The sequence below is a fragment of the Pipistrellus kuhlii genome, unplaced genomic scaffold (assembly GCF_014108245.1).
Source record: "Pipistrellus kuhlii isolate mPipKuh1 unplaced genomic scaffold, mPipKuh1.p scaffold_m20_p_2, whole genome shotgun sequence".
Lineage (NCBI taxonomy): Eukaryota > Metazoa > Chordata > Mammalia > Chiroptera > Vespertilionidae > Pipistrellus > Pipistrellus kuhlii.
In genome coordinates, this window is record NW_023425515.1 from 179794234 (window position 1) to 179925292 (window position 131059).

At 57.3% G+C, this 131059-nt stretch overlaps 2 protein-coding genes across 18 annotated transcripts; both read left to right on the forward strand.

Annotated features, from left to right (window-relative positions):
- Positions 1-23785: 23785 nt before the first annotated feature.
- Positions 23786-43962, forward strand: FGR (FGR proto-oncogene, Src family tyrosine kinase). Of its 9 annotated transcripts, none has more exons than XM_036448355.2 (13): positions 23786-23841; positions 32689-32749; positions 33769-34001; positions 34440-34542; positions 35531-35629; positions 38983-39086; positions 39347-39496; positions 40124-40279; positions 40387-40566; positions 41403-41479; positions 41726-41879; positions 42904-43035; positions 43152-43962. In XM_036448355.2, exons 3-13 carry the CDS (start codon positions 33782-33784, stop codon positions 43358-43360), a joined length of 1584 nt encoding a protein of 527 aa, XP_036304248.1. In that variant the 5' UTR covers positions 23786-23841; positions 32689-32749; positions 33769-33781; the 3' UTR covers positions 43361-43962. The 9 variants fall into 9 exon arrangements, with proteins under 9 accessions (XP_036304248.1, XP_045440924.1, XP_036304247.1 ...); XM_045584968.1 differs by having other exon boundaries at positions 23827-23841; positions 33772-34001; XM_036448354.2 differs by lacking the exon at positions 23786-23841 and adding an exon at positions 23909-23967.
- An 8444-nt stretch (positions 43963-52406) lies between these two features.
- Positions 52407-119306, forward strand: AHDC1 (AT-hook DNA binding motif containing 1). 9 transcript variants are annotated; one of them, XM_036448339.2, is made up of 8 exons: positions 52418-52443; positions 53105-53204; positions 66846-66960; positions 96604-96781; positions 102416-102527; positions 102673-102710; positions 103072-107991; positions 118670-119306. In XM_036448339.2, exon 7 carries the CDS (start codon positions 103146-103148, stop codon positions 107946-107948), a length of 4803 nt encoding a protein of 1600 aa, XP_036304232.1. In that variant the 5' UTR covers positions 52418-52443; positions 53105-53204; positions 66846-66960; positions 96604-96781; positions 102416-102527; positions 102673-102710; positions 103072-103145; the 3' UTR covers positions 107949-107991; positions 118670-119306. The 9 variants fall into 9 exon arrangements, with proteins under 9 accessions (XP_036304230.1, XP_036304232.1, XP_045440929.1 ...); XM_045584970.1 differs by lacking the exon at positions 52418-52443 and adding an exon at positions 52463-52893 and having other exon boundaries at positions 102311-102527; XM_036448335.2 differs by lacking the exon at positions 52418-52443 and adding an exon at positions 52463-52893.
- Positions 119307-131059: the final 11753 nt, after the last annotated feature.

Genomic DNA, 131059 nt, shown 5'->3' on the forward strand with positions numbered 1-131059 from the left:
GGTCACTCTCCTGCTTAAAACCCTGCTGTGTCCCCATGGTCTTCAGGCCTCTCAGCAAGACTCACCTGACTAACTTATTTTATTTTTTGGTTAATCTTCACTGCGGCTATTTTTCTTTAAAAAAAAAATGTATTTTATTGATTTTTCACAGAGATGAAGAGAGAGGGATAGAGAGTTAGAAACATCGATGAGAGAGAATCATTGATCAGCTGCCTTTTGCACACCCCCTACTGGGAATGTGCCCGCAACCAAGGTACATGCCCTTGACCGGAATCAAACCCGGGACCTTTTAGTCCTCAGGCCGACGCTCTATCCACTGAGCCAAACCAGTCCCGGCAACTGAGGCTGTTTTTCCATTGATCTTTTAGAGAGTGAGAGAGGGAAAGATAGAAATATCGATGTGAGAGAAACACATCCGTTGGTTGTCTCCTGCACAGACCCCAACGAGGGCCCAGGTCGGGGAGGAGCTTGCAATCATGGTAGGTGCCCCTGAGCAGAATCGAACCCAGGACCCTTTGGTCCATAGGCCAGTGCTCTATCCACTGAGCCAAACTGGCCAGGGCAACTCCTCATCTCTGACCAAGATGGGACAGAGCTGATCCTGACCCTTAAGATGGGTCCCTGTTCAGGTGAGGACTTGTGACTCTCGCCTTCGCCTGCCCAGCTCAGCCACTGCCCTTCTTGCTTCCTCCCCTCCATCCACGCTGACCTTTCAACTACGTGAAAATGCAGGGCTCTGTCGTGCCCTGGGCTTTTGTGCCTGCTGTCCTCTCAGACCCACACACTCTTCTCTTCCCCACTGAACTCTTCTGGTCCTTCAAATCTCAGTTTGGAAATCACTTCCTCCCAGCCCCTCCTATATCAAGTGCACATGTTCTCACCACTATTTAATGCCTCTCGCCCCTATCAGAATGCATGTTTATGGGACAGTAAGGATGCCTTACCACTGTATCCCCCAGTGATAGGCACAGGGCCTGGCCCAAGATACGTTCTCAAGCCGAAACCAGTTTGGCTCAGTGGATAGAGTGTCGGTCTGCGAACTGAAGGGTCCCAGGTTCGATTCCGGTCAAGGGCATGTGCCTTGGCTGTGGGCACATCCCCGGTGGGGGGTGTGCAGGAGGCAGCTGGTCGATGTTTCTCTCTCATCTATGTTTCTAGCTCTTTATTCCTCTCCCTTCCTCTCTGTAAAAATGAATAAAATATATATATTTTTAAAAAAGATATGTTCTCAATAGGAGTTTATCGAAAAAGTGAGTGATTGAATCCTTGTTCACTAACCTACCTCAGCGGCAGGGAACTTACTGCTTTTGGAAGAGCCTATTCCAGCTGCCCTTAAGAAGGATCTCCCGAACCAACGCTCAGGAGACTCCCTGGAACCGAGGCCCGGAGTGAGAGCACTTGGAGGTCTTGGTGCAGAGCCAGGTCCATTCACCTGTCCTGAGGGCTCATGCAGACTCACCTGGCCCTGACCGAGCCCTGACCCAGCCCTCGCGGCAGCACTGGCCAGATCTCTCACGGCCTGGCGCCACCTGTAGGCTGGCACTTGAGACACCATCATAGTCATATACATCACCTCGGAGCAGCCAATCGCCTCTGGGGACCAAGACACCAGCAACTTAGTCTGGGCTGGGGGAGGCCAGGGAGGAAGCACTGGATTCTTACTGCCTCATTCAACCCCCAGGCCAGCCCTATAAGGTGGGAGACGCTATTCCCATTTTACAGATGCACAAACTGAGATTTCTGGATGGATGCTATTTGCCTGAGGTCACACAGTGGGTTAGTGGCAAAGCTAGGCTGAACTCCAAAACCCTACCGCTTGCCCCGGCCGGTTTGGCTCAGTAGATAGAGCGTCAGCCTGTGCACTGAAGGGTCCTGGGTTTGATTCAGATCAAGGGCATATGCCTGGGTTGCAGGCTCCAATAGGGAGCATGCAAGAGGCAGCCGATCAATGATTCTCTCTCATCATTTATGTTTCTATTTCTCTCTCCTTCTTCCCTCCTCTCAGAAATAAATAAAAATAGATTTTTTTTATTTAAAAAAAAAACCCCACACACAAAAAAGAACTCTCCTCTGCCCCTCTGCTTGGTGCCTCTTGTCCACCTGCCCTGCTCCAGGCCCATTCTGCCCGAAGGTCCTAAGGGTCCCGTGGCTCCTCACATCTGGTCCCACCCCACGGGGCCTCAGCAGCTGGACCTGGGCAGCAGCTAAGGGCTGGCTGAATGCCAGGAGCCATCCCTTCTTTTTGCTGTTGGTCATTCCCCAAACTGCAGAGGGACCCAGACCAAAATTAGGTCAAGGAGCTGACTTACAGACGCCAGGCTCCTGAGAGCTCGGCCGCTCATTTGCTGTACGACCTTGGCTCGGTTCCTTCCCTTCTGGGGACTTCCATTTATCACCTGTGACGGGGCCCAGACCCCTCCCCGGCCCATGTGCCAGCTTTCAGGCAAGCTGCTCCCTCCGGCCGCCTCACCCGGGAACCCCCTCTCTCACCTGAGGAATGAGGGCCCCTCGGGGCCCCTGGGGGGCGGAGCTCCAGCGTACACTGCACAGAGCCTCGTCCCTGATGGGGTCACCGATCCTGGGTAGGGTGGGCCCTGGGTTGGGGGACCCGGTTTCCCCAGCTTCAGCCCCTCTCCACCTCCATCTCTCTCATCACGTCTGTTCCTTCTGCTCTCTGTGGCCTCTGCAGAGCCATTCCTCGGGGCACTCTGCCTCTTCCTCTACGTCCTCCCCCTTTTCCTCCCACTGATGTTTACCCATGTCTCCTCTGTGCACAGGTCGCCGGACAAGCTCAGTCCTGTCCTTGCAAAGTCACGGTGAGCAGGGAGCTGGACCAGGAAACCAAGTTCCAATTCATTCACCATCCCACATCCTGAGTCCCCCTGCCACGGCCTCACCGGCGCAGCCTGCTCTCCACGCTCAGCCTGAGCCCTCGCGTTCAAACAGAGCCCGGAACATGCCTCCGTCTGCTCACCCCCTCCCACGGCTCCCCGTCTCCAAGGAAAAGCCCGCGTCCTTGCCGTGACCTGCGAGGCCCGCACGATCCACTCACCGCCTCCCGCTCTCCCCTCCAAACATGCCACTCCAGCTCCGCCGGCTGCCTCGCTGACTTTCAACATGCCAAGCATGCTCCTGCCTCAGGCCTCTGCGTGTGCCCTTGTGCTGCTAGGAGTGTCTTCCTCCCAGTATCCATGTGGCCTCCCTCCCTTCCTGATTCAGAGGCCTTCCCTGGCTGCCCAGCCTAATGCTCCATTCCTGCCTTCTGGCCTTTTCTCTGCCCTATTTTTATTTTTTTCTTGACACTACCAAGTGACGTAATTATTTGTTTGTCTGTCCCCCTACAGGAGTGTAAATCCCATGAGAGCTCTTGTGGTTCCCAGGAGAAAGAGAGAGAGAGAGAGAGAGAGAGAGAGAGAGAGAGAGAGAGAGAGAGAGACACAGAGAGAGACACAGAGAGAGAGACACAGAGAGAGACACAGAGAGAGACTACAAGGAAACTGAAAAAAAGAAAAGGCAATACTAATAACCTCACCACTATATATTTTATTGATTTTTAACACAGAGAAAGGGAGAGAGCTAGAGAGCTAGAAACGTCGATGAGAGAGAAACATCGACCAGCTGCCTCTTGCACAACCCCTACTGGGGATGTGCCCGCAACCAAGGTACATGCCCTTGACTGGAATCGAACCTGGGACCTTTCAGTCCGCAGACCGACGCTCTACCACTGAGCCAAACTGGCTTCGGCACCACTATAGATAATCATACGTAAAGCCTCAATAATTAGAACAACTTGATTTGGGTGCAGAAAGAGACAAAGAGACCAACCAACGGACTGGAATAGAATTCCGGAAATGGACCCAGTGTACAGAGATTTAGTATTTGATAGATTTGATAAAGTGGAGAATAGACTCTAATACAGTGTTAGGACAGCTAGGCAACCAGGGTGGGGGGATGAGACCTGTACTTCACATTGAGTCCCAAGACAAGCTCCAAAGGATCAAAGACACATGTTTAAAAAAATAAAAATTAAATCATAAAAGCAATAAGCAATAGGAAAAAAGGGAGGATCTATCATTCTTCGTGGGAGAAGTCTAACCATGTCACAAAAGCCTGAGGGCCGGTTTAAAAGATTGATAAAGTCGATTTATACAAATCAAAAACTTTTGCATGGGTAAACACTCTAAATCCAAGTCATAAGACAAGTGACAGACTAGAGGGAAATATTGGCAACTCAGATCACAGATAAAGGGTCACCTATAAAAGTTATTACAAAGACAAGGAACAACAATCTAATGGAAATAGGCGTAGGATCTGAACTGATCGTCTCCAGAATAAGAAGTACAAATGTCTGCTAAGCATGTTGAAAAGGAGCTCCAGGCCACTGGAAAGAAATGAAAATCAGGAAAGCCACTCTGGGATACTATTTCTTACCAGTCTGGCAAAAACCCCAAAAGTTTAATAATACACTCTGTGGGCATTTCTTTTTAATGTTTATTTATTTCAGAGAGGGAGAGGGAGAGAGAGATAGAAACATCCATGATGAGAGAGAATCATTGACCGGCTGCCTCCTCACACCCCACACTGGGGGTGGAGCCCACAACCCAGGCACGTGCCCCGACTGCGAATCGAACCATGACCTCTTGGTTCATAGGTTGATGCTCAACCACTGAGCCACACCAGCCAGGCTCTGTGGGCATTTCTGTAAGGATACAGTATTCTCTCAGAATACTCTCATGCTTGTGAGTATAAATTGATATGAAGTCCCCAAAAGAGCATTTGGCCGAAATCTATCAAAATTATAAAAGCATCCAGATATTCTTCTTCTGGGAGTTTATCCTTCATATATCCTTTTTTTTAAAAATTTAAATTCTTTATTGTTTAAAGTATTACATATGTCTCCTTTCCCCCCATGACCTCTCCCTGGCCACTCCCACCCTATCCTTCATATATTCTTGCACAAGTGAGGAATGAGGTTTATATAAAGCTGTTCTCTGCAGCAATGTTTGCAATAGCAGAAGACTGGAAACAACTCAACTGTCCATTAGTAAGAGGTTAGGTTAGCTAGAGCACAGTCTGGCCATTAAATGGAATATTATGCAACCGTGAAAAAGAACGGGGGAGGTCTGTGTGTCCTGATTGGGAAAGTTCTGTAAATATTAAGTTTAAAAGGCAAGGTGCCGCAGCGTGTGATGTTACATCTTTTGTCAAAAAGGGGGAATGGTTCACATATTCATAATATTCTCAAATATTCATAATCTTACTGATGGCAACATAACCAGTGATTAAGAGCACAAACTCATGTATGGGGGGGGGCAAAGGTAAGATATGTACCCAGACAATAATTTAATTTAAAAAAATAAGGGGAAAAAAAGAAAAGAATGGATTTTACTCCTGAATGCTTCGGAGGTCCATAGAATGAGTTCTCTTATGCCTTATAAAAAACTAGTTGGCCGAAACCGGTTTGGCTCAGTGGATAGAGCATCGGCCTGTGAATTGAAAGGTCCTGGGTTCGATTCCGGTCAAGGGCATGTGCCTTGGTTGCGGGCACATCCCCAGTAGGGGGTGTGCAAGAGGCAGCTGATCGATGTTTCTGTCTCATCGATGTTTCTAACTCTCTATTCCTCTCCCTTCCTCTCTAAAAAATCAATAAAATATATATATTTTTTAAAAAACACAATAAACTAGTTGGAATAGATTTTGCCAAAGATAAGAAAACTACAAAGCAGAATGGCCATTAATTTACATTGGCAAGTGTATGGATTTTGGTATAGATGTTTTTCTACATGTTAGTAAGCCATTCATTGTTGCAAATGAAACCAGTTTAATGAAAAAAATAAAATAAAATAAAATATCATTTACTGCTGAAAAAAAAAAAGAGCACAAACTCAGCCCTGGCTGGTGTGCTCAGTGGTTAGAGCATCAGCCTGCAAACCTAAGGGTCGCAGGTTCGATCTCAGGCCCCATCAGGGCGTGTGCGGGAGGCAAGCAGCTCTAGGAAGCAAATACAGCTCCGTGGAGCTGTGCGATCTTGGGCAAGTGACTCAGCTTCTCTGTGCCCCAGGTTCCTCACCCCTAAAACAGGGATCATAGGACTTACCTCGTGGAGCTGAGGGTATAAGGATGAAAGGAGTTAATCTTGTAAGTAACTCAGAAATTTAGAATAAGGCCTGAGACATAGTAAGTGCTATGTCAATATTAACTAAATATATGCCTGTGTTTGCAAAAAGGAGTCTTAGAAAGACAACCAAGAAACTGGTACGTGGGGTTGGTAGAAGAGACAGGACGAGGAGGTGAGGGACATATGGGAGCAAGACTGTAGGGCCATATATTTTTTCTTTCTGAACCATATAAATATAGTATCTATCTACAAATTATTTAACAACACACATCATATTGCTGTTCCTGCTCAAAACCCTCCAGTGGTTCCCCATCACATTTATAACAAAACAAAATGTCCTTCCTGTGCTGGCAAACACCCACCAGGAGGCGAGCACCTCTCCCCACAGCTCTCGGCTCCTTTCCCCTCATTCACCCTCCTGCAGCCTTGACGGTGGCCTTGGCACTGGCTCTTCCCTCACCTCATTCGGGTCCCTCAGACTATCCCTGCTGCAGAGGCACTGCTCACCTAAAACAAAGCAACTCCATCCCGATTGCCACAGGCTCTATCCCCCTCCCTGCTTTGCTTCTCTTCAAAGCAGGCATCCCCTGGCACATCTGTGTCTCCTCCCACTTCTGGTTCCACGGGGGAGGCACCGTGTCTGTCTTGTTCACATCTGTATCTGCAGTCCTAACACAGAGCTTGGCACATCCAATAAATGGCTGTTGAATGATTGGATGAAACGAGATAAAACATGCAAGGTGCTTAGCATGGTGCCTGGCCCTTCTCTTCCCCTCCCCTCCCCTCCTCTCCCCTCCCCTCCCCTCCCCTCCTCTCCTCTCCTCTTCCTTTCCTTCCTCTTCTCTTCCCTTCCCTCCCCTTCCCTTGGTCATCTTCACTCTCTTCGTACCCCACCCCCACCAGGAACACCTCCCATGTGACCATACGGTGCTTTCTCTCAGGACCTCGTTTCTCATCCAATTGTACTCTCTCATCTCCAAGTGACCTTCATACTCAGCTGTTGACCTGGGAAGGGACTTGCCTCTTCCGTCGGACAATGGCTCCCTGTGCAGGCGCTGTGGGAACCGCGGCTCAGCCTCGCTCTGGCTCACTCCTTTCCCAGGGCTCAGCCTACGGGCTACCCACAGGGACACTGTGTCATTTCCTGGCCCGGCGAGGAGCTCCGGGCTCGTTACCTCTTTCTGCCAGTAAGTCCCTTGCTCAGTCCAGCTGAAGCCATTCCTGCGACGACAGAGACTATTTCCTTTCAGTGCCTCAGGGCTGCGGACAGGGTGGGCGGCCACTTCTTCCCATGGCGTCTGCTGCTTGTCAGGGACTTGGGGTGGGCCCTCACCGTGGAGTCTCCGTCCAGGCTCAGGCAGAGCGGCGCTGGCCAGCTTTCTCCTCCGGTCAGCTCGGAGGGTCCCAGCGGGGTCAGCTCGGGGGGTCCCAGCAGAGTCAGCTCGGAGGGTCCCAGCGGGGTCAGCTCAGAGGGTCTCAGAGGGTCAGCTCAGCGGGTCCCAGCGGGGTCAGCTCGGAGGGTCCCAGCGGGTCAGCTCGGAGGGTCCCAGCGGGTCAGCTCGGAGGGTCCCAGCGGGTCAGCTCGGAGGGTCCCAGCAGGGTCAGCTCAGAGGGTCTCAGAGGGTCAGCTCAGCGGGTCCCAGCGGGGTCAGCTCGGAGGGTCCCAGCGGGGTCAGCTCGGAGGGTCCCAGCAGGGTCAGCTCAGAGGGTCTCAGAGGGTCAGCTCAGCGGGTCCCAGCGGGGTCAGCTCGGAGGGTCCCAGCGGGGTCAGCTCGGAGGGTCCCAGCAGGGTCAGCTCAGAGGGTCTCAGAGGGTCAGCTCTGAGGGTCCCAGCAGGGTCAGCTCAGAAGGTCCCAGTGGGGTCAGTTCGGAGGGTCTCAGCAGGCCGCCCAGGGCACCAGCACCTGGTGCATCAGGCTGTAGGGGTCAGGCCCAAGGTGCGGTGGGAGCTGTAGTGGGAGTAAATGAACTGGAATGAGGGAAAAGGAGAATGCCTGTGACCTTGACCACCTGGATCCCACCTCCCCCTTCTTTTCCTTTTTTAACCGTTTGTACGCCATAAACCTCTATAGACGCAAGCAGCGGAACTTTTTAAATTAAATTCAAAATATCATGGCAGTTAACTGGTTAAGTATATTTTTATTGATTTCAGAGAGGAAAGGAGAGGGAGAGAGAGATAGAATTTCAATGAGAGAAAATCAATGATGAGAGAGAATAATTGATCAGCTGCCTCCTGCACACTCCCCATTTCTTAGGAGATCAAGCCCACAACCCGGGCATGTGCCCTTGACCGGAATCGAACCCGGGACCCTTCAATCCACAGGCCAACACTCTATCCACTGAGCCAAACCAGCTAGGGCCCACCTCTCCCTTTTTAATTCATCCATCCATTCACTCAGCCTTTCAGGGTAAAAGTTAGGAGCCTACTGTGTGCCAGCGTTACTAAGTGCTCTTACGTTCTCTAATCTTGCTTTCCCTGTCTATAAAATGGGGCTGATAGTACCCTACTTATATGGTCATTGTGAAGATTAAGTGGGTTTATTCTATATATATATATAAAAAAAGGGGGGTAATATGCAAATTGTCCCCTCAACCAGGAGTTTGATCAGTAGTTCAACTGGGAGTTTGACCAGGGGGCAGGGCCAGCCAGACCCCACCCACGCATGAATTTGTGTACCGGGGCCTCTAGTTGTATATAAAGCCCTTAGCATAGGGGTGTCGAACTCAATCAGAGAAGGGGCCAAAATCTAAAATCCAGCCTAAATCGCGGGCTGAATGGTTTACTGAACAGTCATAAACTGTCATTGTGATGGAAACGCAGCGGAGTGCAGTGATGACAGCGCGGTGCGGGCCACATTGCAAGGCCTGGCGGGACGGATTTGGCCCGCGGGCCTTGTGTTTGACACATGTGCCTTAGCATAATACTTGGCTGATTGCAAATGCTCAATAAACATGTTCCAATTTAATCATCACTGGGGGGTGCCAGCTCTGGGCCAGGCTCTCAGGGGTGCAGTGGAAAAGGCAGATGTAAAGCAGATGTTTATAAAATAAAGTCCAAGCAACTGGGTATTTGGGGACAAAGTGGAGCTGGGATCCCACCTGCCTGCTGCTCTGCTGGGTGGCCTTGGGGAAGGCACTCCCTCTCTAGTCCTGCCGGGAGAAGACAAAGGTCAGGATGGGGACTGATGCCTAAAAGCAAGGCAGGATAGATAGGTGTAAGGACTTGGGGTTGAGGCAGCAGGCCCTGCTTTTCAATCTCACCTCTGCCAGGTCTTTCCAGCATGAACGAGGGCACGCCCTCCCCACTCCAAACCTCAGGTTCCTCCCCTGAACAGAGGGGATCATCACATGAGGGGCAGGGAGGTTGTGAGGATGCAGGAGGAGAACAGATGGCAAATCTGAGGTGCTGAGCCCGGTGGGGGAGCAGTGCCCAGCCCAGCCCACCGGAGGCTGTGGAGGAATCTCACCCACAGCCAGGGGGGCCTGGAGCTGGAGCTGCGAAGTTATCCTCGCCACTGTAGCTCCTCTCCCGCGAGTGACTCTGGTGCTAGAGGAGGCTGAAGACCCAGCGCCTGGCCTTTGTCGGGTCCCAAGAAGTCTGCTACGGGGGCCGCCAGATGTGCTGCCTCAGGCTGTCTGTGTGCAAGCACATCTGAGGGGGGGGGGTACAGGGACCCCTGGAATATCACATCCGCTCCAATCCTGGGCCGGAGGGGACTGGATAGACAGTCTATTGGATAGACTCACCATAATTGAGTCACTGCGTTCTTGGACAGGTAACTCAGGCTCCCAAGCCTCAGTTTCCCTCTCTGTAAAACAGGGACAATAAGATCGACCTGGAGAGTCTTTCAGAATTAACCTGTCGGGGGTATAGCTCAGTGGTAGAGATTTGACTGCAGAATTAACCTGTCCCATTTGCTAGCTTGTGGTCCATTCCCTAATGCTCTTGCCCTTCCCCTGGCGCTGGTGAAGTTATAAGTGAGGTGATTTCTGCCACTTTACAGAGTTTCTCCTTCAGACTCGGGGGATTCTGAGGGTAGACGCGGGGCAGGGCTGTGTCTCCTCCATACGTCCCAAAGGTTCGGATCACCTCACATTGACGACAGGCCCTTGACACACATCATCTGTTCATCATATAGCATCGATTTTATTAATATGCTCATTTTACAGATGAAGAGCCTGAGGCCTCGTACTTGTCCAAAGTCACCCAGACGGTAGAGGGAGGAGTGGGGAGTTGCCCGGAGAAGGTGGTGTTGTCAGTTCGGCCGAACCCCAGCTTTTTCACTCATTCACTAGCTGTGTGAACTTGGGCAAGTCTGGAGCTCTCTGGCCGGTTTCCCTACCCCTATCACAGGAAGAATGACTACTTCTCAGGGAGATAATACGTGTAGAATGTCTACCATAGGGCCTGGTACACAGTAAATGCTCAATAAAAGATGCTCCCTCCTCCCGCAGGGCCTCCAGGCCTGGGCGTATGCTGGGGCAGGCTGGCCTCGCTGTCTCAGAGACAACATTTGTGTCCCCTCCACTCACACCAGGAAGGCCTGGGGGACGGCTGCCCCACCCAGGGTCTCTCCGTTCCCAGGAAGCCTGGGTCTGGTGCGGGCGGACCGGGAGGGGACAGTCTCCAGCCCCACGGAGACACAGTCCAATCAGAGAGGGCAGGTCCAGCCCCGGGCCGGACACTGGGTGAGGAACCACAGCCCGGTGCCACCTCCTTGCACAGGCTGTGCTGGTGGGTGTGGGCACCAGAGGCAGCCGTGTTGGCACTCTGGCAGGGAGGGGGGCTGGGGCTCTGTCCCATGCAGAGCGAGGGGCTGGGGTCACTCGCCTTTTGGACGATGGAACGTGTCTTGCGGGCAGCAAAGGGGGAAGCTGGCGTGGTGCAGGCAGCTGGTACGTGTTGAAGTGACAGCCCCTTAGGCGGCTAAAGCTGTGCATGGCGGAACAAGCAGGAATTGTGCCCTGGGGCCTGAGGCCACCCAGAGTTGGCACATGCTCTTCCGCCCACCACCTACTGCCACCCTCCCCTCCTCTCCAGCACTGGGCTCCCCTGGCCCCCGAGGGCCTCAGATCACACAGGCTGCAGCGGTTCCCAGGAGCCACTGAGGCGGAGTAGGCTCCCCCTCCCCAACGGGGCTCCCACACTCAGCCAAGAGCAAGCCCCCACCAAGGCAGGAGGACGGCAGCGAGGCCGCAGAGACCCTGGGAGCACAGGGCTCTGTGCCAGCAGTGCTCCCTGCTGCAGCGGGACCTCCGTTCCGGGGAGAGGGCTGCTGGGAAAGGAAGGGCGTCCTGCAGGGGGACGGCCGAGGTGACCTGACCCTTATCTGGAAGCCCCGGATCGCAGGCAGGATGTGTCACCAGGGCCGGCTTCTCCTGGGTGGCAGCAGGAGTCACTGGACCCCAAGGCCACGGTCACCGCACCACCTCGGAGCCCGTGCACAAGGGCTGCTTACGGCTTTCCTGGAGGGGGATGGCCTGCCCCAGGGGCAGGAGAGAGCATGGGACTGGATTCCCCGACACCCCCCCACCCCCATCCCAGAATCCTTAGACTGAAGGCTCGGGGTGAAAGGGGGCTCTCTGGGCAGCCTCCAAGGCCACACACCAACCCAGCACCATTCTCACCCGCCTCTGGAATGTCGTAGCCCGCCCTGAAAAAGACTCCACCCCCCTCCGAAGTAACCCTGTTCCCTCTGAAATAGTCCAGGTTCCCCCAGAAGACTTTTTTATCATTATTATTATTGATTTTTTTACAGAGAGGAAGAGAGAGGGATAGAGAGGAACATCCACGAGAGAGAATCATCAATCAGCTGCCTCCTACACGCCCCCCACTGGGGTTGTGCCCGTATCCAAGGTACGTGCCCTTGACCAGAATCGAACCTGGGATCCTTCAGTCTGCAGGCCGACGCTCTATCTACTGAGCCAAACCGGTTTCGGCCCCCCAGAAGACTTTGCCTCCATAACATTCCAGCCTCCCTCTGAAGTTCTCTAGATCCTCCTCGATAATGTAGCGCCTTATGAAATAACCAGGCCCGCCGAAACCGGTTTGGCTCAGTGGATAGAGTGGTGGCCTGTGGACTGAAAGGTCCCAGGTTCGATTCTGATCAAGGGCATGTACCTTGGTTGTGGGCACATTCCCAGTAGGGGTTGTGCAAGAGGCAGCTGATTGATGATTCTCTCTCATCTCTCTCATCGATGTTTCTAACTCTGTATCCCTCTCCCTTCCTCTCTGTAAAAAAAAATCAATAAAAAATATTTAAAAAAAAAAGAAAGAAAAGAAATAACCAGGCCCTCAGCGCATTCCGTAGCCCCCGCTGCACCCTTCTCCAATCCTCTCGGAAGGACTCCAGCCCCCCGCTGTGAAACTCCACTCCACTATTCAACTCCAGCTCAACTTCAAAATGTGTGCTCCGACGTTGCCACTCCAGGCCTTGAGATGTGCCAACACCCACCATACTCTGTACCCCGCGTTAATACTCCAGCCCTCACTCCCACGGCAGTCCTCTACCTCCAGGGAAAACCCCCCAGCCCCACCTGGATGCCCCAGTGCCTCTGCAATGCCCTGTCCTGCTGGAGGGAAGATGGACTCCTAGACCTGTCCAGAGCGTACTGTGGTCGCACTCAGTTCTTCTCCCGCTGGTTCCCATGTCCCCCCGGGCTTCCAACGGCTCCTAGACATCATGTAGGGAAGCATCCACACCCCTGGCAAAGGGAGGCTGTGAGAGGGCCCCGCTGGCTTTCTCACGGTTCTCCCAGCCTGGCAGAGTGCCCCCCAGAAACCTCCTCCTTGACCTCAGGATAAGAGCCTCCGAAGCAGAAGCGAGGTAGGAGCACCCAGGGGTGGGAGCACCCAAGCCTTGAGGGACAGCATGCCCCTGACCTGCCAGGTTGATTGTCAGCCACCCAGAGGCAGTCCCAGGGCCCAGTCAGCCCCAGCACTCGGGCAGCTTCCCCACTGGCCTGCTCTGAGTCGCCTGTCCTTGGTGCCATGGTCTGCTGAGAAACGGTAGCCAGGCCAAGGCCAAGGCCAAGCTGCCCCTGTCCAAGGAACATGTTGACCCACCAGGGCCTCTGAGTCATCAGGGAACAGAGCTGGGCGCTGGGAATGGCTTGAGAGGGGCCGACCTGACCTACTTTGTGCTCATCCAAGGGCCACCCGCTGGATCCCCCTCACGCGAGGGTGAGGGCAGGCAGATCCCAGCAAGCACCTGCGTGCCCAGTGGCTTCCTTTTTTAAAAAAAATATATTTTATTGATTTTTTACAGAGAGGAAGAGAGAGGGACAGAGAGTCAGAAACATCGACCAGCTGCCTCCTGCACACCCCACACTGGGGATGTGCCAGCAACCAAGGTACATGCCCTTGACCGGAATCAAACCCGAGATCCTTCAGTCCGCAAGCCGACGCTCTATCCACTGAGCCGAACCGCGTTTGGCTGGGAGGGGATCTTAATGATGGGCTCTGCCAGCAGAAGGAACTAGGTCCCAAGCCCAGCTCTGCTGTGTTACTTTAGGCAAGTCGCTTTCCCTCTCTGGGCTGCATTGTCTTTGCCTTTGAAACAGAGGAATAGCCCTTACCTTGCCCCTTACCAGTTTTCTCCAAGGCTCAAAGAAGAGAGTGGTTGTAGAATGAATCTTTCACTTGACAAGTGCCAGGTTTGCTTTAGATGTAGACCTACTGTATTTTATTATTTCTCCATGCATCCATCAGCTCATGAGTATGAAGGAGCTAGGGTATGGAGCGACGATGGGAAAGAGTCTGAAACTCCTGATCAGCCCTGGCCAGTTTGGCTCAGTGGATAGAGCATCGGCCTAGAACCACAGGGTCCCAGGTCTGATCCTGGTCAGGGGCACCTGTCTTCGTTGCAGGCTTCTCCCGGGCCCGAGCCCTGACCAGGGCCCGTGCAGGAGGCAACCAATCGATGTATTTCTCTTGCATCAGTGTTTCTCTCTATTTTTCCCCTCTCTCTTCCACTCCCCCCCAAAGTCAATGGAAAAATATCCTCAGGTGAGGATCAAGAACAACAACAAATAATGATAAGAAAAAATTTTAAATAAAACTCCCGATCAGACCTCCCTCCCTGGCTCCTGACCATTTTTTGTGCACCTGCTATGTACGAGGTACGTTTCCTTTCCTCCTCATTCTGGGAGACAAAGATTACTGTTCTGGTTTTACTGATGTGGAAACTAAAGCCTAGAGTTGTTAAGTCGCTTGCCTAAGATAATGAAGTCAGCAACCTGTGGGGCCTAAATTTAGACCACACGGCCTTTGACAAGAAAGACGTCAGAGCATCACTACAATCCTCTTCCACCTTCACCTCTGGGCGGAGGGTAAATGAGCCAGGTCTGTCACTAGGGGCCCTGGGGGGGGGGAGCTCAGCCAGCACCAACCTGACCTCCAGGAGTCCCCGTTCTGATTGAGGGCAAGAGAACTGGACGCCTAGCAGAACTGGAGGTGGAACAGGCCTCCTAGGGCATCTTGTCCTACTCTGTCCTTACACAGACCAGGGATCAGAGGCCCAGAGATGGGCAGACACCTGCTCAAGGTCACGCCATCAGAGGCCCTGCCTCTCACGCAGGTGAAGTCTTGCCTGCCCATGATAGGAAGAGGTTGACAAAGACCCCCTGGTGGTGCAGACAAGAAATGCTCAAGGTTCAGAGGAAATACCACTGGCCTAAAAGACTGAGCCTAGGAGAAAAATAAAAGGGGGGGGGGGCGTGGAGTGGGGTGGGCCTAACCAGTTTGTCTCAGTGTATAGAGTGTCGGCCTGTAGACTGAAGGGTCCCAGGTTCGATTCCGGTCAAGGGCATGTACCTTGGTTGTGGGCACATCCCCCGTGGGGGGTGTGCAGGAGGCAGCTGATCGATGTTTCTCTTTCATCCATGTTTCTAGATCTCTATCCCTCTCCCTTCCTCTCTGTAAAAAAAAAAAAAAAAAAAAAAAATATATATATATATATATATATATATATAAAATATATTTAAAAAAGGGGGGTGGGCAGAAGGCGGGGGAGCCTCTGGGAAAGGGTTGGTGTGGGGCTTGTGATGTGCATCACCACGGAGGCCCATGCCCTGCCCACGCATGAGGTCAGTCCTTGTTGGCTCTCTGCTTGCTCACCTCCAGAGACCAGCCACTCTGCTGCTCATTGGCTCTGATGGCTGCAGTTCTTCCTGCTCCTGAGCTGGAATTCCGCTGGCCTGAGCCTCCTCCTGCTGGTCGCGCTGCTGTCTGGGATCCCAGAAGGCATGTCATCCCTGGCCCCAGAGCCACCGAGGCGGAGGGGGTGGGGGAGGGGATCTCTATCACAGATCTCACCTGTGGTCAATCTCCTATTTATCCTTCAGAGCCGCCTCCGTTAGTCAACCCTCTCCCCCAAGCAACGTTTATTCCTTCTCTCATTCCTGTTTCAGACAGCACCTATCAAGCTCCTACTAGGTGCCAGGTGCTTGCAAAGTGCTGGTAGGTTAAGCAACAAAATCCCTGCCTACAGGAGTTGAAAGTTTAGGAGGGAGAGGAAAAAACACACACTGACTAATGATGGCTGGGTTTTCCTCTCAAAAATGTCTAACCAAGGTTTATAGGTTGCATTTGGTGGTGATGTCCCTTGGTTGTCTTTCAACAGAGCAGAGTCACCAAAACCAGTTTGGCTCAGTGGATAGAGCATTGGCCTGTGGACTGAAAGGTCGCAGGTTCGATTCCGGTCAAGGGCATGTACCTTGGTTGTGGGCACATTCCCAGTAGGGAGTGTGCAGGAGGCAGCTGATCAATGATTCTCTCTCACCGATGTTTTTAACTCTCTATCCCTCTCTCTTCCTCTCTGTAAAAAATCAATAAAATATATATTTTTAAAATATAGAGCAGAGTCGTTTCCATTATGCCTTTTATTTATTTATTTATTTATTTATTTATTTTTTAAAGAGATTCTTTTTTTTAAAATATATTTTATTGATTTTGTACAGAGAGAAAGGCAGAGAGATAGAGAGCTAGAAACATCGATAAGAGAGAGTCATTGATCAGCTGCCTCTTGCACACCCCCTACTGGGGATATGCCCGCAACCAAGGTACATGCCCTTGACCGGAATCGAACCCGGGTCCCTTCAGTCCCCAAGCCGACGCTCTATCCATTGAGCCAAACCGGTCTCGGCATTTTATTTATTTTTTTAAATGACAACTTTGTAAAGAGACCTGGCCCACTGTGTTTTAGAATGCTCCACAGGAACAGGTGAGTCTGAAGGTTCCCTCACAGTGTCCCTCACCTCACTCCTCTAAGCCCGGGCTCTCTTGTCCCTGGAAATTAGGTCGAGAGCAGGGGTTGGCAAACTTCTGTAAACGGACAGAAGTAAGTATTTTTAGCTTTGCAGATCATACTGTCTGTGTTGCAACTACTTGGCTCTGTCATTGTAGCATGACAGCAGCAGCCATAGGCAATATGTAAATGAGCATGTTTCAATACTTTATTTATAGACATTGAAATTTGGATACACATAATTTTCATATGTCACTCAGTATATACATCTTACCTAATAATAGAGAAACAAGTAAATTGGCCGTACCTTCACTATACCCACAACCAATTAGAATGAGTATGCAAATTAACAGAACAAAGATGGCAGTTAATTTGCATACATACGTGGGTCCTGGAATCTCCTCGGCACCCAGGTCACTCCCAGCCTGCCATCAGGCAGAGGCTTTGGGCTTGGGAAGGGGCTGAGCCTGGGATTGGAGGGAAGGGGAAAATATCAATGGAAACATATCCTCAGGTGAGGATAAAAAGAAAGATAAAGAAATGTCATATTCTATGAAAGACACATCTTGAAAATGCTTAAAGAATGTTGTCAATTTTTCATGGTGAAGGGACTGGAGTCCATGTTGATGAAAATGCCTGGGGTGACTGGCAGTGGCTGCAGCAGCGGGGTGATGGGGCTGGCGCCTTCCCCTGATCAGCCTGGTCGCCTCAAGCAAAGGGAGGCCAGACTGGCTTAGAACCGCTCCCCATGGGGAGCAGGCCTATGCCATCAATAGGACATCTCTTGAGGGCTCCCAGTATGTGAGAGGGGGCTGAAGGACGGCTCCTCAGTGCACAAATTTCGTGCACCAGGCAACTAGTAATGTGTGTGTATGTGTGTGTGTGTATGTGTGTGTGTGTGTGTGTGTATATATATATATATATATAGTTAATCCTCATCCAACGGTCATTTTCCATTGATTTTTTTTGAGAGAGAGTGAAAGGGAGGGAGAGAGACAGAGAGAGAAACATTGATGTGAGAGAGACACATCAATTGGTCCCCTCTCCTGCCCACACGCACCCCGACTGGGCCAAAGCCTGCAACCGAGGTACGTGCCCTTGACTGGAATCGACCTTCAGTCCACCGGCTGACACTCTATTCACTGAGCCAAATCAGCCATGGCTGTCTCTCAATATTATTCTCCCGTTGATCCTTTGAACCATTTAAAAATGTAAAAACCACTTTGGCTCACGGGATGCACAGAAACCGGCAGAGGGCCATAGCTGACCCATAATTTGCTGAGAGCAGTTACAGCACATCTCCCGGTTGGAAAGGAGAGAGCCTCTTTGCGAATACCAGATCAGCGGGGCCGTGCTCCAGCCCCGGGTGCAGCTCTGGTCTTTAAAAGCTTTCACCTCGCCCTGGCTGGCGTGGCTCAGTGGGTAGAGCGTTGGCCTGTGGACTAAAGGATCCCGGGTTTGATTCTGGTCAAGGGCACATGCCTGGTTGCAGACTCCATCTCCATTGGGGGTGTGCAGGAGGCAGCTGATCTATAATTCTCTCTCATCATGGATGTTTCTATTTCTCTTTCCCTCTCCCTTCCTCTCTGAAATAAAAAAATATATATTTTAAAACAAACAAAAACCATTTCGCCCAGTGCCATGTTCAGCAAATTGCGAGCCACAGGCGGCTCTTTGGCCCTTTGAGTGTGGCTCTTCCACAAAATACCACGGCCTGGGCAAGTCTGTTTTGAAGAAGTGGCGTTAGAAGAAGTTTAAATTTTAAAAATGTGGCTCTCAAAAGAAATTTCAATCGTTGTCCTGTTGATATTTGGCTCTGTGGACGAATGAGTTTGCCGACCACTGTCAAGGGAGGGGAGAGGGAGAGAGAGACAGAAACATCTGCGATGCACTGAATCATGCTGCTCCCAAAATTTATGTTGAAGCCCTAACTCCCGCTATGACAGTGTGTGGAGATGGGGCCTTCTGGAAATCATGAAGGTTAAATAAGGTGTGCAGGCGGGGCCCTAACCCAATCAGACAGGTGTCCTCACGAGAAGGGACAGCAGAGCTGGCTCCTCTCTGCCGTCGAGAAGCTGTCTTCTACAAGCCAGGCCAGAAGCCAGCCCGGCCAGAACTGGACCCGGGCTTCTAGCTTCCAGAACTTACTCCTGTGAGGAATAAATGCTTGTTGTCTGCCTCGCCCCATCTATGGTACATGGATGAGTTTTGCCTAAGTCAGTGATCTAGCTGGGGCTGCAAAATGGAGATTTTCTAGTTCTCACATTCCTTCTGGTGGGTTAGCTGGCATTTTTCTACAAGAAACCCCAAAAAACAAAACCTTTCCCTCATCCTTTAGAGATGAACCTAACCACAGTTCCTCCCAAAAAGAGGAGAAATGCTTCATTCTCTAAGGGGAGGGTTTTGTTTTTTCTCTGTAAATGAGAATATCTAGAGCCTGTTCGTATGCTGAGGGAATGATTCCAGGGGAAGGATGGTGCAGGAGAGGAGAAAGTTACAGGTGTGAAGTCACAGAAGGTGAGAGGATTCGGAGTGCAGGTGGAGGAGGAGGAACGGTGGGAATTTAGGGGACGAAGGAAGGGTGTGAATTGGTTGTCTGGGCAGACAGAGGGCCAGCTTACTGAAAAACTGCCCTGAAAAACAGCAACCAAAAACCTGGCCAGTTGTGGGCTTGATTCCTGAGGGGGCAGGAGTATGCATGATTGATGATGTTCCTCTCTCATCGATGTTTCTGTCTATTCCTCTCTTCTCTCTCTAAAAATCAATAAAAACATTAGAAAGAAACTGCCCTGGAGAATTGTTGAGCTTGGCTAGTGTACTTTAAAAAAAACCTCACCAGACCGAAACCAGTTTGGCTCAGTGGATAGAGTGTCTGTCTGCAGACTGAGAGGTCCCAGGTTCGATTCTAGTCAAGGGCATGTACATTGGTTGCAGGCACATCCCCAGTAGGGGGTGTGCAGGAGGCAGCTGGTCTATGTTTCTCTCTTATCGATGTTTCTAGCTCTCTATCCCTCTCCCTTCCTCTCTGTGGAAAACCAATAAAATATATTAAAAAAAACAACCAAAAAAACCCCACACAACCATCACCAGAGGATATGTTTTATTGATTTTAGAGAGAGGGGAAGGGCATAGGGAAGAGCAAGAGAGAGAGAGAGAGAGAGAGAGAGAGAGAGAGAGAGAGAGAACTATTGATCTGTTGCCTCCCTTCTCACCCCACTGAGGATCATACCTGAGGCCTAGGTGTGTGCCTGACTGGGAATCGAACTGCAGCCTTTGGTGTACAGGATGACACTTCAACCAACTGCGCCACGCGGGCCAGGGGCTGGCTGGTGTCCTGAGGCGGGGGGTTATGGGCATGTCTGCTTGCAGGTAGTTTTCCTCCCTCCTCGCCCAGAGGAGGTGGCTGGGTGGATTGCTGCAGACCTGGGGCTCTCCAGGTGGGCAGGCCAGAGCAGAGGGAGGCAAGCAGTGCAGGGTCTTTTCGAAGGAGGACTGTGCAGAGGGACAACAGAAATTAGGCTGGTTAAAAACAGAAGTGAGCCCTAGCGGGTTTGGCTTAGTGGATAAAGTATCACCTGGCAGACTGAAGAGTCCGGGATTTGACCCTGGTCAAAGGCATGTACCTTGGTTAAAGGCTCAATTCCCAGCTCTCATTGGGGCACATGCAGGAGGCAACCAAATCAATGAGTCTCTCTCACATCAATGTTTCTCTCTCTCTGTCTCTCCTTCTCCCTTCCATTCCCTATTAAGAAACAGTTTTTAAAATCCTATGTAATAAAAGCCTAATATGCGAAGTGTCCTGTCGTCCAGTCATCGGTTCAACCAATCAAAGCGTAATATGCTAATGAATGCTAAGGCCACTCAACCACTCTCTATGATGTGCACTGACCATCAGGGGGCAGACAGTTGACCAGTCAACCAGTTGCTATGATGTTCACTGGCCGCCAGGGGGCAGATGCTCCGACCAGCAGGTTAGCTTGCTGCTGGGGTCCAGCCTATTGGGACTGAGTAAGATGGACTGCACATGCCCTGGCGCCCTCCCATGGTCCCGCCCCAGCTGGCCAACCTCCCACATCCCTTCCCCGCTCCAATTGTGCACTGGTGGGGTCCCTCAGCCTGGCCTGCACCGTCTCGTAATCTGGGACCCTTCTGGGGATGTCAGAAAGCCAGTTTCGGCCTGATTCCACAGGCCAGGCCAAGAGACCTTACTGGTGTACAAATTTGTGCACTGTGCCTCTAGTTTGTGTGTGTTTGTGTGTGTATATATATATATATTGTGTGTATATATATGTGTGTGTGTGTGTGTGTGTGTGTGTGTGTGTGTGTGTATATATATATATATATATAATATATAATATATAATATATATTGTTAATATGCTAAGTGTCTGGCAGTTCAACCATTCTACAGTAACTATGACATGCACTGACCACCAGGGGGCAAATGCTTAATACACAGGCATGGGAACATGGAACAGACTGATGAATCTCAGAGGAAAGAGGGGAGAGGGGAGACCAGAAAGAGATTAACCAAAGATCTTCCTTTTTATAAAATATTTCTTAATTGATTTCAGAGAGAGGAAGGGAGAGATTGAAACATTAATGATGAGAGAGAATCATTGATTGGTTGCCTCCTCCACACCCCCTACTGGGGATCGAGCCCGCAACCTGGGCATGTGCCCTTGACCAGAATTGCACCCGGGACCCTTCAGTCCGCAGGCTGATGCTCTATCCATTGAGCCAAACCGGATAGGGCAACCAAAGATCTTATATGCATCCTAGAGGCCCGGTGCATGGATTCGTGCACTGGTGGGGTCCCTCAGCCTGGCCTGCACCCTCTTGCAATTCCAGGACCCCTGAGGGGATGTTGGACTGCCAGTTTCAGCCCAATCCCTGAAGGCCAGGCCAAGGGACCCCACCAGTGCACAAATCTGTGCACCAGGCCTCTAGTGTTTATGTGAAAAACAAAAAACAGAAGTGAGAGCAGGAGAGTAATGGCTAGATGGGAAATGGATGGGAGGTTTCAGCCAGCTTGCTGGGCTTTGATTTTTGGTTTTGGTATCAGTTTTTAAAGTTGATTTAAACGAGCATGTAAGCATGGAGGCGGAAAGGGTAGTGGAGGCCTGTCCTGTGGCCTCTTTGCTCTGTGCCCACCATCACCTGTACTGGAAAGGGAGTGAGTGCCACAACGAGGACAAGGACTGGACCTGATTCCTATCTGAGTCCCCAGTACCCAACCTGGCACAGAGTCGTGACAGGGAAGGCTTGAGGTTTCGTTGAGTGACTGCAGAGTAGCAAACACTTATACGGCACTCACTAGGTGCCAAGCACTAGTCTAGCAGCTCATTGATTTCTCCCAAGACTCCTGTGAAGTGAGGTCAACTATTATCCCTACTTTAACAGATGAGGAAACTGAGGCAAAGAAAGATAAAATAAGTTGTCCAGGGTCGTGGAGCTAGAAAGAGGCCGAGTCCATCTTCCTAACCACCAGGTTATTCTAAATGGAGAGATCAGAGTCAGGATCTCTGTCCGGAGTGATGCCAGCTTTCTCGAGGTCAGAGCTCTGGTCGGGTGGAGGGATCCAGAGACTATAAACAATGAACTGAAAAATACACAATTCTAGATTATGACAACTGCCGTGACGGAGACAAACTGAGTGCCAAGAGCAAGAATGGGCAGACTTCCTTAGCTGGGATGGTCAGGGAAGGCTTCTCAGAGGAGGTGGCAAAGGATAGAAAGGAGCCAGGTCTGTGAAGAGCAAGGAACAGTATCTTAGGATGAGGGAACAGAAGGCCTTGAGGCCAGCATTCAATGTTTTCTTGGAACTGAAAAGGATTCCAGTGGCTGAACAGGAAGATGGCCCAGTGACACTGGAAAGGTGGGCAGGGACACAAGACATGGCAAGGTGTTTGGACTTTATTATTCTTTTTTATTATTTCATTTTATTTTTATTATGCAAACTGGGAGGTAAGTCATTAGAGAGTTTTAAGCAATTGGGTTCTAATTAATTAATTAGTTAATTAATTAATTTTAGAGAGAGAAAGAAAGAGGAAGAGAGAGAAACATTGATTTCTTGTTGTTCCACCTATTGACTCACTCATGACCCAGGATTGAACGAATACCCAACCTTGGTGCATTGGGACGATGTCCCAACTAACTGCACTACATTAAAAAAATGTAGGTTTTAATTGATTATTTATTTATTTATTTATTTATTTTAGAAAGAGAGGAAGGAAGAAGGAGAGAGAGATAGAAACGTCAATGATGAGAAGGAATCATTGGTTGGCTGCCTCCTGCACACCCCACATTGGGGATCGAGCCTGCAACCAGGGCACGTGCCCTGACTGGGAATCGAACCGTGATGTCCCGGTTCATAGGTTGATGTTCAACCACTGAGCCACACCAGCTGAGCCCAGTTTGTATTTTTAAAGCAGAAGCAGTGTTGTTCCTCTGTCCATTTGCTTATTTAGTAATTGATTCTCGAATTTCATTTATTCTTTGATTCTTTCTTATTTTTTATTGATTTTAGAATGAAAGGAGAGAGAAAAAATATCAATTTGCTGATCCACTTATGCTTTCATTGGCTGCTTCTGGTATGTGCCCTGACCACAGATCAACCCCCAAACCTCGGCGTATTGGGATGACGCGCTAACCAAGTTACCCTGCCCGGGCCAGTTCCTGTTTTCATTCTCACCTCTGCTTATTTATCTGTTCACCTGTGATTCCTCTGTTCCTGGATAACTCACGCATTTCCATGCTCAAGAGCCTGTGACCGTGCCGACCCTGCCCGGGCACCGGGGCATTGACGAGAGCCAGGCCCAGCCCTTGCCCTTGAGGAAACATGTTCCACCCCCCACATCCTAAGAACCAGTGGCACCCTAAGACGGTGCTGCGTGTTCTGAGGATGGGTGGCAGTCAGGGAGGGAGGATGGCAAGGCTTGGGGACCACGGTGCTTGTGACGGTAGCCAGAGGTCAGCTGGCGGTGAGAATGTAGGTAAGGCCTGTCCAGGTCTGGTCCTCAGCTCTCCCGGCTGCAAAAGGTATAGGCAGGGGCTGGGTGGGGGTGACCCAGGAAAGCCCCTCTTCCTCTCCTCCGATGCAGCGATCCTAACAGAGCAGGTGCTTCTGGAGGAGGAACCGGCCCCTCCGGAGGGGCCGTGGGGAAGGCTGTGGGGAAGGTGGGGTCTGCGGAGGGGAGCTGGGTTGCAGGGACAGGGGGAGGCGGGGAGCGGGGGCGGGCGGGCCTGGATCTGGGGGCCCCTCCCCGCCGGGCAGCGGGCTCGGTGCCGGTGCCGGGGCGGGACTGGAGCTCTCCCCGCCGTCTGGCCGCCGCGGCTGCGATAGGAGAAGTCCGAGCGGCTTCCTCCTGCCCGAGGGCGGCGGTCCGCGGCGCCGCTCCCCGCCCCCGCCCACCCCGACACCCCAGGCTGCGCGCCCCACGCACCGGCCGCTCCGCCGGAGGCCTCCCGGGACCAGGTAGGCGCGTCAGTGCGGCTAGGGGGCTGCGGCCCGCCCCCTGGGGCCCCGGAGGAAGGGGGTGCAGCTGAGAGCCAGGAGCTGAGGGCCAGGGGCCGCCCCCCAAAGGACCGAGGGAGGAAAAGAGTGAGCCTGACAGCAGGTGCGGGGCGGGAATCTGGGGGAGCGGGTCCCCGAAGCTCCAGCGGGAGGACGGAAGGAACCGTCGGGGCGGCTGATGGAACGTGGAAGGCGCCGCGCGGGGGAGGGACCGGCGGGCCCCCGAGCCGCGCCGGGAGGACCCGAGGGGCCGGAAAGTGAGAGCTTGGGGCGGGGACCGGGGTCCGGGGGCCCCGGGGAGGAGGTGGCGGGAGCGCATCGGGACCGTCTCTGAGGATGCAGGACGCGGTGCATCGGGGGTCCGCTCGGTCCCCTCGCCGGCCTCGCAGGAGTCGGGGCGAAGCCGGCGGCCGAGGGAGCGGAGGCGTCGGGAGCCGGGAGCCGGGAGCCGGGAGCCGGGAGCCGGGACCCCCCACCCCCCCCGGGGGCGGCCGCGGTGTCGGGCTCCCGGCGCGGAGGTGTGGCGCTTCCTGGGGAAGTCCCCGCCCTCGGGGCGGCCTCCCGGCCCCTCCCGCCCGGCGGCCCGGCCCGAGGTGGCGGTCCGTCCGCTCCTCCGGGATCCGGGAATTGCCGGCCTCGGGCCGCCCCGACGGAAATCCTGCCTTTGACCGCGGGCGCGGGCGGGGCCGTCTCCATGGCGACGCGGGCGGGGCCCCCGCAGCCCGCCCGAGGGTGCCCTCCAGCCGCGCTGCTCCCGCTTCGCTCCCGCTCCCGTGTTTTCCTTTCACTGAGTTGAAAGAGAGAAAAAGGAGCGGGAGGCGGAGACGGAGGAGGGTAGTGGGGAGATATAGAGGGAGGGAGGGAATCAGGCGTCTTCAAACTACGGCCCTCGGGCCACATGCGGCCCGCAGAGGAGTCTGATCCGGCCCGCCAGGTTTTTTGGGCAGTGAGCGCAGCCGAGGTGTTACAGTAGGAATTAGTAGTTCATATAGTCCGGCCCTCCAGCTCTCTGAGGGACCGTGATCTGGCCCCCACTTTAAAAAGTTTGAGGACCCCTGACTGTGTTGCCTCTGGTACCCGCCCAGGGATTGAAACCGCAACCCGGTATGTGCCCCGATCGGAATCGAACCCGCCACCTTGTGATACACGGGAAAGGGTCCAACCACCTGAGCCACAGCAACCAAAGCTCTGCCCCTGTTGGGGTCCGCAGTCTGGGGAGGACAGGGAGGCTGCGGACCGAGGAGGGAGATGATGGGGAACGGTGTTCAGGGACCCGGGTGGGTGATCCGCCGTTTCTGGGACGTGACCAGACTGGGCCTTGATTGCTGGGTGACTTTACGCTGGTTATGAGGCTTCTCTGGGCCTCATTTTCCTCATTTGAGTTAAAGGGGAAACTGTTGTGGGATCGAAATCTGGGTTCAAAATAAGACCACCGGAGGATGATGATTAATTAAAAAAAGCAGGCACGGATTTATTGAAATAACTGGCCAGGAAGGCCATGAGAGCACCACACGCAGGTGGTCTCACACGACTGCACCGTTTCAGGGGTAGGCAGTCCCTTTTAAAGGTTCAAACCACAGGAATTTTCCTTTGTTCTAAATTCTAAATCCTAAAGACTACATTCTAAAGACTGGGGACAGCCCGCAGGGTTGGTTCCCAGTCACATCCTGCTGGACACTGGAATGTGGCCCTATCTTGCGAAAGCAGATAGTACAGAAGCAGAGCTCAGCGGTTAGACTCTAAAGGTTATCTACAGTTTCTATCCCTGAAGCTACTGAGTCAGTGGGAATCATTCTCCTGTGGTCCTGGTCCCAGGCGAGGGAAAATTGCCTCAGCCTCCAGGTCTCCACCTGGAAGCTGAGGTAAGTACCCAGTGTTTTAATCAGATGCAAGAGCCAGACTTAGCAGGGTTAAAATTCAAACAGCAGTTTTTACCAAAGTATGGTTGCCACTATATTTCAGAAACCACCTCTGCCCGCACCAGCCCCCACCTCCCTCCCACCCCCTCCCAGTCGGGAGAATCAGGTGCAGAGCGCAGTTTTGCTAAGTGTCCGGGAGAGGTTAAGAGTCATTGATCACTGACCTGGGCAGCCCTCCCCTCCCCTTCTCAAAAGCATGCAGGGGCGCCCAAAGCCTGGCAGGGCCTCCAGGGACCAGCACGGAGTTGGCATCCAACCAGTAAGTGAATGTGTGGGATCTGTCCCCAACCCCCATCCTGGTCCTTGGCTCCTTCCATCTGTGGCTGTGCTGGGAGAGCAGGCTCTGTGCCGCCTCCCAGACACGGCATCAGTGACTGACAGGGCCAGCATGAGGGACCGAGCCCAGGGCGTCTTGTCCCTGATGGGGTGAAGGAAGTAGCCAGAGCTGAGGTCGGAGTCCCCCCTCATCCCTACCGAATGCCAATGTCTAGCCCTATTTTCTAGGCAGAGAAACCGCAGCTCAGGAAGGTGAACCAACTTGCCCCCCTGGAATGTGTGCAGGGGAGGGGGGAAGAAGGCTGGGGCCTCACGGGCTTCATGGCTGGCTCCCGATCCCCAAGGGGTGTGTGTGTGTGTGTGTGTGTGAGTGTGTGAGTGTGTGAGTGTGTGTGTGTATGTGAGCATGTGTGTGTGTGAGTGTGTGTGTGTGAGAGTGTATGTGTGTGTGTGTGTGTAAGAGTGGGAGTGCATGTGAGCGTGTGTGTATGTGAGCGCGTGTGTATGAGTGTGTGTGAGAGTGTGTGTTGTGTGAGTGTGTAAGAGTGTGTGTGAGCATGTGTGTGTGTGAGCATGTGTGTGTGTGAGTGTGTGTGTGAGTGTGTGTGAGAGTGTGTGTGTGTGTGTGTGTAAGAGTGGGTGTGCGTGTGAGCGTGTGTATGTGAGTGTGTGTGTGTGAGTGTGTGTGTGAGAGTGTGTGTTGTGTGTAAGAGTGTGTGTGTGAGCATGTGTGTGTGTGAGCATGTGTGTGTGTATGTGTATGTGTGTGTGTGTGTGTGTGTGTGTGTGTGTAGGGTTTGGGCTTTGAGTGAATGAGCATCAGCATGAAAGCATATGCGCGGGTATCCGGTGCTCTCTGCAGCCACCTGGGGCTGACGTGGAAAGGGAAGTGGCCAGACCTTGAGGGGCTGGGGAGGGGGGCTCAGAACCAGGGCCTTTCCAGCTGGCTGGAGAGGGGGCTTCCTGCCTGGCCACACTGTGGAGTGTAGACTCATTCCTCCGAGCCACCCAGGAACCTGGGGTCCCTGAAGACCCCGCGTCAGAGGCTGGCGGGTGTGTTTTCAGCAGCAGAGAGAAACCACTTTCACCCACAAGAAGTGGAAAAGGTCAGCTGAGGCCTCAGGCCCATGCGGAGGGTAAAGCCAGGGGAGCAGAGATAGGTTCCCCTCCCCCTCACCGCCCCATCCCCCCCCTGTTCTGCCCTCACCGGGCAGTGGCCTCAGATTGCGGTGTGTCTTCCCCTCCCCTGGCTGCTCATGGGTGGAGGATGGTTGAGGCTCAGAGAGAGCTGGGGTGATATGGCTGGAGGCTCAGTGAGAGGGGAGATGGGGCTCAGGAAGGGCACTGGAGCAGGCGGGGTGGAGGGTACCAGTGAGGGATGCCAGCCAGGGGGTGGGGTCTCGGTGACTGGAGACAAGTGGGGTGCCTTGGGGCTGAGAGCCCGGAGCCCTGAGGAGAAGCCGGAACTCTTGCAGGATGGTGGTTTCCGGCTGCTGCCCAAAGGCCCAGTTCCCTTTTGGTGAAATCCCCCGAGTAGCTGTGCCAGCTCAGTGCCCCCCTCCCCCTGGGAACCTCTCTCTCTCTCCTCAGCCCCGCTCCTCCTCCCTCAGCCCTGGAGGTGCTGCAGGGGCTTGACCTCACTTGATGTTCAGAAACAACCTCCAGAGTTAGCGATTTCTTTCTTTTATATATATATATATATATATATATATATATATATATATATATATATATATATATATATATATATATATAATTGATTTTTTACAGAGAGGAAGGGAGAGGGAGAGAGAGTTAGAAACATCGATGAAAGAGAGAGAAATATCAATCAGCTGTCTCCTGCGCACCTCCTACTGGGGATGTGCCCGCAACCAAGGTACATGCTCTTGACAGGAATCGAACCCGGGACCTTTCAGTCTGCAGGCCGATGCTCTATCCACTGAGCCAAACCAGTTAGGGCCTGAGGCATTGATTTCTATTCCTATTTTCTAGGCCAGTGGTCGGCAAGCTCATTAGTCAACAGAGCCAAATATCAACAGTACAACGATTGAACTTTCTTTTGAGAGCCAAATTTTTTAAACTTAAACTATACAGGTAGGTACATTGTTATTAAGTTAATTAGGGGAGCCCTAAGCTGGCCTTTGCTAAAAACTCAAGGGGCCAAAGAGCCACATGTGTTTGCCGACCATGGCTCTAGGCAAAGGAACTGCTGCTCAGGAAGGTGAACTGACTTGCCCAGTGTCTCAAGGTTGTTGTCATGCCAGGTAGAATTTGCCCCTAAACTTGTCTCCAGATCCTACAGACCCTGGCAGGGGCTAGTGAGGTGGCAGGGGGGCCAGGACATCCTGGCTCTGTATCAAAGCCCTGACGTGGCTTTGGGAAGCGTGGCCCTCAAGAAAGATTGTGCAGCTGAAACCAGTTTGGCTTAGTGGATACAGCGTTGGCCTGTGGACTGAAGGGTCCCGGGTTCAATTCCGGTCAAGGGCATGTACCTTGGTTGAGGGCACATCCCCGGTGTGGGGGGGGGGGGGGTGCGGGAGGCAGCTGATCGATGATTCTCTCTCATCGATGTTTCCAGCTCTTTATCCCTCTCTCTTCCTCTCTGTAAAAAATCAATAAAATATATTTTTAGAAAAAAGAAAGACTGTGTAGCTCAGGAGTAGGGGTGGGGGGTGGGGGGATGCAGGCTCCTGGCTGGGTGGCCAGCTGCCATGTGATATGGCAGGGGGTGGCATGCTCAGCTGGCCAGGGGCTGGGAAGGAATGATGACGTTGTCCTGCTCATTCTTTGGAGAACACGGCCACGGTTCCAGGAACAGAACTCTGGGCCTGAATTTATGGCCCTGGCTTCGAATCCCCTGTCTGGCTGCTTGACCTCGAGCAAGTCACTTCCCCGCTGCACAGGAGATGGGGTGGGGGAGGCGGCCTGATGAATGGTCCGGGGAGCACCATTCTTGGAAGCCTGTGGTTCTCAGCCTCACTGAGCCACTGCGCCAGGCCAGAGGCACGTTTCCTCAAGCTTCCCAGCGACTGCGCAGGAGGCACAGGTGCAGAGACTGAGGTTCGGAGGGCTTAGGGCCTTCATTCCAGGTTCCGGAGTTGGGTCAGGCCACACAGAGGAAATGCTGAAGGTCAGACCTCAGCTCTGACACCCACAACCTGATTCTGACCCAGATGGGCCTCTGGTTACTGACTCCTGTCAAGCAGATGTTCCAGAGGCATATTTGCGAACAGAATCGAGTCCCTCGCTGAAAAACGGGGCGGGGGGGGGGGGGGCGGATAATAAAACCCACTTCCTAGGGTCACTCAGTGAGGTCATGCATGGGGATTGCTCGGATCCACACCAGGCACTGAATAGGTGTTCAGAAAAGTCGCATTTTCAAACGGATCGTCACTGCCTTCCAGACTTCTGGGGAGTCAGCCAGGCTGCTGTCCAAAGGCCCCTTTCCCTTTTCTGTCGCTGTCTCGCTGCTTTTCATTCCTGTCTCTGTTTCTCTTTGTTTCTTCTGGCAGCGAAGTGCTGGAGCCCGCGAGTGCTGGCTCTGGGGAGCTGATTCTGCGAATCTCTTTCCAGCCCAGCGTTCAGGAAGTCACTTCAGTAACCTGCAATCAGCCATGGTGGGAATATTTACACCATGGAAATCAGCAAATGCTACAAATCAGGGCTTTTCTTCTTCTTTTTTTATTTTCCTCCCTTTAAGAGTCAGTGTACCAGCACTTCACACTGGGCTTCTCTTTGTCCCTGTCTGCATTCATGTCTTTCTGTGTCTCCCAATCTCTGTCTCTACCTTTTCTTTTCTTTTTTTCTCTCTCCCCATCTCCTCCTTCTGAGACAGCCATGTGAGTGTGGTCACATTCAGCGGGGGCCCTCTCACTGCCTTGGGCCATGCAGGCGCCACACCCGGTGCCCCACACCCTCACCCCACTTCCTCCAACCCCCTCCACATACTGGTGCTCAGAGGGTCAGGCTGAGCCCCGGGCCCTGGTCCCCTGTGGGTTAGAGGGCCAGGCCCTGAGCGCAGGCCCTGCTGCCTTTGCCCCTGGTGTCGGATCCGCCACGGCTCTTCCTCAGCCCCCGAGCCCCCTGCCTCCTCCTCCATGCTGACAGTCCCTGCCCCATTCCAGAATGCAGAATGTGGGCTCCCCTGAGGCCCATGTAGAATCATGGTGGTAACTATGTGGGGACCCAAGAGGTTGTATACGTTTGTGTCTTTGATATATTTTTGGAAGGAAGGGGGAAGGGTAGAAAAGAGAAAGGAGTGGGAAGGGTGGGAGAGGAAGAGGGAGATAAATATCAATGTGAGAGAGCCACATCAATGGGTTGCCTCCCACATGGTCGGGGTGGAGAACTTGCAACCCAGGTACATGCCCTTGACAGGGAATCAAACCCATGACCCATTGGCCAGAGCTGTGTTTGTCTCTTTCCACAAGGGAGTTCTGTGTGGGTCTGACATCTGGAAGGGCTGTGTGTCCCTCTGGTGGCTCCATGCATCTGCGCATGCCTGTAGGAATGGCTGGCATTGTCCAGGCCTGTAGGAATGGCTGGCATTGTCCAGGCCTGTAGGAATGGCTGGCATTGTCCAGGCCTGTAGGAATGGCTGGCATTGTCCAGGCCTGTAGGAATGGCTGGCATTGTCCAGGTCTGTGTGGCCAGGCAATAGGAAAACGTGGCTCTGATTCTGGAGCCCAATGCCAGGATAAGTCAACGGTGTGAACCTGGGCAAGTTTCTGAGCCTCTGGGCCTCAGTTGCCTTATCAGTTATAATACTCACCTCATAAGGTTGTTGAAAGAATAACATGAGGCAATATATGTAAACTGTTGAATGCAGTGGCTGGCACATAGTGCTGTGAATTCTACGCATGCAATGCTTGTGGAGAGGCTGTGTGTGTGTGTGTGTGTGTGTGTGTGTGTGTAGGGGGGTGTGTGTGTATAGATGGGTGAGGGTTGGAGGTATGTGTATATGGGGGTGTGGGTATGTATGTGTCCGTGAGTGTGTGTGTGTGAATCTGCACAGAGGAGCTGAGTCTCTGCAGGAGGTGCCATGTGCAGCGTGTGTGTGTGTGTGTGTGTGTGTGTGTGTGTGTGTGTGTGTGTGTGAAAATGTGTCGGGAGAGGTGTGTGATTCTGGGTATCGGCCCTGGGTGCTGTCTGAGATAACAAGTGTCTTCTGGTGAAAAGGTCATCCTGTGACCTCTGTTTTCATCTTCCCCCATCTGTCCCCTTGGCGCCTGCAATCCCTGGATGCCCTCCCGGCTCCATTCCCTCCCTGGCCCCACACAGCCCTGCAGAGTCCTGAGCCTTTCAGACACCACGATTTCTCCCCAGGGGGAGGGTCCTGGGGTGCAGACCTCTGCAATGGCCTGGTGAGCAGGGCCTATTTTAGGTTTCTCACCACAGCCCGCCTCACAGTTCCCCATGTGGGTGTCAGCCTCTCCACCTCCTCTTCCACAGGAGAACAGTTACAGTGAAGGGTGAGGGGGTGGTAGGACCGGGGTGGGGACCAGAGCACTGATGTGACAGAGTCATTGCCTGGGTAGCTGGACCTGGTGGATCCAGGAGGGCTTCCTGGAAGAGGTGAGTGTTGCGTGGTAGGAGGGGCAGGACCCATAAGGGGAACTGGGTTTGGGGGTTGAGAAAAGCCAAACAGGGCCCCTCGGGCCCCTCTGGGGAAATCAGTGTTTACTGTTGGCCCCACCCCAAAACTCTCCATTCCTCTCGCATCTTAGGAAACTGAGGGCTCCCCCCAGCAGTTCCTCTCTGGGTGTCGCAATGCCCGAGTTTCTGTGGGGCGTGGGGAGCCTTGCTCAATGGCCTGCTAGCCTCTTGCTGGGGGACAGTTACCAGGAAAGGCTGGGCACGCTGGTGGGCTTCCCAAGGGACCGTGGCCCTGGCTTCTGACGCGGTACTTCCTCGATGGGGGAGGGGGCTGGGAGCCGGCTCTGGAGGTAGGTGTCCACCTTTGCTCTGCCACCATTGTGGCCTGTAGCTGCTGCGGGGGCACCCGCCCGGGCTGTGAGCAGAGGCAGCTTCCAGGGAAGGAGACGGTTTTTAGGAGACAGTGACCGGCAGCCAGAGAAGGAGCTGAGCTGACTTGATATAAATCCAATTAGAGGAATGGATCTAACACTACAATATGAGTGTCCAAGTATCTGAGTCTGTTTACTTGCGAGGCAGCCTGTGTGTGTGTGTGTGTGTGTTTGTGTGTGTGTGTGTAAGAGTTAGCTTGAGTTGGTGTGTTGCAAGTGCATGCTCTGAGTGTGTGTGTGTGTGTGTGTGTGTGTGTAAGAGTTAGCTTGAGTTGGTGTGTTGCAAGTGCATGCTCTGAGTGTGTGTGTGTGTGTGTGAGTGTTGCTGGTGTGTGTGTGTGTGTGTGACTGTGTGAGGTGGTATGTTGGTGTATCAGTGGATCTGAGTGTGAGAGTCAGTGTGGGTGGTGTGTCTGTGTGAGGGTGAATGTGTGGGTGTGCCAGGGGCAGCGGGAAGGAAAATGAAGGCGGAGGTCATGCGGGGGCAGAGCCAGGCCTTCTGGCTTCCTGCAGAGGCAGGAGCGAGCAGCTGGCTGGCAGGAACATTGGCAGAACCTTCATCTTCCACGTCCTTCTGTCTCCCTCAGGTCTCTGGCCCCTCCCAAGGACCATGCTGCAGCCCCACTGACGAGGAGTAGGGGCCTAGGGGTGAGTGTGGAGGGAGGGGACTGACGGCTCCCCATACACAGGAGGCTTTCCCCAAGGCTCATCCGCTTCGAGGGCTGGGAACTCGGGCAGGTTGGCCTTCCTGGGCCCCACAACTCCTCACAGACCCCTCCTCCTACAAGGGCCCTGTTGCTAGGTAACAGATGGGGGAGCCAGAATGAGGCAGCTTGAGAAGCCAGAGGCTGGACCTGAGACAGGAAATGGCCTTGATCCCCTCTGCAGGGAATCTCCAGGTGCAGGCACACAGCCCTCACACACACACTCACTCACAAGCACATATCCATGCTTAACATGCACACACACAGAGACACACACACATGCACACACCTACTTCCACAGAGCCGCACACACAGACAGGCACATATACTCCCACACAGGACTATGCACACGGTAACGACACAGAGGCACCTACTCACACAGACCTGCATGCACAGGCACACACACACACAGGCACACACTCATGCAAGAAACACATACACATGTGCACACTCACAAGACACGAGCACACACAGCCATACATACACGGAGAGGTACATGCACTTATATCCACAGACGTTCACAAAAGGCTGCGTACACAGATGCAAACCTGCAAACACACTCACAAATACTTCGAGGCACAAAGGACACACGCAAGCACTCTGAGGGAGTCACAGAAACACAAAATACTGAAGCAATAGGAGGCGAAAATATATAAATAAGCACAGCAACATTTGGAAGCAGAAAAGCAGCCCCACTGAGAATATACATTCTCTCCGCAAACACACAAAGGCAGCTGGTCGTTAGATCCAGTGGCAGCCCTGCCCACCTCCGTCCCTCACGATGGGGGAGCCCCTATCCAGACCCGAGAGGGAAAGCTGCATGCTTGTGACAGAGTCATCGGCGAGGCGGCTGGACCTGGTGGTGTGCATGTGTGTGTGTACGTGAACACACGCATACGTGCATAGGTGCATTGGTGGCCTCACTGCAGGGGCCCCTGAGTGAGGCACGCCCCATTTTTTTAGCAGGGCACCTGGAATGGGCTGTGTGTTTTGCAAGGAGGTGGAGCCAGGGCCCAAGGAGGACGTTGGCCTGGAAGGGGACTTCAGGAGCTGCGGGGCTTCGGACCGCTATGGCCCGGACCCTACTCAGGCCCGGCCTATGTCTTCCTTGGGCCACATCCCCAACTACAACTACTTCTCCCAGCAGCCCACCAGCCCCGCCTTCCTCGATGGGGGCGCCATCAGGGCCATCACAGGTGAGCTCAGGAGCCGGAGGCGGGCAGGTGTGGACGGGCCTTGGGAGCCTCCAGTCTGGCACGGGAAACGCAGCCCGGCTTTCGACGTGCACGCTGAGGAAACACGTGCAGCTCCACCCTCAGGGACCTCCATCTGAGGGGGAAACACAGCTCTGTCCCAGTCTGAGAGAGGGACCCCTGCCACCCTGCAAGAGGGAAATCTTGGAGGGGAGGGGGAGGAATTGGTCGCCAGGTTGGGAAGGATGGGCTTGAAGGTGTGTGTGCTGAACCCAAGAGGGGAAGCCTGAACTGGGAATCCATGGGGCTCCAGAGGCCTCTGTGAAGCAGGCACAGCAGTGGGGAGGCACAGGCCTGGCTGGGGATCAGGACTCTAGGGGTGCAGCCCCTTGGTGCCCCCCATCCTGTGCCCTGCCCTTCTGAGTAGCCCTGCCTCTACAGGGCCCGGGGTGACCCTGTTCATTGCTCTGTACGACTACGAGGCCCGGACGGAAGATGACCTCACCTTCACCAAGGGCGAGAAGTTCCACATCCTGAACAACACGTAAGTGACCAGGCCACTCAGTGCAGGGCACGGCCTGGCTGGGAGCAGGACCCACAGAGGGACTCTGCCTGGCTCCTGTCCTCAGAAATCTCCAGCCTCGTTGGAGACACAGATGCATGGCAATAACAGCCCTGGGTTATTGCTGCTCTGCGAGGGGACCACGAGGAACTATGGGCACAGAAAGAATACCAAACACGGCCTCCAGGTGGTGGTGGTCAGGGCAGGCCTCCCGGGGGAGGTGATTTCTAAGCTGAGTCTAGAGAAATGAATAGACCTTGAAGGGAGAGGTGAGAAAAGAAGAGAGAGAATGAGAATAAACGACGATGACTTCTGGAAACTACCAAGTGGTTTGGCGTAGGTCTGTGGTCAGCAAACTGCGGCTCTTGAGCCACAGGAGGCTCTTGGGCCCCTTGAGTGTGGCTCTTCCACAAAATACCACAGCCTGGGCGAGTCTATTTTGAAGAAGTGGCGTTAGAAGAAGTTTAAGTTTTAAAAAATGTGGCTCTCAAAAGAAATTTCAATCGCTGTGCTGTTGATATTTGGCTCTGTGGACTAATGAGTTTGCCGACCACTGGTCCAGGTGGATCATAAAGTCTGAGGTGCTGAACAGAGAGAGCAGGGGTTGGAGGGGTGGGTGGGAGCATAGCTCCAAGGCTTCAAACGCCCCATGGAGGAGTCTGCATTTTATCCAGAAGGAAATGTGTGGCCACTGGGGGTGGACTCAGTGGGGAAGTGACCTAGTTAGCTGTCCCATTGCCTACCCAAGCCCCAGCCCGGCGCTGGAGCCAGAGGAGAGAGTCAGAAGGCCCAGATGTTCCCAAACACATTCCTCCCGCAGGGAACAGCCTCCTGGGACAGCTGTCATGGCTGGGGTCAGAACAGACAAAAGCCCGGGGTGGGGGGAGTCCAAGGTCAGGGGTTGGCAGGTCCAGTCTCCACCTGAGCCTTTGGGGCCAGGCCGCTGACACCCCCTTTTCTGTGCCTGCAGTGAAGGCGACTGGTGGGAGGCTCGGTCCCTCAGCTCTGGACAAACCGGCTACATCCCCAGCAACTATGTGGCCCCCGTGGACTCCATCCAGGCTGAAGAGTGAGTAGGGGTTGAGAGGAGACCAGAATAGTATTCTGGAGGTCAAAGTCTAGGTCATCTCTTGGGCAAGCCACAGCTACACACGATCTCCTTATCTATAATTCTGTAAGGTCACTGTGAGAATAAAACATAATAATTATGATAATAACAGATGATACTTATGTAGCATGTACTATGTTCTGGGCACTATTCAAAGTGTTTTCTGTGTATTAATGGAGTTAGGAATTAATATTATTCTGTTTAACCAATGAGGAAACTAAGGCACAGAGAAGTTAAATATCCTGCCCAAGCCCTAGCCTGTTTGGCTCAGTGGAAAGAGCATCGGTCTGGGGACCAAAGGGTCCCAAGTTTGGTTCCAGTCAGGGGCACGTATCTCAGTTGCAGGCTCCTCCTAGGCCCTGGTGAGGGCACGTGCAGGGGGCACCCAATCTATGAGTTTCTCTCACATCAATATTTCTCTCTCTTTCCCTCTCTCTTCCACTCTCCCTAAAAACCAATGGAAAAACATCCTCAGGTGAGGATTAACAACAACAACAACAACATATCCTGCCCTAAGCTCACATAGCTGGTATGTAGGTGGAGCTGGTGTTTGAACCCAGATCATCTGGCTGTGTTTGCTGAGCATTTCTACATTTTGGCTCTCAGTGATGACAATAGTACATGGGCTTTTAAAAAAAATTGCAAACTGCTAAACAAATGCTTAGAATTAATTCTATTAAGGAGGCAGGGAATCATTCACAGAATACCTTTATATACTTGAGATACTGTTATAGGTGCCTACCTTGATTGCTTCTCACACTGTTAACATTACAATCATCCCCATTTCACAAGTGAGCAAACTGAGGCTCATACTTAAATCTGCACGCACATATGAAAAGGACAGATTAGAGAGACGGCAGAGGGAGAGTCAGCAGGACTTGGGGGCTGATTTGCCACTGGGACGTGGAGAGTGAGAGGAGTCAAGGGTGGCCCAGGCTTCTTGAGACATTAGGTGGGTGATGGTGCCATTTGCTGAAGGGGGAACGTAGGAGCGGGCCAGTGACTAGGGTGGACTTGTTGGGTTAAATTTCAAGGCTGGGAACACCCAGTGGAGGAGACCGCCAGCTAGTGGATTCGGTTGAACTTTGCATGAGAGGTGTCCAGCCCATGCCAAGCCAAGCCCCAAATTGGCCCAGAGCGAGGGGCATCTTCTAGTTGGCACTAGGCTCTTCCTTTGTTTGCTGTGGCTCTTGGCACACCTGGGGCTGGGGTGGAACTTTGGGACTCTTCAGAGTGAAGATGATAATTAAAGCTGAAGGAAGAGGGACGAAGGTGAGGACCCAACTTCGAGAAAAGCAGCCCTTGACGGGGAAGGAGCCACTGGAAAACCAGGCCAGGCCACATCAGAGCAGCCAGAGCGTGGAGGAGAGGTTTCCGGGAAACAAGAGAAATGAGTACCAGAGGCTTCCACTGGGTTTGGCAATGAGGGCGACCTTTGTGAGACATCTCTGTGTGAAGTGGGGCAGAGGCCAGACTGCAGAGCTGGGGGTAGGAAGTGAGGAAGTGGAGCCCCAAGTGTGAAGTGCTTTTTCAAGAGAAGAGAAGGTGAGAAGTGTAGCAGAATGTTTATGGCAAGATAGGGCTTAGCCCGGCCCGCATGGCATCCTCTACGAACCAGGAGGTCATGGTTCGATTCCCCATCAGGGCATGTGCCCGGGTTGTGAGCTTGTTCCCCAGTGGAGACATGTGGGAGGTAGCCGATCGATGATTCTCTCTCATCACTGATGTTCCTCCCTCCCTCTCTCTCTCTTCTCTCCCTCACCCCCCTTTTCTGAGCTCAATAATAATAACAACAACAAAGATAGGGCTTAGAACAGTTTCCTCTGGGGAAGAAAGAAATGTAGGCATATGTAGAGGTTGGCAGGAAAGAGGGATTCTGAGCAGAGAGGCGTGGACAGGGTCCAGAGCTCAAGCGGAGTGAGGACTTCGTCTGTGAAGGTGGTAGGAGGCGTGGAGAAGAGGAGGGGTGATGATGCAGAGGAATAGCGGTTCATGGGGTTCATGCCTGCGTCCACACCTCGGGGCAGAGGCCCTCCGTGCAGGGTCGCTGCGAAGACAGCGTGGTGGTTAAGAGTGCAGGCCCCAGAGCGGACGGCTCGGGTTCCTATTCTGGAAACACAGCTTTTAGAGCCTGTGGCTTTGGTCAGGTTGCTTAGCCACAAGGTATCTCAATTTCCACATCTGTCTAATGGGAGTTAATAATAGCACTTCGTTCACGACCTTGTTATAAGAATTAAATGAATGCATGTATGTATGAAAGCAGAGCCTGACACAAAATAAGTGCTGTTGTCCTTACATTAATTATTAAGGAATAGCTAATGTCATGGGTATGGGTGGGGGCGGGGCTCTCAAAAAACTTGGAAATGTGTCTGGTCTACACAGTCCTTCTATAGTTCTTCCTTCTCCTTCCTGCCTACCCTCCTGGACATTTCCTTGGCCAATGGCTTCCCCCGCTCCCCAAAATGTGCCCAGAACCCAGGTGTGGGATGACAATTCCTAAAGTCTGCCGCCTACCTTGATTTGAAAACGATGCTCCTTTTAATTGAGCCCAAGATGGTCACGGGGCAATTCTGTGACCGAATAACATCTATTCTTCCATGGCACCTGTGGTCATTCCATCTCCCCAGTATACCTTCGTAGTTGGTTTGAAGCTACAATTCAATCCCCGAAGAATATCCAAGAGAGAGCAGCCATGCTCAAGGTCTGTCTGACGTTGAAGTTGAGACTTAGAACAATATTCAAATGTAAGCGAGTGGAGGGAAAGTGGCCGAAGACCCAGGCAGGAGCAGTCAGAAAGAGGGGGAGGGAAGCAGGAAAGAGTGTCGTTCTGGAAGCCCGAGGAGGAAGGGGATTTCCGGTGGGTGTGGGCTGGGTGGTGTGAAAAGAACGAGGGTGGGCTGCAAAAGGTTTCACATACAGATCATTGCAGGCCTCGCAGGAGGTTACGGCGCCTCCCCCAGCCTCAAGTTCCTCACCTGTAAAATGAACTTCTAGAGGAGCGGTAATGAGATGGACTAATGGGCTGGTGGCACCCTTGATGAGGCCGCTGGTGACTGGGGTTCTAGCAATTTTAATTCTCGAGAAGCCCAGAGAGTGGAGAGGAGAAGCCCAGCCATTAGTGGCACACAGTAGGTGCCCACTAACAGCTAGGCTTTTCTGTGACCCCCTTGCCCAGGCTGTGAAGCAGGTGGGTGAGCCCCTCTCAGGGATGGGATGAGGACATTGCAGCTTGGCTTGTGAGGTGGCTTTTCCCAGGAGGCTGACTGAGGGTTGAACTAGGTGTGTAGCTGACTCTTGCCGGCCCTTCCCTACAGGTGGTACTTTGGAAAGATGGGAAGGAAGGATTCTGAGAGGCAGCTGCTCTCCGCTGGCAACCCCCGGGGAGCCTTTCTCATTCGGGAGAGTGAGACAACCAAAGGTGGGGGCTGTGAAATGGCTGGCCCTGGACCAGGACAGCCTAGCCACCAGGGTGGGGCTAGGAGCGTTGGTGGGGCTAAAAGCAAGGGGGTGGGGTAGGAGGATGGGTGGGGCTAGGAGTGGGGGAGGGCCCTTGGGTCGGGGCCAAGACTGGGACTGGGTTTAAGGGATGTGTGGCCTCCCAACTCCAGGGTCCCCAGGCTTGTGGGCCTTTTCCTGCTTCCAGACTGGGGCAGGCCAGAAGGTGATCCTTCCCAACAGGTGCCTTCTCTCTGTCCATCCGGGACTGGGACCAGGCCAGAGGCGATCACGTGAAGCATTACAAGATCCGCAAGCTGGACACCGGTGGCTACTACATCACGGCAAGGGCCCAGTTTGAGTCGGTGCAGGAGCTGGTGCAGCACTACATGGGTGAGGCGGGCCCGTGGGGCTGCCCGGCTGCAGGCCCCTGCCCCAAGCCACGGGGCCGAGGCCCAGAGGAGGGTCTCCAGAGCGGGAGTGGCAGGCCAGGACTAGAACCCAATCCAGGCTCTCACCCAGCAGACTGCTCTGTGGGATTCCAGAGGAAACAGGCTGAGGCCGCTCATACCAGAGCAAGGGGGTGCCTAGGGTCTGAGAGGGGAGGAGGCAGAATAACACTGACTTGGAGGATGCCTGCAGGGCGAAGGGGAAGGGGGCATCATGCCCAGGTTTCTGCTTTGGTTGATTAGGGAGGGGACAAGGGCTAAGTCCACACCTTTGAATGGAATTGTCCACTCCATTTCCACCCAGCAGAATCCCACCTTCCTCTTGGAGCCCAGCTGGAGGCCACCTGCAAGGGGAAGCCCCCCGTCTTTACAGGGGTCACCTCACCCTCTTGGTGCTGCCTCCTTCTCTGGGCGCCAACATGTCCACCGGCTCAGTGGGCCACGTTGCCTTCTGCCCTAGCCTGGGACCTCACCTGTGGCCTAGCTCCTTCTAACTGGTCTGGGGGACTGAGCTGGGCTGAGGACTGTGGGCCGTTCTAGCCCTTCGGTGACCTCGACCCCCGCTCCCCAGAGGTGAACGACGGGCTGTGCCACCTGCTCACCGCGGCCTGCACGACCATGCGGCCGCAGACGCTGGGCCTGGCCAAGGACGCCTGGGAGATCAGCCGCAGCTCCATCTCGCTGGAGCGCCGGCTGGGCACCGGCTGCTTCGGGGACGTGTGGCTGGGTACGGGGTCCGGGGGTCCCGGGGTCCCGGGGGTCCCGGGGGCCGGGGCCGGGAGAGGGCGGGCGGGGAGCCGGCCTGACGGTCCTGACGAGCCCGGGCGCCCGCAGGCACGTGGAACGGCAGCACGAAGGTGGCGGTGAAGACGCTGAAGCCGGGCACCATGTCCCCCAAGGCCTTCCTGGAGGAGGCGCAGGTCATGAAGCTGCTGCGGCACGACAAGCTGGTGCAGCTGTACGCCGTGGTGTCCGAGGAGCCCATCTACATCGTGACCGAGTTCATGTGCAACGGTGAGCGCGGTCCGGGCGGGGCCCGGCAGGGTTTGGGGTGAAGTTAAGGTGAGTGTCTGGGAGGGGGACTTGGGTAGCGATCTGGGATGGGAGGATGGACCAGGTGGAGATCCCAGAGCAGGCACTGAGAAGTGAAGCCACGTGACTGCTGGGGTGGGGGTGGGGCCAGGTTAGACCAGGTGGGGTCTGGGACTGGGGGCGGGGCCAGATTAGACCAGGTGGGGGCGGGACTGGGGGCGGTGCCATGCCAGACCAGGTGGGGTCTGGGACTGGGGGCGGAGCCAGGTTAGACCAGGTGGGGTCTGGGAGTGGAGGCGGGGCCAGGTACACAGATGGGGGTCTGGGACTGGGGGCGGGGCCAGGCCAGACCAGGTGGGGTCTGGGACTGGGGGCGGGGCCAGGCCAGACCAGGTGGGGTCTGGGACTGGGGGCGGGGCCAGGTTAGACCAGGTGGGGTTGGGAGCAGCCAGGGCCTCTGGCGTGAGGGGTGGTCAGCTGGTGGGTGGGTTTGGGGCCAGGGAAGGCGGGATCGCGATGAGGTAGGGTCTGGGACGGAGTCTGAGAGTGGCATGTCTAGGGGTGACGTAGGAAGAGAAGAGAGATGTGGGCAGAGATGTGGGAAGAGATCTGTGGAGGGGATCCCGTGAGATGTGTGAAGGGTTGAGGGGCCTGGAAGGATCTTGAATGGGGGCCGGTCTACACGAGTGGGCTGGGAGAAGGGGATGGAGCTGTAGGCTAGGAGATGGGTTCTGGACAGGGGTGGGGCCGAGGGAGAAAGGCTGGCCTGGAGCGGGCGGTAGGGTCTTGCTGCTGATTTTCTGCGTTCCTCTCCCCAGGTAGCTTGCTGGAGTTCCTCAAGGACCGAGAGGGCCATGATTTGACGCTGCCCCAGTTGGTGGACATGGCAGCCCAGGTAAACTGGGACAGCAGCCTTCATTCCCAGAGCCCCCTCCTACTAACCTTCCACAGATCCTGTGCCCATAAGCCCTGTGCCCTTAAACTCAGCCTCCCCTGGACATGCAGCCCCACCCACCGCATCAGCTGTGCCAACTGAGGCAGAGTGCCGGCTGCCTCCGAGCCAGTGCCTTGCGAAGCTGGTTTTCCCGATGATCCGTCACACAGCCATGGTGTTCCCATCTCTCCACCCCTCGGGCCCCAGGTGGCGGAGGGCATGGCCTACATGGAGCGCATGAACTACATCCACCGGGACCTGCGGGCGGCTAACATCCTCGTGGGGGAGCGGCTGGTGTGCAAGATCGCTGACTTCGGGCTGGCCCGGCTCATCGAGGATGACGAGTACAACCCCCAGCAAGGTGCCTGCCTCACCCCACCTCGGGGCCTCACATACTCGGGAGCCCTTCCCCTGCCCACCCCAATGAAGTGTAAGAGGTAACTGGGTTCAAATCCAAGCTCTTCCACTTACCAGCCACGTGGCCTTGGGTGAGCCACCTAAGCTCTGGGAGCTGTATTTTCTCATCTGTAAAACGAAAATATTCAGATAATAGTAAGTCAACAATGATTCATCAAGGACCTACTATGTGTCAGGTACTGCTAGAATTCTCAAGTGAGAGACAATAAGCATCATAGGATGAGCTCTGTGGCCAGAACGCCTGGGTTTGAGTCCTAACCGCCTATGAACTGTGTGGTCTGTTCCCTTTGCCTTATCTGTGCAACATGGACAATAGCGTGTAGCTCCAGGGGTTTCTGTGGGGCTTAAATGGGTTCATGCATGTAAGTCACTTAAGACAGCACCTGGCATGCAGGGAAGGCTATACTGCAGGTCCTCAAATAATGTCCATTTGTTCACGCCGTTTCTTATAACACGGATGAGAAAACATGCATTCCCAGGCTTAGGCCACTGTCTGTGTGGTTTGCACCTTCTCCCCATGTCTTCGTGGGACTTCTCCTGGTCCTCTGGCTCCCTCTCTTCCCAAAGCTGTTCGTGTGAGGGGAATGGGCATGTCTGCATCGTCTCTGCCTGCGTGAGCGTGCGTGTGAGTGCAGCCTGCAATGGAAGGGCACCCTCTTCCAGGCGGGGTCCCCATTTGTACCCTGAGCTGCCTCCTGCACGCCCCTTACTGGGGATCGAACCCACAACCTGGGCATGTGCCCTTTACCAGAATCTACCCTGAGCTGCCTCCTGCATGCCCCTTACTGGGCATCGAGCCTGCAACCTGGGCATGTGCCCTTGACCAGAACCAAACCCGGGACCCTTCAGTCCACAGTCTGACACTCTATCTGCTGAGCCAAACCGGCTAGGGCGAGACACCATTCTTTCCATCCAGCTGTTCCCAGGGGTCTCCCTCACTATGTCCCCTTCTCCTCCAACCTCTCCAGGTGCCAAGTTTCCCATCAAGTGGACAGCCCCGGAGGCGGCCCTGTACGGCAGATTCACCATCAAGTCAGACGTGTGGTCCTTCGGAATCCTGCTCACTGAGCTCATCAGCAAGGGCCGCGTGCCTTACCCAGGTTCCTGGGGACGGGCGGCGGGGACGGGGGGCGGGGACGGGGTCGCGGGGAAGGATCTCCTCCGGCTGCTGCTCTGGGAGAGGCAGGGCCCCTGGCTGACGGAGCCCCTCCTCTAGGCATGAACAACCGGGAAGTGCTGGATCAGGTGGAGCATGGCTACCACATGACGTGCCCCCCGGGCTGCCCGGTGTCCCTGTACGAGATCATGCTGCAGACCTGGCGCCTGGACCCAGAGGAGAGGCCTACCTTCGAGTACCTGCAGTCCTTCCTGGAGGACTACTTCACCTCCACAGAGCCCCAGTACCAGCCCGGGGACCAGACATAGCCGGTGTGGGCGTCTGCCGCCTCTGGGGGTGCCCGCCAGCCCTTCTCAATCCCCAGGGCTCCGTCCCAAAGCCCCCAGGCTTAGAGTCCCAGCCTGTCAGAGCAACCAGGCTGCTCTGACACCATGGAGGGCAATCTACCCATTTTAAAGACAGACAAACCGAGGCTCAGAGATTATCCTTTACCCCGTGTGGCCCAGGCACTCTTTCTCCCTCCAATTTAGGACCCTCTATGTCTCTAGTCTCCTTACTCCCCACCCCCCAAAAAAGGAAATGCGCAGACCTTGTCCAGTTATTTATAAAACTATATCCTTCCCCTTGTCTCCCATCCCTGCATTCCTGCCCTGCCATCCCACCCTGGCCCAGGACTTCAGAATTCAACTCCGTTCTATCAGTGTCTCGTGTCTGTAAGCTACAAAGAGAGGGAAACCCTTTGCCGGATCCCTTTCCCGTTGGATGTACCCTGTAGTCCAGGACTGGGGTCCAAGGCCCAGATTGAGGGAGAGGATTGCTGAGGGCTTACACGCGCACCCGCCCCCACGTCATGTGTGTGTGTGTGTGTGTGTGTTGATTTTGTAAATAAGAAAAATGACAATGTGAATCCGTGCGCTATGAAGACCCCTTCCTTTGGGAGGGAGGATGGTCGGTGGGAGGTGAGTGGGGCTGCTTTGGCTGCTGGGAAGAGGGAGTACCCGTAGCCCTGATCAGCACAGGGTACAGCGAGGGGTGTTTTAGACCACCCAACAGTCCTGATGCTCGTCCCTGTTGAGTTTAGGACATGTTGAGAGAGGGATACAGAAGACAGGCAGCGGGAGATCAAAATGTCAACTTCATTACTGATGTGGTTTCACTGGGTCTCACCTGGGCAGCTCTGCACCCTAGGGGGTTGGGGAGAGGTTCGGGGGCAGTTTTGTTTGTGGTGATGACTAGGGCCTCCTGTCATGGAGTGGGCAGGGATTGAAGGTGCGAAGGGACCCGCCAGGCACATGTGCAGTGAGGAATTGCCCCATCCCCAGTTCCCCTTCGAGACACTCTGGCCGCTAACATGCACCCATGTGGAAATAAGGGAACCGGAAGTAAGGGCTCCCACCTCTCCCATCAGGAAAGTGTTGACCCCTGACTTACTAAGAGGGTGGATGGGGCAAGAAGCTGGGAGCCTGGAATCACTGCTGTGACTGGCAAACAGTTACAGCACATCCAACGTGTGACGGCCCTTTGCCAGGCAGGATTTCAGGAATACCAACACGAGCAAGACCAGTCCTTGTCCTGGAGAGAAATAATCACAATCACTCCCTCATTACGTGTCTGCTGAATGCCAGGTGTGTTTACATCCACTTTGTCTAGTCCCGGGTCTGGTTCTGTGATGAGGACACGGAGGTCATGGGTCGCACAGCTGTATGTGTCAGAGCTGGGATTTGAACCCTGCTCTTGCACTAAGGCCTGTGATCTTTCTACCAGACCTCACTGCCTCTGGACTTTGGGGAATAAATCGTATCGGCCCCAGGTGGATGTTGGGAAGGTCGTCTCCCTCTAGATGTTGGTAGAAAGGTTTCCTGGAAACCCAAGTTGAGTGGCCTAAAGAAAAGGGGACCAAGTGGCCAACGCAGATGGAGCGTTCCCTGTGTCCCGCCCTGTGCGAGGGGCAGCTGGATGGGCGCCATCACAGGGAGAGAGGCCACGTGACGGCTGAGCGAGAAGGACCGCAGAAGTGGGAGCCGTGGCTCTGCACACCCAGACTCTCAGGTGCCTGGGCTTCCTGAGGCCTTTTCTGCCAACCAAACTCACAAGAGCCTGATGTATAAGCCAGAGTCCCCATGTTTCCGTCTGCCTTGGAGTAAGCAGATAAGAGCACAGCTCAAGAGCTATACTGCCTGGGGTGAGTCTTGCCTCCACCACACACCAGCTGTGTGATTTTTGTAAGTTATTAACCTCTCCAAACCTCCGTTTCCTCATCTGCGAAATGGTTATAGAATGCTCAATACATGCTAGCTCTCTTTGTTATACTTAAAAAAAAAAAAATATATAAATATAAATAAATATATATAAATATATATATATATATTTTTTTTTACAGAGAGGAAGAGAGAGGGATAGAGAGCTAGAAAAACATCGATCAGCTGCCTCCTGCATACCCCCTTTTGGGGATGTGCCCCAACCAAGGTACATGCCCTTGACCGGAATCGAACCTGAGACCTTTCAGTCCAAAGGGCGACGCTCTATCCACTGAGCCAAACCGGTTTTGGCTCTTTGTTATACTTTTTGCTAATTGCTTACTATATGCTAGGTAGCCTGCTCAGTGCATGCCACCATGTAACCCTCACAGAGCCCTGTGAGTGGAAGGCTGTCGTACCTTCGTTTCCTTAATCGGGAAACGAAGGCACGGTGAGGACAGTAGGTTACAGGACATAAGTGGCAGAGCAGGGGCTTGAACCAGATCCTCCGACTTCAGAATCAGTGTTCTGAGTCTCTATAGTCTTTTCCTGGGACCAAAATATTTCTGTCTGACAGACGGGACTCTGCCTGGTCCCAGGAGGCCCACTGAGCTTAAATGAAGGCCCAGCAGGGCAGTGAGCCCCGGGGAGCTCCCCAGGCCCTTGCTGCTCAGCAGAGACCAGAGGCCCCCGAGCCTGGAATCCGTGTATCTCGTGGTTCCCTGCCCATCCCTCCGGTGCAGCTGAACAAACCCTCCCTTGCACCCCCTTTTCTGTGCAGCCTTCTGTTCCCTCCAGATAGAGCACAATGCAATTGATTAGGCCTCTGTTTTCTCCATTTCAATCACACCCTCGCCCTGCCTCCCCGAGATTACAGTCGGGCGGGTCACCTTGATTGCAGTTCCCACCGTTTGCAAAACCCTTCAGTCGTTTACGAAACCATCTCTCGCCTCATTCACTCCCCCACCTGGCTCTTCTCCTCCTGAAGCGTGGATTTTACTGGCTTAAGACTCAGAGGGCAGTTTTATTTCCAAGCTCATGGCGGGGGAGAAGGGCACAGAATTGACGAATGCTGGTGTTTCACATGCATCATCTAATGCGATCCTCCCGAGGCAGAGCACGATCATTCCCACTTTATAAAAGAGGAAACAAAGACGCTGAGAGGCTCTGACACCTGCCCAAGGTCACACAGCCTGATGGCAGGGTCAGGATTTGAACCCTGCATCCCACTGGGTCCCATTCCTTCATTTGATGGGGCAGCCTGGGCGAGTATACTAACCCAGCGTCAGGCCCTGGGAGGGCATGGTGCAGATAGAGGTCTGGGGTGGCTCATATATGCTGATGGTTGTTTTTGTAAAAGAACCAAGTTATGTATTGATTTTTGCACACACACACACACACACACACACACACACACACACACTGATCTCTCCTGTAGGCTGGTCCTGCCCAGGCGGCAGAACGGTAAACAGTTACCACACTCAGGGTCAAGGTCAGCCTGGAGGCCAAGGGAGACCGTTTGGAGGATGTAAAGGAAAGTGCCTGCTGAAGCAGCTAGAGGGTGAGATTGCCTCCCACCGAGGGGAGAGCACATGCAAAGACCCAGAGCTATGGTAGAACAAGGCAAGCCAGGCGAGCGCAACTAATTCCGTATGAGGGAGCGGAGGGAGCAGATGGAGCATGCGGGAAGGTCAGAAGGTCAGAGGCAAGAGGCAGTAGGGTGGAACCCTGGCCAGGGGTCATTGGTGGGAACATCCTCCCATACACCAAAAGGTTGAAGGTTCGAGATTCCTGGTCAGGGCACATACCTAGGTTGTGGGTTTCATCCCCAGTTGAGGTGCGTGCAGGAGACAACCGATGGATTTTTCTCTCTCTCACATCTGTTTTTCTTCCTCTCCCTTCCTCTCTGTAAAAGTCAACAAAAACATTCTCAAATGAGGTTTCAAAAAGAAAAAAAAGAAAAAGCAAAAAAAAAAGCAGGAGAGTTGGAAAGCCAAGGGGTATGGCCCCTGAGTTATGGAGAAGAGTAGAAGAGTCAGAGAGACCTATGGGGCCTGGGACCTGCTGGGGAGTAGGTCTAGCTTGGATCCCACTGTTCTAGTACTGAGCTGGGTGAACCCCCTATCTACTTCAGTGCTCTCCCAGGTACGGTGTCAAAGCCTCCCTTCCACCCATCTCTCTCTGTCTCTGTCTCTGTCTCTCTCTGTGTCTCTGTCTCTCTCTCTCTGTCTCTGTCTCTGTCTCTCTCTGTGTCTCTGTCTCTCTCTCTGTCTCTGTGTCTCTCTGTCTCTGTCTCTGTCTCTCTCTGTCTCTCTGTCTCTCTCTCTCTCTGTTTCTCTCTCTCTGGCGCTCTCTCTCTCTCTCTCTCTCTCTCTCTCTCTCACACACACACACACACACACACACACACACACACACACCATGGTCTTGCAGAGGTGTCCATAGGCCCTCTAGTGGTCCCTCTGAGTACTATATTTAACACTGCAGAAACTTCCCTCTGGGATGGGACTAGGTCCCTTCGGAACCTTCCAGGCCCATCTTATGGGAGATACTGCACAGCGCCTGCTCTCAGAGCTCACAGCATGGTGATGAGGGCGAAGGGGCAGACACAGGCAGAGAACAGGGAGAACAGGGAAGGGTATAACTCAGTTGGTGATGGGGAAGTTTGGAAGGCTTCTCGATGGAGATGTTGTTCACCAGAGACTTGCAACAGGAGTGAAGGTTTGCTTGGAAAAGAAACAAAAGCTCAGCTGGCATAGTTCAGGGGCTGGGCATCAACCAGTGAACCAGGAAGTCACGGTTCGGTTCGATTCCCAGTCAGGGGTCAGGGGTCAGGGCATACGCCCCAGTTGCAGGCTTGATCCCCAGTGTGGGGCGTGCAGGAGGCAGCCTATTCATGATTCTCTCTCATCCTTGATGTTTCTATCTCTCTCCCCCACTCCCTTTCTCTCTGTAACCAATAAAAAATATTTTTTAAAAAGAAACAAAAGAGGGGCATTTCAGACTTCACTGGGACCATACAGGATGTTACAATTAGGTAGGTGTGACTGGAGTGAAAATTTTGAGGGGGCCAGTGGCTAAAGATGGAGATGGTGAGGTAGGCATGGGTCTTGTCTGCTGTGCATGCAGGCTAGGCTTCTAGGTTTGGGGCCATGGGACGCTCTGAAGGGATTTGGGCAGGGGAATAACATATCACATTCACTTTCCAGAAGGAAACCTTTGGTGACCGACGTGACGAAAGAATGGGAGGGGAAGAAGTGGGAGAAGGACACCTCCCTTGGATACAAAGAACAGTACCAGGTCACACTCAGGACACATAACTTTGAGCTGGCCTGTGAACCAGGCACATCCTGACACCTACAGACATGTCACTGGGATCCCAGGCTGAGCAGCCACAGATAAACAAATCCGCTGACATGCACTCAGACACATAGCTCAGGTTCATAGTGGAAAGGAAACAAGGAGCTTGTGAGAACCACACACACCCTGATGGACACGGGATTCTCTCTCTCTCTACACACACACACACACACACACACACACACACACACACACACCCCTGTCCTACCCCCCTGTTTCCCCCAGGGTCCCTCACCACCTCCAGGCAGGAACAAAGCTGACCCTTGCCCTCTGGCCCCTGGCCTCTCCTCCCACACCCCCTGCCCAGAGGGAGGAGCTGTTTGAAGTCTGGGCTGCAGCTGGGGTTTCCTGTTGCCTGGAGGAATGTGGGAGGACTTGTAGGGAGGGGGGAGTGGAGCAGCCGGCACAGGAGGAGGGATAATGGGGGCCTGCGGGCCCAGCTCCCATTGTACCACATAAGGGAGAGCTTTCTGCTTCCATGGTCTCTTGGGCCCCAGCCCTGAGCTGTTCTCAGCCAGAGGAGGGGAAAACCAAGGCCATAATGGCTCCAGTCCAACAGGCCTCTTGTTCCTGGATCTGTATGTAGTTCAGTGTCTCAGGATAGGTCTTCAGCCTCTCTCGGCCTCAGTTTCCCCTTCTGTAGGCTAGAATGAATCCCTCTTAGCAATCCACACCTTTCCTGAGAGAGCTCCAAGGGGTGGGCCAACCCCAGAACTTCTGTTGTCACGGAGGGCAGTGCCCATCTCTACCCAAGCCTCACTCCAAATGCCCTTCCCATGAGCCCCGGGGACCTGGCCCCAGCCTGCTGCAACGTCTCTACCACTGTCATCGTTTTATATGACTCAGTAGCCCCACAACATGTCCTTGTCAGCTCGCAAAGGGCTTTTGTTTGTTTGTTTGTGTGTTTTTAAAAATATATATTTTATTGATTTTTTTTTTTACAGAGAGGGATAGAGAGCTAGAAACATCGATGAGAGAGAATCATTGATCAGCTGCCTCCTGCACATCCCCCACTGGGGATATGCCCGCAACCAATGCACATGCCCTTGACCAGAATCGAACCTGGGACCTTTAGGTCCACAGGCTGACGCTCTATCCACTGAGCCAAACCGGTTTCGGCCCAAAGGGCTTTTGCGCCCATATGCTCAGTAAGTCTTTTGCAGGCACTGCCTGGAACACAGGGGAGGGATTGCTCTCCTCTGTGTACACATGGAAACCGAAACTCTAAGAGGTTAAGGACTCACAAGTCAACGCAGAGTCAGAACCAGGTGTAACTGGCTCCTTGTCCACACAGGCTCCAAACCCTGAGACCCCACCCCTTTTTTTTTTTTTTTTTTTTATCACTAGAAGTCTCACGTCTGTTTCCTAGGATCTAGCTGCTGCTGATGGAAACAAAAGTGGCGAGAATGAGCTGAGCCCAGAAAGGGATGATGGAGGCTCTTCCAGAACCTGGGTCCCTCTCCTTCAAGTCTGCTTTCTTAGGGAGCTAACCGCTCCTTGGCCCAGCCTTTGGTGGCACCCATCCTGTCAGGAACTGGGTAGCTAGTCCTGACCTAACCCTTTCAGACGATGGCTGCCAAAGCAGATATGGAGATTAGACGCTAGGTGGCAGCAGCAGCCCACAGTAAGACTCAGCTTGCGTTTGTCTGGGGAGAGCCCCCCATCACAATTTGGAGCAGCTCCTAGAGAAAGGCCAGCCCCCAAGTAACTGTAAAACCCTGAAATGCTTTGTTTTCAACGATGCCCAACGCCTTGGCATTTAAACATACACTCTGTCTTCGGGGAGGGGACAACTGAGGCAGCCTGGGTCGGAAGGGGGGATACTTGCAAAATCCTACCTAACTTCTATTTCTTCCTTGGAGCCATGGAGCCTAAAATCTTGCCCTCTTAACCTCTCCTTTCCCATGCCCTTCCCAAGCGCTTCTTCATCCCAAGCCCCCGGGGCTCCCTATTTCCCAGAAGCCATCCTGGATTACCCTACCCAGTTCCTTCCCAAAACTTGGTTCAGACGGGGTGGGCCAGAGCCTAACAGGCAAGGATGTGAGAGAAGCTAAAAGGAAGGGGAATCTGGGCTTCTCCTTCCCTCCCCAGTGGTAAGTCTCTCCAGAGGGGGACCAGCTGGAGCAGATGCCTGCAAGGAGACACTACTTCAAATGGGGCCTCTCCAGCTGGCCGTACCAGATCAATAGGTGTACCTCTTCTCCCCCCACTGCATCTCCCCCCACCGCTGCTGCTCCTCTCACCAAAAGGGCCACTAAAGAGTGCCTCTCAGATCCCTTCTTTTGCCCTCTGGAGATCCCACACTGTCCTAGAGGAGGGGCTTGGAAGAGGTGGAGGTATAGGGAAGGTGGTGACAGGAAGCTGCATTTGGCAAAACGTCACCACCTGCCTTTGCCACGTAGCGGCCATCAGCCTGCATCCCCCCAGAGGGCCAAAGGTGGAGTCAGAAACAGGTGGGCTAAGAACAAAGGCGGTGCTGAAGGAACTCCAGGCCCGGAGCAAGACAGACAAAGCTAACCTACGTGGGCAAGCAATGCCAGACGAAGTAGGTCTAGCTCAGGGCCCGTCAGAGCCAGTGTGGGTAGACACCGAGGACAGGACGGTGGCCATCCATTATTCATCTCGTGTCCTCTGTGAGCCACACACAGACACTGGGAGAGAAGATCAGACGGAGGCCTGGGGAGTCACCACTCCCTGCATGGCTCAGAGGTTAATGGGAAGGCCTGGGCCTGGTGGTGTGCCCTCATCTGTGGAAATGCTAACGACCGTTTCGCCAGGTCTCCGCCAGATTCGAGAGCCCCGTGGTGTCCAGTAAATGGCGGCAGCAGCAGTTCTCCTGCTTGGGCTGTCCAGCCACCTCCCCCTGGTAACCAGGCCCTGGCAGTGCACATTCCTCCCATCTGTGGGGCTGGGCCAGGCAGGGGGCCCGGCGCGAGGAGCCGGGAGCTGGATAACAGATGTGACCTGAAGAGGAGGTAGGTGAAAGTGCTGAGCCCAGCCCCCTGGCCGCAGCAGGGGCTTTGAACTGTTGAATTTGAATCTTACTTCCCGACACAATGAAAAGGCTCAGTCGAATTTAGGAAGGGTGTGCGTGTGCACGTGTGTGTGTGTGTGTGTGTGTGTGTGTGAGTGTGTGTGCGCGAACGTGTATTATCCAGGACTTTTGTGTCCTTGCCGCCCTTGGACTTCTAGGAAAACAGGGGTTGTGGGAGGGGGTACGCTAGACCCAGAGCTCAGCTTGAGCCAGGGCGCAGAGTGAGGAGGAGACGCCCGTGGGGCTGAGGTTTTTTTTTCCTGGAGCAGCCCTCCCACGTGAGCTCCGGCGCTTTACTCAGTAATACACCGTTTCAGACCAGGAGAACGTCGCCACATTCAGGGAGCCTGTCCTCCTCCCTCTCCCCTTCCTTCCCCATTGAACCGGGACACCCCAGAAAGTCTCAGGTCTTTTGGCTAATCCCCTGGATTCCCTATTCGGCTCTCATTCCATTCTCAGACCCCGCCCCTTCCCTCCCACCCGCCACCTCCCCCAAAGCCGGAGCACCCCGCCGGGGGGACAAGGAGCTCGGTCAATGTTCCCAGTCCTTGGGGGGGAAAACCCGCGCCCCTCGGAAACGCGATCACGCCCCCGCCGGAGGGACCCGGGTGCAGGCGTCCCGCGGGCTCCCAGCCGCGCCGTCGGAGCGGCCCGCGCGGCCCCGCCCGCTGGGCGCACGGAGCGGCCGGGGCGGGGACTACAAGTCCCAGCGTGCCGCGCGCGCGTCCCCCCCTGGGGTTCCGGATGGTGAGCGGCGAAGGTAAGGCGAGCTCGCAGAGGCAGCGGCGGCGGCGGCGGAGACGGAGAGAGGCAGGCAGGCAGGCAGGGCGAGAGACGGAGGGAGGGAGCGAGGGAGGCAGACCAGACAGACAGACAGGCGGGCGGGCGGGCGGGCGGGCAGAGCGAGCCACCCGCCAGGCTGCGCTCAGCCCCGCTCGCCGCGGAGCGAGCAGAAGGCAGGAGGAGGGAGGGGAGGCGAGGGAGGGAGGGAGAGGGAATCCAGCTACCACCACCCAAAGCCAGCGTCTGCTTTCTGTCCTCATTTCCTTTTCCCACCCAGCCCCGAGAGGAGCAGAGAAAGGCAGAGGGCGAGAGAGGGAGAGGCAGCCGGAGGGACAGACAGACAGCCAGCCAGCCGGAGGGAGCGGGAGGGAGGCGGGCGGAGGAGGAGCAGGAGCAGGAGGACTACGCGGGGCGCGTTCTCTCCCAGGTTTGCCATTGGGGGTGTGGGGGCGGGGGCGCCCAGGACGGGGAGAGGGTGCGCGCGGCGGGGGGCGCGGAGGGGTGAGCGCGGTGGGGGGGCGCCGCGGCGCGGGGGCCGTGTCCAGCGGAGTTGGCGGCGGAGAATGTGAGCCGAGGCGCGAGCCATGCTGTCAGCAGCCGCGGGCGGCTCAGGGCTCCCCCACGACTCCTCTCCCCAGCTGCCGGGCGCCGCGCCGCTGCTGCCGCCGCCGGAAGACGGACGCCCCCGAAAGCCCCAGCCCTGGCTCGGACCCGCGCAGCCGGCAGCCCAGCACTCCGGTGAGTGGCGCCTCCTCCCCGGCCCCGGACCCCCGCCGGGGACCGGCTGGCCGGGCTCTTTTGTGCCGCGCGCCGGGGGGGGCCCTGCGCCCCTTCCGCGCGCCCCGGTCCGGCCCGTCGGACCCCGTGGCTGCGGTGCCGGCGGTGCGATCTGTCTTTGTTTCCACCGGGGCCCGCGGCTCGGCTGGGCTCGGCTGGAAGCCTGGCAGGCAGTGCCGGGAAGGGGGAGGGGGAGGTGGACGAGGAGGGGGGGCGGGGAGGGGGGGTTCTCGGGTTTCCTGGCCGCCCCGCGGCTCCCCGGCTCCCCCGGCTCGGGGGCGAGGTGCGCGCTCAGCGCTGCCGCGCGCCCTCTCCGCCTTCCCCCTCCCTCCGTCTTCGGGTTTAAAACTGCAATTCGCTCTCCAGCTTGCTGAGAAGGTGGTGGTTGGAGTGGTGGTGGTGGTGGGGGGGCAGTGTGGGGGGACCGTGGGAGCGGAGAACAAGGCTGGGTTTTAGGAACGGCGCTGGAAGAGGGGGAGACTGCGGAGGGAGGAGCCCCTCCCCTCCAACCCCAAATCCCCAGGTTCCCCCGTGCTCTGGGAGTTGAGGGGCGGGGACCTAGTGACCCGGAGGGGGTGTGGGGCGGAGGAGGGATGTGGGGTGGCCGGGGCCAGAGGGGCTGGGCCGCGTGCCCGGTTACCTGGCGAACAAAGTCGGCTCACTTTTGCATAAATAAATAAATAATCGCCTACCAACGCGTTTCCTCCGGGGCTCTGATTGAACCGGCCCCCTCTCCCCCTGGGGCTGGGGTGCTGAGTGACAGCTGTCAGCCCCCCGGGCCGGTAGCGGGAGGTGAATTGCTGAGTCCCTGTGCTCTGGCCGAGGGCACCTTCCCCTGATGGGTCCTGGTCCCCAGGCAGAGCCAGAGGGGCAGGGGGCTGGCTCTGAGTCTAGGAAATAACCTTGTTTCCTGTTCGACAGGAAAAGGGACAGCAACCCAGAGTTTGGGGGCTGGGGAGGAGGGCTGATGGGAGCTGGAGGGGTTCCCCAGCAGCCTGACCCCCCAGCCTCCTGCCAGGCGAAGGGGCCAGCTAGGGAGGAAGGATGTGGGCCTTGCTGGCCGGAGGCGGGAGCTGGGGCTGTCCCTGAGGCAGCAGCGGGCACGGAGAGGGGGGAGGGAGGGAGGGAGAGAGAGAAGCGGGGGCGGGAATTCTCTACCGCAGACCCTGGGGGCCAGGGCCAGATGTGGAGGGGTGGGGAGTCCCCCCTCCCTTCTGGCTTGGGGGCCCTGAGGCTGGGCGGGGAGGGCTGAGCCTGGTGCCCTCAGTTCTGCACCAGTGCCTGACTGGCAGGGCCAGCTGAATTTGGGCCCAGGCGTCACCCTGGGAGGCAGGGCTGGGCTGCACCAGCCTGGTCCCCGAACACAAGGAGGGACCCTTGGGGGGCCTGTGCCTGTCTGGCCGGGCAGGCGTTTCCCGCCGGACCAGTTGGTGTCAGGCGGGACTTGGCCCCGGCTCCCTGGGCAGAGCTCAGGGCGTGAGGACAAGCTCTGCCTCCTGGTCACGGTGGCCACGTTTTGTCCACTGCTGCCACTGTCGGCGCGGGGGCATGTGCCCGGCCTGGGCAGAGTCCTGCCGGGAGCATTTGGGGTGTTTCTATTGTTGGCTTGTCCCTGCCCCATGTGACCCCCTGTGTGTAGCTTTGTGAGCTGGGCTGTAAGGGAAAGATTGCCAGTCTGTCACCCGCCCCCCCAACCCCGCTTTGGTGGGGGGCTGGGTTGTGTTTGTGAGTTGTGGGGGGACCTGCCCCCAGGTGACATGTGCATGCGGCTTGCCATCTCCCTCCTTTGAGCAGATGTATATTTATTTTCATAGTAATGGAAAATCAAACCGGATAGTAAGTTGCATTCATTTTTTCTCTCTTGCTGTGTCAGTAGTTGGAATAACCCCCAGAGACGGGTGAACTCCTTGCCCCAGAGCTCCCACCCTTCAGAGTTGGCAAAGACCAGGGAGGGCATGAGCTTTGGGCGGCCAGTGAGCACCAGTCCAAACCAGTACTCTCTGGTCTCTCTCGGTCTGGCACTGGAGCAGGTGCCCAGGTGGGCGGGCATTGCCCCCTCCCCAGGCAAACCCCCACACCCTGGGGTGTGACCCGGCATCTCAGCCACCTCCGGCCGGCGCCTGCGCTGTGCCCAAGCCCTCGGGGAGAGGCTCCAGGTGGGCTCTGCCCCCCTGCCTGGGCTCCCCGGCCACGTGCTGATATTTATTTTCTGTAGTAAAATCCATTTTTAATGCCGTTACTTTTGAAATAATATAGAAAGAAACAAATGTGATGTGTTTAAGTTGCCCTCTGTGAGTTTTTAATGTGATCTATGGCTGAGGTAGTGATGGAAGGAACTGTTGGGCTTGGAGAAATTTGGTGTCATAAAGAGAAGGCGCTTGCTGTTTATTGTGGTCGCTGGGCTGGGGGTCTGGAATAGGGTCACGGGGGCAGGAGCCCAGCCCCCCCGCTTCCCCCCGATGCTGTGCATGGACAGCGTAGCTTCTTAGTTTTGGGTAGGAGGGTTCCGGGATTATTTTGCATTGCTCCACAGCTTTTCAGGGGCCTTCGGTGAGGGGGCTTGGGAGTTGGGGGCCTTTGTCCTCCCCCTTCCACCTGCTTAGATCTTGGCTGGGAGGCCCCGGAACCCCCTGCAGAATTAAGGGGAGGTGCACTGTGGGAGTTTGGGCTTGGATCCTACAGGAGATTAGGGATGGGATCTCCACCTGATGGTTGTGGCTGCACTAGAAGCTGGAGGGGAAAACTGTCCCTGGCAGACACCAGAGGACTGTTTTTTTTGGGGGGGCACTCTGGACTGGCAGAGCCCCAGGGGGACAGTGCTTGTCCTCAGATCCGCCTGGAACACTGACCAGAGCTTCTCCTTCCTCTTGACTCTGTTTGCCATTGGGCAGGGGTTACCTTCAGGCAAACCTGACCTCCCTCATTTCCTGTCCCCCCGCCCCCACCCCAGGCAAACCCCCACCCCCTGGGTGTCATTTGGGCGGGGTTTTTTTTTTTTTTTTTTTTGAAAACAACTCTGTGTCTCATGCCAGCCAGCCACCCAAGACCGAGGGGTACCGTGCCCTCCCACCAGATGCCCAGCACTCTGATCCGGTGGAGTAAGGTCAGGCAGGCTGGCTATTATGGGATGGAGCCTGGCTCTGCGCTGGGTCTCCTGAGTCTCTGGGGACAGCGCCTGAAAGGGGAAGCCAGGATGGGGTGCAGCTGGGGACTGCCAGAGAGAGCATGGGCAACATTGTTGCTAATGTCAGCAGACGGCCCCCCCAGGGAGAATGGGGGAGGCAGGCGGGGAGGAGAGAGACCCAGACAGCCGCTGGCCCTGTGGGGAGAGGGAGAGATGGTGACAGAAGCCAGCGGTGAGAGGGGGAGAGAGAAGAGCAGGCAGGGAGAGGAGCCAGGGCCGCAGCCCCAGGAGGTGGGGTCCAGGGGGTCGGGAAGGCCTGGGCATGAGCCACAGCCCAGAGTGAGCCGCGCGGAGGCCCTCTCCCCCAGACCAAGTGCTGGGCTTGCTTTTGGAGGAGAGACCGGCGCATGTCTCTGGGGAGAGGAGGGACAGGTGGGAGAGAGAAAGATTCCCACAGGAGGAGAGAGGATGGGGCGGCAGGGGGATTCCAGGGGTCACCCGGTTCCTGCTTCTGCCCAGGGCAGAGTCTTCCCGCTGCCTCCTCCAAACGGCTGGGGACAGCTGAGCTCCTCTTTGGACCTGAAGGTGGGGCCTCAGGCAAGTTCGGAGCCCCATGGGGTGTGGGTGCTCTGTGTCAGGAGGCACTGGGGCTGAAAAAGCGGGGCACCTTAGGGTCCCAGAGATGCCGGGGCGTCGTCCAGCTGTGACCCCTCCCTTGTTTGGCAGGAGGAAACCTTGTGTAGAGAGAGGAGCCGCTTGCCCAGGATCACAGACCTTGGCAGGGGCGGGCCTGGGACCCACGCTCTTCTCTTCGCGCTCCCCCTCTGAAGCTGGAGAATTGGAACAGCTGCAGGGGGCCTCCTGGGCTCAGAGGGGGCCAAGCCAGGGAGAGGAGCAGGCAGGCACCCTGTGGCCAGAGCCCCCCAGGGGAGGGGGAGGCGCTGCTGTGGAGAGCGAGGGAGGGAGGGGAGAGAGAGGAGGGGAAACAGTGAGTCAGGCTTCCAAGAGCTGAAGATGAGAGCGCCAGCCCTGGGAGGGAGAGGGCTGGGAGGGCTGCTCAGAGCGAGGCGAGGGAGGGGCCGGCCAGGGGCAAGGAGAGCTCCGGAGGGAGGGAGCCGGCCCGGCCCCGGCCCAGCGCAGGCCTGGCTGTGTGGAGGGTGCCGCCAGGGTGGACTGTGCCCATGGTGGGTCCGAAAGGAGCCAGGTCCTGCCTCTGCAGTGCCCCTCTCCCCTTGTGGTCCCACCCCAGGGTCTCGGGGTGACTGCGTGTCCTCCCATCCCTTCGTCAGTCTCCCTGTCCATTGTGGGACTTGGACCTTGAGCTGTTCTGGGGGAGGGAGCGGGGCCCAGCATCCTGGGCGGCTGAGGGGTGCTGGGGACACTGTGGGTGCTGCCACCGGGGCAGGGCAGGGTGCAGGGTCTGGAGTAGGCTCCCCCCTGGACCCTGTGAGCCGCTGGGCCAGGAAGTGGAGGTGGCTGGCCATGAGTGCGGGGTGCAGACTGCGTGTGAGTGTGTGTGTGTGTGTGTGTGTGTGTGTGTGAGAGAGAGAGAGAGAGAGAGAGAGAGAGAGAGAGAGAGAGTGTGTGTGTGTGTGTGTGAGAGAGAGAGAGAGAGAGAGAGAGTGTGTGTGTGTGTGAGAGAGAGAGAGAGAGAGTGTGTGTGTGTGTGAGGCGCTGACCTGGCGATGGAGATGGGCTACCTGGGGCCTCTCAGGTTGCCTGTGCCTGGACAGGGCCAGGGTTCCCCCATGTCCAGAGCCACCTTCCGCTGGAGGATGGGGGTGACACTCATGTGATCCCCCTGTATTCCCATGGATCAGAGGCTCTGGGGAAACGGGGAGGCGGGAATAACCTGCCTGTGCAGCCTCTCAGGCTCAGAGCTGGGACCAGAGCTGGGAGAGTCCCCAGGGACCGCCTGGGAGGAAGTAGGGAGGAACTCCCCCCACAGCTGACAGGTAGCTGAGGCTCGCAGCTCCTCCCGCTCTCCCCCAGGCCCGGATCGCTGCCCCTCCCTCCGGATCCCAGCATCTCCCACTGCCCAGGGGACCCCTCTCCTGCGGGCCTGGCTTTGGGGGGACTGGCCCAGGGAGGGCAGAGTGAGGCCCCCTGCCTCCTCCCTCATACACATATGCAAACTCAGCTGCAGCGAGGCCCTGCTTTCTCTCCTCGTTCTGCTCAGGGGTCCTTGGCCTGAGAGCCCAGGGGAGGGGCCCCTTTTGCAGCTGGCTGCCCCAACTCCCAGCCCAGCCCAGCTGCTACTGAAGCTTCCAGAAGCTGCAGCCCTGCACCCTTCCCCACCCCCTGAGCCAGGAGGGCCTTCGCTGACCTGGGGGAAGGTACCTTGGGGAGTGAGTGGGCACCCACCCTCACTCACAACAGACAGCCAGACAGATGGGTGGTGGAACAGATGGACAAGGACACCCACGCACAGGCAGACGGAGAGAGACGGACAGATGGACCAGGACAGGGAGGAGAGACGGACAGACAGAAGTGCTGGCAGGGAGAGGAAGGGTTGAAAATGGAGGCGCCTGGGGAGAGAGAAACAGAGACAGAAACTTGGAGACAGGGTGACCAGGGGACTGAGAAGGGGAGGGGGGGGGGGAGTGAAAGGCAGGAAGAGATAAAGAAAGTGGGAAACCCAGAGAGAGAGGAGAAGAGAGGAGAGAGGAGGAGAGACTGGAGGCTACAAACCACAAACAGGGATTTGATGAGAATCTGGAAGGTGTTTTCTCCTGCTTCCCTCCCCAAACCCCCAGGCTAGCCAAGTCTCCATTCCTTCCACCCCCAGCTCAGTTTCCAGCTGCTAAAGAGGTCAGGGAGAGGGGGAGGTGGGGAGAGAGAGAGAAAGAGAGAGAGCCTGGGGACCCCTCCTCCCTGCTCTTTCTGTAGGGGCTTGAGTTGCTGAGAGCAGCTCTCAGCCCTGACCCCGCTCACAGATGTATACACATACCTCTGGGCTCTTGGAAAATAGCATGTCTCACTCAGTGTACGTCTCCTTGTATAAATGCACTCCTCCCGTAACCACACCTGTCCACACAGGCCTCACCACACACACACACACACACACACTTTGTGACATACAAGTCTCCACGTTTACGCTCATTTCGAATCTCACAAACCTAACTAGTGAACCCGTGTCTATGCTTCTTTACCTGTACAGGTGGTGACACAGGCCTTGCTATAGGATATCAGGATCTCTCTCTCTCTCTCTCTCTCTCTCTCTCTCTCTCTCTCTCTCACACACACACACACACACACACACACACACACACACGCAGTCACAGTCTCACACGTACTCTGGCAGTCACCAGAGCAGAGAGAAGGCTCTTTCTTTCTAGACATGAAGATCAGGGTTCCCAGGGAGCGGTTGGGGGGGGTGGCATACCCTCACGCTCACCCAGCTGCCAGGGTGGGTGGCAGGAGGCCCTCAGTGGGTGGGCGCTCTCCTGGGAAGTTGCAGGGCTGGGCCCGGACCCCGGTAAATTGGCTAGTGGGTTTGCGTGGTGTGAAAGAGCCGAGACTTGGTGAGGGGGTATGTGTGCACATATAAAATATATACAGCTTTTGCTGGTTTGGCTCAGTGGGTAGAGCATCGGTCTGCAGAGGGAAGGGTCCGGGTGCCAGGCCAAGGGCACACGCTCGAGATGCGTGCTCGATCCCCAGTGGGGGACGTGCAGGAGGCAGCCGACCCGTGATTCTCTCTCCTCCTGGGTGTTTCTGTCTCTCTTCCTTCTTTCCTCTCTGAAATCAATAAAAATATATATTTTTTAAAAAGCGTATATATACAGCTCTAGCCAGTTTGGCTCAGTGGGTAGAGCGTCAGCCTACAGACTGTAGGGTCTCAGGTTCTATTACTGTCAAGGGCACAAGCCTGGGTTGCGGGCTCGATCCCCAGTAGGGGGCGTGCAGGAGGCAGCTGGTCAGCGATTCTCTCTCATTGATGTTTCTATCCCTCCTTCCCCTTCCTCTCTGAAATCAATATATATATATAAAATGTATACATATGTACAGCTATAAGGGTTGGCAAGTGTCTATTATGGTGTTTAAGAGAAAGAGACTAAACTCACGTGAGATGGGACATGGGAGTGACAGGAAGATCCAAGGTGTGTGGAGTGTGTGGGTGTATGTGTGGTAGCTAATTGTCACGTATGTATATGTGAGTGCATGCATGTGGCAGGTGTGTGGCTGTACCTGCTTTTGCATCATGTGGGTGTGTGTGATGGGTGTGCACATGTGAAGGTGCAGGGCCCCGGGGGTGAGCTGTGTGCGTGTGGGGGTGCAGGGTTATGTGGATGAGAAGGTGTGGGGGCATTTTCATGTGAGCGTAGGCAGCGTGCACATACAGGGGGTGGCTGCCTGTGTGAGGCTGCCTGTGGGCTGGGCTGCAGGCTGTTCTCCAAGGCCAGACGCTGCTGGAACAGAGGCCATCCGTGCACACATGGCGAAGGGCTCCCAGCTCACAGCCGGGCACTGACCCACACAGCCTCACAAGGACAAACAGACGGCTCCGGCCTCCCTCTGCCTCTCTCCTGGCGTTATTGGTTTTCAAAGGAGCATCCGTGAGGCCCCCTCGCCCAGCCCATGCCTCCTCACACATGGCGATGCCCTCCGGGCAGCTTTGTGAGGCTCCTGCCTGGACCGTCTGAAGGCAGATGGGTGGGCCAGGATCCGCCGCCATCCCCCGGGGAGCGAGGAGGCGGCTGCTCCGGGCCTGGGCACAGGCGGAGACAGATGGACACCCTCCCACGGGGCCTGGGAGTGGGCAGGCGCCCCGGTGGGGTGGAGGGCTTCTAGCTGGCAGCCCTCTCGTGGGTGCCTGAGCAGAGACCAGGATTCAGCTCTTCATTTCCCCAGAGGGCACCCATCCTCACCAACGACAGCCCCATCACCTCCTAAATGCAGAAAACTGCTCCCCACACGCAGCCCAGCACCCCGAGACACACAGCCGCTCCCCTGCAAACACACGCAGCCCAGCACCTGAGACACACAGCCGCTCCCCCTGCAAACACACGCAGCCCAGCACCCCGAGACACACAGCTGCTCCCCTGCAAACACACGCAGCCCAGCACCTGAGACACACAGCCGCTCCCCCTGCAAACACACGCAGCCCAGCACCCCGAGACACACAGCCGCTCCCCTGCAAACACACGCAGCCCAGCACCTGAGACACACAGCCGCTCCCCCTGCAAACACACGCAGCCCAGCACCTGAGACACACAGCCGCTCCCCCTGCAAACACACGCAGCCCAGCACCTGAGACACACAGCCGCTCCCCTGCAAACACACGCAGCCCAGCACCTGAGACACACAGCCGCTCCCCCTGCGAACACACGCAGCCCAGCACCCCGAGACACACAGCCGCTCCCCTGCAAACACACGCAGCGCAGCACCCTGAGACACACAGCCGCTCCCCCTGCAAACACACGCAGCCCAGCACCTGAGACACACAGCCGCTCCCCTGCAAACACACGCAGCCCAGCACCCCGAGACACACAGCCACTCCCCTGCAAACACGCAGCCCAGCACCTCCACAAACATAGAACACCTCCTGACACCCAGCTGCCCCGCGTCGCACACAGCCCGAACACGCCCCTGAACACACCGCCGCCACATACATGCCTACCCACACAGGTATGTGCGGCCCTAATGTTTAACCAAAACAAACATTTTGTGACCTCCCAGTGTACACCCGCACACACGAAGCACAGCCACAGGGACGCCCCCTCCCACCCCAGCACCTCCCCGGATGTACCCCGGACTCGGCTGCAGCGTCTGCAGCTCTGAGTCCCGCCACCTCCCAGCACCCGGATCGCCCGAGAGCCCGGCACTCCCCCAGCTGCAGCCAGCACCCCCCAAACGCGTCTGCCCAGCCTTCCACACCTTTCCAAGCACACGGCCCACCCCCGTACACGGGGCACACTCAGTGCCTCCACACTCCTTCAGATGAGAGCACCCCCTGTAGCCACACCAGTTACCTCACACACTCGGATAGCTTCGGTCCTAGTGTATCTCTAAACAGGTAACTCCCCCCGACCCCCATCTCATGTACTCTCTCAGACACACACACACACACACACACCTGCTTTCCCCAACCAGACCCCAAGCCTCCTCCAAAGGGCAGTCCTCTGTGCATCCCCAACAAGCTCCAGCTCCAGAACTTTCCTCAGCCACTGAGAGCCCAGGGACAGCCCACACGCGCCTCCCAACACCGATCCCACACACGCACCCAGACAGCCTCGGCCCAGTTCCAGCCCCGCACACCTTCACCCCTGAACCCCCACCTCACACCCCACCTCAGTCTGCCTGCAGCCGCACTCCCACCATCACGCATTCCAGCACACCCTCCTCCCAGCACTCCCCACCGGGCTCTCCCCAGACGCCGCCCCCCTCCCCAGACAGCCCTCGCCTGCACACACAATCCCTCACTCCTGTGTGTTCTCTCTCTGTCTCTGCCTCCCAGGCCTCCTCTGCCTGGGGAGGCGTCCCCGCCCCTCTCGCTGCCCCAGGCCTTTCATTCCTGGACAGTGAGGCTGTGCATCTGGTTCAAAGCTGCCCCGCCCCAGACCCTGTGTGCGGGCACCCGGCCTGGGCTTGGGGGGCTCGGGGCCTCTCTGGGGGCTCTTGGCACCTGGTCACTCCGGCCTTTCAGCCAAGAACTCGGAGTACCTGGCTCTGCCCTGGCTGTGGCATGTGGGGGGCGGGCAAGGGGATTTACCCCCAGCCTGTGCCCTCTCGGGTGCTTGCCAAGTCCCCCCCCCGCCCCCCCCGAGCTCACCTGAGAGGGCCGTGGGCGCCAGGAAGAAAGACCATGGAGGTGCTGGCTTGACGGCTCCCCCCACCCCCATCGGGCTTGGGGCTCGGTCTCCCTGGGAGTCAGTTCCGACAGTGAAGGTTACTTGACTAGATGCATGATTTTAAACGGAATCTCCGCCATCTGTTCCACCCCCTAATTACAGATGCACAGAATCCGCCTCAGAGGGCAGCGTGAGGGGAGTGATTTAGAGGCTGGGCTGCTTCTGCCCGCATTAGGGCTGGGGAAACTGGGGGGCCGCTGGGTATTGCTCGCTGCCTCCCCCCCTCCCCCCAGTTACATCTCTTTCCCAGGGGCTTCTCAGGCCTCATCTGTTGCTGGAGGAAGGCTCCGAGAAAGGTTCCCCTGACCCCCAATACCTCACAGATGAAGCAACTGCAGTGCTGGGGGGGGGGGTGTCCCCAAGACATCCCCCGTGTCCAGGCCCCACGTCCTAGGACACAGGCTCCATTAGAGCCTTGAAAAATTCAGTGGATCGATCTCCTGCCTGCCTCCTGTGCCCTGGGGAGCCACAGGCGCTGGCCCAGCTGTCTGCCCACCCCAGGGGTAGCAGGGATTGGTGAGATGGGGAGGGGAGGGTCAGAGCTGAGTGGGGGCAGCCAAGTTCTGGCGGCAGAGGATCCACCAAGTGTGTTTGCATGTATCTGCTCACCCACCTTGGCACAGCTGGCATGCCTGACCCTGGCTTCAGCCATACTCTGTGGGGTGGAGGGGGGGTGGGCTGGGGCCTGGGCCTCGGAGTGCTCTGAGGGACGGGGGGCTACACCCTGAGGGTGGCTTCTCTGCCCACGGGCACCAGCCCGCTCGGTGGTGGCGGCGGCGGCGGGCACACTGCGGTAGTGGCTGGAGCATTCACTTCTGGGAGAGAGGGAGCGAGGCTGGCTGGAGGAATTTTAAAGATTGCTGCAGGCAGGAGGGTCTCGGGAACCCCGTGGAGCAGGCAGTCATGCAGAAGTAATCCTATCGCGGCCTGGCTGGAGGGCGGGAGAGGACCGGGCGGGAGAGGAAGGGTGGGCTGCTGCCCCTCTCCCGCCTCAGCCCCTGCCCCACCCGGCCATAGAGGGAGCCAGGGACCCCGGGACCTTCCCTGAAGAGGCACCTTGACTTCTCCGTTCCGCCGTGGCATGTGCCCCCTGGAGGGGCAGCACTGCAGCTGTTGCTCCGCTCCAAGCTGTGGGTTTTATAAATAATGCAGCTCCGAGGTGGGGGCCAGCTCAGCCCCGGTCACCTTGGGTCACCCCGTGTGCTGTCTCCAGCTGGCAGTCCGGTGGCAGAGCCCCCTCCCGTCCGTCCAGCCTGCTCTTTCGCTGTGTGAGCTGGCCTCTCTGGGCTGGGCAGGGGCAAAGGGGTGGAAGGACCCAGGAACTCCTGTCCTCTTGTTCCCCTCCCAGCCCTCGCAGGTCAGCGGGCACCGGGCTCCTGCGGACGCAGCCCGGGGAGGGACGGCCTGCTTTGTCCAGGCCGCACCCATCCCAGCCCCTCCATTTTGCAGATGGAGTAACCGAGTCCAAAGAGGGAAGGATGGCCAAGGCCAAGCCGCTGATGAGCACCTCCTTCCCGCCCCATTCTGCTGTCACTCAGGCTCCTCTCAGCTCAGCTAAGAGCAGGGCTGGGGGGGGGCGGGGGATGTTTGGAAAAGTGGTTGCAGGCTGAGAGGTTGCTATGGTGATGCTGCAGGATGCTGAGCTGAAGTGGGGGTCCCACAGGGTCTCTGGGGCCCCCAGCTCCACACCCCTGTGGTCTTCTCCTCCCCATCTTCTGCTCCCCACCCAGACGCCTGTCAGGCAGCTCAGAGACAGGCTGGGGTGGGTGACAGGTGGTGCAGGTGATGGGCTGGGTGGGTGACGAGCTGGGTGGGTGACAGGTGGTGCGGGTGCGAGGCAGGCAGGTGACAAGCTGGGTGACGGGCCCCGCCGATGACAGGCGGGGGGTGTGATTGCCGGGGATGCTGTCTCCCGGCTGGTGGCCTGTTGCCACGCCCCACCCTCGTGCGTGCGCACAGACACAGACTCTGGGCACAGAGCTTGGGGCGAAGATACTAATGAGGCTTGTTATGTGCGGAGGGGCAGGTGCCCAGGCTCACTAATGAGGGTCCTCTAACGAAGAGGGGAGGCAGCTGGGGACTCCGAGGAGTTTGGTTGGCCCTTCTGGGCTGAGACCCTGGGGTCCCCGTCTGGCTGGAGGAGCCGTTTCCCCCCTCAGCCTGGCCACTCGGGTTTATGCTAGCACTGCCACACTGTGGCCTGCCCTTCTGGGCTTTTTCTCATGCCAGCTTACCAGCCTTAGGCGGGAGGCACTGTTACCCATTTTGCAGATGAGGAACCTGAGGCTGAGAGAAGGCCAGGGACCTCACATAATAAGCTTCTGGAACTTTAGTCCCAGTCCTTCTGTTCTTTCTACTCTTTTTTTTTTTTTTTTTTTAATTTAATTGATTTTTTTACAGAGAGGAAGAGAGGGGGATAGAGTTAGAAACATCGATGAGAGAGAAACATCGATCAGCTGCCTCTTGTACACCCCCTGCTGAGGATGTGCCAGCAACCAAGGTACATGCCCTTGACCGGAATCGAACCCTGGACCTTTCAGTCCATGGGATGACGCTCTATCCACTGAGCCAAACTGGTTTCTGCTGTTCTTTCTACTCTTAACCTCCAACAAGACTGAGGCCTCAGTCCAGACCCAGGCTCCATCTCAGAGCTCCAGCCTCTCTCTCCCGGAAAATGGCTGGAGGGGTAGCCACCGCAGGTCCTTCAGTTCTGACTTGGGTGGGTGGCTTCTGGGGCTTTTCCAGGTTAGCTGCTGCGGCCCCGCCCCGTCTGGCCCAGATTCTGGGCGACACCCCTGGACTGGAGAGAGGGCAGGGCTTGGTGCTGAGGGAGCTGAGCTGAAGGGGGGACACCGGGGTTTCTGAGCCACTTCCTGTTTCACGCGTGGGGAGGCCTGGAGAGGAGCTCACACACCCGTGAGCTGCGGGCCCCTTGGGATCCGGGTCTCCTGCCTGTTGGAAGGGCGGGGCTGGGTGTGGTACCAGGGCTGGGAGGCACCTTCTCCAGGGCCCCACCCACCAGCCTCCTTCTTCCCTGGAGGCTGTGCGCCCTCAACTCCGGGGAGGGTGCAGGGTGCTGACACTGCCTCTAGGGCCACGCTCCCCCCCCCCCCCCCCCCCCCGGATCTGGGCTCCTGGAACTCATTGGGGTGGAGACACCCTAGCAACAGCTGATGAGTGGGTTGGGGCCTTGATACTGGCCTGGGGCCACAGCATGACCCTGGCAGGACCAGGCTGGTGCTGGGGGGCTCGGAGGGGGATTTAAGGGAAAAGAATTAAGCTCATGAATCTTGGACCCGCTCAGTTTTCCTCCTCCACCACCTTAATCTCTCACCAAACCTGCTCCCCAGTTGCTCATCCAGGGCGGGGGGGGGGGGGGGTGTAAGAGAGTCCACCTGCCCACTCCCCTCTCCCTCCAACTGGTGCTCACCCACTTCTGAAATGGCACCCGTGCACCCGTGGGGGGGGAGTCACAGTCCTGCGGTTGGGTAGGATAAAGACCTTGTGTGTCACTCGGGGATGTGCCTCTGGTTCACAGTGGCAGGCAGGGCAGAGGGCTTCCACGTCCCCGTTTCCTCAACGTGGGGTTTGAAATTCTCTCCCGGTGCCTGTCTGCTCACCCAGGAAGGAGCCCTGAGACCCAGAGGGACTGCGCAGCCGCGGGACGCATGGCCCTGTCTTCGGAAGCCCCGGTCTGAGAGGAGCACAGCCTTGGCCTTGGGAGCCCTCGACCCCAGAGGTGAGGTCCAGAATCCAGGCCGGTGTGTGCCGAGGTTCCGGGGGGGGGTGGGCGGCCTTTGCTGGGTTTCTGAAGCAAAGGCCGGGGCTGGGGGAGGCCGGAGGAAGGGTAGTGGTTGGCTCGGGGGCTGGGAGCCATCTTTGTTTGGGGGCAGGCGCCTCGAAGGGTCTGGCGTTCCCACAGGCCTGGGCAGCAGGAGGCTGGAGTTCTGGGGCCCTCCTGCCTCCCCAGGGAGCTGGCTGCTGCCTGGCCCTGGGGACCCAGGCATCCTGGCGAGTGAGGGCGGGTCTCCAGCAGGCGGCCTGCCAAACCCTGCAGCCTGCTCACCAGGAATCTTGTTGCTGAGAGATGGAAAATCCCGGCTGGGCCTGCAGCTCTTCCCTCCCCTCCGGGAGGAGGAGGGGCCCCGAGAGTCCTTCCTGCACCCCCTCCCATCTGGGGCCGGGCCCTCCGCAGTGGGTGGGGCTGGGGGCCCGGGACAGGCCTCTGAGGCTTGGTCACATGTCCTGGAGCCCAGCCCAGCCCGCAGTGGGCACGAGGGCACTCCGGGCCTGGTGCGGCAGAGGAGGAGGAGGGGCGGAGCGCTGAGACCAGAGTGGGCCTGGGTGGGGGCCGTGCCTGGCCCTGGCCCCGGCCCCACGGGTTCCCCCAGGGCGGAGGGTGAAGAGTCGGTTCTCTCCTTGGACAGGAAGACGAATGATCCCATTATGGGAGCGTGATTTTATTCCACGTGTCATGGAGTCTGAGATTAACTTGCTCACCAGTCTGTGACAAACCCCTCACACCCAACACACACACACACACACACGCACACGCACACGCACACGCACAGGCACAGGCACAGGCACAGAAACAACACATATCCTTCCTTGGTCTCACAAACGAATATCCCACAGACATAGATAACAATTTTCCTACCACAGTCTATGGCAGAGTCTCCCACACAGAGACAGACACAAGCGCGTGCTCACACTTAGTTATCCCGAAATCTAGACCTACAGCCTCCAAGCACAACATGCCCCACTCACAATAAGGCCACATGGACACACAAATACACAGGCATCCGGGGGGATGCTCACAGACCTGCTTAGACAGGCACAGATCAAGGACACACGGTCCCCCTCAGACACAGATACACTCAGCCCCACACACACCAGACACAGCCATGCAGGCGGGCATAGACCGACAGCCACACACACTGAGACAAAGGCCTGGTACACACGGAGACAAAGGCAGGCACAGACACACAGCGGCAGCCGCACACAAGCACAGGCGTGCACACCCGGACACAGACAAAGACAAATAAATGCCCAGAGGTTTTTCCGTGGACAGATGTAAGGCGCGCACACATCTGGGCTCCCTCCTCGACCTCCCCGCCTGGGGATATGGTAATCTGGTGCCTGTGGTTCCAGGAGGAGCTTTGAGGAGCCCTCTGCGCAGTCGGAGCCCCCCGCCCCGGGCCCGGGGCCAGCCCCCACCTCGGGCGCTGGGCCCGTGACCGAGGCCGTGGCAGCCACGCCCTCAGCAGAGCCGACCTTTCGTACCTTGTCCTCCCCACTGGGCGCCCTCACAGGCCACCATCTCCTCTGCACATGCTCTTAGCACTCCCACACTTACATTTCTCACCCACACCCCCCTCAGGTGTTCACCCCCTCCCCCAAGGAGACATATACAGTCTCCAACACATACATACACTCCGCCTTCACGGCATACACCCTTCTCTTTCACGGACCCAGCACCCCGATAATACACAGAGGCTCTCCACACCCTCACCTCTCACTCACCCTCCTTCATGCACCTCACCTTCTCTTTCACAGGCTGATTCCAAATGCAGAACATACACACACATGCATCCTCACGCACCACTTTCTCACACGTGCGCGCACGCACACACGCTGCAAGCCTCCCCCACACCAGCACTGCCTCTCACAGACACTCCCTCTGCCAGACGTCTGTCCCTGCGCCCACTGCGTCCATGGCCTTCCTTGCTGGCCCAGCCTCTTCCCCTTCACCTCCAACCCTGCATTCTGTGGGCTTGTCAGCTCTCCATTTAGTCAACAGTTATGTAGGGAACATTCACTTACTCATTCAACGAACGTTGATCGAGCACTGATTTTGTGTTAGGCATTGGGGATACTGCGGTGACTCAGGCCTTTCCTTCGTGCAGCTCTCAATGTTGTGGCCAGTTTTGTCTGTTGCTTGACTCGCATGACTAGATTCTAAGATACCCTTTGATACCTTAGAGCAGTGTTTCCCAAAGTGTGGTACGCGCACCCCCAGGGGTACGGGAGGAGTCTGGTGGGGATATGCACTGCACCGTGCTTAGCTGTGCCTAATTCTACGTTCTCATGAGTACGAGGGGTACTCAGCGTTATGGAAATTATAGAAGGGGTACACATATGTCAAAAGCTTGGGAAACACTGCCTTAGAGCACATGTGTCAAACACAAGGCCCTCGGGCCAAATCCGTCCCGCCAGGCCTTGCAATGTGGCCCGCACCGTGCTGTCATCACTGCACTCCGCTGCGTTTCCATCACAATGACAGTTTATGACTGTTCAGTAAACCATTCGGCCCGCGATTTAGCCTGGATTTTAGATTTTGGCCCCTTCTCTGATTGAATTCGACACCCCTACCTTAGAGGATGTGAAGAATGTGTAGGAAAAAATATGGGAAGGGTCTTCCAGGCAGAGGAAATAGCATGTGCAAAGCCTGGAAACGAATCAAACCATTATACAGGGGTAGGCAAAGGTAGGTCTACACTTGTGAGTACGTGAGACAGTTAATATCAAGCTACTGTAATAATCATGACCTGCATATCTTTTTCCATACGAACAACTGTAAGCCTACTTTTGCCCACCCTGGTGTGCTGGGACGAGGGGGTGATGTGCAGAGACTCGAAGAGAAGCTGCGAGGAGAACAGGCCGGATGTCCCGGAGTTGAGATGCCACGCTCGGAGGTTTGGATCTTGTCCAGTGGGCCACACGAGCCACGGGAAGTCTTCAGGGACAGGATAGGGTGGGGAGGGAGTGGAGGCAGGGGGCTAGTGGAGAGGTCTTCGTAGTCCATATGGGAGAGGAGGGTGGTCTGGCCTAGAAGAGGCAAGCAGGATGGGGGAGATTCATTTGGAAGCAAGAACCGGTGGAGTTCCAGTTCCTGAGCTGGAACCCCGGAAAGCGTCCCACAGACTCTCACCTGGGTCCGTCGTGCGAGGAAGGGGCAGTGCGGGAGCCAGGCTTACAGGAAAGGAAATGCTTAATAAGTAATAGCCAGTTGTCAGTTACCTGTAGGACATGGGAGACCTCCGATGAGGGAGAGATTGACGAAGCACCTCTGGGTGCTGGGGACAGTGCCGGGTCCTGGCCCAGAGGCGAGAGGGGCTGCCGGTTCAGGAAGCTCACGGACTGACAGCCCCAGCTCAGGCGGGGGCAGGGAGGCCGGGCATCGGGGTGGGAGGGGGAAAGCGTCCTGGAGGATAAGGAGGGTGAGGCGGCCCCTGTCAGGGCTCTCGGGTGCCTCGTGGAGGAGCGGGCATGGAGTCGGACCCTGAGGAGGCTGGTGGGCTCAGCAGGTAGAGGTGGGGCGAGGGGCTTCGGGGGGAGGGAAGCATGTGAACAAGAGCTCAAGGGCGGGTTGGCGAGGCTAGCGCGGCTCTTGTGTTGTCGGCCACACGGAGGGGAGTCGGGAGTTGTGGGGTGGGATTATGGAGGTGAGGCAGTGTGGGTGGCTCAGAGGGATGGCAGCATGAGGTAGAGCTGCACCCTAGAAAATACCATGGCGTTTTTTTTTAAATACCACGTGTTGGCGGTGACATGGAACATGCCCATTAGGCATTCTGCTCCAGGCTTTGCTGCTAAGCCATTGATGGTGGCCCTCTTTGGTCTCGGTGTCCCCCTCTGTAAAATGAGGCCGTTAGTCTTGCAAGGAGGGAATCGTGTGTCATGTCCTGAGGGTTGACCTGCCTGGCCCTGGGCATCTTCCGGCCTGGGAGTCGGGGCCTCCGCCTTGCTTTCTTCCTGCGCATTCTGAGGGAAAGGGAAGAGGGAGGTGAGGGGTTTCCCAGAGACAAGTTTTGGGTGCTTCATGTGAGGGGCCAGGCACTCCTCATGCAGGGAGGGGTCTTTGCCGGCTCCGACTCCAAGCCCAGCAGGGACCTCGAAGAGAAGGCAGAGCCCCTTCCCTCTGTCCTGACCCGCGTGACTGTCGATGAGGGCCATGCGCCTCCTGGCCCAGGGGGTGAGGACCCTCCCTCCCCGCTGACCAAGGAGCAGGGCGTGGGTTCCGGAATGGGGGTGAGGAGCCAGGAAGCCAATCTGGGGTTGACAGAGCCAGGTGAAGGCCTGTGGGTAGCTGGGAGTCGTGGTGTAAGGCAGGTTCCAGTGACAACCCCCTCCCATTCTGGCTGCAAGGGCCCCTTTAGGCATCATACCTGTGAGGTGGGGCTGGGAGAGAATTAATTTCCTGTGCTATTTTAATTTTGCTGTATTTAATTTGCTGTTTATTTTAATTAATTAACGGCAGGTAATCGTTTCTCGTAACGTGCTGCCGCCGGCTCCTCTTCCCTTTCAGAGGGCGGAGGGCCAGGCCCGCCGATGGCTGAGTGAGCCGTGGCGGGGAGGAAGGGCCGTGGGGACATGTCCCTCCTCCCCTTTGCCTCTCTTCACCCAGGAGTCCTCTTCACTCCCCCTGCTTCTCTTCCACAGGGGCCCTCTCCTCCCCTGCCCTCACGTACGGTCCCTCCTGCTGCTCCCCCTCCACTCCATGTCTGCTTCGGAGTCTCCGATGCAGTAACTTGGTGAAGGGAGGCCTGACATGAGACCCCGGCCTGCTCCCCGGTGATCAGTATTTTAATCCTAGGGCGGTGCTTTAAAAGGGGCAGGGAGCTTGGCTTGCACCCTAAGCACTGTGCAGGGAAAACTTTAAAAGTGAAGGTTTTTTTTTTTTGTTTTGTTTTGTTTTTAATATATTTTATTGATTTTTTACAGAGAGGAAGAGAGACTGATAGAGAGCTAGAAACGTTGATGAGAGAGAAACATCAACCAGCTGCCTCTTGCACACCCCCCCACTGGGGATATGCCTGCAACCAAGGTACATGCCCTTGACCGGAATCGAACCCGGGACCTTTCAGTTCCCAAGCCGACGCTCTATCCATTGAGCCAAACCGGTTTCGGCTGAAGGTTGGTTTTTAATGGCAGCCCCTTCCCACCCTATTGCCCAAACAGCAAACCCACCCATGTGGTCAGGCCTGTGGGACACTACTACGTCCAAGCACCTGTGGACACACCTATGGGCGTGATCTCAGTTATTAAATAGCCAATCTTTAGGACAGACCTCCAGGGTCGATTATCCTCTTCCAGAGATGAGGAAGTGAGGCTCAGAGAGGCTAAGGGACTTGCCCGAGGTCACACAGCAATAAGACAGGCAGGGCCTGGACGCTGGCAGCCGCCTGTCTGTGCAGAATGGGTTAATAGCTGGAAGGAGAGGAGGGGAAGTGGCTTGGGGATTGGGGCAGGAGTATTAGGTCAGAAAACTGCTGTGGCCAGGAAATGGGGTCCCTGCCTCGGGAGGATGTAGGGGAAGGAGGGGTGGGTCCCTGCCACAAGGGCTTCCTGGGGTGTGAGGCAGAGGCCACCTGTTTCCAGCCCCTGCGTGTCTTCAGTGTCTGTGCGGAGCTGGGCCCTCTTTGTCCCTTCCCTGTGCCCTTCCGGGGGACGCTTCCATGGAACCCTACTTTTTTTTATTTTTATAGTTTTTGTGGTTTTTTTTTTTTTTTTTTTTAATATATTTTATTGAATTTTTTTTCAGGGATGAAGAGAGAGGGCTAGAAAGCTGGAAACATTGATGAGAGAGAAACATCAGTCAGCTGCCTCCTGCACCACCACCCCCCCCCCACTGGGGATGTGCCCGCAACCAATGTATATACATGCCCTTGACCGGAATTGAACCTGGGACCTTTCAGTCCGCAGGCCGACGCTCTATCCACTGAGCCAAACCGGTTTCGGCTGGAACCCTACTTTTACTTATTTAACAAACACACAGCATTTACCATGTCCCATACAGTCACCTAACTTTATAGATATTTATTTAATCATCATAGCAGCCCTATTATTATCATCTTTGTCTTACACATCAGAATATTCTTTAAAATATATTTTTATTGAATTTTTACAGAGAGGAAGGGAGAGGATATAGTGTTAGAAACATCAATGAGAGAAAAACATTGATCAGCTGCCTCCTGCACCCCCCCCACTGGGGATGTGCCCACAACCAAGGTACACGCCCTTGACTGGAATTGAATCTGGGACCCTTCAGTCCGCAGGGCGATGCTCTATCCACTGAGCCACACTGTTCAAGGCTACACATCAGAATACTGAGGCTTGGGCTAAGCCTCCTGACTTGCCCAAGGTCACACAGCCAGTGCCTGGGAGAGCCAGCCTTTAAACTTGGAGCCCTGGTTCCTTGCTCTGAAGCACCAGGCTTCCCTGCCTCCTCAGTCCTCGACGTGGGCGATGGGAGCCTGGAGTTCCGGGGAGACACGGTGTCTTTGGGGAGCCTCTGGTCTCGAGGGAAGAGCAGATCCAGCCTTGCCCTCTCCAATCCCAAGCCTGACCGGGCAGACACAGCTCCCAAACCAAGACCGGCTTTGTGTGAGGAGCGGGCGGGTGTCAAGGTGTGGCTGGGGGGAGCAGCAGACCAGCAGCCAGGAAGCCTCTGTGGACGACCAGGGCTCACGGTGGCGGTCACAGGGAAGGGTCGGCCCCAGACTGTGCCTGCAGAGAGCTTGCTCTCTGACTGACTGGAAAGAGGGCAGATGTGTGTCAACAGGGACCAGCAGCTGCATAGGACAGTGGGAGAAACACATCACAAACATGATGCAGCCGAAAGCGGGGCTTTGAATCCTCTGTGACCTTAGTTACCTTTCTGCTCTCAGCGCCTCGGCTTCCTCATCCGTCAGTGAGAGATAACGCGGCACTGATTCCACAGGGTGTGTGAGGGGTTTGAGCTCTGGAGCCGGGGCTCGGTGACCTAGAGTCTAAGGTCCAGCCTCTGGAGAAGGACAGTGTCCTGGCCTGGGGGTTGGCACTGCAGCAGAGCAGGGCGGGATTGGTGAAGGCATGGAGGGCGGTGGGAGTCTCAGCTTTAGAGTCGGACTGCTTGGGTTCACATCCCAATGATGGCGAGTTGCATACCCTTTCTGTCTGTGCCTCGATTTCCTTGTCTGTAAAATGGGTATAACAGTAGTGCGCCTCCTCCTAGGGTGTTGTAAGGATTAAACTAGTTTCGTTTATTCAGTGCGCAATATTGAGCACCTTGCTGGATGCCAGACATATTTTTACTCGCTGCAGATAACAAGTGGTCAGTACATGTTAGCAACCTTATTATTGCCAGTTTGGGGAGGAGGAAGAGAGGAGGCTGAGGCCTTAGGACAGGGATGAGCAACGTGATAAAATGGTAAAGGAGAAATTATAGCTGGTATGTATTGAGTGTGTGCTGTGTGCTGGGCATATTGGTCCACGAGGCAGGCACTCCTGTTATCCCCATTGTGCACATAGGAAACGGGTTCAGAGAGGCGTAGTGACGTGTCCGACAAAACGTCAGCTGGTAGGGGGTGGAGATGGGGTTTGAGAGACTCCAAAGGCAGGCTCTTAATCTCAGAGCTTTAAACCTGGTTAAGAGGACACGGGGTGGGGGCAGTGATTCAGCGGAGGAAGGCAGGAGGAGAGACCTGGCCAGGAGACCACAGACATGTACAAGCCGCCAAATCCAGGAAGCGGGGACCAGCCCGAGCCAGCACAGGCTGCACGGGTGGGTGGGTGTTCCCAGCAGCAAACCACCAGGCTCGAGGTCAGCGAAGGGAGCAAGCAAGGACTAGAGGCCAGGCTTCCTGGAAGAGGTGGGTCTTGAGAAAGGGGTAGAGCTAAAAGATTCAGGGGTCAGGCATTCCAGGCCGAGCACAGCATTAGCAAAGGCCCCGAGGTGAGGATGAAAAGTGGGAGGAAATGGCTGAGAGAGGTCAGAGTGTGGATTGGGAGGGCTGGTAGCCTCGGGCACAGGGAGAGTTACAGCCCCAGGGAGATAGGGAGGGTGACAGGTTCAAGAGGCTTAGCTAATGAAGAAATAGAAAGACACACCACTCTAGCCCCCCATCTATATAGGAAATAGAGCATAGAGTTCAAGAGGGCAGGTGCTAGAGTCAAATCCTAGCCAGGCTGCTTCCTACTGGGTGATCAGGGCAAGCCACTGAAGGTATCTCTTTAAAAAAAAAAAAAAAAAAAAAAAAAAAAATATATATATATATATATATATATATATATAATTGATTTCAGAGGGGAAGAGAGAGGGAGGAAGAGAGAGAAACATCAATGATGAGAGAAAATCATGGATCAGCTGCCTCCTGCACACCCCCCACTGGGGATCAAGCCCACAACCCGGGCATGTGCCCTTGACCAGAATTGAACCTGACGCTTCAGCCCGCAAGCCAACGCTCTAGCCACTGAGCCAAACCGGCTAGGCCTGAAGGTGCCATTTTTAAAATGAGGTGATGAAAGCACTTGTCTCCTAACGTGAGATGATCTGTGAGAAGAACAGCGCAGTGCTTGGCACATAATAAGCACTTGCTTCATTCATTCATTCACTCATTCATTCATTCTTCAACTAACAAGTACACAGGGAACTTCCCTAGGGCACACAACAGAGACCAAAGTAAGTAGAAATCTCTTCCCTCAGGAGCTTACCTTTAGAGGATGAAACACACTAAAGACAAAAATAAGTAAAACAGTTGGTTTATTAGGTGATGGTAAGTGTCAAGGAGAAAAATGAAACAGAGAAAGGAGCTAGGGAGTGCCAAGGTTGCAGTGTTGTTGCAATTTTATTTTATTAAAAAAAATTTTTTTTTAATATATATTTTTTATTGATTTCGTACAGAGAGGAAGGGAGAGATACAGAGAGTTAGAAACATCGATGAGAGAGAGTCATTGATCAGCTGCCTCTTGCACACTCCCTACTGGTGATATGCTCGCAACCAAGGTATATGCCCTTGACCGGAATCGAACCCGGGACCCTTCAGTCCCCAAGCCGAAGCTCTATCCATTGAGCTAAACCGGTTTTGGCTGTTGTTGCAATTCTAAATAAACTTCTAAACAGAGGCTTTGATAGTATTTTATTGTATAGCAAGTTTTAATAGAAACAGCACCTTCCAGTTTATAAGGAATGAATCCTCCGTGAGAATCACGTGAGGTGTAGGTTTTGCTGTCCCCATTTTATAGATGGGGACATCGAAACTGAAAAGAATCTGACCCAGGAGTCATGGTCGAGGACAGTACTATCCCAGCCGTCTCACTGTGATGAGAGGAGTCTAGGGGGCAGAAGGAGAGAGGTTCACTGAAGAGCATGTGGGCAGCGGCTAAGGTGGGTCATTGTCGAGGGACAGATCTGGGCAGAGGGCTGCTTCCTGGAGCCAGAGCTGCCATCGGCATACCCAGGCGTGGCCTGATCAGGGTGAGTTCAGAGAGCGGCTGGACCCAGGGGCAACCCTAAGGGCAGAACGGGGGAAGCAGGCTAGGCGGAGACACCGTGTGACTGAGCAAAGGGGCCCTCTGTCCAGAACCGAGTGAGTGTGTAGGTGGTGTGAGACTCTGGGGCGGGGGAGAGCGGAGAGGAAGAAGTCAGCTCCACTGACCAGACAAGAGGGAACAGTGAGGGCTGCCTTGAAGGCTCCTGAATGTCAAGCTCAAGACCTCCACCTTGACCTTGTTGTCAGCAGTAGGGAGCTAGTAAAGGTTTTGGAGCAGGGACACAGAGTCACGAGAGTGGCATTTGAGGAAGATGAATCTGGCACTGGGTGGAAGAGATTCAGTGGAGGCATTTGGAGGTGGGGAGCCCCTGCTCATTGCTGAGCAGGTGAGAAGTGATGAAGTCAGACCAGAGAGACAGCTTGGCCTAGGAGAAACAGTAGGGCCTTGGTACTCTGGGGTGGGGGTAGGGGACTTTCTAAGGACCCTGGGCTAGTCCTTTCCCCTCTGTGTGCCTCTGTTTCCTCATTGGGATGGAACGAAAGGCCCCCCACAGCCCCCTCTTTCTTAGCCATGTGGCTAAGGATTCATTTTGAGAAGACGATGAGAGCCATGGGCCTTCTCTTTACAAAAGTGCAAAACCAGCTTTTGGTTAAAATATTGTACAGACCTGCCAAAGTCCATCTGTGGAACCATGCTAGATCATTAATATTCATAGAAATAGCAGCTAGCATCTCATGCTTACTGAGCCAGGTGGACAAAGTGACGTACGTCATACTCTTAAGTTTATACAACAACCCTGTGAGATAGGTGCCATTGTTTTTATTCTGTTTCACAGATGGGGAAACTGAGGAAACCTAGAGAGGTGGGGTGTGACTTGCTAGAGTCAGAGCTGGAATGGAAGCCTGGGTTTGTCAGCTCTAGAGCCCACGATCTTAATGGCTACGGTGAAGGCTAGAATTTCTAGGCTGGAGGGAGAAATGGCAGGGTGGGAGGATTTTCAAAAGAAGCCATGAAGAAGCAAAGCTAGAGGCAAACGAGGGGGGCAGAGGCACGACTCATTCCCGCGGTGATAGGCGTCCGGTGGCTGGAGGTGAAGGCTCTATTAGGAGCCCTTTGTCTAGCTTCTGGATAGGCTGGTTATCTGTCCCACATGACCCCAGCTAACTGACCTGCTCTGCAGCCTGCTGGGAAGGGCTGGAGGGTGGGGCTCCCCTGCCTTCTTGGCCTGGTTATGTTCTGCATCCTTGACAGGGAAGGACTTACCCCGAACTCTTTGGCTTAGCCTCCAGGGCCGTCTCTGGAGTCCACCCTCCCTCTCTCTTCTCAAGGCCACTGAGCAGGGTCAATGGGCCTTGATCTCTCTGGGGGAATTTGGAAGTGGAAACACCCTTTCCATCCCAGAGAAGAGTAGTGGGTCCCATTTCCTGACATCAGAGCAGAATCTGGAACTCAGGCAGCATGGGGCACATGTTCAGCTCTGGGTTGGATCCTGGTCAGTGGTACCCTCTTACTGGAGGTGATCTAGATGAGATCAGATGAGGCCATAATCTCGTCTAGATACATGATGGGTTAGACTAGTTGGGCCTCTAGAATGGGTTGGCAAACTTTCTCTAAAAAGTCAGTTAAAATTTTAGGCTTTGCAAACCATAGGATCTCTGTCATGAGTTCTCAACTCTGCCATTGTGCCTGGAAAGCAGTCATAGATGATGCAGAAAGGAATGGCCATGACTGTGTTCTCATGAAACTTGAATTATCAAAGTAGACACAGGCTGGATTTGGCCCTTGGGCCATAGTTTGCCAACCCTTGATCTAGAAGCTTACTCTTCCTGGTGGTGTCTAGATCTTAAATCTGACTAAGTGATCTCTAAGCAGACAAGGATGGGGTATCAGGCTGGATAATATGGAAGGTGATCTAGAGATGCTGGGATCTAGATATTGGGAATTGTTGAACAAGAAATGTAGTGGACAGTGGTTTAAAGCAGACAAAGCCATAATCTCTGGCTGAGCCGAAATTCACAGGAAGCTGGAGTGTGGTGAGACAGGATGGTGTGTTGAGATTTAGACCGATACACAGGCTGTGGTCTGGATATAGGGAAGTTGATGAGCTGAAGCCACAGAGATCATAATCTAGAGCAGGCAAAATCTTGGTTCTAAGCTAGAGCACCATATGATCTAGAACAACGTTTTCCAATCAAAACGTAATAGCAGCCATATGTGTAATCTAAATTTTCTAGTAGCTACATTAAACAAAGTAAAAAGAAATAAGTGAATGTTAATATATTTTACCTCACTCATCATATCCAAATTATTATCATTTCAACATATAATCACTATAAAATTATTAATGAGATTTTATTTTTTCATATTTAGACTTCAAAATCTAGTATGGATTTTATACTTAGGGCACAGTCCAGTTCCAGTTAGCCACACTTCCAGTGCTCAATATTTCTGTTGGGACCAGGGTCCAGAGGCATCATGAGCCAGAACGACACAGAATAAATAGGGTTGGCACACCAGAGGTTCCATTAGTACTCTCAGACTTGAACTGGGTATAGACTGACTCACCCTGGGAGAGCATCTGGGTTCTGGGTTGGGAGCTGGGGTGCCTCCCTTAGCGTCCTGACCTCCAGGCCTGCTCCTCCCTCCCTCATCCCCAGTCACCCCTGACTCTGAAGTCGAGCCTGGCCTGGCAGGTGGGGCAGGGGCAGGGCAGCAAGAGCTCCACCCCTCCAAGCCAGCTGCTGCCAGCCTTCCTGGACTGGCTCTGTGGAAACAGGGGGCCCAGAGACAGAAATAAACTGCCAGGTTTCCGGGGAGGAGTGGGGGGCCTGCCAACCTCGGTGCTGCTTTGCCTGGGGTTGGGGGGCGGGGCAGGGAGCAGCTCCAGGCCCGGCCTGAGGCTGTGACGTCTGCCTAGGAGGCTGTGGCACCTGTGTGCATCTCCCTCACCCCCTCGACAGGCCGGGCTAAGTCTAGAATTTGATGGGCTTGTGAATCCTGGGGTCCAGGAGTCTGGGCCTGACCCTTGGGAGCAGAGGGTGATCTCTAGGGCCCTGGGACACAACCCGGTGCCCATGTGGGTGGTGGCCACTTGCCAGTTTCTAGGACCGGTTCTCACTGCAGGGGGCATTAGGCTGAGTCGGAAGATCTCTGTTGGATGCTCTGCCACTAACTGGCCGAAGGCAACTCTGGGCAAATCACTCTTTGAACCGGTTTCCTCTGTAAAAAGGGGGCAGTGCTTGTCCCGCTGGTCTCAGGCCACTTACCCACTATGGCTCAGTGGTTAACTCCGTCTCTGGGGTCAGAGTTCATGTGGCCTGTGCCAGATCCCTTAACCTTTCTGAGCCTCAGTTTCCTCCTCAGCAAAAGAGGGATAGTACTATTACCTACCTTATGGGAACCTTGTAATCAAGGATTCCGTGATGGTTGTGACCACGGGGCAGTCCCTAAGCTCCAAAGGGTTGCAAGTGAAAACGCGCTCTTCCAGAGGGAGGAAAGAGCCCTCTCAGACCCCCAGTTTATAAATGAAAAAACCTAGGACCCCAAAAGGGAAGGCATTTTGCCCAAGGAGAGACAAGCCAAGCCTCTATGTGACTGGTACCCACCCTGTAAGCCAGGGCTCTCATTCCCAATTTACAGGTAAGGAAACGGGGGCCGGTGATTGGCCGCCGGCGCCCCAGGGAGGCCGGACCCGTCACCGGGGAGGGAGTGCCCGGGCCGCGGTGCCCCCCGCGGAGGGCGCAGGTAGCGGCGCCCGGAGAGGGGCCCGGCCGCCGGGCGCCTCGCGGGCCTGGGCCGCAGCCGGAGCCCCGTCCCCCCACCGCCGCCCTTCGCCCGCCACGTGACCCCGCCCGCCCGCGGGCAGCGAGGGCCGGGGCGGGCCGGGGGCCAGGAAAAAGCCGAAAACACCGGCCGGCCGCTCCCCTCCCGCTCAAAATAGCCCCCGCCGGGCTGCGCGCATTCCGCCTCCGGGGCGCGGGAAGGGCCGCCGGCCCGCCCGCCCGACGTGGCTGCCCGGCGCTGGGGGAGGGCGGGCCGCGGCGGCATGTGGCTCTCCTCCGGGGAGCTGGCAGCCGGGCCGCGGGGATGATGGAGAGCTTCTGGAATTTCCTGCAGCTGGAGCGGCCGGGAGCCGGAGCGCGGCCGCGGGCAGGGGCGCCTCTCCGCCCGGCCTAGGGGGCGCCCCCGCGGCGGGGCCGGGGGGGGGGGCTCCTTATCTGCCCGGGGCCCCTCTCACCCCCGCTCCTCCGGGGCCGGCCGGGGGCCAGTCCCGCCCGCGGCCCGGCGGCCGCGAGGGGCCAGGTGCAGGCGCCCCTCCCCCGCGCCTGGCTTCCCTCTCGCCATCACCTCCCGGAGTCCGGGCTCGGCGCCCCCCCCCCCCCGGGAGGGCGGGGTGCGGGGACCGGGAGGGCGGGGACCGGGGGCAGCCAGGCCCGCCGGGTAGCGGGAGGCGCGGCGGGAAGGCCCGCGGACCGGAGAGAGCCTCCCGCCGGAGCGATAGGCGGCTGGGGCCTCCAGGTGGGAGGCGCGGCTATCTGCCCCGCAACACGCCCTCGCCCGCTCCCCTGCACCCGCCACTGCCCAGCGGGTGTGTGGGGGAGGTGGGGGGCGGGCGAGCTGGAAAAGCCCCGGACAATTTTTCCACGGTGGCTGCAGATGTCCCTGGGGTGGCTGGGCACCTTGCAGGCCCCGAAGTCCAGAGAGAAAGGGCCCCCGGGAGGGAGGGGCCTCCTTTCACAGGGGCAGATCCAGGGGAGCAGGTAAGTGACTGCTCAGGGCTCACGCTGGGCACCGTGGGCTGGGGGAGGGAAAGCGTCTGCCCTGCCCTCTGTGGGGAGGAGGGAGGGGATAATTGCCCACAACCTGACTAGTTCCAGGACCATTTGGTGCTCTACCAACTGAGGGGCCTTTTGGGAGCTCCACAGGCACCTCCCCCGCCTTGGGTGAACCCAGTCAATGGTTCCAGTTCAACCTCATTTTCACACACACACACACACACACACACACACACACACCCTCACCTTGTTAAACAAAAGCAGCGGACAGACTCAGTTGGAATCCCTTTTCTGCCACTCCCTGGCTGTGTGACCTTGAGCAAGCCCCTTCACGCCTTAGACCCCAGCCTCGTCTGAAAAGCCGGGTACTAGTAGGTGGGCTATGGTCTTGTTGTGGGGCTGAGTTGCCCAGCGTTTAAAGCCGGTAGCAGGTAACACACAGCCCCGTCCAGAGCCATCGAGTATCCAAACCCCCTTCCCCTCCAACAACACTCCAATGGCTTCCAGTGGGAAGTAGTGCCTCCCTCAGGCTGGGAGGACTGAAAGATGTTGGTTTCATTGAGTGTTCATTTATTCATTAAACACATTCTTAATGTTGCTGCTTCAGACCAGGGGAGACACTTCTGAATTTGTGCCGTGGACTGAGACCTAGGGACTGGTCACCAAGCTATGTTAAAGCTGGAAGGGCCCGGCCCTAGCTGGTTTGGCTCAGTGGATAGAGCATAGGCCTGTGAACTGAAGGGTCCCGGTTTCGATACCCGTCAAGGCACATGCCCGGGTTGTGGGCTCCATCTCCAGTGAGGGCATGCAAGAGGCAGCCATTCAATGGTTCTCTCTCATCATTCATGTTTCTGTCTCCTCCTCTCCCTTTCTCTCTGAAATCAATAAAAATATATTTTAAAAGAAAACGCTGAAAGGGCCCTTACAAGGCCTTCCTGCTAGGCTAGCTCTTAGTACAGATGTGGAATAGGTCCATGGAGGGGACCAGGTCTCCTTATAATGCTCCTTCTGCTGTCCCAGTGTGGTGGGGGCGGGGCTGGCAGAGAGCTCCGGGCTGGGGGGAAGTTGGGGCAGCCCTGGCCCAGCTCCCTGGGGTACGGCCCAGGCTGGCTGAGAGGCTGATGGAATTCTGCTTCCTCTCCCTCCCCTCTCCCTGCTGACCTTTCACTCCACCACTGTTAGAGCGGGTGGGTGGAACCCAGACACCCAGATTCAAAGTCAGATGCCTGTTGGCTCCCCCTCAGCCCAGGGTTTTGGGCCTGGGCCTGTGTCAACTCCCCCCTTCCCTCCCTCCCACCCCTGCCCCCCCAGTTCTCCCTGTTTCCTGTTGGATTGGCCTTCCTTGTGTATTGGAAGGAACTCAAGGCTCCATTTGTTGTCTGTGCAAACTTAGGCAAACTACCCCACCTTTGGGAGCCTCAATTTGTTTTTCTGCAAAATGGAGTTGAAATAAAAACTTTCTATCATAAAACCTTTCACACGGACCCCAGAGTCTTCCTGGTAGATGTATTTAAGTAATAAAAGGCCAGGGTTCAAGGCCTGGATTCTGAGTAGTCTTCCTGTATCTTGGGTCTGGGGGACAGCCCTCAGGGTCCCTGGGTTAGGAAGTGGAGTGGCGATAAGTATCCACCAGATCATTTTGGCAAAGTCCAGATTTGAACACATTTACAGGCCTAGATGTCACTGAACGCTCAGTTCTTATAAACTTCTCTTCAGGGTTACAGATTCTCTCCCACTAACCCAATCCCCTCTTCCCCCTGCCTCAGGGAAGCCTTCCTGGCTGACTCTGCCTCCCTCCTCCGGGGGCTCCTGAGCCCACAGAGGGCTCCGGAAGCGGTAGCTGGGCTGTGTGACCCTGGGCAGGCCGCGTCCCCTCTCTGGGCCTCAGTGCTCCGCTGCAGAGCAGAGCAGCTGGATTAGTGACTCCCTAAGGCACCTTCCAGCTCTGACAGGCTCTAAGCCTGTGTTGACGGATGTATCCTAGGAGATAGGAGCACACAGAACCCAGTAAGATGGGAGATTCCTGTTGAGGTACATCCCCCCACCTTCCCTCCAAGGCTGCAGTGCCTGCCTACCCAAGACACCCCCTTCAGGGACACTTGCAGAGACTGCGGTGGGTGGAGGGCGCATAGCATCTGAGTGAGCGGTACCGCCGAATCCCAGGGTCCCTGCCGACAGCAGAGAGGCCTGTGCCCAAGAGCCAGAGCTTGTGGCAGGCGGGGCAGAGGGACTGCTGGCTTCCAGGGGAAGGGAATGTGTGTGTCAGTGACCAGTCAGCCTCCGGGGAATGGGGGTGTGGTGCACGAGGCAGCTCGTTAGTGGGATGGTGTGTCCAGAGGGCAATTGCAGGAGCAGTATATCGGGGTGTGTGCAAGACGTGGAGGCTGGCAATGAGAGGGAGGGGGGAAAAAGAGCCAGAGAACCAGGCTCCCGGTTAGGACTGCAGGCTGTGGGGCTGCTCCCGCTGACGAGGAAGTGGTGGGAGGTTCAGCACAGTCGGACACAGTGCGGTCTCGCTTGTGCCTCAGTCTGTCCGCCTGTAGCCTCTGTTCTGAATGGCAGTTGTCACGTTCTTTTGTGGGGTATGTGTGCCTGTGTGTAAAGGTTTTCTGAGCCGTGGGTGTCTATTTGGGGTGCGTGTGTCTGCACAGAACAGTATTGTAAGGCAGTGGGCAGCTCCTGTCCGCTTGGGGTGCTTATCAGATTGTACCGGGGGCATCCGCTCTGGCTGTTAGGAAGCCTTGGGCGGTGCTGGGATTGCTGGGTTTCAGCGGAGGACGATTTCAGGCCGCGAGCGAATCCTGGCCACCATTCGGGCGCCTCTTCCCCCTCCATCACTCCCACCCGGGAAGGGAGGTCTCCTGGCCCTAATCAGCCCTGGGGCAGGTAGGCATGCTGACAGGCAAGCCTGTGCACACGCGCAGTAATTTTGCCACGGTGCCTAAGTCAGGAACAGGCGTGAATTGACCTTTTAACCCCCTCCCTGCCGTGGGATTAGACTCTGTTTTCCTGTTCAGCCTCCTCCAGAACCAGTTCCATCCTGCCTGCTTCCCCCCCACCCCACCCCCCGCCAAAAAAAAGAGCGGCTAAGCACCCCCCCTCCCATAACTTCTCTCCCTCCCCTCCCTGTTGAGCCTTGGGGGGCCTGAGGGCCAGGCCAGTGAGGAAGCTGAGGGCCCGGGCGGGAGTGATAAATATTGAAGAGGAGGGATTTCGGTGTGGGCTGGAGCAGCTGCAGTGGTTCGAGTGTCACACTATCTCTCCCCAGGTTTACTGACCCATTTCCATTCACGCGGCTGCCGGTTTCCTAGCAACGGCAACAGTCCCCCCAGAACAGGCGGAGTATGTGTCTGCCATTAGCGACTGCCGCAACTGTGTCAAGGTTACCCCGCTCCCTGCAAACCCACCCCGGCGGGTTTGTTTTCTGCCAGCGCCTGGCACACGCGGTGCCAGCCGGGGCGGGGGAGGGGCGGGGGCCCGGGGCCAGCCCGGCGGCTGGGTGGGGGCGGGGGGCCGGGGGAGAGCTTCAGTTCCTGGTCCAGTGGGAGCCAACTTGGACTGGGGCCGAAGCAGCCCCCCCTTCCTTGGCTGGTGGAATTCCTGAGCCCGAGGGGAGCAGGGGGCGGGGCTGTCCCTCAGCCCTGACCCCCGAGATTCCACAGCCTTGGGGGAGGGGTGCGGGCCGAGGGGCCTCTGGGAAGCCTGCCCGATCTGACCCCACCTGGCTTGTTCTGCTCCTGCCTTGGCTTCCTCCCACTCCTGCAGCTCCCTGCCCGCCCTGCCCTCGGCTCTTTGTCCCTTCCGTGCTGGTCTCAGGCTGCCCCGGGCAGGGTTGTGTTTCTCCCCTCAGACTAGGCGCTCCTGAGGTTGGGGTTCCTGCTGCCTTCTTCCCTTCTCCCCTCAGCACCGCCTCAGGACTGTTTTCTCCAAACGTCACGGGAGATGGGATTAGACTGTTGGGGTGGCAAAGTCTAGTTTTTCTTAACAGAGACTGGGTGGGGGGGGGCAGATGTCTCCATCCCACCCCTGGTGACGTCGATTCCTCCTCCTCTCCCCCACCTGGCAGCACTCACACGTGGGAGTGGCCATGGGAAGTAGAGTACCCCTCTTTTCACCCCGAAAGCCTGGCTGCAAAGGGTTAAAGCACTCCTCCCCCCTCCCGCCTTGTCTTGGTATGTGAGCTCCCCCAGGCTGGGGGGGATGGGAGGCTGGGGGGTCTGTTGCCTTATAGGCACTCATGTGGTCAGCTCAGACCTGACCAGTCACATTCCTGCCCAGGAGGGCTGGAGCTGGAGGTGGAGGGGCCGGGGCCAGGAAGAGGCTGGTTTGTAGAAACGGGAGGAGGGGGGTCCTGAGAAGCTGGGGTGAGGGGCTGCTGGGAACTTGGGAGTGTTGTGCAATCTAAACCTTAAGGAAGCCTGAGTCCACCTCCCGTTCCTCAGGCCTCAGTCTCCCTGTCTCTCCTCCCAGTTCGCACCTCCCATACTGATCCTTAGTCCTCATAGTTGTGATACGGGGACAGGCCTGGGCCCCGTTTTAAACAGAGGGCGGTGAGAGCGACTTTTGATGTGCACGGTGGCACGGAGATTTGAGGGTGGCCTCCAGCGTGACTTTCTGGTGCTCGGAGGGCAGCTGGGGTTTTGGCTGGGTCAGAGGCTCCGAGATCTAGGGTACAGAGCAGGCTGTGCTAGACAGTAGACAGAGACCTGGGCGGGAACCCAGGGAGCCTGGTTTTCTGCCCAGCCCTGCGCCTGACTCATGGCCTCAGTCTCCCCTCCCGAGGGGCTTGGGTGAGTGGTCTCTGAAAGCCCTCCTGCCCTGTTAACGGATTCTGGGCGAGGGATGAGGCGTGGGGGGCCATCGTCTGGAGGGCTGTGAGAAGCTGCCAGTGTAAGGGGGAGTTTGCAACTCGATCCCAGAGCGAAAATAGCCCAGGTCATTTTCAGCTGCTTGGGCAGAGGTATCTGATCCTGGGAGGGCAGGGCGGCCTGGGCAGGGGGCAGGGAGGAGCACTCTGTAAAGCCCTCTGGGAAACCGGACCCGGGATGGGAGGGTGGGGAGAGGCTGGCATGCCCCGCTGGGCTCCGGGCTTCCTGAGACCCGCTGGGGCCCTGGCAGGGGCCCTGCAATGGAGAGAGGAGGAGTTCAGAGGGTTAACAGGGTGAGTGCTGGACTCCTGCCCCCTTTGGGTCCTGGCCTGGATGAGGTGAAAGGTCAGCCCCAAGGAGTCCAGGCACAGCTGGGGAAAGAGTAACCCGATCCTCCTCCCGCCAGGCTCAGGGGATCACAGCGCCGCCTCCCCCAGGAAAGGTGCTTTGAGTCCCCGGGAAGGAGTTTGTGTCTGCTTGTTCTCAGCAGGGGTTGGGGTCTCGGGGAGGGTCCTGGCCCAGGGGTCAGGCAGAGCCGCAGGCCCGGCACCCCAGCCAGTATGTCAGTGCTTTGTCATCCGGGGTCAGGGGAGGTGGAGGTGAGCCTGCTGGAGAGGTTAGAGGTGGCCTGTTCCGGCCCTGCTCTCACTCTGCGCCGTTTATAACGACCAAACCGTGAGGGAAGGAGGAGGTAGGGGACCCCCCCCTCTCCCAGCGCACACTGATGAGTGAGAGAAACTGCCCGGTAGTAGACGGTGATGTTTGGGGTGGAGAATTACACCTTCGTGTCTGTGGCTGTGTGCGCGGTGGGGTGTGAAGGTGGGATGATGGGAGGCAGCGATAACCCACAGGCGAGCATGGGCTCTGCAGTCAAGCTTGACCTGGGTTCACATCCTTGCCTCTGCCGTAGGCAAGCTATTCCACCTAAGCCTCAGTTTCCCAACCGCAAAAAGGGACGGGGAGCATTCACCATAAAGGGTCAGGGTGAGGATGAGCACAGAGTAAGTGCTCAGTAAAAAGTCACCTTCAGGAGCTTCACCGAGGGCCAAGGTCACATGCAGCGTGGCTCCAGAACAGGAAGTCGGCGAGCTGCCGGTGAGGGAGGAGGGCGGCTGAGAGAGTGTGAGTGGGTCAGTGTCCCCAGGGCTGTGCGTGGGGCTGTGGGAGTATCCAGGTCACCCGGTGTGGGGTGGCGTCAGGTGAACGGTGCGGAATCTGTGACAAGGGGCGGTTGGGGCACCCTGCTGCTTCGCCGTGACCTCTGGAGCTGGCAGCAGCCCCGTCTCCCCAGGCCAGCGGGCTCTGCGCAGCCATATGTGGGTGTAGCTGTCCCTGGAGTGTGACTGTAGGTATGTTTGAGAAGGCGCAGGCATCCCAAGAAAGAACAAGCCGTCTTTTGTGAGAGTCCAGCCTCGGGCTGGGCCGGGCCCTCTCTGGGGGATCCCCTGTTTCCGCGCCCAGCTCTCCGCCCACGGACAGCGCCCGGCCCGCCCGCTACCTGGGCGCCCCGCCCCGCCCCGCCCCTCCCGGGCACCCTGGGCTCTGGTCTGGGGACGGGGGTCTGGGGCGGGAGGCCTACTGAAGCCGTGACCACGCCCCTCTTGACGTCAGCCCAGGTGCCACCAATCCCCGGGAGGCCTGCCCCAGGGCGGCCCGCCCCCACCGGGCACCGCTCGCTGCCAGCCTGAAGCGCAGTGGGTGGAGGAGGAGGCGGCGCGGCGGGCCAGTGGGGCGGGGAGACCTTTGCGGGCCTCGCCCTTCCTGCTCTGGGCGGGGCTGAGCTAGCGGCCCTGAGACCACACAGCTCAGCTCCCCTTGAAGAGCTTCCCCAGACGGCTCTCTGGGAACACTTCCCCGCGGGTGCCAGGTTCCGCTTTCTGCAGGAAGCCTCCCAGACCTGACCTGCACCCTCGTCTTTTTTCGGATTACCTACACCCTTAGTGACCCCCTGTAATGGCAGTTACCAGTGCTACCACCACCACCAGTGGTTGTCCACGGAACAGTTTGCTGTGTACCGACCGATCCGTGTTTTTCATGGATTGTCTTACCTGAGGATGATCTCTGATTGCTTTCTGCCTTGTACTATGCGCCTTTCTCACCCACTGGATTGGGAGTTCCTCTGGATAGGGGTTCCAGACGTGGCCTCACTCAAAGTAGGATAGATGATAGGTGAGGACAGGCTGTGGGGGGAAAGTACCCTGTCAGAAGCCTCACAGCAAGTAGGGAGAACAGTCAAAGCTAGGAACCAGGTTTCCTGGTTCCATTCAGTTCTTCGTTTCTTCCGTGTGACTAAGAATAGGGAAGACGTTAGTTAACACAGAAAGATGCTATAAGCCTTTCCTCCCCCCGTAAACACCCCCTCCCCCAAATAAAAGACCAGAAGAATCCGAGATCTATCTTCCTCTGCAATCCATACACCTGGACCAGAAACCCTGACTCCTGCGGGGAAAAGGCAGTGGGAGGAGCTATCGGGGGAGCTGGGAGGCTTTTGTAGGCCAGAGGGCCAGTTCCGGGCTGCAAGCATTGTGGGCTCAGTGATTAGGGGGGACTAGTTATGGGGATAGGACTTAGCTTGCAAGTGGGAGGTTCCAGGATGGGCAAGGAGGAATGTTGGGAGCTAAAGTATATGGGGGTTCAGTGCAAGGGGGGCAGGAATTCTGCCGGGCCAGCACTCCCCCTACCTACAAGCTGCCCCGGAGGAATGCCCAGGGATGGGGGCCAGGCAGCCAAGGTGTCTCCGGTGGCACAGAAGCAGTTAAGAGCTGCCTCAGCCTGTTCCTTCAGACAATTAGTGACATCTCGCTTGACAACACCACACTGAGCCGATGCAGACCTCAGCCCCCCTCCCGGCCCCCCCACGGCCGCTTCAGCTGTTTATTCTTGGGCTTTAACAATTGGGATTCTGACTTGGAGGAGCGGGCGCCCCGAGCTGCCCTCTGACCCTCCGTCGCCTTGGCAACTGGAGCCCGGTAGGCTTGGGCTCTACGTTAGGATTACAGATCCTGAATTCACAATCTCGCTGCTCCCTGCGAGCAGAAGCAGCAGCCCCTGCCGCAGCATGCTGGATCGGCAGAGGCGCGAGATCCCCAGGGGCCGGCCTCTGAAGCATGGTGGGAGCCTGGGTGCCCACAGGCGGCCCGGGAAGTGGTGCCCCACTGGCAGCCACCACGGGGTGAAGCAGGCCCGGAGCCCACCTCCGCTCCCAGCACCTCCCATCCGTTCTCTGGAAACTTTCTTCCTGGCAGAGCCCCTGGGGCATGGGCGAGGCTACATCATCGCCCCCCCTTCCCTCAGCCAGCCCCCCACCATGCCCAGAACTCCAAGTGCCAGCAGACTGCCCCTGCCGTGCCCGCAGCCATGGCAACAAGCCCCCTCCCTCGACAGCTTTGCTTCTTCCTCCCCCCCCCCCCCCAGCAGCCAACTGCCCCAGCTGAAACCGGAGCTGATGCATCTGCGAGCCTCATGCCCAGACCCACATTCCATTTCTGTCCTCCCCCCACCCCCCAGCTCTGGCGTCGACATTTATCCCCTTCATACCCCCTCCCTCCTTGCCTCTGTCTATGCTACTCCCCCCCCCAACACACACACACCCACACACACACACACAATCATTTAGGGGCTCCCCCTTCCTCCCACCCCATTTTCTGAATAATGTCTCCTCCTCGAACTGGCTCCTGGTCTCTGGGTGTGTCAGTCCGTGGCGTCTCCTGCTCCCCCGGTGCCCTCAGTTCTCTCTGCCTTGCCCTGTCAGCCAGGCTCCTTCTCCATCCCCCCCCCCCCCCCCCCCGTGTGAATCCTGCTCACTCTCTGTCTTTGTCTCTGCCTCATCCTGCCTGTCTCTCTGTCTCTTTGTCTTGTTCTTCCTCCTCTGTCCCTCTCTTCCTCCCTTTTTCCCCTTCAGCATTCATATATTCTGCCCCTCTCTCTGTCTGCCTCTCTCATCCTTTCCTTCCTTCAGCCTCATCCTGTCCTGTTTCTTTCTGTTCTTCCTGAATCGGATTCTCTGCCTTGGTTTCTTCCTCCCTCTTTCTCTTCTCTCTGCCCTGTCCCTCTAAAGGCGTAGATTCTCTTCACGTCTTCTTTCTCATTTTCCCACCTGATCCTTTCCCTCATGGGTCCCCGGGATGGCGCTGGGAGGAGGGGCCTTCCAGGTCACCCCAAAAGGAGTCCCCTCTCAAGAAGGGGCCAGGTGTCCTGGCGCCCCCCGGGCAGGTGCAGTTGGGTCTCAGGTGGGGAGGAGAGGGTCTGAGGTTAAAGAGCCTAAGGGGTGGGGCACTAGGAACCTAGAGTGCCCGCCTCCCTTTCCGGGTTCCAGAGGCGGGGCTCCGTCTCTGGTCTACCTCCCGCCAGCCTAGGCGGGGCCGGGTAGGGGCAGCGCGGAGCCTCAGGGCCTGAGCTGGCCCGAGAAGGCCCCTAGCGATAAGGACTCAAAGAAGAGCATGCCTAGACCTCGCTGGTTCTGGGGATGTGTCTCCTCCCCCGCCACAGTGGCGACTATCTCAGACCGTGCCTCAGTTTCCCCCAGTGGCACAGGGCTATCACTGCCCTTGCTCTATGTTTGGCTTCTTTAAAGTGCTTTGAGTTCCTGGAACAAAGTCACAGTTATGAAGAGAGAAAAGGTAGAGTGACTCCCACCCGCTTGCTCACCCCCAGCCCCCACCCCCACCCCCCGCGGACTGCAGCACGGAGGAGCTTGTCTCAGGGCAGGGGCAGAATAAGGGTCCTGTCCCCTTAAGTGCCTGGTGGAGGACAGTGCCCCGCCTCCTCCCCAAGACTGGCAGCCCCTGCTGTCAGGCCCTCCCTCCCACTCTGGGCAGTGGCCTCTGGCCCTCCTCCTGGCAGCCCCTCTTCAAGGAATGAGGTTAGAGTCATGGGAAACAGCCCTGGGGTGGGGGGGCCAGCCCTCCAGGGCCCAGCTCTTGCCTCTGGGTGTGACGAGGCCTGGCCAGGCAGGAGTTCTGGGACCTGGGGTCTTGGCACTCCTTACCAAGGGGCCAGGAGGGGGAGTCAAGGTGCCTGGGGGAGGCGGCTTGCACGCAAGGCATGCTGGGCCCCCTCGGCCTGGTGGGTGGGGGGAACAAAGCTGGCACCAAGGCCTCAGCTAAAATTAGCCGTTTCCCTGCGCGGGAACGAGCATGCCTGCCAGCCGCCCAGATCGCCGCTGCCTCGGCAGGCCATCTGTCGCCACGTTTCGCTCAGTCCCCCAGGATCCCCCAGCTCCAGCCACCTCCAGGGGTAGAGGGACTCTGCTCCGAGGCTGCCCCCGGCCAGAGCTCTGTCTCCACTGCGCTCATGCTGTGTGACCTCAGGCTAGCAGAGTCCCTCTCTGGGCTCCTCTCTGGGCCCTGGGTTCTGACATCCTGGATCCCCCAGTCCTTGCAAGCACCAGGTGCTGATGCCGGTCATGGGGGGCTGGGGTGTGAGCTGCTTTTCTCCCTTAGAGCGGGCCCCCTCTCTTTCCATCCTGTGAAGGTGGTCAATGCGGGTGTTAGGGTAAAGGTCGAGGTGTATGAGAGACTGCTGTCCGTTTCCTGGGCCTTAGCTGGACAGTAGGGCAGTTCTGTGTCCAACAACACCCCAGCATTCCCCCCCTTGTGTCCCCTACGTGCACACATCATGGAACTCCAAGCGGTCTTACCAAACCAGCTCCAGTGGGAAGCCGGGAGGAGGTGGAGGCTGAGTTCAGCTGATGTTCACTTCCTCTGTGGCTTGGCCAAGTCTCCTGCCCTCTCTTTATCTAGTCCCCCCGCTTCCATAACAAGCTCCCGTTTCTTGAGCACCCGCCCAGTTTTTGTCCCGTTGTCTCTTGAGGCTGACATGATTATCCCCATTTCACAGATGGGCAGACTGAGGTGCGGAAAGGTGAGGAAGCGGTGGAGCCAAGGATGGAGGGCTGTGTCCTCCTTCCCATGGCCCCCCAGTGCTCTACACGCTGGTCTCCAGCCTCTGCCACTTTCAGACCCTTTCCCCTCCCCTCCCCGGCCGCTGCCCCTCCCCCTCTCCAAAGCCTGAGGCTGAGCTCCGCTCCAGGGCTCCAGGGTCACTCAGCCTGGCCTGGGAGGAGCCCAGACTTGAACCCAGGCCCCTTGGCCCCAGGCCTCGCTTGCTCTGGCCAGCAGGCTGGGCCTGTTCCCTGGGTGAGTCATGCCCCTGGACTTTGGCCTCCTTGTCGGGCTCTGTGGTCTGAATTTGGAGACGAGGGCGGCCTCTGTGAGAGGGGGCTCCCCTGGCAGCAGTGCTGTGCCCAGAGGGCATGGCGAGAGCCGCCCAGAACCTGCCTCCCCACCACCGGTCTCCGAGCGGCCTCATAGGAAATGGCGCTCAGGCTTCAGTGAGCACTCACGCCCCCTCCCTCGCTAACAGCCACATTCAGTTGGAAACGAGGTGAGGCTGGAGCTTGGGGTTGGTGCGTTTCCAGGTTATCTGTGTGCCCAGGTGGCTTCCTCCCCAGCGCCAGGCCACCGGGTTGCCCAGGAGGGCGGCCGGTGTCACCTCCCCTCCCGGTGTCCAGGGACCAAGGTCACACCCAGAGCCGGGTGCGCTTCCACCTCCTCCTGGGGCCGGCGGTGTTTGTCACTGGGGCAACGTGCGTGCGGCTGTGCCTGGCTCTGGCAGAGCTGGGTGACATTCATGCCCTGTGAGCTGTGACGCCTCTGCAGGCAGAGGACGGCACCACCCAGGCTGGCGGGGGGGGGGGGGGAGCGTGCTGTCACCTGTCCTAAGCGGTCAGGGGGTAACGTGCCGTGTGCCCGTCCCAGTCTGGAGGGAGGACTCATGGGGAAGGCGTGAGGTTGTGTCCCTGGCACAGACCATGGGTTGGGGTTGGGGGGGGGGGGGTAAGTCTGGAAGGTGAGGCTTGTGTCTGTGTCGGGGTTGGGTCGGGGGGAGGTTCTCCAATCATTTCACACCCGGTACCTGGGTGTATGTCAGCTGCACCATTGTGAGGGTGACAGCTTGCGTTCCCACTGTCTGGGGTATCAGCTGTGCCCACCTCACGCTTTGTGGGAAGTGACCGGTCAGGAGAGTGGTCAGTGCTGTCCTGTGCCTGTCTCTCCAGCTCCTGGGGGTGTGTGAGATGTCACCATGTGCCCCTCTCATGCTGCCGGGGGGGAGTGACGTGGGTGATGACCTCATGCTGTTGGGAGGTTGTAACTTAGGAGTTTGCCTTCCACCCTAAAGAGACAACGTGTTGCCTGGTGGCCTGGAACTGACAGCTAGCAGAGCCTGCCCGTGGGGACCCCAGGACCCCAAAGGGGTGGCCAGCAGAGGCCCTGACGCCAGGACACGTGGGGGAGGGGGCGGTGTCTCACTGGCCCCGGGGCCAGCCCCGAGCCTGTTTCCCAGGAGGGAGGACCGGTGTTTTCAGCCCGAGTGCAGCAGGGCCGCGGGGACCGGGCAGGGGTGCCTGGGGAGGTGGGGCGCCAGGCAGGGTCCGAGCGAGGGGCTGTCCCCCCAGGCCTGGGGACCCTGTTCCCTGCCTCCTCTGCCCCCGAAACTGTTAAACTAATTAAGGCTGCGGAGCCGCAGGATTAATCGGGGCAGCTCTCGGGCCCGGAGCTCAGGTAGTCGATTAGTGTGCCGAGGAGGATATTGGATTTCTGAACCGCAAGTCAGCACTATTCGGGCCTGTTATCTCTCCGAGGCTCGAGGGTCAGGAGGCGGAGGCTCCCGGCCTGCTGGCCACCCCCGCCTGGCCCGCCTGGAGGTCCTCTTCCCCTGCCCACACTGCCATCCCCGCCTGCCAGCCTGTCCCCACTCACTTCCCCTGCCCTGCTGCTGCCCACTGGGCTCCGCACCCAGCTCTCCTCCCTGGCTCCTCCCGCGTGGCCTCCTCCCTGTCTGCCTCCATCGCCCTCCTGTCTCCCTCTGTGAGGCCGGCCTCCCTGCGCTGCCATCCCCTCTGCCCCCTCCTCCTCCCCCTCCCCCTCCCCGTCCCACCTGGCCTGACTCACTCCGTGTGCCTCCCGACCCGCTCTGCAGCTCTGACCAGCCTCTCCACCTCTGTCTGTCCCCTCGCTGTCCCTCCCTCCAGTCGCTCTCTCTGCTTTTGTTTGTTTCTGTATCTCACAGTTCCTGATTGTCACTGTCTCTCATGTCTCTCCCACTGGGTGTCTCTGTATCTTTCTCTCCCTCTCTGTGTTTTTCTCTCTCCCTCTGGCACTCAATCTCTCTCTCTCCCTCTCTCTCTCTCTCCCTCTCTCTCTCTCTCCGTCTTTCTTGTGTGGTCTCGGCTGGTGTCTGCAACCAGAACAAATCTCCCCCAGCCAACACCCCCTGAACAAGGAGGCCAGAGCAGCTAATGGAAAACATGTGATTCCGCCTTGCGCCTGGAGCACCGTGAAGGGAGCCTTAGTCCCAGCTCAGCCCCGGCTCCCCCCTCGCTGCCTTCCCCCCACCACACTGTCCCCCGCCTGCCATTGGCTCCCCAGCCTGTGTGGGCACAGTCGTGAGCTCCCTAGTCATTTACATTTCAGGGATTGGGGGAGCTGTCATTTATCAGTTGGGGAGTATCAGGTTCTGGAGGGGCTGGGAGCAGCTTTGCTCCGCTGGCCCCCGCCCCCATCCGCCCTGGCACCCAGGGCCAGGCAGACCCCATGCAGACTCCCACCACCACCCCCATATGTAAGAGAGCAGGGCCAAGATGAGCTGAGCTGTGGGGGCCTGGATGGGGGGCAGCCAGTCAGCCCCCCTTGGAGGGCTCTGGAGCCACCCAGATTTCCATCTTTTCCACCCTCTTGTGCCCCTGGGGAGCTGCAGGGGGGGGGGGCCTCCCTGAGGGCTTGGAGCTGCTGGGCTGCGTTTCTGTGCCCACCCAACCACGGGGAAAGGGGGATGGATCAGAGGAGGGAGGCTCTGGCAGGTTGGAATTCTCCTCTCTGCCTGTGGATAAATTGTCCCTAATCCAGGCTTGGGAAGCTGTCTGGCTGAGAGAGAGAGAGAGAGAGAGAGAGAGAGAGAGAGAGAGAGAGAAGGCAGGAGATAGGGAGGAGGGAAGCAGGCACACAAACACAGTGACACAGACACACTGTCTCACAAAGGGCCTCTCACATGTGCTCACACACGCACTGACAAGCCGCACAAAGGTACCACACAGATCCTGAGGCGCCTTGTCTGACAGGCACATGGCACACAGACCCTCTCACCCGTGTGGACACTGACAGAGCTATGCTTGCGCTGACAGAAGGACACGGCACCAAGGACCCATCGACACACACGGGCACAGCAATAAGGCCACACAGTGCACACACACACCGACCCACGGTGAAGCAGACCCACAGGGACACCGTGACCCTGAGAACCCAGAGGAAGGCAGCGGCGGCGGCGGGAGGGAGGCAGAGCTGATCCACGGCGACACCAGTGCCCACGGTCACTGGAGACCTGCAGGGACAGCCGAGGACCACCTCACCACGCACACCCAGAGAGCTCTGAGACAGGCGAACGCCGTGCGGCTCCCGGCACAGGATGCAGAGAGCCGGGCAGAGTGTGTGTAGAGAGGCACACTCCTGGCCTGACCACCACTGGGCACACCTCTTCACACCTACGCACACGTACTTTCACCTCTGTCCTCACAGGTGTGCAGACACAGGCTCAGTGGACAGAAACAGAGCTGAACAGACCCAGATGCACACACCCACAAGTAAGACACCAGATCCAGATATATGTCAGGCGCGCACGCACACACACACAATCCCATACATGTATACTCTTAGACATACATATACCTGCACAGACATACAAAAATACACAGAGAAGCATAAGTAGATCCAGGACCCTGTGTGCAGGGATATTTACCCAGACAACTGAACATGCATAGCCAGGCATCATACAGGCAGGATCTCTAACATACAAATCCCAAGGCAACCAGAACCTGTGAGGCGGCCATGGGGCCGAGTTTCAGATCCTTTCTGGCTCCTGTACACACACCTCAACAGGGCAGACTAACGGGCAGGAAGCAGCGGGATAGGGCGAAGGGCCCTGGCTGTTAAGGAAAACGGGAGATGTAGCCAGCTGATGGAGAAGGGGAGGTGCCAGCTGCATGGACACCCCTCGTGGAAATCTGCATATACCATCACCCTGAACAGCAGCTCTACAAACAAGCTCTTAGCATTTTACAGCCTCCCCAGAGTCCTCCTCCCAAGTCACAGCATCTCCCCACTTACGAGATGAGAAAACTGAGAGCCACAGAGGTTAACTCACTTGCCTAAGATCACACAGTAAGTGAGGTTTGAGCCAAGGACTACCTAGCTCCCAGGGCCACGTTCGTCCCACCACAGCCCATGTGTTCATGTTCATGCGCGTGTGTGCCTACACATGCAAAGATACTGCTCCCCCATAGGAGCCTGAGGTTCACAACTCCTCAGTGAAATGAGGTTTGAGCTGATTGAATTGTGTGCAAAAGTGAACCCCCACCTCGGACCGCCTCCTGGTCCCTCTGTCGGGCGCATCCTGTGGCTGTGCTTAAGCCTGTGGTGCTGTTTGCTTCCACAGATGGGAGTTTGCCTGCTTGTCTACCCATCAGCCTGGACCCCAGAGCCTGCCCAGCTGAGTGGGTGCAGAGGGCCCCGGGTTTGGGGCGACGCTCAGGCTGCCACAGAGACCACCCTGGCATCACTGGTGAAGACTGGCCTTGCCTGCTGAGCCGGGCCTGTCTGCTCAGCCTGCTCAGGTAAGGAGCAGTGTCCAGGGAGACCAGGTCTGAGCTTCGGCCACCCCCACCAAGTAGGCACCAGGGGGTCTTACTTCCCGTCCTAGCAGGGACTTTCCCCTCCCAGCTTAGGCCAAAAGAGGCCCTTGATAGAACCCAAATATATTAACGCAACTTACTCAAACACCCCATTACCCAGAAAGGGGAACCGAGGCCCAGGGGTAACAGCAAGTTTCCCAAGTCCTGCCCCCTAGTCTGGGGACTCTTCCCTGCTCCTTGACGACCTGAGATAATGGGGAAGAGAGGGTTTGGAACAGAACTCAGGGTAGAGGTGGCAACCAGAGTGCCTGGTGTGTGCAGCCCACTCCCCACCCCCCTCTGTGGGAGCAAGGGCTGGGCCGCCAGGGCGAGGTGCTGAGAGGACCCAGTCTCAGGTACGCCAGCTGCCCAGCCGGGACGAGGTGGAGCAGGGGCCAGCACCCGCCTCCCTGCTCCTGGCCCATACAAGCCCACCGGGCTCCAGAGCCACAGAGGCCAGGTGGGGCGGCCCTGCCCTGCCCTGCAGAGGCAACTCCCAGACTGACAACTCCCTGACTGTCCCCGGAGCCCAGCCTGCCTGGGGACTCCACCCAACTTCCCAAAGAGCATTCCTGGGGCCTGAGGTCTGGGGGTGGGGCCTCCTGGGATTGTGAGGGCGGGGAGGTTCGGGTGTGGGAGGATGTGGGGCTGTGTACCCACAGTGAAAGTGTAGGGCATCTTGTGTACACACACACAGGTGTGCATGTAAGCCGGTGTGTGTGTGAGTGGGGGTGGGGGCTCTAGCCTGTGTGTGCAAGGATCTGTCTATGAGAGTTATTGTGTAAGTGGACTGAGTTAGGGGTGATTAAGGGCTGTGTATATAGCACATTGGAGTGAGGAGTGTGCAGGATTCGAGTGTGTCCCGGGCAGGTGTGAGAATACCGGAGTGCTGTGTGTACCACATTGGATGGTGAGTGTGTACAGGGTGTCAGTCTACACTGGGGAGGCGTGTGGACAAGAATCAGAGTACACTGGGTGATAGGCGGGTACGCGGGATGGGGTGGGGTGTGTATACCTTGGGATCCCTCCGTGTGCCACTGGGAGAGCGTGTGTGCAGGGCTGTGTGCTGTGTGCACATGGCACCATTTGTGCTTCGGAGGTGGGCCGGGCAGGCCTTCAGCTGAGCTGGGCTCAGCGGTGCCCAGCCTTGTGGCCAAATCACTGAAGTCACTTCCTTTCCAGCAGCAACTTTCCAGGAGGAGGAGTTCTTCAGACCTGGGCAGGGGGGGAGGGGGCGGAACAAGGAGCTCTCAGGGGAAGGAGGTGGGCGGGGGTGAGAGGCTGTGGGGAGGGCCTGGTGGGGCTGGAGGAGGGGAGTCCTCTGGGAGACGAGGGAAAGACAAGGACAGAAGTCTGGGAGGGCCAAGGGCAGGAGGGGATGGGGGCGGAGCAGGGCGGGAAGCACAGTCCCTGGGTGACCTCGGAGGGAGGAAGGGAGGGCCTCCAGGCAGGGTGACCCTCGGGTTCAGCCAGAGCTGGCTGTGGTGCCTGCACACCTGGCACCCAGGTCAGGGGGCTGGCAGGGGCGGGCCTAGGGCAGACCTGCTTGCCAGGTGCCCCACTCCATGCAGGAAGGGGGTGGGCGAGGGCCTCACAAAGGAGCTCTGTGTGTCTGGGGGTAGGGTGGGGTGGGGTGTGCTGTGCTGGGGCGGGGGCTGCTGGCTCCGGGGAGCAGGGCGGGGCTTGCACCCCTTGGGGGCATCGGTGGCTCTGAGGGGACACCTAGTGGTGAGGGAGGATAGTGCAGCAGGATGGCCGAGGTGAGAGGGGTGGGTGGAGAAGCTGGCAGGGGGTAGGTAGAATTCAAAAATTAAAACTGCTGTTGGAACTGGAACGGTTGGAGGAGGCTGCAGAGGAAGGGGCTGGCTCTGGACAGGGAGGGAGTTTGGTTTAGACTCTAAACTTTAGAGGATCCCAACAAACCTAAATTAAGACTTCAACTCTTCCACATCATGGCTGTTTGTCCTTAAGGGCATAATTTAACCTCTGGGCCTCCATTTAAATGCCAAATAAGTGACAGCTACCGACATCTTTTCATTCCTGTTATTTTTGTTATCATTTCGGGCTGCAGTCAGGTTGGAGGATTTTCAGGTGTCATTGGGCGGCTGGGAGGGGCTGAAGAGGGGGAGAGGGAGGGGTGTTGCTTCGTTCCTGAGGGGACAGGTCCTGGGAGATAAAGGCCCCAGAGGGCGATGCTAGAGCTCTCACAGCAGCAGTAATGGCCCTTTTGATGTAGTGTTTTCCATCTGAGGACATCCCCAGGCCTTCAGTCCAGGCTGGGAGGGAAATGGGGGGGGGGGCAGGGGAGGAGTGTGCAGGCTGGAGAGAGGGTCATGAGGCCGGAAGTGAGAGCTAGGCCTGGCAGTCTGGCTCCCCTGGGGAGGCTGTGGGTGGGGGAGGGGGGCAGTGTGGGGAAGGGGTGGGGTGGTCACAGCCACAGCCGGGGGAGGGTGGGGCTGGGGACTCAAGGATGTGGGCTGGCGCTTCCCGGCACTGTGCACGGCAGGTTGGGGCCCCCTCCCAGCCGCCGGGTGTCCCCAAGGGCAGGCGCAGACACACTGACCCAGAAGCTGACGGAGACAGAAAGATCCTTTTGACGTTGTTCACAGACATGGCATAGGTGGCACCCTTGGGAGGGGTCCAAGAAAATGGCCACCTGGGTGTGGTAGGGAGAAGAGCCAGCTGCTTCCCTCAGATCCCAGAGCCTGGGGGGGAGAGAGAGAGAGCGAGAGCGAGAGAGCGAGAGCGAGAGCGAGAGCGAGAGAGAGAGAGAGAGAGAGAGAGAGAGCACGCGCGCGAGAGAGCGAGCTCACAGAGGACTGGCAGGAGGACATGCCCAAAGGTCTTCACGGGCGGGTGGAACAGAAGCAGCCACTGGAAAGGAGGTTTTTCTCTTCTGCCAAGATCACAGCCCCTAGTCCCAAGTGGGAGGTCTCTAGAGCAGGGAGCTTGCTCAGTAAACACCACCCTCAGGAAGGGAGAGATGGCGGCTTCTGGCGAGGCACCTCTAGGAAGGTCTCAGGAGCCATGGTCAACCCTGTGGAAGTCAGAACCGGAGACTGCAGAGCCGGGGCCCCTTCCCTCCTTGGCGAGGACGTTACCCACCGTCCTTTCCGCAAGAGCAGGGTGAGCCCGGCCGGCCGGGAGGGGCGAGCGCGGGCAGAGCAGAGCCCGAGTGATCCAACAGGCCGGACAACGGTGAGGACCGCGGAGGCCCGGGAGCTGCAGGGCGGGCAGGGGCAGTGGACAGAGGGATGTTCTGCCTGAAAGAGCGACTGAAGGGCTCTCCCCGTGCCTTGGGCAAAGGCCCTTTCCCTCTTCCATCTCAGTTTCCTCGTCTGTAAAATGGGAGGAGCTCGAGGTGGCACTAAAACATTGTACCCACTGAGGGGGGGGAGGTGCTGTTTAAAAATGCAGGTTCCCAGCCCGGCCGCTGTGGCTCAGTGATTGGTTCCCATGTACCAAGAGGTTGCCTGTTCGATTCTTAGTCAGGGCACACACCAGGTTGCAGGCTCTGTCCCAGTGGGGGTGTGCAGGAGGCAGCTGATTAATGCTTCTTTCTCATTGATGTTTCCTTCTCGGTGATGTTTCTGTGTCTAATTCCCTCTCCCTTCCTCTCTCTTAAAAAATAAAAGGCCTAGCCAGTTTGGAAGGCTTTCCTCCCAGCCTGGATTGAAGGCCCAGTGGATAGAGTGTCAGCCTCTGGCCTGAAGGGTCCCAGGTTCGATTCCGGTCAAGGGCATGTACCTTGGTTGCAGATTCTTCCCCGGGATGTGTTTCTCTCACATTGATGTTTCTCTCTGTCTTTCCTCTCTCTTCCACATTCCCCCCCAAAAAATTAATGGAAAAATATCCTCCGTTAAGGATTAACCAAAAAAAATTTTTTTAATTAATTAAATAAATAAAAATCAGTAAAAATACAGATTCTCAGATGTCCCTTCAGATCTGTGAGTCAGACTCCCCTGGACTAGGGCCTGGGCATCTGGAATGTTCCACAGCTCCCCCAGGCCCGGGGTTTGGAAGCCAGTGGGTTAGATGGTTTGACGGTTCCTCCCAGCCTTAAATTAGATCACCACTCCAGGAGGAGCGTTCTCAGGAGGGGCTGGAGGAGAGCTGCAGGAGCTGGGAGGAGAAGGAGGCTTTGGGCTTGGGGCAGAGTCAGGAATCCTGCCACTTAGCAGCTATGTCACTTCAGGCAAGTTACACAATCGCTCTGAGCCTGTTGCCTCTGGAAGGAGGGGACGGTAAACTATGAGTCCTGCGCAGCCATACGGATTCAGTGGGTCCTCTGTGTGGAGGCGCTTTGTAGATTGCAAATCAGTGTCCACCAAGAGGGATGTACACCATCCCTCCTGAGCCAGGCCTGCAGCCTTCCCGTGGGGTGCCAGACAGGGCGGTGTGACAGCCAGTGAGAGCCCGCAGGTGTCTGTGAGGGATGGGCCCTGGGGATTCGGGCAGGGCCAAGCAGTAGGCACAGTCGGGGTCTTTAAGACCCTCATGGTAGGCAGGGCCCATTCCGCTCCTTGCTCCCCAAGATCCCATCTCCTGGGGATCAGCCAAGGCCTGAGTCCTCAGGCTCCCTTGAAAGTCGGACATGCCTAGGTCTAAATCCCAGCTCTGCCCAGACCCGCTCGGGGAGTCAGCTGGTAAATATTTATGTAGCATCCATAGCCCAGGCCCTAGGGTTGGGATACGGCGGTAATAAACAAGACAGATGCAGTCCCTGCCCGTAAAGAGCCCACACTCCAGGGGGACACACTGCACTGCCAGTTGTGCACGTAATTGATTGCAGTCGTGATAAATACTACGAAGGTGAGATGGAGAGGGCTCTGAGAGTGTTTAGCAAGGGGGGGGGGGGGTGTCAGAAAATGTCCCTTTCCACATTCTTGTCTCCCTCCCTTCCCTGCTCCTCCTCCTCGGGTCACACTTGGGTCTGGGGAGGAATGAGAGCCCACGCGTGCTCTGTGCCTCATGCATCCGTCCGGGGTTTTTGGAAGCACACTTGTGGGCCACGTGCGGTCAGGGTGTTGGGAGACACACAGACTGAACAGGACAGAAATCCTTGCCCTCGAGGTGCTTAAAATCTCACAGTGGGTAGTTTCCTCCTCTGTAAAAATGGGGATGATAATCACATTGATCTTAGCTTTGTGGGGAAGTCAGATGAGATAATCCTTAGGAACTGCTTAGGCCAGAGTTTGGCAACAGAGAAAGGTCCCCAAAGTATGAGCTTCCATTGTTGTTGACTCCCCGGTCTGATTGCTAAACCTCTGACCTCAGGCACTTTTCGCTTTCTCTTTACAGCTTTTATCCCAATAACAATTAAGTCATTTTGATTATCTGATCCTTTTGTCTACCCAGTCCTTGTGCAAATAGGCACTCCATAAATACTATGAATGAATGATGTTACTTCATCTCTTAGCCTCATTTCTTCCTCTGCAAAAAGTGGGGTTATTAACAGCCCCTGCCTCACAGGATTGGTGTGAAGAATGAAACGAAACGATGCCCGGACAGCTTCTGGCCCAGGGCCTGGCATGCAGTAGGTGCTCACTAAACCTGAGCTGCGATGGTCCTTTCCAGGCGCTGCCCCCACCCCGAGGCCTGGGCTCAGGCCGAAGCTGTTCCACTGCACCCCCAGCTGACAGCCAGCAGCTAGCCGAGCCCCCAGGCACGGGGGCTCTCTCTGTTTCAGGTCAGCCGGGTGTGTGTCCTGGAGGCAGCTGTGGGGGGGGGGGGGATGTATGTGGAGGAGACCGGGCAGGTGGGCATGGGGGCAGGGATTGGGCCGCGGCCACCAGACCATTCAGATTTCCCGTTGCCTGTCTTGCTGCCCACAGATATCTCCAGTGTGACAGCCCAGGCGGCAGAGCCGAGGGTGAGTGGCTGGGGTCCCCCGGAACCCTGGGAATGGGGACAAGAAGGAGGGAGGAGGCCTTGCCCTGGATAGGACTTCCTGGCCCTCTGTCAGGGGCCTAGCCCTCTGCCTCAGTTTGACCTGGAGTGGTTGCCCTGCCCTGCTGTTCCTCCCTGTCAGAGGCAGGTGTCCTGCGCACATAGTGGAGCTGGGGCTTGGGAGGGGTTCGGGGTGCATGTGGTGGTTTGGGAAGAGCTGGGGGTCAGCAGGCAGATTGACGTGGGGAGGGGACTTGAGAGGATGCAGAGGTTCACTGGGGATATGGGAAGCTGATGGGACCTGAGTATTCAGTGAGGGACCTCCTGCCTGTCCTGCCCGGTAGGTCCTGGTCCCGGCTTCTCGCACCCTCATGTCAGCCCCGGCCCCGCCTGGCGGCCCTCGGAGGACAAGGTCAGGATGCGTGTGAAGCCCCAGGGCCTGGTGGTGACTTCCAGTGCCGTGTGCAGCTCTCCTGACTACCTCCGGGAGCCCAAGTACTACCCCAGCGGCCCCCCCACCCCCCGCCCCTTGCTTCCCACCCGGCCCCCCGCCAGCCCACCTGACAAGGCCTTCGCCCAAACCTTCTCCGAGAACACCCACCCACCCCCACGCCGGGACCCTAGCGCCCGGCGCCCGCCCGTCCTCGCCAAGGGGGACAGTCTGCTGCCCCCTCGGGCCACCCGCCCGGTCTCACAGGCCCACTGCCCCACCCCTGCTGGAGACGGCAGCAGCTCCCAGCGTCACTGGGACAACGGGCGGGTGAACCTGCGTCCGGTGGTGCAGCTGATTGACATCATGAAGGACCTGACCCGGCTCTCCCAGGACCTGCAGCACAGCGGCGTGCACCTGGACTGCGGTGGGCTCCGGCTCAGCCGCCCGCCCGCCCCACCCCCCGGCGACCTCCAGTACAGCTTCTTCTCCTCCCCGAGCCTGGCCAACAGCATCCGCAGCCCAGAGGAGCGGGCCACCCCCCACGCCAAGTCCGAGCGGCCCGGTCACCCCCTCTATGAGCCCGAGCCTGAGCCTAGAGACAGCCCTCAGCCCGGTCAAGGCCACAGTCCCGGAGCCACGGCCGCAGCCACGGGCCTGCCCCCGGAACCTGAGCCGGACGGCCCCGATTACTCGGAACTCGCCGACGCCGACATCCTTAACGAGCTGGCCTCCCTCACTTGCCCCGAGGCCCAGCTGCTGGAGGCCCAGGCCCTTGAGCCACCGTCGCCTGAGCCGGAGCCTCAGCTCCTGGACCCCCAGCCCCGCTTCCTGGACCCACAGGCGCTAGAACCGCTTGGGGAAGCTTTGGAGCTGCCACCCTTGCAGCCTCTGGCTGACCCTCTGGGGCTGCCCAGCCTGTCCCTGCAGGCCCTGGACACCCTGCCCGACTCCCTGGAGTCACAGCTGCTGGACCCTCAGGGACTGGACCCGCTGCCCAAACTGCTGGACGTCCCCGGCCGCCGTCTGGAGCCCCCGCAGCCCCTCGGGCCCTGCCCGCTGGCCGAGCCCTTGCACCTGGACCTGTGCTCCCCCCACGGCCCCCCCGGGGCGGAGGGACTCCCCAAGTACGCCCTGCGGCGCACCGATAGGCCAAAGATTCTGTGTCGCCGGCGGAAGGCCGGTCGGGGGCGCAAGGCAGACTCCGGGCCCGAGGGCCGCCTCATGCCCATGCCCATGCCCACGCCCACGGGGATGGCGGCCGCCCTGGCCGAGCCGCCCCCACCACCGCCTCTGCCGCCTCCTGCCCTGGCCGGCGGCCCAGGCCCGGAGCTGGAGCCGGAGCCTTCCCAGAACCCGATGATGCCTACCCGCAAGAGCAAGTGCCGGGGCGTGCGCCGCATGGTGGTGAAGATGGCCAAGATCCCCGTGTCGCTGGGGCGGCGGAACAAGACCACCTACAAGGTGTCCTCGCTGAGCAGCAGCCTGAGCGTGGAGGGCAAGGAGCTGGGCCTGCGCGTGTCGGCGGAGCCCACGCCGCTGCTGAAGATGAAGAACAACGGGCGCAACGTGGTGGTGGTCTTCCCCCCCGGCGAGATGCCCATCATCCTTAAGCGCAAGCGCGGCCGCCCCCCCAAGAACCTGCTGCTGGGCCCCGGCAAGCCCAAGGAGCCGGCCGCCGTGGTGGCGGCGGCGGCGGAGGCGGCCACGGCGGCGGCGGCGGCCGCCATGGCCATGCCGGAAGTGAAGAAGCGGCGGCGGCGGAAGCAGAAGCTGGCGTCGCCGCAGCCGTCCTACGCGGCCGACGCCAACGACAGCAAAGCCGAGTACTCGGACGTGCTGGCCAAGCTGGCCTTCCTGAACCGCCAGAGCCAGTGCGCCGGCCGCTGCTCGCCGCCCCGCTGCTGGACGCCCAGCGAGCCCGAGTCCGTGCACCAGGCGCCCGACACGCAGAGCATCTCCCACTTCCTGCACCGCGTGCAGGGCTTCCGGCGGCGCGGCGGCAAGGCGGGCGGCTTCGGGGGCCGCGGCGGGGGCCACGCGGCCAAGGCGGCCCGCTGCTCCTTCAGCGACTTCTTCGAGGGCATCGGCAAGAAGAAGAAGGCGGTGGCGGTGGCAGCCGCCGGGGTGGGGGGCCCCGGCCTCACCGAGTTGGGCCACCCCCGCAAACGGGGCCGCGGGGAGGTGGACGCCCTGACCGGGAAGCCCAAGCGCAAGCGGCGGTCCCGGAAGAACGGGACTCTGTTCCCGGAGCAGGTGCCCGGCGGCCCCGGCTTCGGGGAGGCGGGCGCCGAATGGGCCGGGGACAAGGGCGGCGGCTGGGCCCTGCACCACGGGCACCCGGGGGGGCAGGCCGGCCGGAACTGCGGGTTCCAGGGCACGGAGGCCCGGGCCTTTGCCTCCGCCGGGCTGGACAGCGGGGCCTCCGGCCGCGGCAGCTACTACGGCGCGGGCACGCCCGCGGGCCAGAGCGAGCTCAGCCAGGAGCGCCAGAACCTCTTCACCGGCTACTTCCGCTCCCTGCTCGACTCGGACGACTCCTCCGACCTCTTGGACTTTGCCCTTTCATCCTCACGCCCTGGCCCCGAGTCCCGGAAGGCATCGGGCACCTACGCGGGGCCCCCGACCAGCGCCCTGCCTGCCCAGCGGGGCCTGGCGGCATTCCCCAGCCGGGGAGCCAAGGCCAGCCCGGTGGCGGTGGGCAGCAGCGGGCCCGGAGCGGAGCCCTCCTTTCAGCCTGTCCTGCCTGCTCGCCAGACCTTCCCCCCGGGCCGGGCGGGGAGCTACGGCATAACCCCCGCCACGTCCGATTGCCGGGCAGCCGAGACCTTCCCGAAGCTGGCTCCTCCGCCTTCCGCCATGGCCCGCTCCCCCACCACCCACCCGCCTGCCAACACCTACACCCCCCAGTACGGCGGCTACGGGGCCGGACAGAGTGTATTCGCCCCGGCAAAGCCCTTCACGGGCCAAGACTGTGCGAACAGCAAGGACTGCAGCTTTGCCTACGGCAGCGGCAACAGCCTGCCCGCCTCGCCCAGCAGTGCCCACAGCGCCGGCTACGCCCCACCGCCTACCGGTGGCCCCTGCCTGCCGCCAAGCAAGGCCTCCTTCTTCAACAGCTCCGAGGGGGCCGCCTTCTCCGGATCAGCCCCCACGCCCCTGCGCTGTGACAGCCGGGCCAGCACCGTCTCGCCCGGCGGCTACATGGTGCCCAAGGGCACCACCGCCTCCGCTGCCTCCTCTTCCTCCTCCTCCTTCCAGCCCTCGCCCGAGAACTGTCGGCAGTTTGTGGGGGCGTCTCAGTGGCCTTTCCGGCAGGGCTATGGAGGCCTGGACTGGGCCTCGGAGGCCTTCAGTCAGCTCTACAATCCCGGGTTCGACTGCCACGTCAGCGAGCCCAACGTGATCCTGGACATCTCCAACTACACGCCGCAGAAGGTGAAGCAGCAGACGGCCATGTCCGAGACCTTCTCCGAGTCGTCCTCCGACAGCACCCAGTTCAATCAGCCCGTCGGGGGCGGCTTCCGGCGCGCCAACAGCGAGGCCTCGAGCAGCGAGGGCCAGTCCAGCCTGTCCAGCCTGGAGAAGCTCATGATGGACTGGAACGAGGCGTCGTCCGCCCCCGGTTACAACTGGAACCAGAGCGTCCTCTTCCAGAGCAGCTCCAAGCCAGGCCGCGGACGGCGGAAGAAGGTGGACCTGTTCGAGGCCTCGCATCTGGGCTTCCCGTCCTCCGCCTCGGCCTCCGCCTCCGGCTACCCGTCCAAACGGAGCACGGGCCCCCGGCAGCCGCGGGGCGGGCGGGGCGGCGGGGCCTGCTCCGCCAAGAAGGAGCGGGGCGGCGCGGCGGCCAAAGCCAAGTTCATCCCCAAGCCGCAGCCGGTCAACCCGCTGTTCCAGGACAGCCCGGACCTCGGCCTGGACTACTACAGCGGGGACAGCAGCATGTCCCCCCTGCCCTCGCAGTCCAGGGCCTTCGGGGTGGGCGAGCGAGACCCCTGTGACTTCATGGGGCCTTACTCCATGAACCCGTCCACGCCCTCCGACGGCACCTTCGGCCAAGGCTTCCACTGCGACTCGCCCAGCCTGGGCGCCCCCGAGCTGGACGGCAAGCATTTCCCGCCGCTGGCCCACCCGCCCACGGTGTTTGACGCTGGCCTGCAGAAGGCGTACTCGCCCACCTGCTCGCCGACACTGGGCTTCAAGGAAGAGCTGCGGCCGCCGCCCACCAAGCTGGCTGCCTGTGAGCCCCTCAAGCATGGGCTCCAGGGGGCCAGCCTGAGCCACGTGGCTGCGGCCCAGGCCCACCTGAGCTGCCGGGACCTGCCCCTGGGCCAGCCCCACTACGACTCCCCCAGCTGCAAGGGCACAGCGTATTGGTACCCGCCGGGCTCGGCTGCACGCAGCCCGCCCTACGAAGGCAAGGTGGGCACGGGGCTGCTGGCTGACTTCCTGGGCAGGACGGAGGCTGTGTGCCTCAGCGCCCCCCACCTGGCTAGCCCGCCAGCCACGCCCAAGGCCGACAAGGAGCCCCTGGAGCTGGGCCGGCCGCCCGGTCCGCCCCGTGGCCCCGCCGCGGCCGCTGCTGGCTACGGCTGCCCGCTCCTAAGTGACTTGACCCTGTCCCCTGTGCCAAGGGACTCACTGTTGCCCCTGCAGGATACCACCTACAGGTATCCGGGCTTTATGCCACAGGCGCATCCCGGCCTGGGTGGGGGCCCCAAGAGCGGCTTCCTGGGGCCCATGGCGGAGCCTCACCCCGAGGACACATTCACCGTCACCTCCCTGTAGTGCCAACTGAAGTGCCGACTGGACCTCGAGGTTTTGTTCCTGGGTGAGTCTGGGGATGTGGGTGCAGTGGGCAGAGGCCTGGGGGGTGGGGGCGGAGATGAGGACAGAGGTTGGCCAAGGAGAAGAGGTACAGTGATGAGCAGGAAGAATTTAAGGGCAGGGTTGGGGGGCTGAAAACAAGGAGCTGGGATTGAGTGCCGAGTCCAGGGTTGGATTTTGGGGACAGTCTTAGGGGAATGGGTTGCTTGGGCGCAGAACCCAGCCCGGGATTTGGATGTCACTGAAATGGCAGGAGGACCGTAGATGACAGTCTCATCCAGTTCGGTTCCTCAGGATATTTCCTTCCCTCATGCAAGGGCCCGACAGGCACATTTGAGTCCCAGCAAACAGTCACCACTTGACCTCATGTAACCGAGGGCGTTTGAATGGCTTGGGGGAGGGGGGGGCGGCAGGCGCGGAGTGCAAGTTGTGTAATTGTCTGCCAGGCCCCGTCCAAGGTACCAACCCTGACTTGCCTAGGACAGTGGTCAGCAAACTCATTAGTCATCAGAACATCAAACTGCAGCTCACGTGGCTCTCGAGCCAGGGTGTGCGGACCACTGGCCCAGGAGCTTCACTCAGTCTCAGATGCGGTCTGGGAGGGCCAGGCTAACGGTGCAGCCAGGATGGCGGGTCGCACTCTCTAAGGGCCTTATAGAATGGCCCGGAGTGGCCTGTCCTGGTCACCCATGGTCCCCCAAAGGCCTGGGGGAGGCTCACTGTGGTCGGACTTGTAGGGGAGGAGGGGTGCTGGATCCTGCTGAGCCCGGGACAGTGGGTCATCCCCGGGCAGGCTGTTTCCTGCCTAGAAGAAGCCAGCCCCTTTGCTGAAGCCACATGCTCTCCCAGGAGCTCAGCTACATATTGCTAGATGTTCAGAGTCTCTATCGGGCACTGTGACCTCAGTAGTTAGAGTCACCGTCTTATGATCTCAAGATTTAATGTTTTAGGAAAGGAAAAGAAAAGAGGGAAAATGTTCCCAGAATGGTGGAAGGGGAGGAGGTTGGAGAAATGGTTTTCTTGGTGAACAGCCCACTCCCGAAATACAGGCACAACCGGCCCATCAGATCCCACTTTCAAACAACTGCTCGTCACAGAACTGGCTCAGGTGCGGTGGTGGTGAGTGGGCCGGGGGCCGGTCTGAGCCCCTCACCCGTCACCTCTGCTGCACTGCGGCCTCCTGGGAGCGTCTCTTCCTTGAGAAAGAGTCGCAGGCCCCTGGAAAGCCCCGGCCCTGGTCTGGGGAGGCCATTCAAGGCCAGGGTGACTCAGGGTCCTGAAGTCATGTCAGTGGAAACTTATTCCACCCTCCCTGCCTGACCCGGCTCCCTTGGTGCCTGGAGGTGGCAAAGGGCAGCATGTGGGAGGCAGGAGGCCTGGAGAGGACCATTCCCCAATTGGCCATCAACTTGCTGTACGCCCTCGACCAAGCTTTTATCCCCACCTCCACCCCCACCCCCATCCCCGCTTGGGCCTCTGTTTCCCCATCAGTACAAGGAAATTTACTTTGATAATCTCTTAGGCCCTTGCAACTCTGCATGGCACAGACAATGGATCCAACTTATTGGGGGCGGGGAGCCAGCTTATTTTTCCTTCTAATGAAGCCAGGCCGAGATTAAAATGGCCTTCCGTGCGTCTTACTGCAAGCACTGGAGCCACAGATCTGAAGCCAGCCAAGGGGAAGCTGCTTAGGGTTTAAAATGTCAAACTCTTGATCCTTCTCACTGGAGGGGAGATGTATCCTGGATAATCAGAAACGTGAAATCATCCAAAAGCCATCCCTCCCAGGCCCTGGGTGGGGAAATAAGTAGGTGTGGGGGCTGGGTGTTTGGGCAGGTCACAGCTCACTGAGATGCATAATGGAGCCACCAGTGAGGCCTGAGCACAGGAGGAACTGGGACACCGTCCAGCCCCACATTCTGGCCCTGCTCCCTGCTCGGAGCCAGGAGTTGACAGCACTGCCCTCAGACCAGTGCATTCAGTCATTCCGAAGACATCTGTCCAGCACGCACTACGTGCCAGGCGTGGGGACACCACAGTGAGCACCACGGATGAGATCTTGGTCCTCGGGGGGGGGGAGGGGGGGGCTTCCAGTTTAGAGAGGAAGAGGGGAGGAAGGCTGCAAACAGAATGGCGCAGCACGTTTGGGAAATATCGTAACTAGGACTGCAGAGAGGAAAACCTGAGACTGCTGCAAGCCGACCAGGTCCCAAATCTGATGCTTCAAGGGTGGAGTGGGAAGAGCATTCTGGGCAGAGGGAATAGCAGTGGGCAAAGCCCTGAGGCAGGAAGAAGATCAGCTTTGAGGACAGTAATGCCGAGTGAGGGGGCGAGGCTGGCAAAGCCAGAGTCATGCCGGGCACAGGAAGGAGTTTGAACTGTATTTCAAGACAAATAGGGAACCGCTGCGGCCAGCCCTCCGCTGGGACATGCCAAGGGTCTCTGGGGAGCAGGGCAAGTGGCGAGGGAGGGAGACCAGGCAGGCACTGCCGATGGCTCTGACCAAGGCCGCTGTAGAGCTTTCTCCCGTTATCTGAGACGGCACAGCAGCTCCCTCTCCTCAGACAGCCTTCCGGGGCCAGGCACTGACGAGTCATTGTGGGGACCAGCACGGTTTGGGGGTGCAGGGACCTAGAATGGTGAGGAAGAAGAGGTAGCAGCGGGAGGGTCACTGTCAGCAGGGCTTCAGCCGAGAGGGCAGCGCCAGGCTCGGTCACCCACAGACTGAGCACTCGGTGTCGGGCACGGGAGAAGCCACATCTTGAGCCCCTCCATGCCCATCCCAGGGCCAGATGTGGGAGACGGAGCAGCCATGACCTCTGTTCTCAGAGGCCGGCGTCCACCCCAGGGAGCTAACACACGTACACAAAGAGCCTGAGCACACCTGGGGGAAGGGGCAGGCGCCAAGAGGCAGGAGCCACAACGCCTGTGCTCCGGGAAGTGGGTGTTGAGGTCAGAAGTCCTCCCTCTGCCCCTTTGGTGGGGAAAGGCTCTGTGTACAGCCTGGGAGGTGAGTCCCACCTCAGCCCGGGAGCTGAGGAAAACAGGTGCAGCTGTGGACTTTGCCCAGGGGACCCACAGTTAGTAAGCAGTGGAGCCAGCATCTGAACCCAGTTCTGTCACCACCCCCACCCCACATCCCTGCCATCCTGCTCCCCCCCACCCCACCCCACACCCCTGCCTCCCCACCCACAGCATGACAGATTGGTTGGATGTTCCCTGCAGCTGTTCCTGGGCCTGACATCTTAAATGGATGTTGAGGTTCCGTGGAAGAAGCTGCATTTTAGCTCGACCTTGAAGAGTAGACAAGATTTGGACACTGGAGAAGGGCGGAGGGACATCCCAGGCAGAGGGAACTGTGGGCCAGGGCAGGTCACATCCCAACGGGAACCAGAAGAGGAGAGCTCAGAGGAGCCAGAGTATAGGATGTGGGGCCAGACCGGTCTGGGCGCTGAGCTCATGGGACAGAATAAAAGGGGTGGGGGTCGTGGGCACCCGGCCCTTACAGACAGCTTCTCTAGTCCCTTCGATGGAAAGCAAAGCCAGACAGGCTGGCTCCTGTGGGCCCTGCCATGCCCGGGGAAGAGGGTGGGAGGGTAGGGAGGGCCCTCCAAGGTGTTCAGGAATCTCGAGTCCCCCTCCCTCGCTGCTCCCTCTCAGCCTGGATCTGAGTCCAAGAGAAATGTCACAGGTCTTCCAAGGTTACACCAGCTGGGGCCTGACCAGAGCAGGAAGCAGTTTCCAAGGCCACCGTCCAGCCAGGGTCAGCAGGCATGCCCGGACCTGGGCCAGGCCCCGGCTGCTCTGGGCTTTGTCTCTTCGTGTCTTGAAACCTCAAGAGGTCACTTGATCTTGCCTCTGGCTCCGAGCAAGAAGAGGCCCTCCCGTCAGGGGTCAGCCGCCTGCCCTGCTCTTCTGGGCTCCTCTCCTCAGCCCCCGAGGCCGTCCTCCCTCAGTGCTATCTCGCCTCTCCCGCAGCCATTTTCAGGCCAGGCCTTCTTGTTCCGAGCCCTCATTTCCTGGAAATCTAATCTCTCCACGAGCGTGCCCTCTCACGCTCCTCCTCTCCCACATCCCCGTGGCCCTGGAAGGAGAACCCAAGGGAGCGAAGCCCTGAAACGGGGTGTGTGGGGGGGTACGCCTGTGGGCACAGACAGGCCTCTGTGCAGAATCTGATTCCATCTCAAACCAGACAAGTGGCCTGGTGAGTCACGTCACCTTGCTGCCTCTCGTAGGAGAATTAAATGAGATTACCCGTGAAGCACTTAGCCGAGTCCCTGGCACAGGAAGCACGTAATCCGTGGCTGGTAAATGGGGGGATAAGATCCTCCTCGCCACCTGAATCCCGGGGCCTCTGATCCCATCTGTGTGAGTCACACACCCCTGACCTTTTCCTGCTCGCTCAGGACGCCGCAGCCGGCCTCCTTCACCAGGAGGGCCTGGTGTCTCTCGGGTGTGGGTGTGGGTGCGGGGCTTTTGGTGGGAGACAAAATGCTTCCTGGGTCTTTGCCTTAGCAACTCGGTTCTCCCCGGGGAGCCAGGGAGAAGAGGTAAGTCACAGGTCTCACCCCGAGGGACCCAGGTCAGCTAGAATCCCCGCCCACACACCTGTCCACTCCCGTCCTCTCTCTCGGTGCAGAGAATCTGAAAAAGACTGCCTGTGACTTTGTAGCAGGTCACGATTTTCCCCCTGGCAGATCGGCCACCTTTGTCACCACAGCGCCTGCTGCCGTAGTGCCCTCTGTTTATGCCGGAGGGCAGGAGGAAGCAGATCAATTCTGTATTCAGTGCACATGAACCAGACACCTTCCTGGGCCACGCATTGCAGCTGGCGCTGAAGGTACCCCTGAACGGGACGAGCAGTGGCCTGCCCTCATGGCGTTTGCAGCCTATAAATAGGTGTTTATGCAGAGCCTCCGTGTGGGCACCCCTCCCCAGGGAGGGGAATGGAACACTCCCCCCGGGAATGCCAGGGACCACTTGTGAACCCTGGGCAGGGCGTGGGCAGGGCGGGCTTCCCGGAGGCAGAAAGTGGGCCTCGGACAAATTTGAGACTTCAGAAGCCGGAACGCCCGCTCAGCCACCTGGGCAGAGCAGCCGGCACCTTCCCGGTCTCTGCCCCAACATCTGTCTGTCCCCTTGCCCTGGTCTGTTCCCTCCACTGCCACCCCAGAGTGCTTTGTTCGTCCGTGCCTGGCGTCTGGAGCCCCCCAAAAATTTACTGAACGATTTGATTTGCTCCTAGGACTTCATTGCTTATAACACCTTCAAAAGCGTTTCTTTTCTTTTTATTGGTTTTAGAGGAGGCAGGGCGGGAGAAGCATGAATGTGAGAGAGAAACATGGTCAGTTGCCTCCCTCACCTGCCCTGACTGGGGATCGAACCCACCACCTTCTGGTGCATGGAGCGATACTCCAGCCAACTGAGCCACAGGCCAGGGTGCCTCCTCCCCTCTCCAGCCTCCTTCCCTACAAAACGAAGCCCAGCTCCCCGGCTTGGTATTCCCGGTATTCAGGGCTGCTTTTGTGACCCGACCCCGACCTCCTCACGCGCGTTCCCTTTTCGGCTCCGGACTGGAACCAGGAGTGGGGGGCGGGCGCCTTTCCCAGCGTGCCCTGGGCCTGTGCTCTGGCTGCTCCCTGGCCTGGGCTGCCCTTTCCTACCCACCATCCATCTCCCACCTGTCAGCTCCTATCTTTCGCTCAGACATCACCTCCTCCGAGAAGCGTTCCAGGATCCTTCCCAGGCCCAATTAATCTCCAGACCTTCATGCATCCGTGACAGCCCTTCTGGGAATGTCCGCCCCACGCCATCAGCCTCTCTGGGCCGGTTACTCATGTGCGTGTGCTGTCCCCATCTCCTCCCCAGCATCTCATCATGCCTGAGACATTTCAGGGTCAGGGTTTGGATTTTTTGTTTTGTTTGTTTTTTTCCCCCTTGAGTCAAAGAACAGTATGTAGACGAGGGAGAATTGTGAAGGGAAAGGGTACGTGTTGGGGAATGGGTAGAAGATGGTTTCTCTCAGCTCCTAAAAGGGGGGCAGGGCTAACTGGGCTTTTGGGGAGCTCCAACTGGGCTTTTGGGGAGCTCCAAGAACAACCCACCCGGGCCAGGACGCACCACGTGGCAGCGTCAGGAAGGGCCCGTGGGATCGCATGGTTCCACACTCTTGTCCTTCCTTTAGCCTCCATCCGCTTCAGCAGCATCCCAACACGTACTCCTTGGCATCTCTGTCTACACAGTCAGGAGGCAGGAGGGGGTGAGGGTGGCCGCCTCCCAGCGCCTGTAAGAATAGACTCCGAGAGGTGGGAGGTGGACACGAGGCCACGCAGCGTGGAGGGCGGCCATGGTGTGACACCTGCTGGGCCCCATAGCGTCCCTGTCTGTCCAGCAGGAGGAAGGGGGACCCCGAAGGAGGGTGTGGGGAAGCTGGAGCTGAAGAAGCACCTCTCTGGTGGACACAGGTTATTTTATTTATTTACGTTCCGTTCATCACCATCTGAGGATGTTTCTCCCATTGATGTTTATTTTTTTTATTATTTTTTAAAATATAATTTTAAAAAATTTTGTACAGAGAGGAAGGGAGAGAGATAGAGAGTAAGAAACATCGATGAGAGAGAGACATCGATCAGCTGCCTCTTGCACACCCCCTACTCGGGATATGCCCGCAACCAAGGTACATGCCCTTGACCAGAATCGAACCAAGGACCCTTCAGTCCCCAAGCCGACGCTCTATCCATTGAGCCAAACCGGTCTCGGCGTCTCCCATTGATTTTTAGAGAGAATGGGAAGGAGGGGGGGAGAGGGAGAGAGAGAGACATCAATGTGAGAGAGACACATTGACTGACTGCCTCCCATACACACCGCAATTGGGGGCAGGGACTGAACCTGCAATCCAGGTACCTTTGACCAGGAATTGAACCCATGACCCTTCTGTGCGTGAGATGATGCTCTAACCATTGAGAAACACTAGCCTGGGCTGGACTCTGGGTTTTTTTAAAACTTCCCTGGAGTATGGAGGGAGCTTCCCCCCACAGCCTGCCCATTCCCAGTTGGAAGCCCACCCTCCTCAACTCACTCTCTCTCTCTCTCTCTCTCTCTCTCGACCAGTGTCCTCTCCACATTGGAGGGGCTTGCTGGTCTGAAAGTGTCCGTTGGGGTGGGTTAGCCTCTGGGCAGCTGTGGCTTGCCTCTGGCCACTTGTCTCTGGAGCCTTTCTCAGCGCCTGGACTCTCTCCCATTACCGCCCAATCCCCTTACTTTCCCGAGCAGCTGGAGGCCAGAGAGGGAGAGGGCTTTTCCCGGGTCGCACAGCAAGTCAGATCCGTTCCGTGGACTCTCTGGCCTCTGCCCGCTGCCCTGTCTGATGCCGAGGCGCCTCTGGAGGGCAGTGCCCGGGAGGTGGGGGTTAGGTCTTAGCGGGGCCTGCAGTTAGCGGGTGCGAATATATGTCTCCTGGTTGCGTAAATGAGCACGGGATGTGTGCTCCTCTCGTGGGGAGGGCCGCTCTCTCCAGACAAGCTGATTGTACATGATCTGCAGCACTTTGAGTCCCTGCCCAGTGCCCCCCAGTGCCAGCCCCCACTGACAGGCAGAGACCATTTCATGCCCTGACACCTCGGTCAGGAAAACCGCTAGAGCAGGAGGACTTGGTGGCATGTGACTGCAGTCCTTCATCATGGAGGCACTAAAAGGTTAAGTCGCATGAACAGTGGCTGGTGCCCTGGGGCGCTAGGCACATGCTGGTGTTGGGGACACAGAGGTACCACACAGTCTGCCCTGGAGGAGCAGGGAAGGGAATGACAAGTGCACTGGTAGCTATGGTAACAGGGTGGTGGAGGCAGCATCCAGGAGGTGTGCAGGACCTGAGCTGGACCTTGACATGCTGCTCAGACTTAGACCCGTCTTCGCCATCTTCACTGCCGTTCAGTCAGCACACACTCTGGACCCAGCATGTGCAGGGCTCTGTGCTCAGCAGTGAGGACAGGAGCCACGTGCCTCCTGCCAAGGCTGGGCCAGGCACCCCTCTGTGCCCCTGGAGGCCCCCCCCCCCCCAGGGCTTCCCTTGGCACAGTCCTCCTCTCCCTGCCTTGTAATTTCCTGGTTTGGGGTCTGCTTTGCTTCCTTCTCTGCTCCGTGAGCCCCTCAGGCCAGGGACCAGCAGCCGCGTCTCTGCTTTGTCTCCAGCGGCAGCCCTGAGCCACCTGGCACGTCGGCCTTGCTTCCATTTTGTGGAAAATCGAACCTAGCGAGGGCAGGGTTCTACATGGCTGCGGCCTCTCCATCCTCCCCTGCTCAGGAGCCTCTGGACTCGATTCCCCTCCCCCACCATCCCCCAGATTCCGGCCAAGTCCTGAAAGCTGGGGCGGCGGTGGGAGGAGGAAGGTGAGACAGGATGGCTTAGCAGAGGGTGAGAAAGCCTCCCCGCTGCCTGGCCACGGCACCATGGGAATGGTTCTGGCAGGAGCTGCCTGCTGGGCTGAGATCACCATGGAGACCCGGCTTGGAGAGGGTCACTGGCAGTGGCTAAGGGCTGGAGGGGGTGGGGGTGACAGGGATTTGTGAGGAGGCTCCCAGCCTGCCCTGGGGCCCTTCGGGGGAGCAGGAGAGGCTGGGGTTTGTTAGAATCCACTCGCTAAGGGGTTTGGAGCAGCCCATTCTAAGTCTCCCCCTCTTTTGTCTCCCCAACACGTTATCCCATCACCCCAACAGGAGGTTCCTTAGCTCCGCAGCTGTTTTCAAACCGCAGAGAACTGTCCTGCAGATCGGTGCCTCCAGCCCTTCAGCTGCACCTTTCCCCCACATCTCCCAGCCCTGCTAATGGCCACCCTGCTTATCTCTGCAGCTGCTCCTGTTTATCCCCTGCCTGTGGCGGCCTGGCAGCCATCCACCGCACCCCTTGCCCCAAGAGCCGCTGTTCCACCAATCACCCCCCCCCCCAGTCGCAATATAGCTGTCACCCTACCTGGCACACCTCTTACCCCTGCGGCTAATGTTCCATCCTCCCCTCCCCTGCGGGGACCTGACAGCCGAACAAAGATGCCGTTCCCGCCCTCCCCCTCCCATCTCTGTTTGCCACCTGGGCCCAGGCGCCTCGGTGGGGTGCTGCTCCCACCTTGGGGAGCCCACCTGGGTCCTCTGGCCTTGGGGGATTCCTGGCAAGTCCAACCTCAGGACAAAAGTCTTCCCCGGGGCTGACTGCCCAGCAGACAACAGCCGAGGCTGAGCAGAATTTCAATGTGGCCTGTTGGGAAGGGAAGCCAAGAAGAGGACGAGGGAGGAAAGGCTTTCTGTGGCTGCCGCTTCCTGCGGGGTGGGGGAGGGCAGGCTGGCTCGCTGAAGAGTCTTCGAAGGTGTTTTTAACACCCTCACCTGCCCCTGGAATCTTGGGGGGCAGTCACTCACCGAGTGTGGGAGATGTGAATGTCAGGGCTCGGAGAGGACAGAGCTCTGGAAGGGTGGGGCTAATGACTGGGCGAATTGAGAATGACTGAGCCCATCCCTGTCCCTCTGGGCACCTTCCTGCTCATCCCAGCAAAGCTAGGGTCGGGGTAGGGAGTCAGTACCCCAGGGCCCTTCTAGGGAAAGTGTCTGGTGACTGTAGGGACCGGGGACTTGGGAGTTCCTGGGCTCTGGGAAGGCAGAAGGTGCAGCCAAACACAGATGCTATTGTGTTGGACGATTTCTTTATTCCTTTATTCAGACAGACTTCCTCCTCACCTCACCTCTCTGAGACACAGAATGGCATTGGTGGGGGCTGGAAGAGGGTTAGATTTAGAAGAAATTAAAGCTGCAGTTCACACCTGTGCTGTGCTAAGGCCCCGTCTTCTCCATCATGTCATTCCTCAGAACAGCCTCAGTTGGAAGAATGACTAAACTCATTGTCGCATGAGGATGACCAGCCTTGGAGAGACTAGTTGGCCCAGGCCCCAGGAAAAGAATAACAACTAGTAATTAGTGTCTTTATTAATGCATTTATGTACCAGGCTTACTCTGCCTCGAACCGCTATATCCTCCCAACAAACCTATGGAATAGTTCTGTGGCCCCATTTTTACAGATGAGTAAACTGAGGCTCACAGAAGATTCACCAACTTGCCCGAGGTCATAGAGCTATTAATGGTGGTGCTAGCATTTGAACTTAGTGTGTCTGGTTCTAGAGTTCAAGTTTTTGTTTTGTTTTTAATATATATTTGTATTCATTTCAGAGAGGGAGGGAGGGAGGGAGAGAAAAAGAGAGGGAGAGAGAGAGAGAAACATTAACGATGAGAGAGAATTACTGATTGCTGCCTCCTGCATGCCCCACATTGGGGGTTGAGCCTTCAACCCGGGCATGTACCCTGACTGGGAATTGAACCATGACCTCCTGTTTCATAAGTTGATGCTCAACCCCTGAGCCATGCCAGGCAGGCTAGAGTTCAAGTGTTGGATCTCCAACCACTCACCCAGCACATCCTTTCCCTCTCCGTGGAGTAGGCCATGGACCACACATGGTTTTACAGATGGGGAAACTGAGCTCAGAGAAAGCCAGAAGCAGCCCCGAGCTTCACGGGGAGCTGTTTGGAGGAGGAACAGTGGGGTCCTGGTAGGAAGTAGGTGGGGTCCCACCCTCAGCCTCCCTGTTCTCGGAGCTCAGGGTCTGCCTGCCGCTGACTTCGGCCTCTTCTCTTCTGTCTCTTTGCAGCTTTCAGAAAATCAACGCCAAGACCCCTCCCAGCGTCCACATCGTCCTCTGGCAGGAGCGCCTGCCCCTCTGCCTCTCACCCCCCACCTGCACCCCCTGCAGCCCCATCTCCTCCAACCCCCCCCATCTCCTCCACGCAGAAGCCCAAGGTGAGCCCCTTCTGCACAAAACCAGCAATTGTAAATACTTTTTAAAAATGTACAAAACTTAAAAAAACAAAACACAGTTTTAGAAAAAGACAAAAAAAAGAGAGAGAGAGAGAGAGAGAGCGCGCGTGGAAGAGGTTGCAAGCAGGGCCTCGAGGTGTCCAGAGCCCTGCCAGTGTGCACTGAGAAATTTATCTGCAGGTCGTCTGACAAAAATGAACAATATCCTATTTATTGTATATACTGTTTTATTATAAATCGTGGATTGTATATTGCATTCTGTAAACCTGCTGTGGTCCCGTGGTGTGCAAATTCGCATGGTGGGGGGGAGGGAGAAGAACCTCTTGTGGGAGCTTTTTTTTTTCTTTCTTTCTTATTTTTCACTCTTTTGGGTTTTCTCTTCTGTTGTTGTTGTTGTTTTCTGTTGGCAGGACACACCCAAAGATCCAAGTTTGTATTAAAAAGAAATGAAAAAAAAGCAAAAAAAAAAACAAAAACACACACACACCTTGTGTCTTGTGAAGGGGGAGGGCGGGCGGGGAGGAGGGCTATGACTGGGCTTTGTCACCAGCACTGGGAATCCAGAGAAGGTGAAATACTGCCCTGTGGTCCCCCTCTCTGTTTTCCCTTTTGCCTGAGGTCAGAGTCCTCACATCCGGGCCCACTACCCCACAGACCTGGGCCTCCCTGCCTCTGGCCCCCAGTCTGCCCCTCGCACGTCTGGCCCCTGGTCCGTTCACTGTGTTCTGGGTACAGGGATTCTGCCTCTAAGCTCCTCGTTTTGCCCTAGGCCCGTGGTCTGCAAACTGCGGCTCGCGAGCCACATGCGGCTCTTTGGCCCTTGAGTGTGGCTCTTCCACAAAATGCCACAGCCTGGGCGAATCTCTTTGGAAGAAGTGGCGTTAGAAGTTTAAGTTTGAGAAAGTTGGCTCTCCAAAGAAATTTCAATCGTCGTCCTGTTGATATTTGGCTCTGTTGACTAATGAGTTTGCGACCACTGCCCTCGGTCTTGGGTCTCCCCTCACTCTAAGACCACCCCCCGCCCCTTTGTCCCAAGTCCCAGCTCTCCCTTTCTCTGGCCCTTTGTCCTGTCCCCGGTCTCCCCTGCCCCGGCCCGCCATCCTTTTCCAAGTGCAGGGCTGCCCGCCTCTAGGACCCCTGCTCCCCCGAGTCCTAGTTTCCTCTCTGAGTCAAGGCCCTGACCTCCCCTCCTTCCAGACCCTGCATTTACTCTAAGCCCGGGTCCTGTTTCCCCGGCCTCTGGTTCAGGGACACTTGTCTGAGACACTCCTTCCGTCCTAAGCCCAAGAACCCTTGTGAGATACCCCTTCCCCACAAGGACTGGAGCACCCCCCGTTTCTCTCCCGTTTGCCCCAGGCCCTCATTTTGCTCCAATACACCTCCATCTGTCCCTGTGAACTGCAGGGAGTGGCTAAGCCAGTAACCCCTTCCTCTGCTTTCTCTCTCCCCTCCCGAGCCCCCAGTGCTGAGTCTGGGTTTCCTGGCAGCTGTTGTAAACGCTGGCAATGCAGAGACAATCGTAATCCTGTGCTGGTTCCTGGTGGGCCCGGAGCAACTGAGCTGGTTCCCACTCCCTGACCTTGGGACACTCGGCAGCCACGCTGGGCTGCCTGGTCTTTAGCAGCAGCTTTTCCCATCGGCCCACTGTGTGTCAAAGCTCTGTCCAACATGGCCGCTCCGTGGCCCTCCCTGCTGAGGCTCAGGGAGACCCCAGGGACCAGCTCCCCGTGGCCTCCCTCCCTGACCCAGGCAGCAAGGGCCAGGCCTGGGGAGAGGCGAAGGAGGAGCCCAAGGTGAGTCCTTTCTCACAAACCAGCAACTGCAAATACTTTTCTAAAATGTACGAAATGTAAAAGCAACACAGACCCCCACCTTGCGGGCAGCCCTGTCTGAAAGAGGAGGCCGGAGGATTCGGAACGGCAGCACCTGTGCTGGGTGTGACGGCTCATCCGCCCACCGAGGCCCCTCCGCGATCCCGAGGCCGCACCCTCCTGCGTGGTGAGAGCAGAGGCATCGGCACTGAGCTCCAGCCGCCGCTCGGAGAGATGGGAGGTGGGGGCGGGGAGGGGGGAGGCCGGAGGGGGGAGCGGGGCTTTGTTCCTGGAGGAGGAAAGAGCATGTGCAAAGGCCTGGAGGTGTGAGAGGGTGGCAGGGGGCGGAAGTCACACGTAGTTAGGCCTGTTTGGAGTAGACACTGTGGGGAGGGGAGAGCTTTGGCAGACCACTCGGGCCGGGAGGAGGGGGGGGGGGGCATGGCAGGAGCCAGTCAGGGAGGCCGGAGGAGCTGTGTTCGGCCCCAGGAATCGCCTGCAGGGAAAACATGTTCTGCGGTTGCTGAGGAAGCAGAAGAGACTCGGAGAGGCTGTCCAGGTGGGCAGGCTGGGCAGAGGCAGTGCCCAGTGGGGCTCCACTTGGGATTGGTCTAGAGATGGGAAGGGTCGCTACCACAGAATTAAGAGTGGGGATGGGGGGGGGGGGGGCTCAAGAAGGAAATGGGAGTTCAGGGAGGTGATTATAGCCCAGCAAGGGGGCTCATTAATGTGAGAGCTTACCTTGAGGGGATAAACTACAAAGAGAGGGGTGTCCTGGCCAGTGTCCTCAATGGTTAGAGCACCCGCCCCGCACACTGAAGGGCCAGAGTTGTGGGTTCGATTCTGGTCAAGGGAATGTGCCTGGGTTGCAGGTTTGATCCCCAGCTCCAGTCAGGGTGTGTTGGGGAGGCAACCAATTGATGTGTCTCACATGGAAGTTTCTCTCTCCCCCTCCCTCCTTTCCACTCTAAAAACATCAATGGAAAAAATAGCCTCTGGTGAGGATTCTTTAAAAAAGGAGGGGCATCAGGAGAGAGATGGGAACTCAGAAGAACTTATAGTTTTGGGGATGGAAGGCAGGCTTGGTAAGGAAAACAGGTTCCCTGAAAGGAGGGGTCAGCGAGATAATGGGGGAGGGCAGGGTTCTATAGCTCAGTAAGGGATAAGAGAGCTGACATGTATTTTGGAGAACAAACTCCAAAGGCCAAGGGCCCACCTTTGGGTTCTCTGTGCCCTTGGGCCCTGGGGCCTTGGGGAAAGGACAACAGAGACCCTGCCCAGGTGGGTGGGGAGGATGGGTGCTACCCTATTTATTTTACTTTTTATCCTCACACAGGATATTTCTTATTGATTCGAGAGAGACATCTCTATTGCCTCCCATATTCACTGCACCTGGGGATCGAACCCACAACCTGTTATGCACGCTGACTGGAAATCGAGCCAACAACCTTTTGGTGTGTACAGGACTATGCTCTAACCAACTTTGACAACCAGGCATGGCACGGCGCTCTGATCTGTTCTCACCACAGTCGCCACAGTCCCATACCTGATCCCAGAGTGTATAAGGCCACATAGCCCCTAGATGTTTGGATTCTACCACTTTTTTTTTTTTAAATAATATTTTTTTGATTTTTTACAGAGAGGAAGAGAGAGGGACAGAGAGTTAGAAACATCGATGAGAGATGAACATCAATGGGCTGCCTCTTGCACACCCCTACTGTGTACGTGGTACATGCCCTTGACCAGAATCGAACCTGCAACCTTTCAGTCTGCAGACCGACGCTCTACCACTGAGCCAAACCTGTTTCAGTTCTACTACCTTTTATTAAATACTTCCTGGAGGTGTTTATTCCTCAAAACAGTCGCTGACGTAGAGAAAGATACTCACCTCGCTTACAAATGAAAAGACAGCTTCAGAGTCTCGGAGTAAGTGGCTTGTCCAAGATTACATGGGAAGTGACAGAAGTAGGTTGGCCTGGAATCTGACTCTGAGCCCTGGCCTTTTCATAACAGTTTAGGGGGGGGGGGGGGGGGGCCTGTTCATAAAATTCATCCAAAAACTGATTTGTTCTATAATAAAAATTTAAATTTTACAAATAGAAATCAGAAATAATTATACAATTATAACACTATGTCCCAGATACTGTTCTAAACATTTAATATATATGTGTGTGTGTGTGTGTGTGTGTATGAACTCATTCCGTTTTCACAATTCTATGAGGCTTTTTTATTGTAACGATAATTATCACCATTTTACAGATAGAGATGTAATTTACAAGGACCACTCAGTAAACAGTGACACCAGGGTTCAAACGCTAGATTGTGGAAGTCTGCTTCACTGTTAAAATCTACTTCACTGCCATTCCTGGCAATGACCCCACTGTCAACATTTCTGAGTTCATTCATCTAGATCGGTGGTTCCCAGTCTAGGGATTCTGAGATTATTGAACTGGGTGGGGCCTGGGCATTGGAATTTTTTAAAGCTCCCCTAAGTGGGCCCTAACTACTTGGCTCAGTGGATAGAGCACCAAACTGGACCAAAGGGTCCCCGGGTTCGATTCAATCAGGGCACATGCCCGGGGTTGCAGGCTCCTCCCTGGCCCAGTCCCTGGTCAGAGCACGTGCAAGAGGCAACTAATGGATATTTCTCTCTTTCTCTCTCCTACTCTCTCTAAAAGTCAATGGGGAAAATATCCTCAAGTGAGGATTTAAAAAATATAAATAAATAAAAGCTCCCAGGTGGTTCTGTGCAGCCACCGTTGAAAACCTCTAACCTAGGTATTATACTGTTTGCACACAAGCAGGCACCTGTGTGCACACACCTATATGGAAGGTGGCCTAGGTGTGTATCAGATGCCTTCTTGTGTGTACACTATGGGATGCATTCATGTTTTTCACTGAGTGGCTGTAAACTACTATGGATTCTCTGAATGACTGTTAGACACTATACACACATTTATATAACAGATAATGTATTTAACAAATAGTTCTTAAGCACCTACAAGATTCCAGGTATGTCCCAGGCCACGACAGTGAACAAAAGAGACGGGGCTGTGCCTTTGCGGATAGCCTGATGGAACTGGCCGGTTTGGTCCTCTGCTTTCCCTGTGGGTGGCAGAGGTTTGCAGCTCCTCGGAGCCTGCTGAGGGGTGAAGGGCAGAGCTTAGGAAGGTAGGTCTTGTGGCTCAGCTGTGTACGTGGTGGATCTTCTGGCCGTACGTGCAGATGTGTTAGAGACAGGGAGACCCTGGGCGTGTTTCGGGGTTTGAATGAGTATGGTTGACTGTGTGGCATGTGTGCATGATCTGGGCTTGAGAAAATATGACCAATTGTGGTGGGGGTGGGGAGAGGGAGTAAGGGAGGGCTGTGAGCAAGGTGGTCACTAGCCCAGTACAGCACACAGATGGTGGCACATGCACACGCACACACACACACACACACACACACACGCACACGCCAGCTGCTGCTGGGAGGAGGTGGGGTTCCAGCCCCAGGGCCAGGGTAAGTGGAGGAGGAGGCATGGCGAGGGCTGGAAACTCTGGAGTGGGAGGAAGGGAGGGAAAGAGACAGAGGAGGCCAGGGCCCCACATCTTGATCTCTGGCCTGTTTTCGGCGGTTCTGACGTGGTGCTCTGGGTCTCTGTGTGAGCCGGGGCCGCCCTCTGCCTAATGTCCGTCTCTGTTTCCCTCTCCTGGGTCTTGGACTGAAAGGCGGGTCACATGACGCCAGGTCACCACGTCTCCAGCCGACTTGGCTCTCTGCGTTCCCCCTCCAAGTCTCTCTGTCTCTGTCTCCAGGTCTCCTCGGTATCCTTGTCCTTTCTTGTCCTTGCCAGGCGGGGGAGGGCCCGTGCTCAGGCAGCAGGTGTCGGCTTGCTCAGGCAGCAGGGAGCGAAGCCGAGGAGGGCACCGAGCCAGCAGCCCCTGGACACAGCCACACCCCAGGACACACACTCAGGGCCCTCGCAGGAACACAGCGACATGGAGAGCTGGGTCCTCGGGGACTCAGAGGGAATGGACACGGACAGATACACATGGCCACATGCAGCTGTGCCCGGAGCACACCAGGATGCAGAGGGTCACAGAAGACACCGATGGATCACACACACACACACACACACACACACACACACATACTCCTCTGGGTACAGGCACCCCTGGGCATACATCTAGAGGAAACCCAGGGCCAAGGGCATGCAGACAGAAGCACACACCTTCACGCAGGCACAAAGGTTAGCAAAGACAGTCGCACTCCGTGGCAATCCTACTCAGCCACGTGCGATCAGGAATGGAGAGGCAGAACCATGAGCACAGCCAGGCAAACACCCTCAAGGACGCCAGACAGACGCACATAGGCACCCTGAGGAGCACACGGGGCATGGGGCACGGGCTGAGCCTCCGCAGTGCACGCCGCCCCCGCCCCCGCCCCTGGAGGCTCCTCCCGGAGCACCTGGGAGCCGCCCACAGGCCACAGGGGCGCACCTGGCGCCCCCAGCCCGCCCGCGGGGGCCCCGGGTGCGTGCCCGCCGGTGCGCGCCGCCACCTGTGGGAGGAGAGGTGCGCGCTGCGCCCGCCCGGGGCGGCCCGGCTGCGAGGCGCGGGGGAGCGGTTGCCATGGCGAGGGGAGCGTGGCCGCATACTAATGGGGCGGCCCGGGGTGCAGCCTCCCCGCCTGCCGCCTCCTCCGGCTCCTCCCGCTCCTCCGAGGCCGCCCCAGCCCGGCTGCTGCGGGTCCGAGCTCCCCACTCAGAGCCTGAGCCCCCACCCCACCCCCCCGCGGCCTGGGGGGCAATCGGGAGGCGCTTGGCGGCAGGACCCGCAGAGGAGGCCCCGGGCCAGGCGGGGCCGAGGGCCTAGGCGCTGCGGGGCTGCCCTGCCTGGACGCGGGCATCCAGCGGGCACCGCAGGGCATGCAGCTGGGAGTGCAGGTGCTGCTCTGGACGTGGGGGCAGCCGTCCTGTGAGGGGGAAATAAAGGGAAGATTTAACCCTTCTCTGCCCTGGGCTAGGCTGGGGTGGGGCACGAGGCCGATCCCTAACACAGCCCTCATGCTTCTCTTCCTAGCTGCTTCCAGCATCTCTCCAGTCCTGCCTTGACCTGTGGGGGGGAGGCATCAGCTATCATCCCTCCAGCTCTGTTCTGTATGGTTGGTGACGTGGTGGTGAGGAGGAGGCACTGAGGTCCGAGGGGAGGGGGGCAGCAGCACGGGCAGGGTTAACGCCACCCCAATACCTTGATCCCAATCCCAGAGCCCTGTTTTCACCGCAGCCCAGCCGTGACCCCTCCTCCCCCCGCAGCCCCACTGTTTTAATTGGCATGGAGGGGCCCTGCGGTACCCTGAGGTGGGGGCAGCCGGCAGAGGGTTTGCAGGTACAGGCAGTGGGAGGGGGGGCCTGATGGAGAGGGGGAGCCAGGCGGTTGCCTAGCAACCCCACAGCTGTCTGTTGACCTAGAAGAAGCTGCGCAGTCTTGACACAGCTGGTGTTTACATGTAACTGAGGCTCTGGCTTAGCGCTTGCTTGGAGGAAAGCTGAAGCAGGGCCCTGGTGGCAGCCTGGCCCCGGCCCCAGCTGCGGTGGGCTCTGTGCCTGCCTGCCCCGGGCTTCAGCTCCCACCTCCAGTCCAGCCAGAGGGAGTGGGCGGGTCGAGCTCAGAGCTGGAGACTTTGGTGCTGGGGAAAGTTGACTGTGCGCGTGTGCGCACACACACACACACACACACACACATACACACACACAACCTGAGGCCTTCAGCACAGAATGGTGGGAGACTAAGCCAGGGCTGGGGGAGAGGGATGCCCAGCTTGTGCCCAGATTTCCACCCACACAGAGAACACCGGCATTCACAGGGACACGTGGACACACAGACCCACAAACATCCAACTGACTCAGGCACGCACGCACAGGCGCAGAGATGCCTGCTGACACGGTGATACTCAGGCAGACAGAGACACACACCGTCACCCAGTGACCGGAAGCCCAGCACAGACATCCCCACAAACCTCGTGATGCAGAGGACACGCAGGCACTCACCGTCCGGCAGAGACACCCACTCAAACACACCGACACACGGAAACACCCGTGTGTCAACGCCAGCACCTCTCACACGCACACGGCTCCTTCCCGCTAGAGTTTGCAGGTCTGCACTATGAAAGGGAGAAACCCAGACCCACCCATGGAGCCACCTACACGCACACAGAAAAACTCACAATGCCGCCAGCCTGTATCGATTGCCTAGAACGCTCGAGGCAGGCAGCTGCTGACACCATTGCCGTCGGCGGAGACACGCCCAGGAGCCCAACATGGGAAGAGGTCCCCGAAAGACCACAGGCCCCGACACGTCACACCACACCCACACGCAGACCCGTAACAAACACATGCCTGCCCGGGGCGTGGGCAGAGCTGAGACGGCTCCCTGCCCACAGCCCTGAGCAGCAGCAGATGTGCCTTGGGGTCAGTGAGCGCCAGTGGCCGCTGGGCCGGCGCCAGACGGGCCCATACGGCCGGGCCGCACCCCTGACCCTCCGCTCGAGGGAGGACGCAGGGCCAGCTCTTTCCCTGGAGTCCCCGGATGGAGTGGGAAGATACAGCCCGGCCCCCAGAGCCCCCATCTGAAGCTCCGTCCTCCGGAGCCCCTGGACTGACAGAAGAGGCCTTGTCCAGATGAGCCCCAGGCTGCCGGAGACCGTATCCCCCTCCCAGGCAGCCCTGGATACCACAGGCAGACACACATGCACACATGTGGCAGCTCCTGGGGGGCTCTTGAGGGCTTCCTGACAGAGGGGAACCTGGGGCCTGGCTGTGGAGCCCAAAAGGAAAGGGGGGAGGGAGTGTGCCGAGAAGGGCCTCCTTCTCTTTACCCCACACCCTGCCCCGCATCCACCAGTTCCTCCTCCCCCCAGGGCCCAAGGGGCCTGCTGGGGCCCCACAGCCCCATCAGCCCGAGCAGAGAGCAGGAGGAGGAGAAGGGATATTTTTAGCTTCTCTGCCACTGACATTTCACAGCAGGCGACCTGGGGTGAAGCTGAGTGAGTGCTGAAGGCTGGGAGAAGCCGACAGCGCCTTCCCGCCCCCATGCGCAGCGCACACGCACACACCACTGTGCACGCACACAGCCGCGTCCCCCACTGCTCCCCGGGCTCACACATGTGGCACAGTGTTAGGTACACAGCCACAAACATGGAGGCACACACGCACCTCTGCTCAAATTTGGTCACTGCCACTCACTTATGCCTGAAACATCCCACATTTGGCCCTAGCCGGTTTGGCTCAGTGGATAAACCTCGGCTTGCGGACTGAAGGGTCTGGGGTTCGATTCCTGTCAAGGGCACATGCCTGGGTTGCAGGCTTGATCCCCAGTAGGGGGCGTGCAGGAGGCAGCGGATCAACAATTCTCTCTCATCATTAATGTCTCAATCTCCCCCTCTCCCTTCCTCTCTGAAATCAATAAAAATATTTATAAAAACAAACACCTCTCACACTTGGACACAAAATACATCTATTCACATACCCAGATACATGTATACACACACATACACACACTAATTTATATATATCACATACATATATATATATATCTCACACTTCCCACACCTAGCCAAGCAAGTACACACTCATTCATCATTCATTCAAAAAAATGTGATTCAGTGTCTACTGTGTGTTGACACTATTCTAAATACTAAGGATACTGTGAACACAATAGACAAAAATTCCACCCCGTTTAGAGTTTACATTCTGGCAGGGGAAGTTTGACAAAAAAACAAAAAATAAAGAACTACACATATAAGCCAATCCCCCAAAATATACAACCACATGTTTAAACAGTTCTCTAACATTCACTGCCCCACAAATACATACAGTTGCACATGTAACCCATAGTCAAGACTCATACAAACTTCACTATGTACCTCAAAAAAAAATCACAGATGTGTGGACACAGCAGTACACACATGCAATTGCACGCTTCACATATATTCATGCAGTCCAAACACATGATACACACATAAATTCAACCACACACACACTGTACGTAACTATATAATTTACCTACCTACAGACACAGAATACAGCCTCCAGGTTTATGCACTCCACACACACAGGCACACAACCTTTTCCTCAGTAAAATTTCTCTCTCCGCCTGTTACAGTCACACACATGCAAGCACTCCTACAATTTCCCCCTCACCCTGTGAAATCCAAACCTGTTCACAGGTGTACACACAGAGTCCTAGCACACTCACAACTTGGACGTACACACCCAACTCCCATGTTCCAAAGAAGAGGCCACATACCCTAATTCAATGTATACCCACGTTCACACCCACCCTCCTCGCAAGCCCCTCCCTCCTCTCTCAGTAGGGGAGTGTGGTCACTGCACGCCACACAAGCACCAGAATGCTGTCCCCAAGATTTCCGCCCTGCTGCCCTGGCTTTACGAGCTGAGTCCAGCCCATAGAGAAACCCTGGGGTCCCCATCCCAGTCCCCAAGGGGCAGGACTGCCCCTGAGCTCAGACTTTGCCCCTGGTGCCCAGGCTGGAGGTGGACACGAAGGAGAATCTATGCTTCCTGGATCCGCCCTCAGCCCCCGGCCCCCTTCCTTCACGCTTCTCCCCTCCTCCCTCTCTCCGTGAGTTCCTTTCCTCCAATTCCTCCCTCTCCCTATCCCACCCCCACCTCCCCAGGAACAACTGGCCAAGAACCAAACTCTCCTCTTCCAGGTTCTGCGGCCCTAGAGGGCCCTGGAACCTTGTGACAGACAGATGGACGAACAAGCGAACAGGTCATTCGGGACAATCTATCTCTCCATCCTGAAGACCTGGGAGGCAGAAGGTGCTAAATGAGCCACGGGAAGAAGGGGATGGACTGGCCCACTCAGCATGCCCGGCAGGCACAACTGGGAGAGAGAGTCCCTGGGTTCCAGTCCTGCCTCTGCTGTGCTGCCCGAGCAGCTGCTGTCCCTCTCTGACTCTCTCTTCCGCTCTGTGCAGAGAGGGAGTGGCGCTCAGTGATTTCAGAGGCAGCGAGCTTCTCAGGGACACTGCAGCGTCTAGCTAATCAGGGAGGGGCTGGGAGCCCTGGGAGCCTGATTAGAGCAGTCAGAGCCCTCCCCCCAAAGGCTCTCCCCTCTCCCCCACACCCTCCCTGCAGCCTCCTTCTCCTGGAGGCCTGGTCTCCAGTCTGAGTTGATACACCAGAGGCCAATAGCACCCCCTGCCCCCCAACACATAGAAACACATGTGCCCCCCTCCCCCAGTCTTAGTTCCGTCCTTTGTCCTCCTGGACGTTTGGTGTGCAGGCTTGTGTGTTTAGGGGCTCACACTGGGGCTCTGGGCCGGTGAGCCAGTCTATGTGTGCACTGTCTTTCTGTCTGTCCAGCTGCCAGCAGCTCTCAGGCGCCAGGAGGGGAGGCAGCAGTCGGGAGGTGGGGGCGGGGAAGGAGGTAGCGTTGACAAGTTCCAATGTCTGGCTTTCCCTCCTGGAAACCCCAGGCTGGGGCTGGCCCCCCCTTCCCTTCCTGTCTCTCTCGTTCAAGCACGTCCCTTCTAAGAGCCCCTCTCTGCAGACACCCCCAGTGGAACCAAGCCCGGATCCGCTGCCAAGAAGGCCGACATTTCTTAGACTTGCCACGTTCAAGGTGCCTGCACAGGCACGCACTCAAGTCCTCCCTCCGTGTCCTCCTCCCGCGCGCATTCAGACGACCCGAAACACACAAAGACACGGTTGGACACAGCGGCCACCTGTGCACACAGGAGGCAGCACACGAAGCGCATCTGACCCCGGCTCACAGGCAAGTACAAACACAGCCACGTCCTCCCCCTCCTTCCCCGCGGCTCCCCACACACTCAGGAGCACGCACGGCTTCCAGCACGCGGTGCTCACAGACACGCACAGGCACAGTCACACGCTGGCTGTGCCATGCAGGGAAACAAGTGCAAACCATAGCACATTGTCTCCCTGCACAGCACAGCCCCGCCACCGCCACCGCCCTGTGCGGCTGCGACACAGGGACACAAAGCCAATGCCGCCTGTTCTCTTGTGCACACAGCCAAGCACAGACAGCCACACATGGTGGTCCCCTACACCGCCACAGATAGCTGCATTGCAGGGTCTGTGGGGAGAGAGACACTGCGCGCCTAGACCCTGGGCATTTGCACTAGCCCACGTGGTTACACGGTGTCTTCCTGGGCACAGAGACACATGCTAAAATCACAGCTACATGCAGCATTTTCCTACGCGCACACAATCACCGTCCCTTGGACACACACAGATGAGCCCAAACTCACAGCCATGTCCTTCTCCTCTCGTACCTAACAAGCTCACAGGAGCCCCCATCACACCCAGACATGAGCTGAGTACACAGACTCAAGCCCATGAGCTGACCCTATTGTGTACACACAGACTGGATTCCCGGTCG

Coding starts and splice junctions, on each gene's coding strand:
- AHDC1 (XM_036448337.2), top strand. CDS start 103,146: ATGCGTGTGAAGCCCCAGGGCCTGGTGGTGACTTCCAGTGCCGTGTGC.
- FGR (XM_036448355.2), top strand. CDS start 33,782: ATGGGCTGTGTGTTTTGCAAGGAGGTGGAGCCAGGGCCCAAGGAGGAC. Junction 39,087..39,346: donor GGAGAGTGAGACAACCAAAG/GTGGGGGCTGTG, acceptor CCTTCCCAACAG/GTGCCTTCTCTCTGTCCATC. Junction 43,036..43,151: donor GGGCCGCGTGCCTTACCCAG/GTTCCTGGGGAC, acceptor CCCCTCCTCTAG/GCATGAACAACCGGGAAGTG.